Here is a 108,985-nt window from a genome sequence, read left to right as displayed (position 1 = left end):
GTCAAAGGGTAATTTAACATGAAACTACAGAAAAACACAGATGTTCAGGTCAAAGACCATGTAGACTCAAATACATGAGTGACATTGATTTTCACTCAAACTGTAAAGTTTAAATGTACACGTTTCTTTCTGTTCGAGAGACTGTTGTTGTGACCAGTGATCTCCCGGCCATGAATAAAACTTGCTTTCTGCAAAGAGCAATTTTGGAGTCGTGTCAGGTATAAATGCTCCACAGCTGAGAAATAGAAGTGCTAAAGATTGTACGCTCAAAAAGCAGCACAGAAAACCACAGTAGAGACAGTGATAGTGTCGGAAGACTATAGAGCCGTCCTCGGGGTGAGGCTGTAATACTCGGAGTAAGTACTAATGATCCTGTGTTGGACGGTGAGAGTGTATAGATGCTGTGCTCATGTGTGATTGGGGTAGTGACAGTAGCTTCTCGACGGGACGCCGTCACCTTACTTCGGGAGGGCTATTACCTTGAAGTATTGAATTGTATTAGAAGTATTCGAGAAGGGAATAACCTCGAGATACTGTAGTATTGTATCGTCACTTAGTTTATATTAACAACTGTGAGTTGTTTGAATTGTCCGTGGTGAAGTCAGATATTCGTATTGAGAATTGTAGGCTCAGGCTTGTTCATCGCGGCAGGCTCCGATCCTCCGTCTGCGGTGGGGTCTGGCTTAATGTCTGTGCATGGGGGTGATGGATGGCTGGGCTCTGGATTCTTCGATGTGATGGGCATGGGCCTTGGGTCTCCATCCATAAGAGATGTCATCAATTCAGGGTATCTCTCCAAGTACCCTTTTTCATGTCTGGTAGTTCAATAGGGCTGTGATAGTTCGCCCCAATCAGAGTCCTGCACGGGTCCAGATTTTGTAAATCCGCACCTGCCTGTACCCACAGTGCTTAAAACCGCATCCGACCCGTTTTCCGACAACAGCCCTTAAAATAGAACCGACACCCGACCCGCACCCGAAATAAAATCAGTTCAGCATATCACATTATAGACACACTTGCAAAAAGGTTTATTGCCAGCATACAGAAGTTAGACAGTTGTGGCCTAATGGTTAGAGAGTTGGACTTGTAACCTGAAGGTTGCTGGTTCGGCAGGAATTGTCTGTGGGGGGATTGAATAACCAGCGCTCTCCTCCACCCTCAATACCACGACTGAGGTGAGACCCTTGAGCAAGGCACTGAACCCCCAACTGCTCCCCAGGCCGCAGCAATATGGCTGCCCACTGCTCCGGGTGTGTGTTCACAGTGTGGGTGTGTTCACTACTGTGTGTGTGCACTTGGATGGGTTAAATGCAGAGCACAAATTCCAAGTATGGGTCACCATACTTGGCCACACGTCACTTCACTTCACTTACACAACCATTAACACAAGGACAACTTCAGCCGAAGCTGTCAAACATGGTTATCATCTCTACGAGGTACATTCAGTTCTGTCCCCTTTTGAAAAATACGGTTCGATAGAACTGCTTGTGCTTGGTTTGTTACCACAGTTATCTGTGTGCTTCCTCAGCGATCAAGTTCCACATTTGCGGCTATCTTTTCTTCAACTCCTCAGGATCCATCTCGACGACTGCAGTGCAGGCCACAAATAAATTGATATGGATTTGAAAAGATTTGATCAACTTGAAATACAGGCAAGGCATATGTTTGTAGATGTGTTCCTAAAAATATGCATGTACATATTTTAGGAACACATCTACAATATACATGCATGGCTTTTCCGGTCATGAGTATGAGGTAACACAGCTCTGTTTATCATATTAGACACATCTGAGTGTGTTGAAAATGATGTTATGACGTTACTCTGTGTGTTTGCTCGGCGGCTGCTATGACACTAGTTCACACTGCAGTGAGAGGAAAGGTCCTTTCACACTGGACGCGATTTTGACGCACAAATAATTTGCGCAATGGTTTTATTTATCCATTGCGCAAATTATTTTTTTTATTTATCTCCTCCTTGAACTGCCACCTTAACGTGGTGGAGGGGTTTGAGTACCCGAATGAACCTAGGAGCTATGTTGTCCGGGGCTATATGCCCCTGGTAGGGTCTCCCAAGGCAAACAGGTCCTAGGGGACGGGTCAGACTAAGAGCAGTTCAAAAACCCCTTATGACGACAATGACAACGAGGACCGTGACGTCGCCCGGTATGGCGCAGCCGGGGCCCCACCCTGGAGCCAGGCCTGGGGTTGGGGCTCGTATGCGAGCGCCTGGTGGCCGGGCCTTCCCCCACGGGGTCCGGCCGGGCTCAGCCCGAAGGAGCGACGTGGGGACACCTTCCCGTGGGCCCACCACTCACGGGAGGGACCGTAAGGGGCCGGTGCGGAGAAGATCGGGCGGCAGTCGAAGGCAGGAGCCTAGACAACCCGATCCCTGGACACGGAAACTGGCTCTTGGGACATGGAATGTCACCTCACTGGCGGGGAAGGAGCCTGAGATTGTGCGTGAGGTTGAGAGGTTCCGACTAGAGATAGTCGGAATCACCTCTACGCACGGCTTGGGCTCTGGAACCACACTCCTCGAGAGAGGATGGACTCTTCACCACTCTGGAGTTGCCCATGGTGAGAGGCGGCGGGCTGGTGTGGGTTTGCTTATAGCCCCCCAGCTCTGCCGCCATGTGTTGGAGTTTACCCCGGTGAACGAGAGGGTCGTTTCCCTGCGGCTTCGGCTCAGGGATAGGTCTCTCACTGTTGTTTGTGCCTACGGGCCGAACGGCAGTGCAGAGTACCCGGCCTTTTTGGTGTCCCTGGGAGGGGTGCTGGAAAGTGCTCCGACTGGGGACTCCGTCGTTCTACTGGGGGACTTCAACGCCCACGTGGGCAATGACAGTGACACCTGGAGGGGCGTGATTGGGAGGAACGGCCCCCCTGATCTGAACCCGAGTGGTGTTCAGTTATTGGACTTCTGTGCTAGTCACGGTTTGTCCATAACGAACACCATGTTCAGGCATAAGAGTGTCCATCAGTGCACATGGCACCAGGACACTCTAGGTCGTAGGTCAATGATCGACTTTGTGGTCGTTTCATCTGACCTGCGGCCGTATGTCTTGGACACTCGGGTGAAGAGAGGGGCGGAGCTGTCAACTGATCACCACCTGGTGGTGAGTTGGATCCGATGGCGGGGGAGGAAGCTGGACAGACCCGGTAGACCCAAGCGTACTGTAAGGGTCTGCTGGGAACGTTTGGCCGAGCCCCCTGTCAGAGAGATCTTCAACTCCCACCTCCGGCAGAACTTCGACCGGATCCCGAGGGAGGCTGGAGATATTGAGTCCGAGTGGACCATGTTCTCCACCTCCATTGTCGCTGCGGCCGCTCGGAGCTGTGGCCGTAAGGTCTCCGGTGCATGTCGAGGCGGCAATCCCCAAACTCGGTGGTGGACACCGGAAGTAAGGGATGCCGTCAAGCTGAAGAAGGAGTCCTATCGGGCCTGGTTGGCTTGTGGGACTCCTGAGGCAGCTGACATGTACCGGCAGGCTAAGCGGACTGCAGCCCGGGTGGTTGTGGAGGCAAAAACTCGGGCCTGGGAGGAGTTCGGTGAGGCCATGGAAAAGGACTATCGGCTGGCCTCGAAGAGATTCTGGCAAACCGTCCGGCGCCTCAGGAGGGGGAAGCAGTGCCCTACCAACGCTGTTTACAGTGGCGATGGGCAGCTGTTGACCTCAACTGGGGATATCGTCGGACGGTGGAAGGAATACTTTGAGGATCTCCTCAATCCCGCCATCACGCCTTCCATTGAGGAAGCAGAGGCTGGGGGCTCAGAGGAGGACTCGTCCATCACCCGGGCTGAAGTCACCGAGGTGGTCAAGTAACTCCTCGGTGGCAAGGCACCGGGGGTGGATGAGATCCGCCCTGAGTACCTCAAGTCTCTGGATGTTGTGGGGCTGTCTTGGCTGACACGCCTCTGCAACATCGCGTGGCGGTCGGGGACAGTGCCTCTGGGATGGCAGACCGGGGTGGTGGTCCCTCTTTTTAAGAAGGGGGACCGGAGGGTGTGTTCCAACTACAGGGGGATCACACTTCTCAGCCTCCCCGGGAAAGTCTATGCCAGGGTACTGGAGAGGAGAATACGGCCGATAGTAGAACCTCGGATTCAGGAGGAACAGTCTGGTTTTCGTCCGGGCCGTGGTACACTGGACCAGCTCTATACCCTCTACAGGGTGCTGGAGGGTTCATGGGAGTTTGCCCAACCAGTCCACATGTGTTTTGTGGATTTGGAGAAGGCATTCGACTGTGTCCCTCGCGGCATCCTGTGGAGGGTGCTCGGGGAGTATGGGGTCCGGGGTCCTTTGCTAAGGGCTGTCCGGTCCCTGTACGACCAAAGCAGGAGTTTGGTCCGCATTGCCGGCAGTAAGTCAGACTTGTTCCCGGTGCATGTTGGACTCCGGCAGGGCTGCCCTTTGTCGCCGGTTCTGTTCATAATTTTTATGGACAGAATTTCTAGGCGCAGCCAGGGGCCGGAGGGTGTCAGGTTTGGGGACCATGCGGTTTCGTCTCTGCTCTTTGCGGATGACGTTGTCGTGTTGGCCCCTTCTAACCAGGACCTTCAGCATGCACTGGGACGGTTTGCAGCCGAGTGTGAAGCGGCTGGGATGAGGATCAGCACCTCCAAATCCGAGGCCATGGTCCTCAGTCGGAAAAGGGTGGTTTGCCCTCTTCAGGTTGGTGGAGAGTTCCTGCCTCAAGTGGAGGAGTTCAAGTATCTAGGGGTCTTGTTCACGAGTGAGGGGAGGATGGAACGGGAGATTGACAAACGGATCGGTGCAGCTTCTGCAGTAATGCGGTCGATGTACCGGTCTGTTGTGGTGAAGAAAGAGCTAAGCCGTAAGGCGAAGCTCTCGATTTACCGGTCAATCTACGTTCCTACTCTCACCTATGGTCATGAGCTTTGGGTCATGACCGAAAGGACAAGATCCCGGATACAGGCGGCCGAAATGAGTTTTCTCCGCAGGGTGGCTGGGCGCTCCCTTAGAGATAGGGTGAGGAGCTCAGTCACTCGGGAGGAACTCGGAGTAGAGCCGCTGCTCCTCCACATCGAGAGGGGTCAGTTGAGGTGGCTCGGGCATCTGTTCCGGATGCCTCCTGAGCGCCTTCCCGGGAAGGTGTTTCGGGCATGTCCAACCGGGAGGAGGCCCCGGGGAAGACCTAGGACACGCTGGAGGGACTATGTCTTCCGGCTGGCCTGGGAACGCCTCGGTGTCCCCCCGGAAGAGCTGGAGGAAGTGTCTAGGGAGAGGGAAGTCTGGGCATCTCTGCTTAGACTGCTGCCCCCGCGACCCGGCCCTGGATAAAGCGGAAGAAGATGGATGGATGGATGGATGGGTTTTATTTATTTTTTTATAAAACTGTGTCCGCGACTATAGAAAGCGAATGTGTTTCCTGCAGTACGACTGTGGCACTTAAATGTTTACATTGTGACTCAACTGGAAACACAGCAGCTCCGGATCGATTGGTTCCCTGTAGTTTGTGGTTTGTCTCGTCAGATGCGCTGCCACTGTCTCTGGAGGAGCTCCTCCAATTGTCCCACGGACATTTGAAAGTAAGTGCGGGACCGGCCAGGCGGCCATGATAAAGTTTTAGCTCCTGTACAAGATTAGCATACTCCCTGTATCTGTTCATATCTGTTCTTTAAGACTGGGTGCACCCAAAACCTTCTTTTCTGTCTTTTAAAGAAAATGAAAAGCTCGTCTTCACTGGATGAGGAAGTGTCCGTGTTTGCTCAGCTGTCGCCGCAAATGTTTTGGAATGTTGGAGTTCTGAAACGTCACAGACGGGGCAAATTCGTGTCGCAGCTGATTTGAATGGTTTTGACGCAAACTATTCGCACACAAAATATTCGCTTCGCTTTTTTGTAACGAAAGGGCCTTAAAGCGTTTCTGCAAAATAAAACCGGAAACCGAGGGTAACGCAGATATGACGCCATCGACAGGCGACTCCCTCACACGTCCCGGCTCCTTGGTTAAAATAGCAATTTCTAGTGGTTTTTGGATATTTTACTGAAAATATGTTACATAGTGCACCTTTAATAATCCTTTCTAATCATTCTAAGAAAGCATTCTAATATGCTGATTTGATGCTCATAAATTATTATTAATGTTGAATACAGCTGTGCTGCTTCATATTTTTGTGGAAACCGTGATACAGTTTTTCAGGATTCTTTGACGAATAGATAGTTCAAAAGAACAACATTTATTAATTAAAAATCTTACTGACCCCAAACGTTTGAACGGTAGTGTACTTTATATGGTGGACCCTTGTTTTCTGCATTCTTTAGTAGTTTACTGTTTTTGTTTAGGCCTACTGTATTTGTGACTGATTGAACTTTGCCTCTCTGATAGGAGGAAGAAAAAAAACGATCCTTTCAGCGTCTGACAGGCAGGAAGAGGATTACATTACTGAGGCATCCGTGGAGAATCAGAGCAAAGAGTTGACGCCGCTGCGTCCTGCCGGAGGGAAGAAGCCTTTCAACAGAACAGACGAAGCCTGTCTCCTTCCTCAGTCACATGAGGAACCACTTCTTATTGAGTTTGGAGAGCGAGACTTTATACTTCAGAATCGTTGTTTGGTTTGCTTTCCAGTAGAAAGCCATTTTGCACGGGTGGGGTTTTTTTTGTTGTTTTTTTAAGGAAATGTCTGTATGATTTTAAACTTTCTTTCAGACAAAGAATCTTTAGTCTTTCCATGCATGCAAATTGCATTTTTGTCTAGTTAAGATAATAAAGATAATAAAATCAAGATAATGATAATGTTAAATGAGATTAGAATTTGCCAACATTGCTGACAATAAACCAATACATTTTTATAATGACAATTAATTTGGTACATTCTTTAATGAAATATTATACACACAGATATACTCCTGTAGATATATACATATGTGTATCATCACATTTTTTAAATAATAATTCTTAATTTGAACATTCTTATATTTTAGCTTGTAAAAAGCACTTCATCAAATGACACTCCTTTCATGGAATGACTCATTAATACTAGAATTTTCATTTCTTTTGATAGCATCAGCGTAGTATTAATGCACGCACATTCATTAGGAATACATGATGTTAGAAGAGCAGATGGTAAATCCCATCAGTCAGAGAGACAAGCCTGCATTTAAAAACTGGTGTGTACCGTTACCATGGAAACCTTTGTCTTTGCTGAGGAGGAGGAGAGGCAGCGCTCTGATTGGTCCTCTGAGACCCAGGTGGTCTGTGAATGACTGAGGGGGCGGAGCATTACGCCACTGGTGTCTCTGGAAATCACACCAGAAACAGAGCAGATGGAGCGGAGAGGCCGCTGGTGCTGCAGCGGTTGAACACAAGAGGTCTCCACTGGGAAAGGAAAGGAAACGAAAAACATCACATATTACAGAATTAAGTCAAAAGGCAGAAAAGAGACAAAAGAACACACTGAACTTTGTAACAGTTTTTGCATTATGTAAAAAAAATGTTTTAATCATTTGTAATAATGTTGGCTTGTTGCCAAATTTTATGAAGAGACACAATCACTTTATGTGATGAACAGATTGAATTTAGGCTTTTATTTACATATAAACATTCATCAAATCACACATCAGATATGGTAAATAGAAGCTCTAGCATCATTCACCTGACGTTCATTCTTGTGTTACTCAGCACGTTTGAGTTTCAGCAAGAACCAATGAGGTTCATTCTCGTGTTACTCAGCACGTTTGAGCTTCCTCAAAAACCAATGAGGTTCATTCTTGTGTTACTCAGCACGTTTGAGTTTCAGCAAGAACCAATGAGGTTCATTCTCGTGTTACTCAGCACGTTTGAGCTTCCTCAAAAACCAATGAGGTTCATTCTCGTGTTACTCAGCACGTTTGAGCTTCCTCAAAAACCAATGAGGTTCATTCTTGTGTTACGCAGCACGTTTGAGTTTCAGCAAGAACCAATGAGGTTCATTCTCGTGTTACGCAGCACGTTTGAGCTTCCTCAAGAACCAATGAGGTTCATTCTTGTGTTACTCAGCACGTTTGAGTTTCAGCAAGAACCAATGAGGTTCATTCTCGTGTTACGCATCACATTTGAGCTTCTCAAGAACCAATGAGGTTCATTCTTGTGTTACGCAGCACGTTTGAGCTTCCTCAAAAACCAATGAGGTTCATTCTTGTGTTACGCAGCACGTTTGAGCTTCTCAAGAACCAATGATGTTCATTCTTGTGTTACGCAGCACGTTTGAGCTTCAGCAAGAACCAATGAGGTTCATTCTCGTGTTACGCTGCACGTTTGAGCTTCAGCAAGAACCAATGAGGTTCATTCTCGTGTTACACAGCACGTTTGAGCTTCAGCAAGAACCAATGAGGTTCATTCTCGTGTTACACAGCACGTTTGAGCTTCAGCAAGAACCAATGAGGTTCATTCTCGTGTTACGCTGCACGTTTGAGCTTCCTCAAGAACCAATGAGGTTCATTCTTGTGTTACGCTGCACGTTTGAGCTTCTCAAGAACCAATGAGGTTCATTCTTGTGTTACGCAGCACGTTTGAGCTTCTCAAGAACCAATGAGGTTCATTCTCGTGTTACACAGCACGTTTGAGCTTCAGCAAGAACCAATGAGGTTCATTCTCGTGTTACACAGCACGTTTGAGCTTCAGCAAGAACCAATGAGGTTCATTCTCGTGTTACACAGCACGTTTGAGCTTCAGCAAGAACCAATGAGGTTCATTCTCGTGTTACGCAGCACGTTTGAGCTTCAGCAAGAACCAATGAGGTTCATTCTCGTGTTACGCTGCACGTTTGAGCTTCTCAAGAACCAATGATGTTCATTCATGTGTTACGCTGCACGTTTGAGCTTCTCAAGAACCAATGAGGTTCATTCTTGTGTTACGCAGCACGTTTGAGCTTCCTCAAGAACCAATGAGGTTCATTCTTGTGTTACGCAGCACGTTTGAGCTTCCTCAAGAACCAATGAGGTTCATTCTTGTGTTACGCAGCACGTTTGAGCTTCTCAAGAACCAATGAGGTTCATTCTTGTGTTACGCTGCACGTTTGAGCTTCTCAAGAACCAATGATGTTCATTCTTGTGTTACGCAGCTCGTTTGAGCTTCCTCAAGAACCAATGAGGTTCATTCTCGTGTTACGCTGCACGTTTGAGCTTCTCAAGAACCAATGATGTTCATTCTTGTGTTACGCAGCACGTTTGAGCTTCCTCAAGAACCAATGATGTTCATTCTTGTGTTACGCTGCACGTTTGAGCTTCTCAAGAACCAATGAGGTTCATTCTTGTGTTACGCAGCACGTTTGAGCTTCCTCAAGAACCAATGAGGTTCATTCTTGTGTTACGCAGCACGTTTGAGCTTCTCAAGAACCAATGAGGTTCATTCTCGTGTTACGCAGCACGTTTGAGCTTCTCAAGAACCAATGAGGTTCATTCTTGTGTTACGCAGCACGTTTGAGCTTCTCAAGAACCAATGAGGTTCATTCTTGTGTTACGCAGCACGTTTGAGCTTCTCAAGAACCAATGAGGTTCATTCTTGTGTTACGCAGCACGTTTGAGCTTCTCAAGAACCAATGAGGTTCATTCTTGTGTTACGCAGCACGTTTGAGCTTCTCAAGAACCAATGAGGTTCATTCTTGTGTTACGCAGCACGTTTGAACTTCTCAAGAACCAATGAGGTTCATTCTCGTGTTACGCAGCACGTTTGAGTTTCTCAAGAACCAATGAGGTTCATTCTCGTGTTACGCTGCACGTTGATCAGTGATTACATTTTTGTGAAAATTATCAAAAGGCGGTGGCTGGCAACTTTAAAAAAAAGAGTTAATATAAAGTGGGTCCAATAATTTTTTTAAAGAACACATATTCCATGTAGTCTCTTAAATAATAAGTAGTCATAAAAAAACATTTACACAAAAATGTTAATAAAAAGATGTTACACAACAGGACGCTGCTTGAAATGTCATGCCAGCCACTTATTTCCCGCTCACGAGAGAAGGCGTGACGACGCCAGCAGAGTGAGAGGCTTTTGGGAAATGAAACGTCAGATAACAGTGACTATGCATTGCCATTTATTTTATTATTATATACAGCAATGTATATCTGTCATTTGAAAAAAAAAAAAAAAAAAACGAGTAGATGATGATCATTGCGTTTTCAAAAGCACAATGTACAAAATTGCACAGAATAAACAACATTATAAAAAATTCAAGACAAAACATGATATATTTGAGGAATTTAGGAACTATTCAAAATGAAAAACTATGACAGGGAGCTCAAGACTTTATTTACGCACAATGCAATATTGCAGCTACAAACATATTTCTCAATCTCATTTTCAGTTTTTTGGGATGTTGTAATTTCCCAATGAAAACTAAAAGTTTTTTTTATCTTATCATGTGAGATGTTTGATGATAACCCTGTGATATCAAAAAGTGTGAATATGGATGCATGGATCTGAAGCCAATCTCAGTTTTTAAATGATCGGCATTGGTCTGAACTGACTGATAAAGGAAGCAGATATTTTAGCCTTTGCAGTCGTAGATTATTTTCTATGCCAGGCCACAAATCTTTCCCATCATTCATGTTGGATGTAACAATGTTTGATTTCACTTTTAGATGAGAGATTTGATTGTGAACACTGTTTTTAAGACAACAGACAACAGAATATATATATAGGATACAGTAGTGGCTAAAAGTGATGTCGGGAGGGTGTATTTGTTTTTAAGGACCATACTAGTTTAAAAATTAAATATGAAGGAAGAACAAAACACTAAACTTTGTTAAAGGAACACCCCGACTTCTGGGGACTTTAGCTATTCACTATATGAGCTAGATAAGTCCACAGATACCATTCTCATCTCCGTGCGTGCCATAACTCTATCTGACGCACCCACCGCTAGCCTAGCTTAGCACAAAGACTGGAGATAAATGGCTCCAGCTAGCCTACTGCTCAATAAGTGACAAAATAACACAAACATTTTTCTATTTACATGTTGTGATGTGTATAGTTACAGCGTGTACAAAAAACATAGTCACATGAGACACAGCCATCTTCTAACCGTATACATCCTGGGAACTATATTCTCAGAAGGCGAAGCACTGCTACTTCTGCGGAGTGATTTGCTCGCAGCACCTGAGAAGCCCCGTTGTTACTTCCGTCAACAAAAACCAACCTAGGTAGCTAGTAGAGAACGTGACTTCTCACTCCGCAGAAGTAGCATGTAACCATGTAAATAGAAAAATGTTGGCGTTATTTTGTCACTTATTGAGCAATAGGCTAGCTGGAGCCGTTTACCTCCAGTCTTTGTGCTAAGCTAGGCTAACGATGGGTGCGTCAGACAGAGTTATGGCACGCACGGAGATGAGAATGGTATGTCTGGATTTATCTAACTCTGCGGGATACAGTAGATAAGTAGCCTGTCAAGCCAGACGCACATCAAGATGTTGGGTCTGGGAACTCCCCATTGGCAGGGCTCAATCCGAGGGGCGGGATAAACGGTTGTCTTTCAGATTCCCTCTGCACGCAATAGGATAGCGCTACAACCAACCAGAGCAACGAAGAAGGTGAAGCGGAGGTAGTTGATATATTAAACTTTCGCCGTAGCCGGTCGGCAAAACTCCAAACACATCTTCCTTTCTTAAGAATGACTTCAGTGCCGTTCTTTGTTCTTTTCTCAAAGAAAAGCTTAAGTCTTTCAGAGTCGCGGCCAAAGCCGATTCGAAAGACCGCTGTTCGCCAGCTTGCACGCGAAACTGCGACAACTCCACCGTCATTATGTTAAGCCCGGCCACCGACTCTATACGCGATGTGATTGGCCTGACCAGAGTTTGTTTTTTCCAGCTCGCAAGCCAACGGAGAGTTGCTAGACTACCCTGGCTGCAAATTAGATTTGCTGCGGTTAGGGTGCGTCTAGATTTCTAGGCTAGTAAATAAGCTAAAGTCCCAAAAACTCGCCAGGTATTTATCTGACACAATTATTTGGCAAAAAACAGCCAACTACAGCTACAGTTGCTATTTTACAATGGAAAAAATGCATAGAAAAACAAAAAGCTCACAGGAAAAATCATACATCGACTGCCATATAATCAGTTATTAATATTCTGTTGGTTTTGCATGTTCATAATTTCTTTGCGCAATAGCCTGGCTGGCCAAAGATTATGTCCGCACAATTTGGCATGTTTCATTGCGTTATCATCACCAATAAAAAACACATTTTTAACAATGTTTGAATAAAGGGTGAAGATGTCAATTCTCCAAGGCCGACAATCCCTTTTGCCCACTACTGTATATTATCAGTCAATGGTCTTGGTAAATTGCATCCCTAATTTTGAAAGAAGCTGAAATATGCAGTGCCACATGATCTATGTTTTAAAGTACAGTACTGTTGGTAATATATCCTGCCAGCAGCTAAACAACACACAACTTACATAAAATACAAAAGTTTCAAATAAACAAACACATGAGTATGTTCACAAATAAATCAAGCGGGGTCCAAAAGTCTGTCAATTGAAGACGAAATATGCTCTATTTTTATGTGGCCAATCAAATGAGCCACTTTTCTTCTTCCATTGATGCTCTTTGGATCATCTCAAATCATGCTGGAGAACATGGACGTCAGGATCATGATCGTACTAGTGAAGAAACATTTTGTGTTGCAAAATAGTAGAACTTTTGGACCCCACTATAACAAATGATGAAGTCTTTCCTATAATCATTGTACACTGATGAGACACGGGTCTTTTCTGGCATTAGAACAGCGATGTAAAAAAGGCAGATACATAGAATAATGTACTAAACTTAAGAAGGGCGATATGGAATGATGTATTGTTCAGTCTCTCTGCGTCTAGGCTCGCATTTCTCCCCCTCTGCTGCAGAAAGTGGCCATACTGTTTGGTCGTATCAATTTGGGATTGATCTGAGCTGATCGATCGTTCCGCACGGCCTCTCGTGAACGGAGGCCTGCCCGTGTCTGCTTCCCTCTCCGTTTTACTCGCGCTTTGCTCTGCCCTTCCGCTTTCTCCTCCCGCTCTCAGCCACTGCCGGCTTCTCGTCCATCTTGGCGGCGTTCCCATTGCTGGACGTCAGGGCTCCATTAGAGGCTCCGTTATGAAGGGCTTTGCCGGGTTTGGACACGCCCTCGCGGCGGGGCTGCCGACGGTACGTCTGGTAATAGAAATTGCCAAAGAGGACGATGAAGGTGAGGGCGTATCCAATCAGACACCAATGCATCCACTTGGGGAACGGGCAGTCGGAGTACAGCGACAGAGCCGTGTGGCCAATGGTGACGTGAAACTGGATCTGCGGAAGAAGATAAAAGACGCATGATAACTCATGATAAGATCCCAGAGCCTGATCATCGGTTTAGGCAAGACAAGTAAGACAAGCACTTTTGACTAGAATATTGAAAAATTAAACGTCTTCAAAGTTGTTCTACTGTTCAAAGTTTGGGGTTGGTCTCTTATGCTCAGCAAAGCTGCATTTGTTTGATCAAAAGTACAGCAAAACAGCATTTCAGATGCTTTGCAAACAAGATTTTTCCGCTGGTTAGTGCAGCTATGCTGTTACATCACGAAAGTCACATTCATTTTTTTAATGCGGATCGAGGAATTTATTCGGTAAATGCATTTCCATCATAGTTTTTGCGCATGTTTTCATATCCGATAGAAAACTCAAACGAGCTCTTACGTTTTTTTTATGCGCATTTTTAGAATTTATGCGCATCTTGGCGTTTCCATTCAGCATTTTTTGATGCGATATCCCAAAATGCGCATAAAAATAGGTGGATGGAAACGGAAGAAGATAAAAGACGCATGATAACTCATGATAAGATCCCAGAGCCTGATCATCGGTTTAGTCAAGACAAGTAAGACAAGCACTTTTGACTAGAATATTGAAAAATGAAACGTCTTCAAAGTTGTTCTACTGTTCAAAGTTTGGGGTTGGTCTCTTATGCTCAGCAAAGCTGCATTTGTTTGAACAAAAGTACATTAAAAGCAGTAATATTGTGAAATAGTATTATAATTTAAAAGAACACTCCACCGTTTTTAGAAATAGGGCTTATTCAACATCTTTCCTACATTTAGATATGTGGGCAAATGCATTTTTGTCTCAGTGCATGCATTGTTTTAGTTTGGCAGGGTCGCCGCTAGCTTAGCTTAGCATAATGATTGGAATCCTATGTTGCCAGCTAGCATGTCCCGAGTAAAAGTGATCCAAAAAAAAATAACTTCTTGTGGCCTGCATATTCACAACGAGTACAAATAGCGATGCAGATTAAGACTAGGCGATTTCCTAGGCAGATATTGACTTGGGACTATATTATGTTTTGGTCTATATATCTAATTTTGCCCTTCATGACAACTGTGAGGGGGGTGAATTTCCTTTTTCTTTATAACTAATTTGTTTACATTACATAAAGCCTTAAAGTTCTGCATAATTTAAGGATTAGTTCACTTTCAAATAAACTTGTGCTTATAATTTACTCACCCCCTTGTCATCCAAGATATCCATGTCTTTCTGTCTTCAGTCGAAAACAAATTAAGATTTTTGATGAAAAGATTTCAGGATATTTCTCCATAAAATGGAAGTCAATAGACCCCAAACGGTTCAAGGTCCAAATGAGAGGTTCAGTACAGCTTCAAAAGGGCTTTAAACCACATCAAACACATAAATAAATAAAGTTTAAGTTTTATAAGCACAAATGCTCGCCTTGCTCTGTTCAGTGATGCGCGCTCGTGACGTCACGTCACACAATTACGTTGAAAAGGTCACGCTAGACGCAGGCGGAAGTACCGAGTCAGTGTTTACAAATGAGCGGAAGGAGGACCGTATCCACATATTCAAACGTATTTCCGCCTGCGTCTAGCGTGACCTTTTCAACGTAATTGCGTTTTACGTGACGTCACGAGCGCGCATCACTGAACAGAGCAAGCCGAGCATTTGTGCTTATAAAACTTAAACTTTATTTATTTAAAAAAAAATGGCCGCTCGTTTCGCTAGATGAGACCCTTATTGATCGTCTGGTACCGTTTGATGTGGTTTAAAGCCCTTTTGAAGCTGTGCTGAACCTCTCATTTGGACCTTGAACCGTTTGGGGTCTATTGACTTCCATTATATGGAGAAATATCCTGAAATCTTTTCATCAAAAATCTTCATTTCTTTTCGACTGAAGACAGAAAGACATGGATATCTTGGATGACAAGGGGGTGAGTAAATTATAAGCAAAAGTTTATTTGAAAGTGAACTAATCCTTTAAGGGCGTGGCCACTTTGAGTGACAGGTGGATTGTCGTTTGTCTGCTGTCTGTTAGTCATCACGTCACCTCAGCTCCGCCCACGTCCCGCCTCTTTGCCCATTTTCTGTTATCCGGGAGTGACGCGTGGTGACGCACTGCCAAGATAGCGACGGCCAGCTCGACCCTACTTTACGTTTCAAAATGGCTCTGCAGAATCCTATGGGTGACGTCACGGACACTACATCCATATTTTTTACAGTCTATGGCACAGCGCCACCTACTGGTCAGGAGTTATAACTTATGAACGGTTTGCTTCTTTTGGTTCAGAGCAGCATACTGAGTCGAATGATCCCCAATTTTTCCATATTAGCCATTTTGAATGCATTAGCGTATCATTACTAAAAAACTGTGTAGGTGTAATCAGCACCACGCCCTAAAGGAACAGCACCCCTTTCTGGTCAAAATGTATAATGAAATGTAAAATAAATGCTAAGCTTTTGATTAATTTTGCCTAATTTATCATGTTCTTGATAGATTCCTTGAGACATGATACCAATTCGGTCGAGCTTGCTGTCCGCCATTTTTAATTTCAAACTCCTTCAAGACCGTTGGTCCAATTTTCACCAAATTCGGCTCAGATCATCTACAGACCAATGTCGGCTAAAAGTTATTAAAAGCTTTTTGACCAAACCATTCTCAAAACGCATCAACAAACTTGATGGCATGATGCCAAAACGACTCTAAGGCTGTATCTCTGCAAAGCTTTGGCAAATTGACACCAAACTTTGAATGTGTAATTTTCTCCTCACACTGACCACACAACATCTATTTGGCAACAGCACCACCTATTGGTCAAATGCCATAAGCAATTAAATCATATTACATATGATTGTATTTTTAAAATGTTCAGCCATTTTGACTAAAATCGTATAAAATGTCTGTAATTATTGATGCTTGGATAACTTCTCGTGCTTTTTTGCGCTTGCCCTGTTAATTACTGCTTGAAGTATGTGTTCAAATGTAATTTATTCCAGTGATGATCAAGCTGCATTTTCAGCATCATTACGCCAGTCTTCAGTAGCTATGTTTCCATCCAAAGTTGCGACTGTAACTAAATTGCAATATCGCATAAAACATTTGCGAATAAAGCACCGTTTCCATCCAGTGAGTCGAGGAGAACATAATCATCACTTCCTGATAAACTACCGCTAAAAAATCACTAAGAAACATAGAAGAAGCCACCATATATAATCATTTTCCTATATAATAAATGATTTGCGTCTCAGAGAAACTCATGCGTCTCAATAAACTTGTTGTCTTGCTTTCAGAGGCAGATGCTGCTGTGGGAAATATACTGAGCATCTTTGTCAACACACTTCTGAATAACCAAAACAGCATTTCAGATGCTTTGCAAACAAGATTTTTCCACTGGTTAGTACAGCTATGCTGTTACATTACGAAAGTCACATGAATTTATTCGGTAAATGCATTTCCATCATAGTTTATGCGCATGTTTTCATATCCAATAGAAAACTCAAACAAACTCTTAAGTTTTTTATGCGCATTTTTAGAATTTTCCATTCAGCATTTTTTGATGCGATATCCCAAAATGCGCATTAAAATAGTTGGATGGAAACATAGCTAGTGTCACATGATCCTTCAGAAAACATTTTAATATGTTGATTTGCAGCTCAAGAAATAGTTCTTATTACTATCCATGTTGAAAACAGTTGCTTCATATTTCTGTGAATTTTTTTTTCTCCAGAATTCTTTGATGAATAGAAAGTAAAAAAAAAAAAAATTCATTCGAATTAGAAATCTTTTGTAACATTATAAATGTCTTTACAACAATTTACTGCACCCTTATCGAATACCCTTATTTCTTTCCAAAAAAAAAAAAAAAAGCACTGAACAGTAGTGTTTCATATATATTAAATAATTGATCACATGTCCTGGAATGAGTGATGAGTCACATGTCAAACTAGGGTTGGGTACCGAAACCCGGTGCCAATATGCCTAACCGGTATGTAACTGGACCGAATCAGAACGCAGATGTCGGTGCCACTTAAATTCAAACATGCTTTCGCGCTTTGGCTGGGGCCGAGCCAGAGACAGACGCTCAGTGCTCGTCACATACAACTATTCAGTGTTTTCAACCACATAATATTTATTTTAGGTTTCAGACATTTAAATGCACATAATTACTAGCAAAAGAATACACACTGATGTCTAAAGGCAGCAATGACAATCCTTTCGGACCGTTATAATTTGACTACGTGTTTTATTTATATCAGATACACATTATATAGTAACTATATAGTTTACTCTATTCTTCTCCCAGTTCAGCGGTCACTCACTTTCATGTATTTCATGAGACGAGGATGAATTTATGATCATGATACAGCACTATTGCGGCATGGAAACAATAAGGCGATAAGTTCTAAAATATTTAGCCAGAGAATGTGGTCATATTTCAAAATAAAGCTGAACCTTGAAGCTGGTTTGTTGCAGACCAATAATACAGACTACTTTGCTGTTAGTAGTACTGTAGTGTAACTGTTATTAGTGTTAAATTAGGCCTATTGTAGTTGGGTTAGGTGGCTTAGGTTTTACTGTGAATTTGTTAAGTAAATTGTGTTTTGTATCTATTTATATTTACATATTTAAGTATACTTTAAACTTTTAATAAATTGTTCAATTTAAAGAATTTTTAATTATTTAAAAAAAAAAAAGAAGCCATTCTTTAATGTCATCCACCGTTGTTTTGTGGCTTTTTTTTTTTAAGTATCGGTTTCACATTTTAGGCACCGGTACCGTTTTAAAAGCATCGGTTTGGCACCGGTATCGAAAAAAAAAAGTCAAAATTGTAGTCATTTATGATGTTTAAACAGTTACTCTTCTTAAATGTTTTTGGGAAAACTCAATAGTACTTTATAGTGTGATGGTAATAACAGCAGTATTGACAGCGGAAAATACTGCGGGGATATTATAATACTGAAGTGAAGATAATGGGTAGACGTTCAGTCTAGGTGCTAATTCTGGGTTTATCCCCAGGTTCACTCAGGTGTGTCGGCCAGAACACCACTTAAGGCCAAATCTCCAGAGAATTAAATGAAGAGAGGAGAGATAGTTCTTTTTATTCTGTTTATTCCTTCCTCTTTCTTGTATAAGTAAGTATAATTTCGAGTGTGGTTTCTATAAAGATAGAACGAATACAAATGAATAAAGGAAACATATGCATACACTCATTCTTCCTTAAGCACTAATACACATTACAAACATAAAATAAACAGTAGTCAGAATATGACTACAGTATATCTCTTAAACTCTAAATGTAAGCAGAGAGAAAGGATTCAAACACTTATCAGATTTTCTACCATGCATTATGTTACCAATAACGTAGATAGAACTTACTGTCGTCTATGATATACTTTAAAGCATCAATAGCGGTCCAGATAATGATATTTAACATCACTTCATATTTTATTCAACCACAGCTTACTTAACATTCATAACATCAAGTATTGAATGAAGTAAACATGTCTAAACCCATTTAACCCGACGCAGTCTGATGGACCGAAGCTAGAAAGTAACGTGCGAACGTGGATATAATTAACACAGCGGTCGTGTAGCGACCCTTACACTCCTAACTCTCATCCATATCGAATATCAAAATAACAGCTGACAAAGAAATACAATATCACGAGTAATGCAGCAGATTTACTTACTTCTCTCATTCACGCACACTCTGAGGAAAATGTCACTCACAATTATAATCCAACCGACCGATGATCTCTATCGTACTGAATACTAACTGCGTGACGTAAGATATAGTATACAAACCAGCGCGCACTTTTGCTACCCTATTACACGCACTGAATGTGAAACATAAAGCACATTATGGTCAACTGTACTAAATAATAGCAACACTAACATATAACTTTGGGGCCTTTTCTACAAATACTCTAAAATTACACTCGAGTAAAGAATTCTGGAAATATGATAGAAATTTGAATAAAGTAAATGATGACCCCATATAAAATGATATTATCCTTTAAAAGTACAATCCGTTTTGCTCTAAAGTACCCCTAACTGAAGAATCGACCTTATATTCCTCATCATTCTCAAAAACGGCACTTCTTTCACACATGCTTGTAAAAAGTGACTATTTACCATTTGGATGATTGTCAGATATTTCTTCCACCAAAGATACTTCTGTATTTTTGGACCAAATGCGGCCAGCCCGTAATACAAGTACATCAAGACATGGATGGCTGCGTTCATATGAGCCCCGAAGAATGCTGCAAAAGAGACAGATGCACATTCAGTCCATTTCATATGAGTGGGAGATCAGTTATTCAGTAATATAGCACATGAATCATACAGTACGAACGGCTTCTATGGTGGTGTTGTTCTTTTCGTAGCTTGACGCACATGGTCTGTATTTCTCATTTGTGTTGTATATGTACAATATGTTTTTTCACGACTTTATTCCTGTGTGTGGTGCATGTGTATTTAATACTTACACTGTCCCCCGGCGACCCATTTGATGCCAATCCACCACAGCGTGAACATGGTGCAGTGGTGATAGACATGCAGGAAGCTGATTTGGTTGAACTTCTTACGTAAGATGAAAAACACAGTGTCGAGGTACTCCACACCTTTAGAAATAAAGTACCACCACAAGGCTGCTGCCACCTGCCATCACAAGAGAAGACGTGTCTTTACTCAAGTATTATTTATACCCCTGGTTTCACAGACTAGGCTTAAACTAGTCCCAGACTAAAATGCATGGAAAGCAACTTGCACTGGTATATCCTAACATATGTCAGTAGCCACGTTTACATGCACACTTTTTTGTCATTCCGATTAAAATCATTCTGATTGAAAGATTCGGTGGACTGTTTACATGAGACGTTATCTAAACCGATCTGGTGTTTACATGTGCTGACTTTCAGTAGGAATCCATTTGTGACATGCGCACACAGTTTGTCTGCCGCCTCAGATTCGTTACGTATCGTGGATCAATAGTTCTGTGTTGGTAATTTTTATATTTATTTATTTTTCTGTGGGCGGACATGCATTAGTTTAACCTAATTTATGTCCTATACAATGGCTATTTCAACAGCTGTGAATGATGAATGCGGAATCAAAAATTAATTCAATTCATTTATTTTGAAAAACACAAAATTAACAATAAAATGCACTCAAATTATTAATAAAAACATAGGATATACGGTGAAACATGAATGAAGCATTAAAGACGTGCTCAGCATCATTACTAGTAGTACTAAACATATATGTTTCAGATGATTAAGGAAAGATACCATAATCACAAAGGTATAAATATGAACAAAAGTAATTAAAGTAGACTGTGGGTAATGTTACTTAACCAATTTGAAGCAGTTGTTGATTCAAATTTTTTTTTTATAGCTAACTTAACTAACGAGAAACAGAGAGCAGCTTGAATGTTCCCCGTTGAAATGGCAGCTCTCAACGGCCACCAGGACTTGTAGAGTTTTATAAAAGCTATTTATTATTTGTCGTAAAGTGTAAGAATCACCTCAGAAAAAAAATGTATTCTGTCAGGCGCAGTTGAAGCCTCGGACAAACGAGGCTTATCTGCAAAACAACTCCGATAAACTGCGTGCGAGCTCTTCCTTTCACTACGTTACCCGTAAACTATAATACCCATAAAAATAGGAGTCCTCCTTAGTAGGACAGAGAATGTAGACCTTAAACATATCTAAAATTAAATTAATTTACATATAACCAGTTTAATATGGAGAGGCACTGAAATGTAGACTTTCGTGTTTTTGACCTACAGTGTTACATGACGCGAGAACAGTATTATTATTACAGTTTGTATGTTAGCAGGGACTTTAATCGTAACTTAACGAGAGTATGACAAACAGAAAATCCTCTCAGGATCCCTGGAGTCAGTGTTACAGTACCTCAGACACGACATTTTAGCATTTTTGTAGCATAAACACCATCAAACCGATGAGAGCTTCGGATTTTCCAATGTTTCTCTATGGCGCTGAAATCTAAAGATGTCCGAGTTCCGGTCCCGGCTCAACTGATACTCAACTGCTATTGGCTCATCTGCGTTCGAGGGGAGGGGCTTACCGATAGGTCAATTGTGGTAGCTAGATGTAAACAAAGCATGGCGGACTGTACGGGGCTTATGCTCATTTACAATCATTTCTATCACCAAAGGTGCTTACTCCTTGCTTATTTGAGGGAAACGGAGGAGAAAAAACGGCGCATAAGGCAAGAGAAGCTGTTAGACCTTTTATTTTACATTTTTTTATATTTGGAAATGTATTTGGTATTAATTTATTCTTGCACTCAATGGCCTGAAAACTAGCTAATGCTAGAAAAGCTGCTGATAATGCATAACATTTGCGGATAAATAACGTTAGAGCAATACCTTATTTGAATAAACGATTTGGTTTTTAATGTACGACTTTCATAAACACAGCATCCGTAGGGGCTGCCATTGTTGTTTCGTGGGTTATGTAACGTCAGAGCGCGTAACTGGGAGTACATCGATCTACAGTAGTACGAGTTCACGGATGAAAAGTCACGGGTTTGACTGCCGTTCCAGTGCACGTTTACGGTTAGAAGGTTGGAAAAACACGGGTTACGGGTTGCCTGGAACGCGGCATAAGTCTCTTTATGAAAAACACTGACACTTTGCACCCAGCCAAATGTATTAGTTTTTCTCAAAAATGTAAGTGTTGAAGCAAACCATTAATATAATTTATTTGAAATGAATCAGTTATTTTTAGTAGTGTCGCAGTTTTGGTTCTTTGTGTTTATAGTCTCCTTTGAAGTTATTTCGTTCTGTGTTTTCCCTCTCCGTGTTTATTTCCTGTTATTTTCCTGACTTGGTTGTCAGGGTTTCTAATTATGTTCTCATTTGTTTCCATGGTTACGGATTATGTTTGCCACCTGTTTCTTGTTCAGTTCTCATTATCCCGTGTTTTCAAATCCTGGCTGAATCCAAAATCACCCCAGACACCCTCATTCACTATTCCCTACTTTAGTCCACTAATACAGTTCACTTGAAGGAGTGAATGAAAACGAGTGAGCGAATCCGGACAGCCATTGAGTGTACATCGGCTGTACATTCGTTATTGCGGTGCAATGTGGGATTGGACGAGTGCACTCGATTACGTCCACTATGGTTTCAGACACCACTACAAATGGCTGTCCCTTCAAATAGTGCCCTATTTAAGGGTATAGGGGGCGATTTTGGATTCAGCCACTCAGTTTGGTTCTTACATTGTTTGGTGTTGTCTTTGTCTTACAAAGCAGTAATTACATGAACAAAGTACATTATTTGGAACCTACTTTTTTTAACTTACCCAAGACGGTTTGTCCGATTTTCCCTAATAGTGGCTCATATCATCTTCAGACCATGCTGGCAAAGAGTTATTAAATGCTTTTTGATAAACCCAACTGTTCTCAAATAATGTGCGAATGAATTTGACGAAGACCCCGTTAAAATGAATGCGAGGCTATATCTCTGCAAAGCTTCAGCGTATTGAAACGAGTCTTGGTACGTGTCATTAAAAGTATGACCTAAGGCTACATGCAGTGTTAGATACAGAGCGCCACCTAAAGGTCAGGAGTTATGATAATGGCTATTTTGGCTTATAACTTCTGAACAGTTTGCTCTTTTGATTCCGTGCAGCATACAAAATGTATAATGAAATTTTAAAAAACAAATATGCTAATAACTTTTGATTAATTATGCCTAATTTCATTATATATTTCTTGAGACATACTGAGAACAATGATACTAATTATGTCATATTCGGGCGAACTTGCATAATTAGAAACAGTAACTGGTCCTGCTTTTATTAATTTTTTTATCTGTCAAATAAGCTACTTTCTCATTTTTAACTTAAGATAAAACATTTTGTTGGTCAATGTTTAATTTGACCAACTTTGAAAGACTTTAATGTTTATGTCTTTTTTTTTAAATATGCATCATATTTTATGTTATGTACAAAAAAAAGTGGTATTTGATTTTAGACAAACTGGTCAAAACCAGAAACCATGATTTTCGATTAGACCATTATAAAATGCGCCTTAAATAAATGACAGCAGTTAAAAAATGTTCCACTCTTTGCAATCATTTGTGTCTTCACACATTTATGACCCTTGCTATTTATATATTTCTCTAAACTCTAACACCTGGTTTCACAGATACAGTTTAGATTAAGTCAGGATTAGGCCGTAGTTCAGTATTTAAGTAGCTTTTATAAACGTGCCTTAGAAAAGAACATTCCTGGTGTGCATCTTGAGACAAAACAATGGCACTGACATATTTTAAGATATATCAGTGCAAGTTGCTTTCAGTTGCCTGGGACTAGTTTAAGCCTAGTCTGTGAAACTGGGCATAAATGTATCAACAGTCATCAATCATTCATTGTGCAATACAGCTTAAATGTATTAATAATAGTTGACCTTTCTGGAAATACTAAAAATGTTGTGTTCCTTATGACATCATGATGGTTAATTTATACTGAACATGCATTATTAAAAACTACACTTGCATTTACAGTGGTGCACAGCCTAGCTGAAACAAATACACTAGTATCTGAACATGAATGTCAGATGGTGTTTGTGAATGTGATCATGTGAAGTCACAGAGTGAAACCGAACTCCCCGGTTATCCCGCTCTGGGAACTCACTTTAGACCGGTAACTGGAGAGCAGAAATACGTGTCCAGTTTCAGTGCTCAAGCACAGTCTCGGACAGGGACCGGGTAACATTGTGATCCTATCTGTGAAGCACACTCACCCTCACTTCATTGGGATCTTCTGAGTAGTCGACGGGCTGGCAGATGTAGCTGTAGTTGGCCGCCCGTGCTGCAAGGAAGAGCTGGAATAGAACAGGTAGGAATTGACATCTGGACTATTTCATTGAGGGAACAGCACTGAATGTGACACAAAAAATGTTTGATCTGAGCTGTGATTGGTATAAAGGACAATTCCCATTCATTCGTTTCTTCACCTCATGCATAAGAGAGAGCGAATGTAGATCTAGCAAAGTTACTCCCACTAATGAATTGATTACCATTTGAAAAACTAACGCTGCATCCCAAATCGCATACGATCCATCCTAAATAGTATTTGAAATGACAATTATTGTGTCCCAAATCGTAGTATGTTGTTTTCAAAAGGTACCCGGATGGTCTACCATTTCCAATGAAGCCTCGTTCAGACTGTCAGTTCAAATCCGTTTTTATGTGCATATCTGATTTAGTAAGTGTGAATGGCAAAAAGTCCCACGAAATGCCTTTTCCAGCTACATTCATATGTGTCCGTTTCACATCCGCTTCAGTCTGACTGCTCTGATCGGATTCCGCGTGGTTTATGTGACTTTCTCACGCCACATAAAATGTAGACGTCAGGCATTGTTATAGGAAACATGCTGAAAGTCTCTGCAGAAATAAGGTTGTGTGGTTGGGCCTGACGAGCAGAAAATGACAGTATAACGGAGACATGGTTTGGGACCGGCAGAGACGACAGCATGGAATAAAGCTGCTCGTTCCAACCTCCTACGGTTCTGCCTCAGAAGACGCAGTAGTCCAGCGCAGCGGCTACACATTGTCATGTTGTTAATAAGACAACATCTCTATTGCAAACCCCTCCAGGTTATGGTTGTTGTTCTTTTTGGTGTATACCTACTAGGCTTGCTACGATAGTCGGTGTTGCCGGTGTTACCGGTGTCCAGACTGAACACCGGTTACATCACTTGCCCACCGTGGCACCGCCCACCGTCTTTTTGATTTTTTTATAGTAATAAAATAATTTAGTTCAGTTAGAGAACAGACAATACGAATAAAAACAGAACGTATCTGCTTAGTAAAGCAGGATCCGACCGTGAGTCTCGGCAGCGGCAGGAGTCATTCATCAGATTTAAGAGTGAGGAGCTGACTGAGATGATCGTGGAAGATTTGGTTTCAAAGCGAAACGTAAAAGGGCCTATTTAAGGGAGTTTGTCATTTGTTTTGTTGTTGTGTTTTTCATTAAAAATAATAGACTAATGAACCCATAATTCAAGCAACCCGCAGTCGAATTGGCGCTTATTCAAAACCGAAAGTTAAATGTGCACGGCCGCACAGAGCGCACATTGTTTACTTTCGCCTGGCTCCGCTCCGCTACGCTGATTGCGCGCATTTATTTTTGCCGCGCGCACCCTCGCGCTCATGCGGGCGCGTCGAGTATAAACGAGGCTTTACGGACAAACTGTTATTCATTCATGGCGTGCATCTCAATCATAGACTGATCAATGCTTGATCAGTGCCCTGACTACTGAACTAGGGAACTGATTGAGACGCACCCATGGCCTCACAGAGCGCGCATTTACAGACGAGCTGTCATTCACGGTGTGTGAATATGCAACACTGGCGCGTTTTCAGTTCAGAGCGGTCGTGTGCATGTTACTTTTGGTTAGATAGAATTAGTGATTTAAAAGCCTCCGCCGGTGATACCGGTATTACCGGTGTTGTCACACATCAATTAACCGGTGGGAAAATTTCCTCACCGTCACATCCCTAATACCTACCAACCAGGGGTGTAACGGTACACAGAAGTCACGGTTCGGTACGTACCTCGGTTTTGGGATCACAGTTCAATCCGAGTTTGGTCTTAAAAATTTTTAAATTAAGGAATTGTTGATTTGTTACTCTAATTGATAGATTGACCAATGCTGCGTGGTAAAATGCAACGGCTGTTATCAAACTTATTGGTTTGATCGACGTGTTGTGCGTAGCCTTTTCTTTGCGCTGAATTTGTTCTAATCCTAAACGGAGAACTTGTTGGTATATGCATTCACCTTTACTATTTCTCTCAAAAATGATGATCGTGTTGGTTAGTACCCTGTGTATCCTTAAATTCTTTTTACAACACCGGCAAAGATCGTTTACATTCATCTTCTTCTACTTCTTCCAGCGTGCGTTCGAGTTCTGTTGACAACTGTGTCGCTCAACATACGTCACTTACTCCGTTGCTCTGATTGGTTGTAGGTCTATCCTAATTGACCTAATTAACATGCAGAGGCATTTTATTTCCTGGTTCGGTTGAAACACGCCCCATAATCACAGCCCAATGGAGCAGTATCAGACTCATATTCTGACTAGAATCTGTGTATGACGACGTCAGGCTAACACTCTTTTGAAAAATAAAGAAAACAAACAGGATGCTGCTTTCTGCTATCCCAGTTTCCTTTTCGTGAAGTTTGTGGAGAGTGTCAAAAAAATTTATCGAAACTCAGCCTATAGGCTACCAGCAAGCTCTTGCGTGCCTTCTGAACTCTTGTTTTGGGTTGGTGGATAGATCATCTCTTTTTCTTCTGCCCTTTTTCCTGTTGTGGCGGTTAGCAAACAGTGTTGCGTTACCACGTGTGCCCCCTTCTGGCTTGGAGTGTGGATCGCCTGTGACTGACTGTATTAGTCGTCTGACTGTATGCACCTAACTGTGACATCCATTCGACCGTTCGGGATGAATGCATGTGTAACGGAGGCCAGCTAGTAGTCGCTGTGCGAGTAAACTTCACTCCTCTGATCTCAAGAGATGTTCTAGAGACTGACGCTAGAGGTTGCAGCCTTAAGTCTCCTTGTTAGAGCATCCAACTCTCATGCTGGCAGACCCGGGTTCGAGTCCCGCTTGGAGCGGGCGGTTCGAACAGGAGTGGTTACATTGGTGCCGTGACCCGGATGGGAGTGCGGTTTAGGGGGTGAGTGTAACGGAGGCCAGCTAGTAGTCGCTGTGCGAGTAAACCTCACTGCTCTGATTTCAAGAGACGTTCTAGTGACTAGCTTGTAGTGTGCGTGGTTCGAACAGGAAGGGTTACACATGTACCATTACACCCATACTACAAACACAATGTCATTGCCATAGAAACCAATGCAGATATTCCGGAAAACGAAAGAGCACCATGGGACACACAAATCGGATCTGAACAGTTGCGATACACAGTGTGGACATCAATAATTTTAGCTCAGATTCCAGTCAAAAACACAAATAATAGGATTTGGACTGACAGAGAATCCGAAGTGCAGATCCGTGCACACTCTAATGGCTAATATTGCCCAAAACCCACTGTGCATTGGACAAGGATTCGATTAGAACTACAAACACGGATAAAAAGTGTTAAAAACTACAAACATGGTGGATGTGCGAGGTTAAAGGGTTAGTTCACCCAAAAATGAAAATTCTCTCATTAATTACTTACCCTCATGTCGTTCGACACCCGTAAGACCTCCGTTCATCTTCGGAACACAAATGAAGATATTTTAGTTGAAATCCGATGGCTCTGAAAGGCCTCCATTGGCACAATGGCACGTTTCACTCTCAAGACCCTTAAAAGGCACTAAAGACGTCGTTACAAAGTCCATCTCACTACAGTGGTTCTAAAATAACTTAATGAATCGGCGAGAATAGTTTTTGTGCGCAAAAAAACCCTAAATAACGACTTACATAGTGATGACCGATTTCAAAACAAGGCATCATGAAGCTTCGAAGCGTTATGAATCAGTGAGTCAAATCATGATTCGGATCTCGTGTCAAACCGCCAAACTGCTGAAATTTGGCGATTCAAACTGCTGAATCGACTCACTGATTCATAACACTTCGAAGCTTCATGATGCCGTGTTTTGAAATCGTCATCACTATATAAGTCGTTATTTAGGGGTTTTTTGCGCACAAAAACTATTCTCGCCGATTTATAAAGTTATTTTAGAACCACTGTAGTGAGATGGACTTAACGACGTCTTTAGTGCCTTTTAAGGGTCTTGAGAGTGTAAAGTGCATTGTGCCAATGGAGGCCTTTCAGAGCCATCAGATTTCAACTAAAATATCTTCATTTGTGTCTGAAGATGAACGGAGGTCTGACGAGTGTCGAACGACATGAGGGTAAGTAATTAATGAGAGAATTTTCATTTTTGGGTGAACTAACCCTTTAAGTAGAGAAGTGGGTTTGAGTGATTAATAACCTGTATCTAACCTGATGAAAAGGTCTTTATTCAATGTTATCCACATTATATTTCATCTGCAACAGCATTGTGAACTTTTATAAAAGATAAGTTTGGTCATTAACTTTTAAATGCATCATATTCAAATTGAAAACGCATGAGGAGAGTCTCTGCATGAAAGACCCATGACTGGCCGATCAACGTGCTACTACATTTCTCTCCATTACGTTGGAAATTAAATTAAATCAAATGTGTACAAGATGATTGACATGGCAATTTAAACGGTGACAGGATGCACATAACTAAGCGACAGAGCAGTCCTTTAAAGACACAATAATGACCAAGTAGTGAACGTCGCAAAGCTTGCCTACTCTTCTGCTACACACTCAAAAGTATACCTTTTCTTCACAGAAACAGTACATACTTTTAAGGCATAGTAGAAGTAGGCGAATTGTGATGCAGCATAAAGACTTATTGTGTATGTTAATAAAAATAGGAGTTTGCAAAATGAGCAATAAAACAAAACTATGAATGGGCATTACAATATAAAGTAAGATTAAATAGAATCTCATCATCAATTGAGCAATCAACCAAAACTACGAATGCCCATTACAATATGAAGTCAATTTGACATAGAACCTCATCAGCAAACCACATTTTTTCCACATTTCAAAGACAATTTTCACATTTCAATCAATGTTGGCTGATTTAATTAATTTCTCAAACCTGACTTCTGACCATCAGTGTATTCTGTCCAAATGAAGTTGATGTTGCTGAATCATAAACACCCAGAGAGATGGTAGTTACAATTTACTGCATGTATAGCACATTAACAGACAGGACGAGCACTGTACTGCAGTTATTTGGTGCTCATGAATATGCAGTTTCTAATAAACAAGGAGTCTTTTCATCATTTAAACTGAAAAACAATCCTCTAAATCAGTGTTTCCCAACCGGGGTGCCGTGTGACGAGAGCAGGGGTGCCATGTAAAAGTCCTTCAAATATATATATTTATATATATATATACATTTTTTTTTATTTTTCCAAATTTTTCAAATAATTCTCTCTTTGTAAACTTTGTTCAATGCATGCGAGTGCTGCCGTATGTTCGGACCAGTGATTTTTGCTGTCATCACACGGGTGTAGTGCCAGAAGACGCGAATGAGAAGTCGCACGCGCTGTGAGAAAATGTGTCTCTGTGCACTCATCCGGAAGCGCGCACACGTCTCACAGCGCGCACATATTGAGTTCTCTTTCAAGTCTTGCTCTTGAATAGACAAACTCACACAAATGTATGTCAACATGTCCATCTTGATGAGTATTCTAGCAGACATAGTCTGTATATGCCTTAAGTAAACTTAATAGTCGAGAAAGACTACGCATATCCGAGCATTAAGTCTTAAAGGGGCAGTAGCATAAGGTCTTAAAGGGGCAGTAGCATTAGGTCTTAAAGGGGCAGTAGCCTGCTGTCTGTTTAATGTCAATCAACAAAAGACAAGGACATCACTCACTGCTCTTAATTGAATAGCTTTTGTAAGTTTAATAGGATTCATCTTTAATTTATACACTCAAATATGCAATGTTATTTTACATTTGATCAATTTCTGTACCTGAAAACTAATGTTAGATGTACCTGAAAAATCTGAAAAGCATAGTTTATTTTATTAGCATCTTTGCTCAACAGTATTTTTTTGTGCTGCTGCTTGTATTTAAATTATTTGTTCTTATTATTTTCTTTATTTTTTATTTGACAGTAGTCCTTTTTTCCCTGAACATAGCAAATACTGAACCGTACCGAAACGGTGAACCTAAAACCGTGATACAAACCGAACCCTGAGCAATCTGTACCGTTACACCCCTAGCGTAACATATGCGAGGGGGTGCCACAAAATGGAGAACATTTTCATAGGGTGCCATGAAAAGGTTGGGAAACACTGCTCTAAATAATCATTCTTAAACAGGATAAACACAATAAATATGTAAGCATTAACTATAAAAAAAGCATGCTGAGAGTTTGGGTGAACTCACCTCTTTGAAAATGAAAAAGTTAAGGATGACCATGCTGAAGTTGTAGACGATGAGGGTCTTCCTGAGCTGGAAGGGCTCTCTGCCCTGCATGTACTTCGGTCCCAGCCAGAGGAAGAGCAGGTAGGTGGAGCTGATGGCCAGCGTGGGGAGCGGAGAGTCCATCAAAGGCCATTTCTGCACACGCTTGTCTGCAAACAGACATGAAATCACATTACTGGGGTTTTATCTGTAATCTACAAATGTCCATAAATTGCACTGGTATCATTTGTTCCTGTTTCCTGGCAATATATATATATTAGTGCTGTCAAATTGATTCATCGTGATTAAATTGCACCTAACATAAAAGTTTGTGTTTATATAATATATGCGTGTATATATTATTATATTTATATATCTTATACACACACACACACACATATATATATATATAATATATATATATATATATATATATATATATATATATATATTCAATAATACCCATCATTATTTGTCCCTGTCCTAGTTTTATTTATTTACTTGAATTTAAGGCCCTAACCCCTTCACGGGGGAACTCATGGGCCAGATGGGCTGGGTTTGTCCAGGGCCGAATTTTAGCCCCAGTCCAGCCCTGAGTGGTGGAGTTGCTTTTTGTTAGTTAAATAACTAAAGAAATAAAGAAATTTGTACAAAATGGAGCATTCGGGAGTGTGATTAAACTTTTCTATGTGAATATATTGTAAATGTAATTTATTCCTGTGATCAAAACTGAAATTTCAGCATCATTACTCCAGTCTTTAGTCACATGATCCTTCAGAAATCATTCTAATATGATGATTTGATGATTATTATCAATGCTGAAAACAGTTTTTGCTGCTTTTTTTTCTCAGGATTCTTTGGTGAATAACGAACAGCATTTATTAAATATAAATCTTTTGTGACATTGTAAATGTTTTCACTGTCACTTTTGATCAATTTAATGCATCCTTGCTGAATACAAGTATTCATTTCTCAACTTTTTTTTGATCTTATCACACATTTTTTAATGGTATCAGTTTCCACAAAAATGTTAAGAAACAAAAACGATTAAAAATCAGATATCAGAATGATTTCCGAAGGATCATGTGACACTGAAGACTAGAGGAATGATGCTGAAAATTCAGCTTTGATCACAGGAATAAATTACATTTTTAAATGAATTAAAATTAGGGCTGTCAAAAGATTCATCGCGATTAATCGCATCCAAAATAAAAGTTTGTGTTTACATAATGTGTGTGTGTACTCTGTTAATTATTATTTATATATAAATGCACACACATTCATGTATATATTTAAGAAATATTTGCATGTATATACTGTATATACATTTATATAATCTATAATATATATAAATATAAATGTTTTATATATAAAAATAATATTTTTTTCTTAAATATATACATGCTTGTGTGTGTATTTATATATAAATAATAATTAACAGAGTACACACACATATATTATGTAAACACAAACTTTTATTTTGGATGCGATTAATCGCGATTGATCTTTTGACAGCCCTAATTAAAATAGAAAACAATAATTTTAAATTGTAATAATATAACCCTGACTTCCTGCTGGGAGGAGGAACCACTTTTTATAGCCTTTCGCAGAAGAGTCTCTACTTCCTGTTTCAACATATATTTGGTAGATGTTTCCACCAAAAAATCTCTAATGGTACCAGTCCCTCAAGACTGGCCTCTGGTTTACTGCGAACAGCATGGCCAGACTGCTCTTGGACCCTCCGTGGAAGGAAATTTACGATTTAAATTGTAATAATATGTCACAATATCACTGTTTTTACTGTATTTTTGATTAAATAAATGCAGCCTTGGTGAGCATAAAGGCGTTAATAAATTGTAATGTTTCCAATCTTTTGACAGATACTGTCTCTATTCTACTTCTAGTCCCATTGATAATAGCCAACATTGAAGCATATCATTTCTAACATTTACATTCGTTGAAATCTGCTCTCGTTCACCAAAAGTGAAACCTTCAGTCGGGTCAGAATCCAATACCAGGCCCTTCCTGCCCCCGGCATCACATCCAGATCAGTGAAGTCAAGGCCGGTTACCTGCAATCGTGAGACTCCATTTGTAGAATCCCACAGTGTCGTTGATTATATGCTTTAAAATATCCATCGCTGACACTCAAATCTTAATGGTCTGTGAACAGATAAGAAAGAGAAGTTTTCAGTGGTCTTGTGGCTTTGCTCTTATACAATGATGGTGTGTTGTTTGGGAAAGGTTTTATTACAGTGATGGAGGAGATGGGAAAGGGCTTTATTTTGATGGGGAGGTGGGGTATAATTCAGCACAAAGGCTAGAACAGCACGTGTCAGCATCACAGACCTGCTGAATTACAGTGCTTATAAATGACACATTATTCATGAACAGATACACTTGCGTCCGACGCAACACTGTTTAGGCCTATATATAGAAAGGTTTCGGTTAAATGTCGTTGCATATGAAATTATTTGATGTCAAACGCCATCACAGCCTCTCCCAAATCAGCGTCAGAAGAACCGAGAAGGCTTTTATTACTTCAGCAAAATGTCGACGGGTTAACAAGAGATGCAATGCAACATTCAGGGATCAATCGCGCAAACGTGTCGATGCGGCAAACGTCAAATATCCATGAGTTTATAGTCTATACCTCCCCATGCGCATAATATCATAGACTTCACGTTAGATTTAGAGTCGTAACGGCGCAAATGGGGATTTCCGTTCTTACCGTGTCGAGATTAAAATCCCTTTCCGATGACATTCAGCGCAAGGTCGCGCGCATCCAGTTATCCCGTGCTGTGGAGAACACCTTCGTCCCGGTTTTATCCGGATCTCCTCAAAGGCCTGTGGCTGAAACAGACGGGAATGAAAGCATCCGTGAGAAGAGCATCCTAGAGGGTTACTGGCATCACTGCGGCTCTCGGGTCGCTCCCCTAGACTCAGACAGCAATGGATGAGGGCTGCTCGACTGCGCATGCGCATAAAACAGGTGCAATTCTCTTCATTTGAAACCTGCGTCCCAATTCGCCTACTTATACTACGTCCTAAAAGTATGTACTCTTTTTGTGAAGAAAAAGTACATACTTTTGAGTGTGTAGCAGAAAAGTATGCAAGCTTTGGGACATACTTCGTCATCTTTAACGGACTCTGTTGCTTAGTTACGTGTGTCCCGTCGCCGTTTAAACTGCCCTGTCAATCATCGTCACAGTTCAAATCCTCCACATTAAATTTAATTTCCTACCATATCGGAGAGAAATGTAGTAGCACGTTGATCTGCCGTTCGTGGGTCTTTAATGCAGAGACTCCTCTCATGTGTTTGCAAAGTTATGGACAAACGTATCATTACAAAAGTTCACAATGCTGCTGCAGGTGAAATATAATGTTGCTAACATTGAATAAATATATTTTTGTCAGTTTAAATACTGATAATTGCTCACTCAGACCCCTTTATCTATTCCTCTCTACTTAACCGCCAGACTCGCGTAACCATGTTTGTAGGTTTTTTTTTTATACACTTTTTATGCCCGTTTGTAGTTCTAATCGAATCCTCGTCCATCTCGCAATGGGTTGTGGGCAATATCAGCCGTTAGAGTGCGCATCGATCTGCACTTCAGATTCTGACCGGAAATAGTAGACCATCCGGGAATCTTTGAAATACTCTTTTCATACTACGATTTGGGACATAGGCCTACTAATTATTTTTTCGAATACTATTTAGTACGGATAGTATGCGAATTGGGACGCAGCGCTTGAATCTCAGCCTTTAAAGTCCCAATGAAAACAAAATGGCTTTTAGTATTAATATGTTAGCCTTACTGTTAGCTAGTGTGCCCCAAGTCAATGACAAAATTCGCATTTAGATAAGAATTCAAAACTTACAAGCTTCGTTCCGATTGACAGGTCCCTACCATAGACTGTATAAAGGTCCCTACACAGTGTTCACTGCTCCCTACTCCCTGAGGACAGGATATCCGTTAAAGTGGACTTCGCTGAATGCCCTAAAATGTCAAATTTAAAATCACATAATAGGCCTACATGTACAAAACACACAATATATCTCTAATAAATATAATCAAAACAGTGTATTAGTTTATTACTTGTAGCCTATTAATTAATTGCAGCTATTGACTAGATTTGAAGCTGTACTGATCTGTCCATCCATCGCAGAGCCGTTTAAAAACTCTTTCAATGGCTCTGCTCAATGACATTTGGGTGATTTTTGCTCTACACTTCCTGTGAAGTGATGCATTGATGTTCCCTTATTCCCTAAGCCTAGTGCCCTTCGAACTGAACATGTTCGCTCCCTTCGGATTGAAATCTCACTTAAAATGGAATACCCTGTGAAGTCCACTCCGCAGTCCCCTTATGGTCAAATGGCACGCAACTCTCTCACTTCCACCAATATGGATCAATGATTTTGATGACATCACTTTGCACTTCAGCTTCTCATCAGAATTTCTGTCCAATCAAGTGCTCTCTAGAATCTGAAGCCCCGCCCCCTACATTATAAATAGATGCTCGGTCACTTGTTCACACATTTACTATTTTCTACATGTTGAATGGCACATAGTGCACTATATAGGGGATATGGAACGATTCAGACAGTGTAAATATGGGTTCCATAGGGGCGAATGAAGTCTGTTTCATGTTAGTGTCACGCGAACCTCCGCATCTCGTTCCTGAGATAGCTTATCTATATGTCCCGCCCCCCTGTTTTCCTGTTTCAGTGGAAATGACGTCAACACATTGAATAACGCTGAGCGTTTCAAGGCTCTCCGATGGGCCTTTAATTTGGTGATGTGAGCTTTGATAAAACACAAACTAGACATTCATTGATTATATTAAAAGGCTGTCGATTTAACACGTTAATCCGGCTTAGATTAATTATTAACGGCAAAAATATTAATAGTTTTTACACTGGGCACGTTTGTTGTGGTCCGACCGCGGAATGAATCGCGGCACAGTTCAAACGCAAGTTGCGCAGTTGCGCCCTCACATCAGTATAAGCAATATCGCACAAGTAACTGTTCGTTTCCGACTCCGAGCAATACACAGTGGCGTTTAATTTCTAAATCCCTGTTTTGGACAAATCGGTGGAACCAATGACAAATGAACCATTTACTTCACTCCTGAATGAATCAGCCGTTTGAATGAATGACTCAATGGCTGCGTCCGAAACCTGGAAACTGCTGCCTTTGGAGGACACATTTCAAGGCAGGAAGGCACCAAGGCATGTCCGAATCTAATGTTAACTTCACTTCCTGTCTCCTGAAAGACCTTCATCTGATCGATTATTGAAGGCAGCATAGATGTATCCTTCGCTGCCTTTGATATCCCACAATCCTGTGCTTTCCATTCTGTGACAGTTGAGCTGGGGAAAAAAAGATGGTGTCCGAGAGTTGCGTTTGCTGGTCAGTTCGTGTGTAAAAATGTCAGTTTTTTACCAACATTTTTCACTTCTGATGTCATTTCTAGCGAGAAATTACTAATGTCGTAATTAAATATTTGTTTAGTTCTCACCAAAGCTCTCTCTATTTTTCTGTAGATCATTAAACGGTTACTATAACTGTCATACATATTATTTCTGTTATTTAACATGTTTTTTGTTATATTTGTTTAATCTATTCATGAATATTGAGTGTTGAGGTTAACAAGGAACTAAAAGACATTTGCGTTGCACACGGACATTTTCTTAAGGTGCAACAGGAAAAGTTTTTTTTTGTGAGAAGTTGTTCTCCGTGTGAAGATTACAAGTGTTACTCGTGTTTTGAGTAAAGAAGTCAAGAAGATGTTTTTCTTTTTTGTGTTTTGAAACGGGTATTTTAAAGTGATCTCATTCCCTCTTGGTTATATGCAGCCAGCGAGGTGTGTATTACGTTTGTATTTCCCGAGTGTATTTGTATTTACCTCTTTATAGTGTATGTGAACGTGTTTATCTTTTACATTGTCATACTGTAGTTTGACGGTGGATTTCATTGACGGTGAATATGACGACGGAGAAAGGGATGACAAATGCAATAAATCCATCAGTAACCAGAACCGTGGTGTCGTTTATTTCCTGGAGGGAGTGATAGTCAAACTCGAACCTGCGTCAACGTTCCCGAAGCTGCTCGTGCCCGGCGCGAACCCGCGTCAACCCGCTTCAACGTTCCCGAAGCTGCTCGTGCACGGCCCAGACCACCAGCTGTGTCACACTCGGAAGGACGGGATGTAACGTTACACAGATAAGCCCACGTTTATCGTTAAGGACCTGCAGTTCATCAGTGTTTCATTAAGACGTCCATAAGTCAGACACTTAAGCTTGTGTTCTGAAAGGTGACAATAAGTTTGAACACTACAAGGGACTGTGTAACCTTAATAATAACAACTGTGGTTTAAATTGTATAAGGGGAATTTATTGATATTGTCTATTGAAGAAAGTAAGTGATTACAAAAAACAAAAAAAAACATTTTTGTGCACATTTAAGCAAGCCAATATCTTTCAGGGTTTTTTTTGTTGTTGAGTTTTTATTATTTTCTAAGGATGTTCACTTAAATGCAATATTACCAAGCCTTTACAATATTGATTTAATCAAAGGGTTGATCTAAAGGACATTGACCAAATTTAATTTGATTGTTTCAAAATAAATTCTGCTGTTAACTACACAGCTAATTGTAAGTGTGTACAGGCAATTCCCAGATAATGTAAGATGTCTCAAGCAAGTGAAAGGGAACTAGTGTCAGGGAAGTCTACCATTGTACAACAAGCAGTACAGCCTGCAGAGCCTCGTAGAAGTGAAAGAGATCGAAGATTAACAGAAAAGGGAAAGGAATTTCAGAAGGACAAAGTGAAAGGATTATTACTTCGCTTTGGCAGTATTTATGAACGCTGGAAAGTTTTGACTAAGGTGGCTAAAAAATCTGTAATCAAACAAGATCCCAGTGATATCCTCCAAGAACACATTAAAGGTATTCAAAGAGAAGAATCTGAGCTGAACAGTGTTTATGATGAATACCGAAAGATTGACAGCCCAGCTCATGACATGAGACGCAAGTTGGACAGATGTGCATCCGTCACCAGAATTGTAATACAGAATGCACAGTCTCAAATTCAAGGAAATGAGGAGGAGATTATTTGGCCTGATGCTTCATCTGTATTCGCATCTTCAACCTCCAGTGTTTCATTTCAGAGCAATAATTCTAAGTCTAATTCCATTCACTCTGCTGTATCCTCATCCAAAAGACAAGAAGCTGCTGCTGAGTATGCACATACACAGGCTGTATTGAAGATTATGGGTGAGCAAGAAAGCCACCAAGCAGAACTGCAGAGACTTGAAGCTGAGGATAAGTTAATAGTTGCAGACCAAGAAGCAGCTGCATCGACTCGCCGTCTTCAAAGAGAAAAGGAAGAAATCGAACGCAAGATAGAAAGAGAGAGACAAGAGGCTGCTTTGTTAAAGAGACAGCATGAAGAGAATGCTGCAAGAAAAAGGTCAGTTGAAAATTTGAAAAGAGAGCTTGAGCGTTTGGAAGAGCTAAAGAGGCTTAATGCAGCCAAAGCGAAGCTTCGCGTGTACAATGCAAATGAGTTCTATCCAACCCAGGACTTTGTACCACAAAACTCTGAGGCTGAGTTGCCTACAGATATGCAGATAATCTATCAAGCGAGTATTGCTGATCAGCATCCACCACTGCCAAGAGATGTGACTCCAAGAGGTGAACTCCAAAATGACATGCGAGAGCTGGTGAAGGTCTTAGCTGAAGCTATGACAGCAAACAGGCTACCCATTCCAGAGCCTTCAATATTTAGTGGGGATCCACTCAAGTTTAATCATTGGAAATCATCCTTTCAGACACTTATAGAGAAAAAGAATATTCCTACCGCAGAGAAAGTCTTCTTTCTTCAAAAATATGTCGGAGGAGCTGCAAGAGAAGCCCTAGAAGGTCATTTTCTGGCTGGTTCAGAAGATTCATACAATGCAGCATGGGACCTGCTCAATGAAAGATATGGCCAACCCTTTGTAATTGCCAAGGCTTTCCGAGACAAACTACATACATGGCCAAAAATAACTTCAAGAGAGAGTTTTGAGTTGAGAAAATTTGTAGACCTTTTACGCAGTTGCGAAAGTGCTATGGCTAACAATGACAGTCTCCACATTCTTAATGATGGAATTGAGAATCAAAAGCTTACTGCCAAGTTACCTGACTGGTTAAGCTCCGGATGGAACCGAAAGGCCACACAATATCAACTTGAACACGGAAGGTTCCCAAACTTCAGTTATTTTGTGACGTTCCTTTCAATGGAGGCTAGCATCGCTTGCAACCCCATTACATCCTTCCATGCATTACGGCAAAGTGAATCTGATAAATCGAAGATCAGGAGCCAGAACATTATAACTTCAAAGAACCAAACCGTAGGTGCCAAGATCTTCACAACAAACACCACTGAAGGAAAAATAGTCACATGTGTGTTTTGTAAAAAGCCAGGACACAGCTTACACAAGTGCTATAAATTAAGAGAGAAGCCAGTTGCTGACCGCGTAAAATTTATGCAAAGTGAAAAACTGTGCTTCGGCTGTTTGAGCCCTGGCCACCAGTCTAAGAGCTGCACTAACCGGATGGTCTGCGATTCATGCTCAAGGAGGCACCCCACATGCCTGCACGAAGAACGTTCGAAAAGGGACCAAGAACTAAAGAAGGAACAATCTAAGGAAAGAACTCAACCACAAGACGTCACAAAGGAAACAACCTCTAACAGAGTTGTACAAGATACTAATAGTACACAGACGTCGGCAATAGTACCTGTCTATGTGTCAACGCCAAGTGATCCAGACAAGGAAGTTCTCGTCTATGCTCTGTTAGATTCACAGAGTGACTCTTCATTCATTCTTGATGAAGTGGCAGATGTTCTTGATACAAACACTGAACAAGTTAAGTTAAAACTATCTACAATGTCATCAAAGGGGACAATCATTCACTGTAAAAGACTTAATAGCCTACAAATAAGGGGCCTATTTTCCTCCAAGAAGTTAACTGTGCCGACAGTTTACACTCGTGACTTCATTCCTGCTAATCGCACACACATCCCAGTGCCTGAGACAGCAAAGGCATGGCCTCATTTGGAGCATCTTGCTGACCACATCGCGCCTCAAAAGGATTGCGAAATTGGTCTGTTGATTGGGTACAATTGCCCACAAGCTTTAATGCCACGAGAAGTCGTTTGTGGAGAGGAAAGCCAGCCATTTGCTCAGAAGACCGACTTAGGATGGAGCATAGTGAGCTATGGTGACCCAGGTGAACACTACGGTGATGCAATTGGAGTAAGTCATCGCATCATTGTAAAACAAGTCATGCCTGAAGTGAATGCAATGGTCAAGCTTAAAGGAGAAGTCCACTTTGTTTGCAACACCCAGGTCAGTGAAATGGTCACTCCAGATGACATAATTAAGATGTTGGAATCTGATTTCAGTGAGAGAGCTGGAGACGAGACAACCTTCTCTCAAGAAGATCTTCACTTCTTGGCTAAACTGAAAGACGGAATCAGACAGAAGCAAGACGGTCATTTCGAAATGCCCTTACCTTTCAAACAAGACAGACCAAATCTACCAAATAATAAATCATGTGCTGTTCAACGCCTAATGTCCTTGGAACGAAGGCTCAAGAGAGACCAGCAATACCGCACTGACTACTTGGGGTTTATGAAAGACATCATTGCTCGTGGCGACGCAGAAAAGGTCCCTGGAGAAGAGCTTCACAATCAACCAGTCTGGTATATTCCCCACCACGGCGTATACAACCCCCAAAAGCCTGGGAAGATACGAGTGGTTTTTGATTGCTCAGCAAGGTTCCAAGAAACGTCACTGAATGACCAACTTCTTACTGGTCCAGAGCTCACAAACACCTTGGTGGGAGTCCTTTGTAGGTTTCGCAAAGGCCCGATTGCCATCATGTGTGACGTAGAAAAAATGTTTCACCAGTTCCATGTAAGGCCTGAGCACCAAGACTACCTCAGGTTTTTATGGTGGGAGAATGGTGATCTAGAGTCTCCACCCTCAATTTTTCGGATGAAGGTCCACCTATTTGGGGCAGCCTCCTCACCTGGATGTGCCAATTTTGGACTTAAGCATCTAGCCGCTCAAGGTCAGGATAAATTTAACCCAAGCACTGTTAAGTTCATCCAAAGGAATTTTTATGTTGACGATGGATTAGTGTGTGCAACATCTGATGCTGAAGCAATCCAACTGATTAAGGAAGCGAGAGACCTGTGCAGCACAGGCAAGCTTAGACTACACAAATTTATCTCCAACAGCAAGGAGGTGTTGAAATCAATACCGAAGGACGAATGTGCTGAAAGTGTCAAAGACATGGATATGGCTTTGGGAGAACCACTCATGGAAAGAGCTCTTGGCGTTCAATGGTGTGTATCCTCTGATGACTTCCAGTTCAGAGTGACCGTCAAGGAACACCCAAATACCAGAAGAGGAGTGCTTTCTACAGTAGCCTCCATCTACGATCCATTGGGTTTCGTAGCGCCTTTTATTCTCCGTGGAAAGCAGATCCTACAACAACTGTGTCGAGACAAAGTAACTTGGGATGAGCCGCTCCCACTAGAGCTAAGAGCACAGTGGGAAATCTGGCTAAAAGATCTTCGAAACTTATCTAATGTAAGGATCAGAAGGTGCTATATCCCAGATAACTTCAAGGATGTCAAGCAGTACGAACTTCACCACTTCTCAGATGCAAGTGTCATCGGTTATGGGGAATGTAGTTACCTCAGAGCAGTCGACATCAAGGGAGATGTTCACTGCACGCTAGTCATGGGAAAAGCACGGGTTGCTCCTACCAAGGTAACCACAGTACCACGGCTTGAGTTGTCAGCTGCAGTCGTAGCAGCAAGAACAAGTGTTATGCTCAGAAATGAGCTCGAAATAGAGGGTCTTCAAGAACATTTTTGGACTGACTCAAAGGTTGTCCTCGGCTATATAAACAATGATGCCAGGCGGTTTCATGTGTTTGTTGCGAACAGAATCCAAAGAATCAAGTCCACTACAGATCCTGCACAATGGCACTTTGTAAAGTCTGAAGATAATCCTGCGGATCATGCGTCGAGAGGTCTCTCCGCAGATCAGCTTGTTGCTTCAAATTGGTTCACTGGCCCAGATTTTTTATGGGAAAGAGAGCTACCCAGAGGAGATGTTATGGTGGGAGAAGTCTATGATGATGATCCGGAACTTAGAAAGGCCCTGGTGCTCAACACCAAGGTGAGGGAGAAGAGGTCATTGTTAGACCGCTTAACAAAGTTCTCTGACTGGAAAAGAGCTGTCAAGGCTATTGCTCTTCTAAAGCGCCATGCTAAGCAGATCAAGGGCATCAAAGATAAAGTAAGTGGAGCTACAAGTATTGAGGAAAGGCAGGAAGCAGAGCTGTTTATAATCAAGTTGGTTCAGAGGGAAGCATTCAGCAGTGAAATCAGAAGTATAAAGCAAGGCAAGGAAGTAAAACCCAAAGACAAGGTAAACAAACTACACAAACTGAGTCCGTTTGTAGATGAGCATGGTGTGCTTAGGGTTGGAGGACGTTTGACAAGATCTGTTCTTCATCCTCATGTCAAGCATCCTGCCATTGTGCCAAATAAGAGTCATGTATCGTCGTTGCTTATTAAGCACTACCATGAAAAGGTGCATCATCAAGGAAGAGGAATAACTGCCAATGAATTGCGATCCAATGGGGTATGGGTCATAGGATGCAGCAATGCAGTTGCCTCACATATTTACAAGTGCACAACATGCAGAAAGTACAGAAGGAACACACAAGATCCAAAAATGGCGGATTTGCCAGAAGAAAGAATGGAAATGACACCTCCTTTCACATATTGTGGCATAGACTGTTTTGGACCATTCTATGTGAAGGACGCAAGAAAGGAACTGAAGAAGTATGGTCTTGTTTTCACCTGTATGTGCTCTAGAGCCATACATATTGAAATGCTTGATGACCTCACTACAGATGCTTTTATCAACGCATTGCGTGGATTCATCGCAATACGAGGACACGTAAGACAGTTGAGATGTGATCAAGGTACTAACTTCGTAGGTGCAAAAGGAGAGTTCATGAATGCAATGAAGAATTTGGATCATGAACAGTTAAAGGAATATGGATGTGAGTTCATAATGAACTTCCCATCATCAAGCCACATGGGAGGCGTATGGGAGAGGCAAATAAGGACGATCAGAAGTGTTCTAACTGCAATCCTTGATCAGTCTGCTAAACGACTCGACAGTGCCTCGCTCAGAACCTTTCTGTATGAAGTGATGGCTATTATAAATAGCAGACCTCTGACAATCGAGCATTTAAATGACCCAACAAGCCTTGAACCTCTCACGCCCAATCACATTCTTATGATGAAGTCTAACATAATATTCCCACCTCCAGGTGAGTTTGTGAGTCAGGATCTATACTTGCGCAAGAGATGGCGTCAGGTGCAGTTTTTGGCAAACGAGTTTTGGACAAGGTGGAAGAAGGAGTATCTCCTTAATCTTCAGCAAAGACAAATATGGCAGAAAGAGAAGAGAAATACGAAGGTTAACGACATTGTCATCCTGCAGGAGGACAGTTCTCCACGTAACCGATGGAGATTGGCTAGGGTGACTGAGGTGTATCCGAGCACTGATGGAAAGGTTCGAAAGGTGAAACTGTTAATTAGTGACTCAACCTTAGACAGTCAGGGAAGACGCATTTCCAAGCCAGTCTACCTTGATAGGCCTGTACAAAAGACAGTTGTACTGCTTGAAGCCGAGTAAAGGTTATGGTTGCCATTTCATGAATACAGTATTTTATGTTACTGTAAGGTTTAAAGGCATACTGTATGGTTGAAATTAAGGTGTGAAAAGGTTTAAATTGTGAGGTGAAATGACAAATAGTCATTTGGTGGGAGTATAACTGTCATACATATTATTTCTGTTATTTAACATGTTTTTTGTTATATTTGTTTAATCTATTCATGAATATTGAGTGTTGAGGTTAACAAGGAACTAAAAGACATTTGCGTTGCACACGGACATTTTCTTAAGGTGCAACAGGAAAAGTTTTTTTTTGTGAGAAGTTGTTCTCCGTGTGAAGATTACAAGTGTTACTCGTGTTTTGAGTAAAGAAGTCAAGAAGATGTTTTTCTTTTTTGTGTTTTGAAACGGGTATTTTAAAGTGATCTCATTCCCTCTTGGTTATATGCAGCCAGCGAGGTGTGTATTACGTTTGTATTTCCCGAGTGTATTTGTATTTACCTCTTTATAGTGTATGTGAACGTGTTTATCTTTTACATTGTCATACTGTAGTTTGACGGTGGATTTCATTGACGGTGAATATGACGACGGAGAAAGGGATGACAAATGCAATAAATCCATCAGTAACCAGAACCGTGGTGTCGTTTATTTCCTGGAGGGAGTGATAGTTACACTGCTTTAGAAGTCTGTCCGAAATCAGTGACAATGACAATCGCCCTGTCCCAAATGGCACCCTAAACCCTCACGGTCTTCCTCTGATTCCGCATTTTCGCGACGTAATGCCGATTTGACTGCCGGGAAGAAGCCCGCTTTGTAACCCGCACCAGTGCGGGCTCGGCAGAAGTGCGCATCGAGGGCGCATGTCGACCTCAAAGGGGGCCCTCGCACCCTTCTGAGACCAAAAATGACAAATGGGACACCCTGCGGTCTCGTGGACTTAACGGACATGCGCACGCAGAGGCCATTGTAAGTGTACAAGATCGAAAGTGCACATGAAGTTGGGACAGGGCCTTACTCAATCTGACATTTACCGCCACCTACTGGCAGTTTTGGTTTCTTATTTAAAGTATAATTTCATTAAAAATAATTTCATATTTCCATATGAATAAAAACAAAGGTAGAGTTCACTCCAAAATATTCTTTCTGAAGCTACTTTTTGTAATGTCTATTTGATTTTTTACACAATAATGACTTCAAATGATCTTTTGGAAGTAATTTGTTCAGCCAAATTTGACGTGAATAATTTGCAATTAATTTGATTAATTGATCACCAAATCATGTAATTAATAAGATTACACATTTGAATCACTTGACAGCCCTAATTAAAACGTTTATGTGGAGTGCAGAGTTTAATTTGGGCATTTACATGAATTGCGATTAACATCTTAAGTTTTCAGAAGAAGCAAGTTGATACACAACTGTTGTGTTTTCATGCTTGGCAAAATTCTTCAAGCATTATATATCCACCCTCAAATAAAACAAGAAGAAAAAAAACAGTGGTTATTTTTGAAATACCCTAATTAAGCTAAATTAAATATTTATTTTTTCTACTATTTATAGTTAATGCTAATGATAACAGGGAGAGTAGCCATTTTGACCAAAATGATCACAAGTTCATCCCAACATACTAATTGTATTCATTTAGCTCATTCATTTGGTAGTTTGTTAGCACTTTAAGACAGTTTTCTCCAATACAAGGTTAACGGTTTTATGGAAATTTACTTTAAATTCACCTTTCCAAAATGTAAAAGGCACCCTGCATAAAATAACGTTTCATTTGTTTCATTCATTTGCTGCTTTAGCTATCAATTTCCTATTAAAGATGAAAATTAGTTGGTAGCAAGGCTGTGGCCCCTGGAGACTTAGCCCCTAAATTGGTTGGGAGAAATTGGGCTGCCCGGGAGCATATCTCAACTCCTAGAATAAAACTAAGAAGGGCAACAAACTTTTTCTACATCTGACCAACCTAGCAGCCAACTTCAGGAGAGCAGCCTTAAAAACTTCAGTCACAAATCCAACAATTAAAGTAGTTTAGTTCCGATCTAAATCAGATCTGTCAGCTCTAACATTTCCCAATATACCAAAGAGTATAATCATGCTGAGGTGCTTGCCAGGGAGCAACACCCCTTAATGGACCTTTTTACAGACGCGTTATAGCGGTCATCATCATCGTAAATCCTGCAAAGTTTTTTATATTTTCATTTGAAAATGTATGTACATTCATAACACTATACTTTGTATTGTATTACTTTTGCATCAAATTACAAAAAAACTAATGCTGCTGTGAGGGTGTTTCTAATACAGTGTTAAAATTGATATCTTTCTCTATTCTGACTGTGTCATTATCAAGCAGCAACCTTCTGGTGTCTCTCTTGAATCCAACACGGAAGTGACTTAAACTGCGATTCATTGTAGATTCTGCACATCTCTACTTTTTTTTTTTTTTTTTTGCTTTACTCATTAAGAAGGGAGTGTAGCGAGTTAGCTCAAATGGGAAATATTAATAATGATCCATAACTCATTATGATTATTCATTATGAATAATTATGAATATTTGAATCAGTTAATGAGATTAACTTGATGTAGCTACATTAACATAAAAATCAATCAATCAGTTCATCCTGTGAACACAGTGTAGCGTCTTAGGGTTACATATATATTTAAATTAAAAATTAGCTCAATAGGGAATTGTGGGTACTAATATTTAGGGATTTATGATTAATCACAACGGGTTATAATCTAATCACAAATCTCCAAAATCACCCAAAAGGGGAATACCTAACCTCGGTATTTATGCAATATATAATATATATATGGTTAACAACAATTTATTGCAATTAACTACAGATATATCTATATTAAATAATCACAGAATAACCTCTAGGGAGTTGATTCAAGATTCCTCTCCGTTCTGTTTAAAGAACGAGCTGTAATTCTTTATCCACTCACTAGGTCTATTCTTCCTACCCAATTTTCGGGAAGTTTATCCCTCTGGCCACAAAGGACAAACTTTCCGAGTTATGGTATTAATTAAAGCATTCAACGATGCTTATAAGAGCTCGTAGCTTAGATCTGACATTAAAGGGACTCGTGTTCTGTGAGCAAAACAATGACAATCAAAACGTGGATATCATGGTTTTAATAAAGATTAATACTACGATTACATATGACTAAATAAAGAATACAGGTATTTACAGAATAGTGGAAAGAGGAGAAGGGAAAGGATGAGGAGGGGGGATGAGGAGAAGGGAAAGGAAGAAGGGTATGATCGTGTCCGATCCGACACCTTCCCGAACATAACCACTAGAGCCAGCAAGAACCATATCACCTTAAACAGGGGTACAATCTTAAAACGCATCTAAATTTCGATAGAATTGATACTTGCATGGTTTCTTTGTGTTGTGTAAAGCAAGATGCGTGCGTTGGCGTTTCTCAGTGTTCGTGCGCTGAAGCGTTCTCTCCGTTTGGTTTTTCCGGAGCTTAGTTGGTCCGCGGGAGTTTTAAAGGTGTTTGGGAAGGGAGCGTCTTGGAAGGGAAAGTTCATCTCGTCCAAGCTAGGTTCCTCGGTCTGGTGGAGCGCGCCGCTGGCTGTTGTCGCGGAGCGCGTCGATCTTCAAAGGAAACAACAGCTTGACTGGACCGCGCCGGCTCGCGGTCGAAGCCCGCGAGCCGCGCTGATGAGATAGGAGGGAAAGGAAATTTGTCTCGTCGGGGTCCTTGCAAGTTGACAGAGCAAAAATGTGTTGGTGGGAGAGACTTTCTTTGTTCGGACTTTATTACTCAATGGAATGTTCTTGCTGGAAGCCAGAACTAAAGTTTCACTCCAAAAGGACTAAACATACTAGCGGTACATCTCATAATCATATACTTTGTACCATTGACTAAGACAAAGAAAAAGGAACCTTTAGGCATCAAACATGCCTTGGTTTAAAGACATAAAGGCAGTGCATCTTCTATACAGAGCAATTCTGAGCGTTTAAAATAGCTCTTACATCACGCAAACATAAGAAATATGGGGAGCATGCATATACTTAAGAAATAATCATATATGTAGTTTCTGGGATAGTTTAATTAAAGGCTAAATAGAGTGGAATGCTTGTGTGTGTGTGTGTGTGTTAGGGTCATCCCCCGGCTGTTCTAGACTGAAGGGTGAGGTAGGTGTCCTGGCTGATTAGAATCTGATTGAAGCTCAAAAAGGGCCATCATAGTATCTTCTGGTCACACTCTAGCTGGTCATTAATCAGTCGGTGGTGCAATTTGACTCAGACTTGTTGGAGCCATTGGAGCAGGGATTTAATTTATATGCAGAGCTCTTTGGAGGAAAGCATCTCTGATGTTTCTCCAAACGACTCACCACTTTGATCCCATGAGAGAGACACTCCAGACGCTACAACAGATCACACATACATTAGTAAGATGCAAAGTTAAAGTGGTTGAAGAACCGGATCAGAACAGAGGAATGGAGCTATGAAAAACACCTGGGAGAACTCAGTGACTACAAGCTCCTTTGTCTGAACAAAAGGGGGTTTACAGCTTTAACTAACAACACAGTGATTTTGTATATCGTACATAACTTGCATTTGCCTGAGCGGTTTGAAGAGCGTCCGATGTACAATCACAGGAGAAAGTCCTGATAGTTTGGTCCGATAGTGTTGAAGTTGCAATCGATTTCATCTGCATTGACTGAAGAAGATACGATGAACTTGCACAGTTATTTCGACTCCGTCGAGGAAGTTGCGCATGACTTGAGGTTTTGGGACTACCGAGCCACGACCATGTGGTCGGATCGGGTTTTCGGTCCCACACACGCACATGGCTTGATGTGTGTGTAGGCCTGCCAACCTGGCCTGCTTGGCCAGCTGAGGAAAGTATTATGATCCTTTGTCTCAAGCAGATTGTTTGTATATGTAACTGGATTGGTTGTTGATGAAGGAACTATTAAATATTCTTGTAATACTAATATATTGCACAGGTATCGACATACAGTATCATATACACAATCATTCAGATCTTTAAATTACAACTTCGTAGACACAAAACAAGATTTAGGTGAGGTTACATTAACTAGTAGTTTGTTCATAAGATATGCATAAAACGAAATACCACATAAGATACACTTTTACAAGTTGTAATCATACACACAATGTCCTGGGGTGCATAATCATTTATAGAACCGTTTTCTATAAATTAATGCAGGAAAGTTTGTTTAAGGGCTATGGGTCTCCCTATGGCCCTTGTTTTTCACATTCTTTCAAGCCATAAACAAAGTCTTATCTGATAGTAGCCCTGGTAACTTGATACCTTTTCTGCTCTTTTGGGGGAAGGTCCGTTACTAAGCATAAAGCATTTAAAGCATATTTGTTAAATGTAACAAGTAATTATGTGTCTGATTTTTCTCAGTCGTTACAGGGAGCATACGCCCTAGCATTACCCCAATTCCTCGGAATAAGAGGAAGGTGTAAGGTGACAAAATCAAAACACCTGTCCACTCCACTCATTGGATATCCATCGAAGAGCACAGCCCTGTCTACATGTTTTCTTTTTTTAAATGAAGAGGGCAACAGACTCCTCATTAAGGCCTATTAAGCAGTCTATTTCTTTTACTCTTTGTTTCGGTGAAGGGTTAACATAGAAATGGGCCAGACCTCATCAACACACCTGCCATCTCCAGTCTTAACAAAGACTGAGGAGGAACGGCCCTGAGTGTTGAGCTCAACCCAAAATATACCCATGAGGAGCCCTTCTTACAACTGGGCGGCCGATGAGAGGGCTGGACGCATTTCCCCAAAGTAGTCTACTCATATACTGTATAGTAAGTTTGTGCATAAGAGAGCCTTGCCCTAATTAGGCCTTATCAGCATAGTGACTGAGAGTGGGTAAAACAAATCTCTACCTCATAAGCCCCACAGGGGAGAGTCACAGAAGTAAAGAGACCACCAAGAAGGGAAAGCGAGATGGGGGTGCTCAAATCTATCCAGCTCAATCGCCTGAATTTTCCTTCCTCCCTGCGCAGGGCCTCTCGAGCCGCCACACGTCTTCTGAAGGACGGGAAAGACCTAAAGGCTTCGGAGGAGCCTGGACCCGGCGAGGGATAAACTAGGCAGCCAACAGCGCTCTCGTCTCTCCCTAAACTTCTCCACCATCTAAAAGTCTGGAAGGCGAGTCTTATCACTTTCCCCGGTGCCCGACAGATTAAGCCACAAATGCTTCCCCATTGCCACCACAGCTGCCATGGAATGGCCAATTGAACAGGCTGCCTGTTTAGTGGCACAGAGGGCCAGATCGGTGGCTATGCACAATTCAGCGACTGCCTCAGGAGATAGACCCTCACCCTGGTCCAGGTCTTTAAAGGGTTAGTTCACCCAAAAATGAAAATTCTGTCATTAATTACTTACCCTCATGTCGTTCGACACCCGTAAGACCTCCGTTCATCTTCGGAACACAAATGAAGATATTTTAGTTGAAATCTGATGGCTCTGAAAGGCCTCCATTGGCACAATGCACGGTTCACTCTCAAGACCCTTAAAAGGTACTAAAGACGTCGTTACAAAGTCCATCTCACTACAGTGGTTCTAAAATAACTTTATAAATCGGCGACAATAGTTTTTGTGCGCAAAAAAACCCTAAATAACGACTTACATAGTGATGCCGATTTCAAAACAAGGCATCATGAAGCTTCGAAGCGTTCAAACTGCCAAACTGCTGAAATTTGGCGATTCAAACCGCTGGTTCGACTCGCTGATTCATAACGCTTCGAAGCTTCATGATGCCGTGTTTTGAAATCGTCATCACTATATAAGTCGTTATTTAGGGTTTTTTTGAGCACAAAAACTATTGTCGCCGATTCATAAAGTTATTGTAGAACCACTGTAGTGAGATGGACTTTGTAACGACGTCTTTAGTACCTTTTAAGGGTCTTGAGAGTGAACCGTGCCATTGTGCCAATGGAGGCCTTTCTGAGCCATCAGATTTCAACTAAAATATCTTCATTTCTGTTCCGAAGATGAACGGAGGTCTGACGGGTGTCGAACGACATGAGGGTAAGTAATTAATGACAGAATTTTCATTTTTGGGTGAACTAACCCTTTCAGTATGTCGACCTGGTATGCCTGCAGCAGCGTCAGGGCTCCACCGGCCTGACCTGCCAATGCATATGATTTACCAACCAGCCTCAATGTTGTCTGGCACAGCTTGGATGGTAGAACGGGAGCCATCAAAGACATGGGTGTCCCCGGGTGTTTCCACAAACCTGCCACCTCAGTGTGTAGGTCCGGGAGAAATGAAAGTCTCACTGAAGCTGGAGACTTATGATCCGGCAGATATTTATCATCTAATCTACCACGGGAGACTTTCTGCGGACCATTCTAGACCGAGTCGGGTCTTGCCGCGAGTCATAAAAGCTCATCATATGTAGGGTTTTATATGGGGTTTCAGACTTGGCTGTATATCTTTCTGAAACTGACTCTACTTCTAGTTCCTCCAGCACGGAAGAAGCCGCTACATGAGCTTCCGGGCCAATGACAGCTGCGGATCTAGCCGGAGAAGCAAGGGAAGCTCTTTCAAGTCCCTCCGCAAGCTCCATTTGAGATCCCCATGATCGCCGTGCTGCCTAAGCAGTTGCAGGACCAGAACGAAATTGTTGAATAAAGTCGTTTTTTGTTTTTTTTTGCGCACAAAAAGTATTCTTGTCGCTTCATAACAAGCGGTTGAACCACTGGAGTCACAAGGACTATTTTAAAGATGTCTTTACTTCCTTTCTGGACCTTCAAAGTGTTAATTAAAAAGCTGTCTATGGAGGGAGCTCTCGGATTTCATCAGAAATATCTTCATTTGTGTTCTGAAGATGAACGAAGGTCTTACAGGTTTGGAATGACATGAGGGTGAGGAATTAATGACAGAATTTACATTTTTGGGTGAACTATCCCTTTAATAAAGGCCTTCTGAAGTGAATCGATGGGTTTTGTAAAAAAAAATATCACACATTATAAATGATAATATCTATATAATATCTAAATACCGCCAGACCGCCTTCCGTATTCAACTTACGAAGAAAGTGTAACTGCCGCAATGTATCACTTGAACTGCAAGAGGCGTTACACTTTCTTCATAAGTTACTAGATGTTTGATATATGCTATTTTACTTTATAACGTTTTAAATATGGATATTTTCTTACACAAACGCATCGCTTCTCTTCAGAAGGCCTTTATTAACCCCCAGAGCCGTGTGGAGTATGTTTATGATGGATGGATGCACTTTTTTGGCCTTCAAATTTTGGGCTGCCATGCATTCACTGCCATTATAAAGCTTGGAAGAGCCAGGATGTTTATTAATATAACTCAGATTGTGTTCATCACAAAGAAGAAAGTCATATAAACCTAGGATGGCTTGAGGGGGCATAAATCATGGGGTAATTTTCATTTTTGGGTGAACTATCCCTTTAGTGGAAAATTAATAGAAAATGATCATTCTCTGTAAAGAAACGAGGCGTGAACATATTAGCATTTATCAATATCTTACTAAGTGTGTGCTCTTTTGAGCTTTAAGCCACAATGGAACTGTTTAAAGTAGCCATGTGATCAAAATGCATGGGAGCAGAAGCGATTCAAGTGTGTCCTTCTATCGCGTGAAATAATGATAATACCAGTTTACGTCGTTTGATTATGACCTCGAAGCTCACGGTCAGAGGATATTAGCCCCAGTGAAACTATTTCACTTTTAGAGACAGTACAAATTTTATGGAGGACGAGAAATGACTTAAGTATAAATGAATAAATACGTAAATGCAGAATTAAATAAATAAATACATGTAGAAATACATAAATAAATGAATGAATAAATAAATAAATATAGAAATACATAAATAAATGACTAAATAAATAAATGAATAAATAAATAAATAATTAAATGCGGAAATAAACAAATAAATGTATAAATAAATAAATAAATGTATGAAGAAATAAATATAGTAAATAAATAAGTTAATACATAGTTAATAAATACTATATATCTATAGTAAATAAGTACATATATTTATTTATTCATTTATTTATGTATTTCTATATTTATTTCTTCGTATATTTATTTATTTATGTATGTATTTCTACATTTATTTATTTATTTAATTCTGAATTTACGTATTTATTCATTTATTTACGTATACTAAAGTCATTTCTCGTCCTCCATAAATTTTAGAGAAAAAAAGAACATGGCAAATGCTGTTTCCTCTTCACTGGAGAAACGTGTGGTGGCAGCAGGTGTGGCGGGCCGCGTTGTGACCGCTGCTGGGGACGCGCAGAAGAAGACGCTGTCCGACGCGTCATTTCCGGTCTAGAGAAGACCTACCAAACAACAAAATGGAAGGGAAAAACAATCTGGACGATCTGGACGCTCGCCTTCAAGTCCTCGAAAAACGCATTCATGGGGAAAGAGGAGGAAAAAACAAACCGGTGAAGGTGATTCGCCTCAGACACGCCTAAAGCCCTGTGTGTGTGTGTGTGTGTGTGTGCGTCAGCTGTGTTTATTGTTGAGCATTTGACAGATCATATTCATGACATAATAGTACTCGTTCTTGTTGACGATGTACGGGTTTAATGTGCTTTAGTTGTGTCAGTAATGGCACGCTGGCATGTGTTATGTGTGGAGATGCGGTGGTGAGAGCTGTTCATTCTGCGGGCGTGGCAGCAAACACATTACAGCAATAAACCTATGTCAAATACATTAATACGATTGAACTAATGAGTTCGATTAAGCAAATAATTGTAAAAAATAATAAATAAATATTAAAATACAAAATATAGTTCCTTACCCATATAGTATAGTAAATATAAAAAAGTAATAATATAACATAATAGAAACTAAATATTTTCTAAATAATATTTTAAACATATTTATAATACTCATTTTTATAGTATAAATTGGGTGTTTATATACATGAAAGTAAGTTATATAGCTTTAAAAACAAACAGGATGGGGGTACCTCACACAAAGATGATCATATATGGGGGTCTGTGGCTTAAAAGATAGAAAATCTTTTGATCTAATGCACATACTTTATGATACCAAGGACCCCCAAATATGATGAACCTTTATGAGGGACCTCCTTTCTAAAATCCATCTATTTTTATGCATGAAAAAACATTTAAACTGGATAAATAGTGTGACATTATAAATATAAGATTGTTTCCCAACTTAAATTGGAAATACTTGGATGTATAAATCTGAAGAAGAAAATTTTCAATTAAAAATTATTTGTATAAGCAACTTTAACAATAAATGTATGTAAGCAGCTTACATACTGCGTTAAGAAAACTGCCTTACACCCCCAGTGAGCAGATAATGGACTACAGTGAGAAAACTCACTAGAAAGATACAAAGCAAACATATACAATTCTGGAAAGTATGTATACGGCAAGAAAGGAGAGAAACCGTTAGAATGTTCTGTAGACTTTATCCATTTTTGCTTTGTTGTTTTATTCTCTTATGATTATTCCCCGGACCCCAGTTTGAAAACCCCTGTACTAGAGCACACGTACTGCCATTTTAAAACGGCATAGCTTATCTTCCTTATTGTGATTAATATTAGCGTGAAACAGCTTTTCAAACAAGAACAAATGTAGGGCGGGGCTTGATTATGTCCGTGGGGAATTGATTGGATGGTTGTGGTTTGCTATTGGTTGATCTCGTGTGAGTGACAGGTTACCCCGGCTGCAAGAGGTAGGGGATGTTATTATAATTAAAAAAAGAATAAAGTGCATGGATAAATTATTTATAATAAATACTGCAATATTCCATTAAAAATAAGAATAGTCTATTTTGATTTCATGGTGACTTTAAAATGTTACCGTTTTACTTGTAAATTGAATTTAAATTAAATTTGTAATGCTTTCGTTGAAACACTTCCTGATATCTGTGTGAATGCGGCATATGGGGTTCTGATGGAAAAATAGCTAAATGTCTTGCTGTCTGACACGCTGAACCTTCTTGCACAGCATTTTTACGAAAATTATTACGATAATATGACAGTTTTCATGTTCATTCTAATTTCGAGATTACATGGAATATTTGTACTTTAAAAAAGAATGTGTTACGCCGCAGGACCAAAACAATTAATTAAAAAAGTGTTTAACAGTTTGTTAGGTTTTACCTAAAAACTTGATGTTGGGAAAGTACATGTCCATTTGTAACTCTTCGTATGTAACCTGATGATTGCCCTTTTGCTGTATTTATAATCTGTCTTTCCTTCCTTCAGTGTGCTGAATCACTCACAAGGATCAGTGGCGCTCTTGCAAACACAGCAAACAAGAGAGAGCGTGTCAAGATCCTGCACAAGAAAAGTGAGAGCCTTGCAATTAATCCGTAACGTTTGTGATCAGAAACCGGTGTTTTCATTTTTCATCACCATTTATCAATTTATCTTTTTTTTTCAGTTGAAGATTTGCTGAAGTATTTGGACCCCCAGTTCACAGACTTCATTACTGTGCCAGATGCAATGAAACTGGAGTTTATTTTAGCAGGTCAGTGCACTTTTTGTCACCAATTAATATAATATAATATAATATATAATATAATATAATATAATATAGCTCAGTGATTCCCAACTGGTTTGGCTTCATGGCTCTGATTTAAATTGGACATAATGTACCACACTTGTGAATTGTACAAACAAACAAAAAATTAAACAGGACTCCAGACTAACTGTTTTTTACTTGGAGCACTGTAGCCCCTTACTGAAAATTCTAGGCGCACAAGCAGAGAATTTAGAGTCATTAAGGGTGCTTTCACATCTCTGGTTTGGTTCATTTGCTCCGAACCAAGGGCAAACAATTATACATTGTAGCATTTTTCAGCTTTTTTGGTTCCTTTTCACACCACACTGATTGTTTTCGTCCGAACCAGTTGAAAGGAACCAAAATGCAGTCACATGACAACATCCACATCACTCATTGGCCATGGCGTATTTCCTAAACTGCGACCGCGCGGGCTGGTTTTTGTCCCTGGCCATAATCTATTACATTGTTTGTATACACCACAATATGCAAACAATTAATTTCTATAATGAAGCGCGGCTTGAAAACAACGTTCTAATGCACTGCAAACGGCGAGCGCGCATCACTCGTCACTTCAAGCGAAAATTGCGCTGTTCTTGTGAGTTTTCGGAAGTTGGGACCTAATATTGTCATCAGACCACATTTCTATGAGGCTCCGCACCTCCTCACTACTCCAAGTTTGTCCGCGAGCTGCCATGCTAAAGTGCAAACTGTCAAACACTTCCTCATCCCATAATGCACAGCGCAGCTGGTTTAGTCCAAAAATGATCAGTATTTTTTGCAGTTGGGTCTGTTCGAGGTCGGATCATGTTCTCACTACAAACGAACCGCTCCAGAGTTTGTTTGAAAGCGTTCCGACCCCACCTCTTCAAGGAGCTCTCGGGACGCTTGTTTGGTCTGCTTTTGGTGCGCACCCGAGTGCGATTGCTGCTTTCACACCTGACCAAACGAACCGCACCAAAGGGGAAAACCAACTAAATTTAGTTTGGTTGAATCGTACTAAAGGCAGATGTGAAAGCACCCTTAAATCAATTCCACTGTCGGGCCAAAAGCGGGCGATCTAGTGCATGCCAGGGCCAGTCGCGTTTCCACTGTCACTTACGGGGCTTGATCGGGCCTCGTCTGGGCTTCCTCTGGGCCAACTGCCAGGTTTTTTTGGCCCGCCGAATAGCTTGGTCCAAAGCGGGCCAGCTCGTGCTAAAGGAGTGGTTACGAAACAAAGGCGGAGTTTGCAGAGTTTACTTGACTTTGGAGAGGCCCGGGTGATTTTCATATACCAGATTGTAACTCGGTTCTTATGTTCAGGGAAGAAGGAGGCGGGAACCGGCGAACGTTCAACAACTTTAATCCAAAATAATCACAAACTGAAAGAACCCCCTCACGGACGACTGCTGCGCACACGCATAACATTTACATTTTAAAGGTCCTGTTCTTCGTGATCCCATTTTTCAAACTTTAGTTAGTGTGTAATGTTGCTGTTAGAGCATTTATAATACCTGTAAAATTATAAAGCTCAAAGTTCAATGCTAAGCGAGATATTTTATTTAACAGAAGTTCCCTTTCAAAGCCTACAGCGAACGGCTGGTTGGGACTACATCCTGGTATTTCCTGCTTTAATGACGTCAGTAGAGCAGGATGTCGACTAACCTCCGCCCACAAGAACGCGCGAAAAAGGGGGCATGGTCTTGTTGCTCCCGCGTGGAGAAGAGGAAGTGTTGCGTTCGGTTGCGTTCGTATAGTTTGTTTGTTGCCATGTCGTCCAGACGCTGTTATTTTCATCCCGGAGTCAAATCACCTTTGTTTGGCCTTCAGGGGCTGTAGTTTGAGCGTATGCATCTCCCCGTTATGGTAAGAGGCGTGACCTTTCCGGGCAACGTGAGCTAAGCTGCTGTCGAATCACAACACGGGAACCGCTGGCACAATCAGAACTCGTTACGTGTTTCTGAAGGAGGGACTTCATAGAACAGGGAAATCTTTCAAGCCGTTTTGAGGACAGTGAAGACAGCAGTATACAGATAAGTGAATTGTGTGAAAAATACTGTGTTTTTTTACACGCGAAACATGAACATATGTTATATTGCACACTGTAAACACAATCAAAGCTTCAAAAAAACACGAAAAACGGGACCTTTAAGCTACTGTAAGTCGCTTTTATCCAAAGCGACTTACAGTGGCCTTATTACAGGGACAATCCCCCTGGAGCAACATGTAGTAAAGTGCCTTGCTCAAGGACACACTGGTGGGGACCGCTGGGATCGAACCAGCAACCTTCTGCATATCAGTTCCATGGTTTAACCCACTGGACCACTAACTCCATCGAAACAAAATGTAACATAACAAAACGTAAACAAAACACAACGTAACGTCCAGGTTTGGTCTTCTCTCGTCTTTCACTGTCGTCGCTCCTCCTTTATGCTCCCGTCACTCTTCCTCTCGCTGCTCGCCACACAGATCATCAGCATTGAAGTCATTTTAAAACCATTTTAGCTCAACTCGCTTTCACTATTTGGCCATTTCCAATTATTGGGGGGGACTTGTCCCCCTCAATGTCTATGGTGGTTACGGCCCTGCTTTATTGTTGTGCAGGGGCGGTTCTAGACCCTTTTTAGGGGGGCTTCAGCGGTATTGGGCATAAGATTAGTAATAAATGTTTATTTTGTGAATTAATTTAATAAACTTAAAACTTTAATAAACAGTAAATTAAAGTGTCTAAGAAAAGTATTCATAAAACATGTAAATATCAGTATGTTAATATGTAAACCATATTTACTTTCTTCTCTGACGAAAATGGAAAAACTATATCATTTAAAGCTCAGCGTTAGGACGGGAAGAGACTGGGCAAGAGAAAAACAGAGAAAAAAGAGAGATGTGGAGATAAGAAAGGCAAATAATCTACCGCCCAATGACATGGTTTTCAAGCTACTGTTATCTAATTTTTTGGCCTTCAGAACATCTTAAAGTGCACATATGTAGATCAGAGAAATAAAAATTTTCTCGGGAGAGCTTTTTAAGTGTTACCAAACAGCCATCCTATGGATATGCATGTTAGTAAGCTACTAGTTAATAGCGCAATTTGGACCCTAAAATACCCTCACTGGGGGCTAAGCCCCCCTAAAATGAAAATCCTAGAACCGCCCCTGTTGTTGTGTGACTAATGTTCAACCTCGACACAAATTAATTTATTATCATCAATGTATCTGTGGTAAAAAAAACTGTGGTAAACTTGTTGCTCCAGAGAGGCATGTTATGGGCGGGTTTTATTGAAGCGCAGCAGAGCTTCTGGCCCGACAGTGGAAACGCGGCTAATTATTCACATGTAGAGCTTTGAAGTGTTGGAAGAAGTGTCCTTTAAAGTCCTTGACTTTCACTCTCAAAAGCTTGTATAGTATGAACCCTGAAAGGAATAATGCAAAAACATTTGACTATTTCTGCCACAATACCATGGTTACAGTTAGCGCTACTACATAAAATTCATGGTGAACGTTGGTGATTTGTGGATTGAAAAGCCTTCTATAAGCCTTTGTTCATGGCACAGAGCCTGGTTTCCACATCAGCGCTGTTTGATCTGATATCTATGTTTATAACAGAGAATTCTGCGCCGAATTTAAACGCTTCTCACAGTGATGTTATTAATTCTGTGGAAAATTCAAACGGCGTGTAGTAACGGTGTCATGTGATCGAGATTGGCCTGCAAGCACCTGGGCTGTGTCCGAAATCACCCCCTTTACCCTTAAAAAGTGCACTATTTGAGGGAACAGCCATTGGATGTGGTGTCCGAAACCATAGTGGACGTTATCAAGTGCACTCATTCAGTCCCACAATGCACCAAAATAATGAGATGTACGTTCAATGGCTCGAGAATACCCATAATGCACTGTAAGAGCTGAATGCCACTGGTCCAGTGTGGCTACAGCGTAATATCATACAGGTGCGAATTCATTTTTAATTGATTATTAAATTGTTAAATTGAGGTTTATAATGATTATTAAACAGCTAGCACAAAATATGCAAAAGTGGCAGTCCTCCACTCAGTGTCCGAATTCACTCACTCATTTTCATTCACTCCTTCAAGTGGACTATATCAGTGGAGTGATGTAGGGAATAGTGAATGAAGGTATAAGGGGCGATTTCAGACAGCCCTGTTCTGAGCTCGCAGCTCAAACGAGTAGCGCTGTTTCGTTCCGCTTTCATTTAGTTTGATGTTTCTCATATGCAACAGCTCTTATCAGTGGTGGTGGCACTAGTGCGACCACTAACAACATTTTGTCACACCGGCTGGAAGGTGCAATATGTGACTATTTGGTTGCAGTCTGGAGCCCTGTTAAATCAGCCCTTAAAGTCAAACATTGAAATATAGTAGTATTACTATGAACTGCATAGGCCAATAATGCACAATTAAAGGGAAAGTTCACTCAAAAATTAACAATTCTATCATCATTTACTCCCCCTTTAGTTGTCAATGGAGTCCATCAACCGTTTGGTTACTCATATTCTTCAAAATGTCTTCCTTTGTGTTCAGCAGAACAAAGAAACTCATACAGGTTTTGAACGAAATGAGGGTGGGTAAATGATGATAAATAAAAGATGTTTGGGTGAACTTTTCCGTTAAATGACATGGGTTGAATAAGAGAGTGTACACATGTTTCTTTTTAAATATGTCTTGAATTTCAATTGTCATGCTTTTGGCCACCAATAATATACTGCACAAAACACATTGTATTTGGCACAAACCGCGAGTCTATCCTAATTGAATGTCAACCTGTATTTTAATGTAGTCTGTATGGAATTGTGTGTTTTTTTTTTTTTACTTTGTGGAGTTGAGAGCATATCACACAGTATGTCTATGGTGGATTATTTGACTTGCTTCTACCAAGTAACATGAATCTCCAGTAAAATACTGTATGGATGCGGTGGGTTGCACAACCTATAACACAACACAATGGGAAGTGTTTTCTCCTCGCTTTTAAAAGTTGACTCTACACTGATTATATGGTTAGTTGCATTTTATTATTTGCATTGTGTTCCTTCCCTGCGGTCACATACCTGCAAGTTGGGATTCACCAATTAAGCACCACTGAAGTAGATCACATGTTTTTGTATAGATTAAATTCTTTCAACAATGTTTCTTCTCCTTCTATATCTCCAGAGGAAGAGTTTTTGCGTTCCCAGGCCGCATTATTGGAGCAGGTGCACAATCTGGAGCCTCTTCTGGACAGTAACCACATTAAAGGTTAGACACCGACTATTGCTATATTTGTCAAATATGTAAATTACTGTTTTCTTTCAGAATGCCTGAGGTTATCTGCATTATTAACAAAACTGTGCCCCCCCTCCCATCTTCTTTTTTCAGCGGTTCCAGAGTTGACCACTAAAGTGCAGCGCTTGTCACAAATTCACATTCAACAGCAGGTAACAATTTTTTTACTTTTTTTTTCTACTTCCATCATCTTCTGTGCTCTCTTCCATGGATACTTCCAACACTCCACTTTTTTTGAAAATAGGCTCATTTTCCGTTGAAAAAAACGTTGAATTTTACCGTTTTTGATTCCATTCAGCCGATCTTCGGGTCTGGCGCTAGCACTTTTAGCATAGCTTAGCATAGATCATTGAGTCTTTTTAGACCGTTAGCATCTCGCTAAAAAAAAATGACCAAAGAGTTTTGATATTTGTCCTATTTAAAACTTGACTCTTCTGACGGAAAATGAAAAGTTGTGATTTTCTAGGCCGATATGGCTAGGAACTATACTCTCATTACACAGCGCCTGAAAATAGTCCCCAGTGCTCCCTGTGCAAGCAGGTTGTCACGTTGGTTATGTCGACGGAAGTTAGCCTATTTTCAGGTGCTGCGTAATATCATTGCGCCTGCTTCACTCATGGTACGGCTCAAAGTTCCTCGATTATTACGCAGGAATGAGTATAGTTCCTAGCCATATCGGCCTAGAAAATCACAACTTTTCATTTTCCGTTAGTCTTAGTACACGATGTAACTACAGAAGAGTCGAGTTTTAAATAGGACAAATATCCAAACTCTTTGGTCATTTTTTTCATGTATCAAATGAAAGCTCTCACCCTCAAGAATATCACGGTGCAGTTTATTTCACCAATCCAACACTTTACAGTAACGTTATTATCAAAAGAATCACAAAGATGGAAATTACTCCTTTGAACAAGCAAACACATGAGTAATATTCCTGTTACTACCTAGCTACTACCCTCAAATGCTATATCAGCTCGTTCCTTAGGTTGTTTTCTTCAAAATTAGACCATTTTCACATGTCTGTGAGCATGCATGGGCAAACCACACTGTAATATGTCACCGATGTCCAGATCAAAACATGTGATGTAGACTAATACTCTTATTATCCTTCGTTTTAATCGTCTTTGTTAGCCGCCATATGTGATGACGTCATCACATATTGCGTCATACGTCAAAAAAGCTGAGTATCTCAGCTCTCTATAGACATGTTGAACATTGTTCTAGACCAATCAGAGCCCAAAATCTCCCTTTACAACGCTGAGGAGGCGGAGCCTTCTTTTCGATTTCCTAGTGGCAGGCTTAAATAAATGCAGATGAGTAGGAGTTATTAGATCGTTTGGACAGAGAAATCTCAATAACTTTTCTTTGGAAGGAGATATTGAGAAAAATCATTTCCCCCTGTTTACTGACACCTAGTGGTATCAACAGAAACTTTCTGAAGGGATGTAGACCAAACACATTAAAAATGATAGATTTTCAAATAACAAATTAATTAAAAAATAAATCAAAATATGACTTTTTATATGTTTATCATAAAATTGTGAATAAATACAATATAATGTATGCAATATTCCACCACTGTGTTAAAATGTAGAGTGTTTTCTGTAAAATGAGACCATTTTGGTCAATTTACTCCGATGTATGTGGGTAGGGCGCTCTTTTAAATTCAGATATGCCTAATTCTCTAAAAAATTCTAGATATGCTGCAGAGCTGAAGTGGTTAAACCTGTTTTCTGCAGATGATTTTACAGTGGTTTGACATTTGATAGTGATTTTCAGACTGATCATGAGCCGTGTTCACTCTCAAGTGCATCTAACTACAGTGATGGTTATTATAAAAACACATTATTATAATTCAAAGTCTTCATTTACCCACCATTGTCTTTCAGTCACATTATGATAAGATAGAAAAATATGTTTTCCTGTTAAATAAATGAGAAACGATTTCATATGATGCATGTACTGTGTACTCTAAATTAAATTCTAATGGAGTAAAAAGTATTATTTTTAGCTTGTAGATGTAACGAGTACAAGTATTGGGTTTTAACAGAACATAAGGAAAATACAGATTCCAAAAAAAGAATAATTATAGTATTGAAGTACTATTATTGCTCAAATACTTTACACCTCTGCTCTCCTCTTATGCACATTCACAGGTTGAGTGGACTAGTGGTCATTTTTTTTACATGTATAATAGCGTGTAGGTTTCATCATCACTAAATGAGAACGTGAATAATGCTGATTCTCCTTCCTATACAAACATACATGATCCCCGATTGACTCCCACAGGACCAGAATGAAGAACTGTCTGCTGAAGTGAAAAGGCTGTTTGAAGAATACAACAAAATGGTATCCTTACTTGCAGTGAAAGTTCAAAAAAAGTCTTCTACTTAATTATCTTTGACTTGCCATGTGTTCAGAACTGCCTGCAGCTAATGGCACACAATAAGCTCATTTTTCAACATGAATTCTATCACATGACTGCCTTATTATCCTTAACCTTTTCACAGATGTTTCTTTTATCAAAACAGTTTTCACAGTGGGATGAATCTCTGCGGATGCTGGAAGGACCCAAGCAAGGCCAGCCAATAGATTAGGATTTTAACGCTCCGATCGATGTTTCATTGTAAAATGTTGCATTTAGCACTCTTCATTACAGATACGATTAATAAAACAGCACTGTCATTCCTAAACGTACCTTGTGTTTAAGTGTTGTTAAGGCTTTTGCCTACCCTTGATCTTGTACAAATATGCTCCTCTTACTGTGTTATAAATAATCAAATGCTCATTACATTTGTGTTTACAATGTATTCCAACCATTCTCTTCTAAAGTAAAGAGTTGAGGAACTCGTTTTACTTTTTAAGTTATTTATTCCAGCAACAGTGAGGATGGTGTGTATGAGGGCGGTTTTTTACTGCCTTTCGTTTCACTTCCTAAATTACCATAAATAAACCATGAAAGTGCCGCCGTTGTATTTGTTCTTTTTGAACAAAACATATCTAGTATTTACCTTTTTGAGTGATCTGCAGGAGACATTAAAGGGGTCATGACATGGATTTTTAAAACGTATTTTAACATGTTCCTTGAGTTTCATAATGTTAAAGGGGTGGTTCCGGGTTATTTTTCTAGGCTTGGTTGTGTTTATGGGGCGCAGTATAACATGTCTTAATACTTCTTTTTTTTTTTTTTAAACGCCGTATTTTTCTTATATTTTACCTTTATTCCACACCGCTGTCTCCACTGTCCTTTGAACGGCTCGTTTGCTTCCTGCTTCTATGAAGCCCATCCCTCCGAAAAACGCAATGGTCTAATGGTGCGTTCACACCGGACGCGATTCGCGCGAGTGATTTACATGTTAAGTCAATGCAGAGACGCGAAATGGCATTCTGCGGCGCGATTCGCGCGATTGAGGCGGCGCGAATTGAACGTTTTGAACGCGCGATTCGCGCGAAACGCTCAAGTTGAAAAATCTGAACTTTGGCGGATATTTCGCGCCGCGTTAACCAATCAGGAGCTTGCTCTAGTAGTGACAACAATGAGGAGAAAATCTGTATATTAATATCTGGTTCAGACAATATGATTATCACTGTGATAACATTAAATGACATGAAACACAACCCAGTCTCTTTTTGTTAAATGCAAGTTTATGTATGATCAATAATACAAAAGTATAAGTAATGTATAACAAGCTATACATGAAATAAAGCAAACAATGCAGTCAAACATTCAAAGTCAGTGCTAGTAGGCTAACGTTACAACTGCAACGTACAGTTATAGCCTAAAAATATAAGGTAATGAAACTTATCTTTGCCCTCAGCCTAAACGATTTGCCAGGGAACAAATTATAGATCCATGAGACCAAAGATCGGCCGTTACAAGACGAATTATAGCTCGAGACACACCACAGAGACATCAGAGCCAGCGGTAGACGGCAGAAGGACTGGCCGAGGAAAGGTTGCCCTCGCCGGCTTTCACGTGCGCTGAGCGCGCTGTCCGCTGGAGCTCACAGCTCCGACAACGGCAGATAAAATGTTCAAATAGGCACTGTTTATGTAAATAAACCACAGATTTGAGCTTTAAACAACTACATTATCGACTGAAAAAGTCTTAAAACTACGTTTTGTCACACATTAACAGTAGATATGAACAAAAAAAAAGACATGTAAACACAGCCCATGTCAGCCATTTCTCAACGAGACGAGCTGCTGGCGGAAGCCCCGCCCATGACGCGAATTCGCATCTGTTGTGAAGTGAATGTCACGCGCGATTCGCACGAGTAAACTCAAAATGTACACGCGTCCACCTTCGCGCGAATCGCGTCCGGTGTGAACGCCACATTAGATTGGTTAGATGGCCAAATGTAGTTTGTAGTTCTGCAACAGCTCTCTCTCTTTCGTAATGACGGCGACGTGGCCTCGCCCACTTTGTTGCGTGTTTGCGGGGGCAGTGTTTATGTTAATAGCAGGTGTTTATGATGTCACCAACCCGGGAAGAAGCTTGTTGTAGTCCAAACCGGCCGTTTTTGTAGGCAATAAACTGCCATAACTTTAAAAGACAATATCTCCGTTTGCATTGAACTTTCAGCGCTGTAACTTTGCAGATACTGTTTATGCTCAAGCAGCAACATTACACACTAACTAAAGTTTAAAAAGTGAAATCGCATGCAACCACCCCTTTAATATATATTTTACACACACACACACACACACACACACACACACACACTATATTGCCAAAAGTATTGGGACAGCCCTCCAAATAAACATATTCAGGTGTTCCAGTCACCTCCATGGCCACAGGTGTATAAAATCAAGCACCTAGACATGCAGACGCTTCTTCAAACATTTGTGAAAGAATGGGTCGCTCTCAGGAGCTCATTGAACTCAAGCGTGGTACCGTAATAGGTTGTGCATTTGTGAAATTTCCTCACTACTTAATAGTAATGGCGAAGAGAACCTCTCTGAACCAGCGACGCTTTTAGCACAATTGTATCAGAAAAAAGTTCATTACTCAAAGCTTTTCAAATCAGAGCTCGACGAGGACCTCTGAGTGAGGGAAAGCGCTGTGTCGCAAAATATTTTGCAACCATTATCTTCGAAGCAAAAATGTATTAATGGATAGATGAATGTATAAATACATTAAATACAAGACAACAATCTGTTCCATTGCATACTCCTAGTAACTCAAACCAATAAAGATAACATTTTGTATTGTGAATGTGGACATTTTGCTGTTTGTGAACAAATACAACTCATGAATAAAGGAAGTAGACTAAATAAATGCAGGTGCATGCACACAAAGAAACACACACACACACACACACACATATATACATATATATATATATATATATATATATATATATATATATATATATATATATATATATATATATATATAGGAACAACAGGCAAAGGCTGTGAATATTTTTTGTACGTGTGATGTACGTCGGTTTTTATTTTTAATACATTTGCAAAGATTTCAAACAAACTTCTTTCACATTGTCATTATTGGGTATTGCTTGTAGAATTGAGGAACAAAAATTATAAATTTAATCCATTTTGGAATAAGGCTGTAACATTACAAACTGTGGAAAAAGTGAAGCGCTGAGAATACTTTCCGGATGCACCCTAATAAAGGTTTAGAATTATTTATTTTACACTTATGAATATGAAATTTACCAAATAAAATCATAAGATTTATCATAAAATTAATTTTTTTTTAAATTCAAAATATAGCCTATAACATCTTTGGATGTTATTTCACAATTAAAACTAGATTTCTGTTGAACATGCATAGAAAAGAAAAAAAATATGATTTTTTTTCTGGCTGATCAGAACAAAATGAGCCATTTGCATCAATATCCATACATTTTGATAAAGTTATAATTACTCGACGACCGTTCAAATTTATTTTCCTTAGTTTGTTAGATATACAGAACCGAAACGGAACTAGTCAATCTTTTTTTCCCCAGATAATCTCTTTCCCCAGAAACAAATAGGCTATCCTCAAAAAAATTCCCTCTATCTTTCACCAGAACGAACGAGCGAAGAATGAAAGTATGACGTGGCAGGGAAGCCCCGCCCACCAGGCTGTGAAATGGTCACGTGAAATACAAACTGACCAACAGGAGCGCGCGCTTTGGGGAGGTGGCGAATTTTGAAACCGTTGTTGAACAAAACATTTACGATCACACCGTCAGATTGACCTCCTTTTTCCGTCTCCGTGTAAGTATACTGCTTTAATATGCTTTTTAACATCGTCCAAAATGCGTCAATATGTTGATTGTCAATCATTTAAACAAAAATGCGCGATTGTCAACGACGAATGTTTTGTTGCAAAGTGAGTTTAGCCGGTTAGCTGCTAATCACCCGAGCACAGTGGAGCTGCTCTTCAGGTTAATAATCACAGCAAGCGAATCATAATTATGACAAGTCATGGATTTGATGAAAGTTAAGGTCTAGGATAAAAACTAGCTCAGATACTGAAAGGGCCCCAGACTTTACTCTTGTAACGTTAGTTCTAGTGCATCATCATCATCATCAAAACAAACTCTAAATGTCATTTTAGCAAAGCCTGGCCTTTGAAGGAGACCTAACAGTTAGAAGTTATTTAGGCTTTGTGCACTTTGAATACTTTAAAACATTAAAGGTTGAATGAGACCTGTTTAAAATGACAGACAGAGACCTGCATATAGACATACTGAAGATGTCAATGCAGTACAGTAATTGTGTTGTTTATGTTTGTTTTGTGTTGTAATATGCATAAATAGCTGCATATAAACTTAAAATTGTAATTTGAAATTAAGCTTTTTTGGGATCTTTGAAAACACTTCAGAAATGATTTCTTCATTATGAACATTTCTACCATGTAGTTATAGTTTAGGTTATGTAAATAGTAGGGGTGTTACAATATATCACAATAAAAATATGCATCGTGGATAGTGATAATATATATTGTGTATTGTACACCCCAAATGAAAATTTCTGTGAGGTTTTATTGTCACTACTACATTATTACTAACTATATATAATGTATAATATTAAAATGGGAGAATATTTGTTGGTCTTGATAATGCCAAATGTCTTATGTTTCAAGTAATAGTGGCCTGCATTAATTTAAATATTATATCTAGTGACAGTGCAAGCATATTCGTCTAAAATAATTCCGTGTTTTCAGCTTCAGAATCATGAATATTTTTATTCTGGTGTCACCATTGTCTTGTGAATTGGGTTCCCAGCACCAAGTCCAAGCCTGTTCATTTCCATCCCCAATGTCATACCAAATTTAGCAGTACATTTTTTGTTAACCTTTTACCAAATGTCTTTGAGTATCACAATAATATCGTATCGTGATATGTATCGAATCGGGACATGAGGGTATGATGACACCCCTAGTAAATAGTAAAATAAGACAAAGAGACTGAAGCATGGTGGCATATTTCCAAAGATGTCAATGCAGTATAATTGTGATGTGTTGTAATATGCATATCCTCATTGATGTTTGTGTTGTGTAGTGTGCAGAGATGGATGAAGAAGAGAGTACAGAGCGTCAGCTGCAGATTGCCATGTTGTGCCAACGGCTGGCAAAGATGAAGCGATTATTCAATGATGGTAATAACTTTCAGATTTGAGTAATGCATTTGCTAAATCATATTTTCAGGGTACACACACTTTAAACCTCGCTCTATCAGGGGAATATATTTTGGAAATTAAAGTTAGTTCACCCCAAAATAAAAATTGTCATTAATTACTCGCCCTCCTCATGTCGTTCCAAACCTGTAAGACTTTTGCTTGTCTTCGAAACACAAATGAAGATCTTTTTATAAAATCTGAGCCAGTTCTGGCTCTCCATCGACAGTTATGCAACTACCACTTATACGCTTCAAAAAGAGACGTAAAACTAATCCATATGAATTGAGCGGATTAGCCCACATTTTCTGAAGAGACTTGATCATTTTATATGATGAACAGACTGAATTTATGCTTTTATTCACATATAAACATTGATGAGCGAACAGAAGCTCAACCGAACCTGCTTGATGCTCGACATCAACAAACCTGTCAAAGTGGTAGTTGCGTAGCTGTCAATGGAGGGGCAGAAATCGCTCAGATTTTATTAAAAAATATCTTTTTTTGTTTTGTTCGGAAGATGAACAAAGGTCTTAAGGGTTTGGAATGACATGAGGAGTGAGTAATTAAAGGGTTAGTTCACCCAAAAATGAACATTAGCCCATGATTTACTCACCCCCATCCTAGGTGTATATGACATTCTTCTTTCAGACGAATAAAAGTTAGAGTTATACTAAAAATGTCCTGGCTCTTCCAAGCTTTATAATGGCAGTGACTTGTTGTGTCATTTTTGAAGTCCATAAAAGTGCATCTATTTTTAGATTTTTTTTCAAGGGTTACTCTTTAAGTGCAAGTCGACATGCCGCTGACCGCCAGAAGCTACTTATTTAGTCTATAACGTTTTAAATATGGTTGTTTTTCTTACACAAACGCGCCATTTTGCTCCAGAAGGCCTTTATTAACTCCCCGGAGCCGTGTGGAGCAGTTATATGATGGATAGATGCACTTTTATAGACTTAAAAAATGAGACACTGCCACTATAAAGCTTGGAAGAGCCAGGACATGTTTAATATAACTTGTATTCGTCTGAAAGAAGAATGTCATGTACACCTAGGATGACATGAGGGTGAGTAAATCATGGGCTAATGTTCATTTCTGGGTGAACTATCCCTTTCATGACAGAATTCGGGTGACATTTAAATGTATGGACATTTCTGTAATTCGAGTATAAATGTTTATAATTATGCTCTGAAGAATTTAATCTTTCTGGGAGCAATTTCTAAAATGTTTATTAGCAATCCTAATGCAGTAATCATAAAAGCCAAGGAAATGAATTGGTCAAAACAGGAATTCTGGGTTGTAGTAGTCAGCCAGGCCAGAACATTCACTGCTTTTCTTCCATCCAGATGACACGGATTACATCAACCAGGCCATCAGTTCAAACTCACCTGACACCTGCCGGACATTTCTGACCAATCTGGAAAAGAAGGGCAATCCCCAAACGGATCCCAGCCTTCTCACGAAGCTCCTCGACTGCTACACGCGTGTCTTTTCCAGCATGCCAGTGGGGAAGTACAGTCAGAATGAGAGCTATGCCAAGATGCTGGTCAGATGTGCCGAGTTAAAAGCGTAAGTTGTTGTTTCATTCTGGTTTAAAATCACTTGTAGCATCCTTTCCTCACTATGGAGGTTACGTGCATACTGATGAGTAGGGCTGGGTAGAAAATATCCATTTCTCAATTTTAATCGATTCTTAAATCCCAGAATCGATTAGCAATCCTGTTTTCATTTTGAGAATGAATGGATCATTCTAGCGTGACTCCCATCCAAAACAAACTTGCTATAATCTTTGTGTTTTATTACTTTTTGATATGAAACAAAGTATCAGATTTCAAATGAAAAAATAAATACCGTTTTGGCGCTCTTTTGTGTGGTGTAACAGATTGCAGTAGCAGCTCACGTGAACTGATAATCTCCTCCACTTTTAATATCAGTTACAGTGCGAAATAAACATGAATGAACGCCTAAAGGTATGATAAAAGATACATTAAAACTTTCCAAAATCCATATCATGTCTCATGTAATCGCCCGATCAGTGTTTCAATCGCGAAAAGACGTCAATAAAACCCTTGTAAACAATGTCACGTAAGGTCATATTTACCTCAGAAAAACCAGGCATTCAGTGACCAAAAACTCATTAGTCGGCCAGAAAGACGAACCCTAGAGATGAGCATTTTGATAAATGTATGCACCACATTAACTTGCATATTCATTATAATTTTTTAATGTTCTTCAATATTAATGCATGTTTGAATAAATCGGTCAAGTTTTTATGACTGCCACCATTTAAATGTTTATATTTCAAAAACAAATTGGAGTAGAAATATGATAATGTTAGTATTGTAAATATGTAAAGTTAGTATTATAACTTTATTATTATAAAAAACATCATTGAGTGTAATTTGTTTATATTTAAATCAGTTAATTTTAACATTCAATATTACATTAAAGTAGTACCAACTGACACTCATATAGTTTACAGCATTAGTTGAGAGATTTTTTTTTCCGTAAGAAAATTTGCAATGTAGCTACTGTATCTGATATATATCCACAATAATCGATACTGAATCCAATAGAAAGCTCGTAAAAATCGAATCGTAAAATTTGCATCAATACCCAGCCCTAATGATGAGTGTGTTCACATGAGGGGTGGGAATCTTTAGTCATCTCACGATCCGATTCCAAAATTACTCTTGATCTGCTTTTTCTTATTAAGTAGTTTACCGACTTGAAAATCTTAAAATCTTTGAAATTGAAAGCAGCCTTCTGTCAATGAGTTTCATATTTTTAATCTACAAGTCCCACTGCATTCCAAAAGACAAATGATGCCTTTGTAGAGCATTGGTAAGGAAAATACTCACGCACTGCACGTGTAACATGATGAAGCCCGCAAATGTCCATATAATTCGCTTCAACCTTTCCAAACTTTATGAAAGATTATTTTATGGACGGTTCAAGTGGTGTATGTGTGTGAGGAATTGGAAGCAAGCCGAATACGGGTGTTTCCAAAGCAGGTGTTTCTATGCTTAAAGGGATAGTTCACCCAAAAATGAAAATTAGCCCATGATTTACTCACCCTCAAGCCATCCTAGGTGTATATGGCTTTCTTCTTTCAGGCGAACACAATTGGAGATGTATTAAATAATGTCCTGGCTCTTTGCATGTCTCCCTCACCTAACACACCTGATTCAACTTATCAGCTCATTAGTAGAGCCTGCAAGACATGGGCTGTGTTCAAAAACGCCCCCTATACCCTCATTCACTATTCCCTACATTAGTCCACTGATATAGTCCACTTCGAAAACGAGTGAGTGATTTCGGACACTAAGTGCGCCGTTTTTGCAGTTTGTGCTTGTGCTGTTTGGCAGCTCCTGTAATTATGAAAACATTTATCTCGAACTCTGCCACGGAAACTAGCATGTAACCTTAATCAAACAATATTATAATAATTTTAAAAAGGATAATTTATACCTGTATGCATGATATTGCGCTGGACCAGTGCGGTTCGGAAGATGGATGGTAGGGCTGGGACGGTTACCGCATTACCGCAATACCGCGGTCACGTGACGCCTACCGCGGGTCTGAGATCGTCACCGCCATCACCGCAAAAAAAAACATTGGCCTGCCCATGTGTGCACGTTGTGTCTAATTCCATGGATTCATTGATTCTAATGACATGGATTGTGTCTAATGACATGTGTCTTATATGGATTCAAGGTTTTCTAAACAAAAGATGGAGCAAATCCGACCTTTCGCGAGTTGGGAGCGCAATGTTCCATTATAACATTCCATTTGTATCCGTGTAATGTCTTTTAGCCTATAATTTGAATTTAATTTTACTAAAGCATAAAATACAGGCGCATAAGCAGGACCTCAGTTTTTAATTGCACGTGCTTAACACAATTCTCTCACATGGTTGCGCAGCCGACAATAGCGGGTAGGGAGATAGAAGTCATGAAAGCAGAAAAAGAACGCGCCGCCCGGGCCATGGGTTTGTGTCGAACGCTGACAGATTTCTCCCATAGCTGGCAAAAAAAAAAACGGCTTCAGAAAGAACAAACTGAGCTGGACCTGCCTCAGCCCTCCTTAGTAGGCTACTGGTAAGTTTTTACTCTCTTCCAACTCTGTTTGGGAAAGATTGACTACAAATAAGCTGAGCCTTGCCTAATGGCTAGTTTTTGGAGTAGTGGAGTAGCTAATGGAGAATGAGGGGACATAGGGCGAATCGGACAGCGGTAAGTTCATTCATTCAGGGCGTGACTCTCACAGTGCGTTGAGAGTACACCGTCTGGTTGAGAGTGAGAGCGATTCAAAAGCATAAGGAGTGTTTCTCGTTTACTCTCGAAGCGCTCTCGCGAGACTTTGCTGTCATACGCCGATCGGGCATCGAACAAGCATATTCTCCAACGCGTACATCTACTGTACACTCGTTATTGTGGGATTGAATGAGTGCACTCAAAAACGTCCACTATTGTTTCGGACACCACTACAAATGGATGTTCACTCAAATAGTGCCCTATTTAAGGGCATAGGGGGCGATTTCGAACACAGCCTTGGGCTGCGTCCCAATTCGCCTACTTATTCTACAACCTAAAAGTATGTACTCTTTTTGTGAAGGAAAAGTACATACTTTTGAGTGTGTAGCAGAAGAGTATGCAAGCTTTGGGACATACTACTTTGTAATTACTGTTACTGTTTAAACTGCCCTGTCAATCATCCTCACAGTTCAAATCCTCCACATTCAGTTTAATTTCCTATCGTATCGGAGAGACATGTAGTAGCACGTTGATCTGCCATTCGCGAGTCTTTAATGCAGAGACTCCTCTCATGTGTTTGCAGTTTACATATGATGCATTTAAAAGTTAATGGCCAAACATATCATTACAAAAGTTCTCAATGCAGCTGCAGGTGAAATATAACGCGGATAATATTGAATAAATATATTTTCGTCAGGTTAAATACTGATAATTGCCTCCTCAAACCCCTTTATCTAACCCTCTCTACTTAACCATCAGACTCGCATAACCGTCATGTTTGTAGTTTTTTTTTAACACTTTTTATCCGCGTTTGTAGTTCTAATCGAATCCTCGTCCATCTCGCAATGGGTTGTGGGCAATATCAGCCGTTAGAGTGCGCATCATCTGCACTTCAGATTCTGACCGGAAATAGTAGACCATCCGGGAATCTTTGGAATACTCTTTTCATGCTACGATTTGGGACATACTAATTCTTTTTTCGAATACTATTTAGTGCAGATAGTATGCGAATTGGGACGCAGCGTTGAGCTGAATCCAAAATTGCTCCCCATACTCTTAAATAGGGCACTATTTGAAGGGACAGCCATTTGTAGTGGTGTCCGAAACCGTAGTGGAAGTTATTGAGTGCACTCATTCTATCCCACATTGCACCTCAATAATGAGTGGACAGCTGATGTACACTCAACGGCTGTCCGAATTCGCTCACTTGTTTTCATGCAATCCTTCAAGTGAACTGTATAAGTGGACTAACGAAGGGAATAGTGATTGAGGGTTTAGGGGGCGATTTCGGATTCAGCCTTGAATTGGGTGTGTCTGATGAGGGAGACATACAAAATGTGGAGCGGTGGGGGGTCCCCAGGACAGGTTTGAGAACCACTGGAATAGAGGATGATATTTTGAAACCCTCAAAAAAGTGCATCCGTCCATCATAAAAGATATCCACACAGCTCTGGGGAGTTAATAAAGGCCTTCTGAAGCGAAGCGGCGCTTTTGTGGGAGACAAATATCCATATTTATAACTTAAAATTAAAGCCAAATATTTGAAGATTTTTTCAAACAGCTTTTTCCTTTTGAAACAAACAGTTCATATGGTTTGATGTGAGGGTGAGAATATAAAGACAGAGTTTTAGTTTTGGGTATAAACATAACTTCTTTGGCCTGTCAGATGTTTTAATGTATTTTTAATGTCTCTCTTCACCAACAGCATCCAAGATGTAAATGATGCACAAGCTAGTTTCGACATAGCGAGATCCCACTGTAAGGATTTTGCCTTTGTTCACATTGCTTATGCTCAGTTTGAGCTTTTGCAAGGTAAGGAGACTTTAGTGACGTCTGACATATTTGTGACCTTGGACCAAAAAAACAGTCATAGATTTATACATCATCCAAAAGCTGAATAAATAAGCTTTCCATTGATGTATGTGTGTTAGGATAGGACAATATTTGGCAGAGATACAAAAAATCTAAATATTGAGAAAATCGCCTTTTAAAGTTGTCCAAATGAAGTCATTAGCAAGGCATATTATTACTACTACTAATAAATTTGATATATTTACGGGAAATGTACTAAATATCTTAATGGAACATGATCTTTACTTAATATCCTATAACGCATAAAAGAAAAATCGACAATTTTTACAGATACAATGTATTGTTGGCTATTGCCACAGATATACCTGTGCGACTTATGACTGGTTTTGTGGTACTGGGTCACATTTAGCTTTTGCCTCTTTCAAAATGTTTGCTAATTGAGAACACATGGTCATGAAGTTGCTTTTATTCTTCCCAGGCAACTTTAAGAAATGCACTTTGATTCTTCAGAAGGCTTTTGAAATGAATGCTAAACCCAGGCACGTTCTGGAGGCTGCCGTGCATAATCTGAATGCAGGCAAACGCCAGCTCCTCTCACACGAAGATAAAGAGAACATATCAGGTTTGTGTAGGCTAAGAACCATTTTTAGTGCCATATAGAACCTTTTTTTTTTTTGAGTGTAGGCTACATTTATGATGCTTCCGAGTCCATTTTGGAGCATGTTTGGTATTGTATTGAAAAAATTACAAGTGCATTATAAAAAATGTGAAAGAAAGTAGCACTAAAATGTTGGAGTTAGGGTGCAGAAATGAGAGAAGTGTCATTTTTGGGTAAATCTTTTTTTTTTTTTTAAGCAAAAACGTGAAGATTTGCTGTGAGCATTTGTTTCTGTTATACACATCTATGTAATGATGCTTGTCTTTTGAATGACTTGTGAAATATCTCTAGTATCTGCACATGAAAATGCTCCAGATTCCGTGAGAAGCCGCTCCAGATCATCAGATGGAACATGTGACCTGCAGGCCAGCAGCACTTTTCCCCATGGGTATGATACATTTTAGCTAATTTATTGGATGTTCATGACAGTTTTGCTGGCCATATCAAATTAAGCAACAGTGAATCACAATACATTTTTTTAATAACTATTAATATTAGGGCTGTCAAAAGATTAATCGTGATTAATCGCATCCAAAATAAAAGTTTGTGTTTACATAATATATGTGTGTGTACTCTGTTAATTATTATTTATATATAAATACACACACATTCATGTATATATTTAAGAAATATTTGCATGTATATACTGTATATACATTTATATAATCTATAATATATATAAATATAAATGTTTTATATATAAAAAATATTTTTTTCTTAAATATATACATGCTTGTGCGTGTATTTATATGTAAATAATAATTAACAGAGTACACACACATATATTATGTATCCACATCAGCAGAAGCTCCTCCAGGTCCTAGTGTCCGCTGGTAGAATGTTTTATATTTAGTGGGGGAGCTGTTGTTACAGTAATAAAATGAAAAGTAGAATAAACAAATAACTTGAAGTTACTTCTTTTTCGGAATAAAGCAGTAATGATGTCATAAATCACAAGCACGACACTTGTAAATTGAATACTTTTATTAATCTGTAATAATTTATGAAATGGATGTTGAAAAATAATCCAATGAGCTCTAAAATAATTGTAGAATTTTTTTATTTGAAGCTAAAGAAAGCATCAACTGATGTCATGCCACCTCCACTTCAAGTGCAATATTACAATATTTTAGGTTACAACTGCATCTGTCAGGGGAGAGAATAGAGCTTTTAATATACTCCTATTGTAAAAAGAACTTTATTATCTTTAACAAGTGTCCTTTTAGCAAGGAGACCTCAGAAATCTGAAACCAGAATGAAAAAAAAAGGTTTTGTTCAAAATGGTGTTGCTTCCAAACAAAGGGAAAAAATAAACGTAAATCCGTTTCGATATCGACATCGGCCAAAATTAGTTGAAAAATATCGGATATCGGCAAAAAAAAAAAAAAAAATTTGTATATAATATATATATATATATATTAAATAAATAAATTTTTAAGTTAAAAAAAAATGCACATAACGTTCAGAAACAGTATCAGGTCACATGATGCCATATAATTAAAAAATATATATTGTTCGAGAGCTCTTTTTTTGTTTATTTTTCTTTATTTATTTAAGATTTTTTTATTCAGCAAGGAGACATTCCATTGATCAAAATTGAAAGTAAAGTAATTTATAATGTTACAAAAGATTTCTATTTCAAATAAATGCTGGTTTTAACATTTCTATTCATCAAAGAATCCATCAAAATGATCACAGTTTGGACACAAATATGAAGCAGCTCAACTGTTTTCAACATAGATCATAATCATAAATGTTTATTGAGCATCGAATCATCATATTAGAATGATTTCTGAAGGATCATGTGACACTGAAGACCGGAGTAATGATGCTGAAAATTCAGCTTTGATCACAGGAATAAATTACATTTAAAATATATTAAAATATATTTAACCTCTCATTTAAAAAATGTATATTTAACAATATTACCATTTCTACTGGTACATTTTTATTTTGAACAAATAAATCAAGGAATGGTGAGCAGCATAAGAGACTTTGAAAAACAAAGAAAATCTTATCGACCACAAAACTAGATTTTTTTTTTTTACAGAATTGCACTAGCCCTAATGCACAATATATACAACCGTTTTTAGATCATACATGTAACAGTCTCTGGTGGTAAAGCAATAGGTGTTTCACATTAGCGTCATTGACACATCTTATCTTGTAAAATGTTCGGTCATTACCATCAGTCCCTATACACAGACTACGCGTGATTGCGAGCTCGAAAGCGGAACTGAAAAGCGAGCGTGCGTTCAAAGGGGATTTCAATACCCTATAGTCATTGACGTTCGCAAATTATCGGCCTATATGAACAGGTGATTGCATGTTATATCGGTAATACCAGTCCTCACCATGACATTCCTATTTCACATGACAGAATTATTTAATTACCATAAAGAAATGAATGATGTTAAACATTCTGAATTCCAGGAGTGATCAGAAGTTCAGCCCACAAGATGAGAACATGCCTTTATGGAGAGCAGGCTCACAACAAAGAAGAACGGCCATGGTAAGGTGTCAGAAGAGGTCAGATAACAACAGCAAACCACATTTGAATGTACTTACGCTTATGCTCCTTCCTACAGGCTGAAAGAGTGCCCATGGTGCCTCTCTCTATCCCTGAAAACGAGAGCAGTGACTCTGACTGTGTTCAGAAACCAGAAGCTCCCGTTACCTACAGTTTCTCCAGGTGAGAGATGTCAATCTGTGCACCCACCCCTGGATAATTGATTATGACTATTATCCAGTACATTATTCAACTTTCATGTGATGTATACATCTCAATTTCAAAAGATTGATCATACATAGCAGGGTTTCCGCGGGGTCTTAAAAAGTCTTAAATTTCAAAATCAAAATTTTAGGCCTTAACAAGACTTAAATTCGCTGAATTCTTTAGTTCTAGGTCTTAAATAATTTTAAACAGGTCTTAATTTTCCTATATCCATGTAACGCTACCTCTTTTGCTCATTGAAATGCTCCCGCAGCGCTTTAGGGTGTGTGTGTGTTGTAGTTTTTTCTTTCTCTAGTCCAAGTGTAATTCGCTGTATTACGACTACAAGTGAGACCAACATGCATCTTATATTGAAGCCAATCAGCTTTCGTGTTTTTGGCGCGAGTCTCTTTCGGATTGTACCGCAGACATAAAACGGATTTTATACTTGAGCTAACAGCGAAGGTGAATCTTTCTGTCTCGCATAAGTGACAAGGACCAGGCGAAGCGATTGCGCAAGGTGGATGAATGACCAAATAAAAAGTATGATATGCCTGATAGCACTAAAAAAAGAGTAAATAAAAGCAATGTAAACCACAAACTCAATTTGGTACTGACACCCGGACCAACGTCAGACTGGCTGCAGATTCTGCGCATGCGTTTACATTTAACAGTACTTAAACTGTTTAAAGGGGCTATATGCGTTTTTCTGAAATTTAAACTCGCGACTGACACCTGTGGCCAAAAAATAGAACTGCTCTTATTTTCTGCTCGCTCTCGCAGCAGTGGTGACGTCACATCCGCAGACAGCGCGGGAAAAACCGACCCGCCAGAAAATATGAAAAATAGGATACAGACTTATAGGTGCACCCACTGTGAGCGGACAGGGTGTCAGTATGCTCATCAGGAGATGTTTGAGTCATAAATGGTAAAATAAAAAGGCTATTGTTACGTTTATTTTGGGGAAAAAGTTGCATATAGCCCCTTTAAAGTTTTTATTTTATTACTGACTGTTTACTTGATTACTTAATTACTTCAGATCTTATTAAGCAGTTGCTTATTGCTGTGGTTTAGGCCTACTTGTAAGATTTTTGGTCATATTTCCCACCATATAAGCGATCGTGTTATTAAAGCTAGATAGCACACCACTGGCCTAGCCTTTTTTTTTTTTTTGTAAAATGCCAAACAATATTTATGTATATTGTTTGTATTGTTGTGTGTAACTATTGTGCATCTAACATAATATGGTAAATGTGGCATCCTAATTATGAAAAAAACTAAAACATGTACATTTCTGGAAATTACCAACACAAAATGTTACCACCAAAGTCATTTTTTTCAAACAAATCACCCAAAAAAATGTATTTATGTATATTGTGAAATTCTGGTGGGATCGAGGTGGGGAAGTACAAGTTTACGATACGTTGTTCAATTTGAATAAATTAATTTGCTCTGTGAGTAATTTTGTGATTCTGCATTTCCTTTGTGTAAAAATTTTTATTGGGTGATATAGGTCTTAAATTCCATTCATAAGGGTCTTAAAAAGTCTTAAATTTGACTTGGTGAAACCTGCAGAAACCCTGCATAGTTACATAGTCAATTCACAAACAAACACAATTTATAAAACAACATTAAGAACATGTGATTAAATGGGCTTTCAGCAGCTTCTTTAAAAATCAGCAGGGATGTGGCAGACCTGATTGACTGGTGGCTAGCATGATTTCATAATTCCCGCATTTTCGTTGCAAAAAAGTCATATATATTAGCAGAAAGTTGAAAAATGTTTGTTTACTTCACACAAGGGCCGCCATTTCCCCCTGCCATGGGAACGTTTTGAAGTGACGTAATTACCCGACGTGAACGTCATCGAAAAGCTGCAAACCCCGTGGTGAAACCATAGATATCGGTGAAACCATGATGAAGCACGCAAATTCCCATTTGCCAACAAAAATAACAGCAAAAGACCGCGCAAAGCAGTTTCCCAGTGTGTTGACCGATTTCAAAAAACAGCATCATGAAGCTTCGAAGCGTTATGAATCAGTGAGTCGATTCAGCGGCTTGGATCGCCAAAGACGTATTTCAGCAGTTTGACACGCGATCCGAATCATGAATCGACTCGCTGATTCATAACGCTTCGAAGCTTCATGATGCTGTTTTTTGAAATCGTCATCACTATTTAAGTCGTTGTTTAGGTTTTTTTTGCGCACAAAAACTATTCTTGTCGCTTCATAAAGTTATTGTAGAACCACTGTAGTGAGATGGACTTTGTAACGACGTCTTTAGTACCTTTTAAAGGTCCCATGGCATGGCATTTTTCTATTATTTTATAGTGTTTTCTGAGGTGTACTTATATTATTAGTATGATTTTTACATCATAAAATGTCATAATTTAGAAATAAAAGGCATTTTTTCTATACTGCTGTTTGCCCTGTGGCTGAATGCCCTGCTTCAAGAGGCGTGTCTGCTGTGAGACTTCAGTAAAAACGCCCACTGTTGTGATTGGCTGACATCTTTGCATTTTAAATGAGCGGAGGGGGCGTGGTTTAACGAGGCACGAGCAGGCACGAGTCTGCCAGAGAGACGGATGGATCTGAGTTCGCTTCACATCAGTTCTCTCAGCATGTCTCAGTTCAGGGTGAACTGTTGTAGTTACTAGCATATACTTCAGGTTATTAGTTTATTTCTAGTCGGAGGGGCTGTCACTCATGTCAGAAAGTTAGTAACTTTAGTAAATTATGGATCAGCGCTGACTCGAGACGCGAACCGTTTAGAACGATTCAGTCCGATTTGGTGAACTGGTTCGGTTCACTAAAAAGAACCGATTCAAAAGAATGATTCGTTCGCGAACCGGACATCACGGAGACGAAGCGATTGCTAACAAAGTTATTTATAGTAACTACTGAGTTATGAGAGCGCTGTCTGTCAGCGCGAGTTTATTGTGTTTGTATCTGAGAGTTCTGAATAAACACGAGTCCCAGTCACACAGAGTCCTCTTCATCATTATTCTACCAACTTTGTAACACATGTAATGTACCATTACAGCGAGATGAACGAGTTAGTAAGTGTTGAGTATAGCATTATTTCTAGATATGTTCCAATCATATGAATAGCGTCATTGACGCGCATTGAGTAACGTTACACAGCGCAAACAAAGACACAACAGCTGTAATCGAATGTAACGTTAATCCAGTTTATTGTGGGGAAAGCTGGCTAGCCTAGCCGGATACCCTCACGCTTACCCCCCTTCTGCTTAATCTCACGCCGCGTTTGGCTCCTCCGCTGTGGGCCAGATGCAGTACTGGGGGTCGGGGATGTTGGAGGCCGAGCTTCGGCGTGCGTGAAGTTTATCTCTAAAGATGTGACTGCTGATGTTAAACAGAAAAGACTGTATGCACATTTTAGAACAGATAGACGCGACAAGGACGTACAAAAACACTGACTCACAAGATAGAAAACACGAAAACACCGTTCTGTCGGGAGAGAGAGAAGCCACTGCGTGTCCACAAATAATAAATAATAAGCTACACATAAGAAATCAATGATCACAGATCAGAAGGAACTGAAGAAAGACTTCTGTTTTCATTTGTACATCCAAACACTGAGAAACTGCCAGTGTTCACTCGTTCACAAGTAACGTTAATGATCTCCAGTGTTTGCATGGGCGTGCCAGATTCTCTGGGTGCAGGAAAGGGAGGAAACCGTTCCTGCTTGGACGTCAAACCAGGAGACTTCAGGATTGGCTCGTCTGGCCTGTCATTTTCTCAAAGGCAGAGAAAGACAGCCAGAACTCGGGTTTACACCGATCAACATTTCTATCCACTTGGGGACAATATTCAGGCTAGGGGAACTCATATTAATGTTGAAATACCTCATAAAATGGAAATTTCATGCCATGGGACCTTTAAGGGTCTTGAGAGTGAACCGTGCATTGTGCCAATGGAGGCCTTTCTGAGCCATCGGATTTCAACTAAAATATCTTCCATTAGTGTTCTGAAGATGAACAGAGGTCTTATGGGTGTCGAACGACATGAGGGGAAGTCATTAATGACAGAATTTTCATTTTTGGGTGAAACAACCTAATAAGAGATTGCACTTTGTGCATTGGAAGCACTCAAATGTCTGTTTTCTATAGCTACCTCTGTAAAACAGGAAGTTATTTGTACATTTTTTCAGAAGTTGTAGCATATTCCTTTTGTAAAGCTACAGAACTTGTTTGACTCAATGTTTTGTAAATTTGAGCCATGTGTTTATTAAGGTCTTCAATAAAACAAGAAAACCCTGCGCTTTCTGTGATGTAGTGCTTTTTTTCCTCTTTTTCATCAAACTGCAGTTTTTGCAAGTTCCCGCAATTTTATTGCATAAAATTGCATAAATATCCATTGCGTTTTTTAAGAAAACGTGCCGCATAATCAAGGATTTTTGCCCGCAACAATCACAAAAAAAGACGCATTTTTCTGGAAGGACTGTGTAAAGATTTAAAATGTTGGGGGAACACGATCATATTTCTTTAACCTTTTTAAAAGCCTCGCCGCAGCATTTTGTACAGATTGCAAGTGTCTGTAAAGTTTCAGCTCAAAATACCCCACAGATCATTTATTATACCATGTTGTAAATGCCATTTTTGAGTGGAAGGAAAAAACTGTTTTCATGCATGTATCTTTAAATGCAAATGAGCAGAAGAGGGCGGAGCCTTTACTGCTTGTGCTTCTGAGTTTTTTTTATATCTGCAAAGTTTATTATCTGCATGCATTTTAAAGCAGTATCAAGAGCTATGTACTCTTCACTCAGGGTGGGGTCAGGGAGTCCGTCAGCAGTCGTGGGTGGGGCCTAAGCATATGTAAGGTAACAAATGCTAGAATCTGCAAACGGCTTGTTCTGTGGGTGGATTTTTACCATTATTGGGTGGTTGTGTGTAAACGCTGCCCACACACATTTATGTTCAAACATGTAAAAGTGAATTTTGCATAACAGGTCCCCTGTAATGTTTGGTTTTCTACAGGCAAACAAGTGGTTCAAGTGTCCGCTCCACATTCCCGATGTGTTCCTCAAAGAAGGGCACTCCAGATGGAGACTCCTACAGTTTATTAAACCTGAAGGTATAAGAGTCTGGCCTTACTATACACATAAACTCATGCGAGTAACAACATAGCTCTAGTTTGACAGTTCATACAGTACTGAATAGTGTTTTTTTATGCAGCCACCCATGATGATTCCAGATAAATTGAGGGAAGACATTGAACAGGGTGACACCATCTCAGCACTTCTACACAGAGCAGAAAGAAAAGAAACTTCTAGAATGGAAGGTAATTTTAAACTACGATATTTACTGTTCAAAGGAGCAGTTCACTAAAAATGTGATATGAAACGACTTACATTTTAGTCTGTTCCCCAGACAAAGCTATCATATGACTTTGGGTTTGCTCAAGGAACTTTCTGTTGTAGTGCACTCCTTTCTTCAGAGTCTTCTTTCTTCCATAGAAACCACCGACATCAACCAGCTCATCAGCACAAACTCTCCTGAAAGTTGTCAGATCTTCCTGAAAAGCCTAGAGAAGAGAGGAGACCCTTGTTCAGACTCAGCGTTTCTCTCCAAACTCTTGGACTGCTACTCTAAAGTGTTTGCCAGGTTTCCTTTGGGACAGCATTGCAAAACCGAAAGCTATGCTCGAATTCTGGTGCGATTTGCAGAGTTGAAAGGGTAAGTCGGTGGTAGATTGCACTACCAGTATCGAGTTAGCAGCTGATATCTTGAGTAATTTATTCTTTGGTACCTCCACAGAATTGAAGATCCAGAGGACGCTCAAGATAATTTCAGTATTGCCAGATCACACTGTAAAGCTTTTGCTTTTGTGCATATAGCACATGCTCAGTTTGAGCTCTCACAAGGTAATACATGAAATTTTTGTTGCTTAAGTAAAAATATTGTAATTTAAATAGTTAGCTTACCCAAAATGTAAATTCTGTTATGTCGTTCCAACCACGTAAGACTTTCGTTCTTCTTCGGAACACAAATTAAAATCTTTTGAATGAAATCTGAGAAATTTCTGTACCTCCATTGACAGCTATGCAACTACCACTTTGACGCTTCAAAAAATTAATGAAAGAGATTGTAAAAGTAATCCTTATGAATTGAGTGGTTTAGTCCAATATTTTATGATGAGACTTGATCGCTTTATATGATTGAACAGATTGAATTTAGGCTTTTATTCATCTCAACATTCATCAACTCACACATCAGTTATAATAAACGGAAGCTCAAGCATGCTAGCTTGACGTGCAAGAACCAATGAGGAGAAGCACTTAAGTTTCACTATCTGTTCAGTTTGACAACATATTTTTGACGTCTGAGTGAAAGGTATAAGGGGATGATCAAACAGCTCTTAAAAACACGAGATGCGCATAATAGCATGAAACTGCAGAGCCGCAGCGCTGATGAAAGAAAAGAAGGCTGGGTCTCGAATGCGACATGTTGAAAAAACTGTGAGATGTGGCGCAGCGATCAAAGATGATAACGCTTTCTGACTTTGTATGTGAAAATACCTTCATTCTGTGTCCACACAGAGCACATTACCGGTAATTTAAAACCAATTTTCTGGTATTTTTGAAAAGGTCCTGTTCACACATGATCTGTTACTGGTAATTTACCAGTAAAGACCATTGAAGGGATAGAAAGATTTCATCAAAAAATATCTTAATTTGTGTTCCCGAAGATGAGTTACAGAGAAAGTGTTACAGGTTTGGAACGACGTGACATCATTTTCATTTTTGGGAGAACTAACCCTTTAAAGTCAGCATGAAATTTAAATTCATCTCGCATAAATTCTGTCACCTTTTAAAGACCCCATGAAATCAAAAATGGACTTTTGTAGGTTTTAGTCTGTCTTTTAGCCTTAGTCATCTATATGCTAGTGTACTTCTACAAGTAGGTCATATTCACTTTTTGCAGGTACATGTTTTGTACTGTCTTTCAATTTTGAGGTGTACCAATTCATGAGGTGCATTTATGGGTGTATCTAAATGTTTTTTTCAATCAAATTCTCTCTAGAATGAGCTTGTCCCTTCCCACCCACAATAGTAAGTAGAAGTAGCAAATCATAGTTCAGAGCTGTGATGCTAATGAATGATATTGGCTATTAAGAAAAATATAATTCTGACCTCAGAAGTGTAAAGTAGGATCTTTTGACATGCATGTGACTGCAGCATGAGGCAACATGGAAGAAACTGTTTGTCAAGTAATTTCATTGGGTATTTAAAAGGACAGGTGCTTAGTAATAATATATATATCAAACACCTGTATAATATTGTGTTCTTAACATCTCTCAGGAAACTCTAGGAAGAGTAATTTGATTCTTCAGAAAGCATTGAGCACAAACGCGCGGCCTGTTGAACTGCTGCAGATTGCGATCAGAAATCTAAACTCTGGGAAAACTCATCTGCTTCCTGCTGAGCATGAAGAGAACACTGCAGGTTAGTCACACAGCTTTCTGTTAAAGGAGACGAGGCGCACATATATGTTTTGCATTTTATATTAAATGCATTTTAAGTGTTCACGTGATTTAAAGGGGTGGTAAAACACATTCTTTTGAAGGCTTGATTGTGTTTGTGGGGTGCATTACACGTGTTCATGCTTCGTTTAAATTTTTTTAAAATTATTTTTCATATATTTGACCTTTATTCTACACTGCTCTGTCCCTCCTTGTAAAACGGTCTGATGCTTTCCGGGTTGTATGAAGCCAGTCCCTCAAAAATACGCAATAGGCTCAGATTGGTTAGCTGGCCCAGTGTGTTGTGATTCGCTAACCACAGTGCACGTTTATCGGAAATGTCACGCCCCTTACCTTTACCGGAGGCTGTGCTTTGGTCAGTATTAGAAACAATGGCGTCAATAAAACCATCCCAATCTGAGCCCGAATCAGACCCAGAACATTTTAGTGAAGATGATCGGCAGAACCTGTTCAGTCCTCAAGAGTAAAGATGGCGGATCTATAGTGATCGCTACTGAATGGCACTTTTGTATTTTTAGAACGATTATAGCCAAATATCTGTCGCAAGAACTATTAACCCAAAACGAACACTAAACACTGGCTTTACTTGTAGCCAAATCACACACAGAACCATGTTGAGCATGCCTGTAGATAAACAATACATAAAAGCTCTAATCAAAGAATCATTTACACTAATGTCAGGTTCGCTGTTGAGATTTTAACGTTAGTGTTTGTAACGTTAGGTGTTCGTCGGATAACGTTAAGTATGAATGAGCATTTAACAGACTGGTTTGCAGAACAGTGTTGTCATCTGTTTACTTCCTTGCTACAACCTATTACAGGAAAACACATCGATGAAAAATAAATCAGACTTACAGGTTGTGGCCCGTAAACAGCTTCTGTTTGTAAATCCAGCTTTCAGGACAAGCCGTTGTGCATATCCTGCATTGAACTCGCGAACATTGTGGAAGTTTTCCTCCGTAAAATGTGCAGCGCGCGCGCGTCGTGCATCCACGCACTGGCAGTGTTTGTCTCACGCAGCTGACGTTGTGCAAATCCGGCATTGAACTCGCGAAGATTGTGGAAGTTTTCCTCCGTGAAATGTGCTGCGGGAGCCCCGCACGCGCCTGTTCCCCTCTGTCTCATGCACACGTGCATATAACATGCTGTATGTTAAACGCTCTGCAACGCACGCAAGGCTGAACAGAGCAAGTACCCCAGACCTGCAATCCGGATGAAAATAACAGCGTTTCCTCGGCATCGCGGCAACAACACTCCAGCCTACTATACCACAACAGCGCCACGATACAAAATGGCCTCACCCCCCCCTTATTTAATATTCTCGGAGGAGGGGTTTATGTAAATATTGAGCCTGGTGATGTCACCAACCCTGAAGGAATGTGTGTAGTCCCTACTGGCCGTTTGCTGTAGTTCTTAGAAATTGATTTCTTTAAAAGCAAATATCTCCCTTTGCCTTAAACTTTGAACGTTGTCACTTTGCAGATGTTGTTTATGCTAAAGCAGCAACATTACACGCTAGCTAAAGTTAGAATAGTGAAATCGTGGTTTACCACCCCTTTAAATCACTGAAGATCTGCGTATAACTGGCCTAAAGTTCACAACAATTGAGTTTGAGGTAGACTTCAGTGATGTTTACACCAGACTCAATTTTTGTATTTTGTCATTAGTGCAATCCTGCAATCTCCTTAATACTTAAGATCGTTTCAATGTGTTAATATTTTCAGTGATATTTAAATACATATTTGTCAAGTTCCAAGACATTACTGCTGTCCAATTAAGAAGAAGAGAAATATGTGACCCTGGGGGCATATTACAGAAACTTTCTATTTTAGGTCTTAACTTAAGATATGATAAGTTAATTTAGGATTTTTCACAATTTCGTATTACAGAAACAAATCTTAACTTGATTTAGGGTTCTTATCCTAGCTTAAAAAATCTCATTTTATCTGTTGTTAGGAAATCTTAATCCGCTCCATCGAGTTCGGTAATGAACTGTCAGGTCTGTTACCAAGCAACCAACAACGCGCAAACTGCTTCTGAGGTAAACCTAAAATCAAAATGGCGAAACAATGGCGGGCTTTTAATTTCAGTGTGGCAATGATTTGAAATTTTGATGAGCTCCCTTGAAAAGTTAAAGCCTGTTTTCTAAATCGCCTTTAGCAACAACAACAACAAAAAAAAGTTAGTAACTAAAGTAAGGCGTTAGTCACTTGAAGAATGAGCGGTTATGCTCCGAGGTGGCTCGTTGGCCTCTGTAATGTTGGTCGCAATTCATCAACTAACTGCAAAATCATGTGTCGTGGGAGTCTGTAATTATTTACGAGTATTTTATCATCAAAGCGTAGCACATGCTCTGGGCCCTCCAAAAGTATCTCCACCATCAAACGTCTCTGCTCTATGTCTTGTATAATTAATAACTGAAACGCTCTCTCGAAAAAGGATTTTTGTACTGTGATTTTTACCGTTGGATTTCCAAAAGGTTTGAAGTTAGGACACCAGTGGGGTTGTCCTAAACTTAAGACAGCTTTTAGGATTTTTTTTGTCTAGGATGTTAGGATGCTTCTGTCATACCCGTTTCCTATCCATAGTTAAAATAAGATTATGCACTTAAGAAATGTCATTCCAGGGTTCCCACACTTCTTGAAAGTTCTTGAATTTCAGACACATGGATTCAAGGCCTGGAAAGTACTTGAAAACAAACAGGTCCTTAAAGCTACACTGTGTAACTTTTTTAGTCTATTCTTAGCTAAAAACACTTAGTTCTTTCAAAAATATATGTGCTCATTAATGTATATTTACTTCTTTCAAGTAATAAAGTATTCTCGTAAGTTTATAATATGCCATTGAAAATACATAAGGTAATGGGATCTAACGGTGGTCGCCATGTTGCCCCTCCATCTTGAAAGTACATTAGCCAAAGAGGGACATACCCGTAAATTCAAGCTTCGCTTTTCGCGTTTTAACCGGTTTTAATACTCGATGGCACTGTACAAAATTCTCTGCCTCGCGCATGTGCGCGTCAATTTGTTCAGACTTGTCTGGTGCATGTGCAGAGAGTTTTCATCTCAGCAGCGTCCAGTAACAGTTATACTGAGTTTTCCTGGCTTGTTTATTCCTCAAAAGTCTGTTTTTCCTTGTGTGGTATTTCTGTGCGTTAATAACTCCGTGAGTAATAATAGTTATTTTTATTGTAGATGTGTTTCAGAGTGTGTCATCGCGTAATTCAGTTGATGTCACCTCAGAAGTATTTTTGTGTCAACATACAATAGCGTAATGCACACCTATTTGAATAATCATTCAGTTATTTTGTTATCAACAATGTTTATTCGTTTATAGAAAATATTTGCTTGTAATGTATGTTGATGGAAATATGTATCAGGTCTGATCGGCATATTAACAATTGTTATACAGAGCGCACTGCAGTGCTAACGTTAAAGCGCCGCACACACTTTTGTAACCGGACACCGCTTGTTAGCAGCGGCAGCTCCGCTCCTTTTAATGCAGCTGCCTTTAGCGCCTATATATGGTACAATAAGCTCTGGTTTACGGTTACATTATACAAATGTAACTTATAAGTATAGTTATACAGTTCTTAACTGTGTATGTATATTTACCATCCTTATTTGCCTTGCAATTGGATGACTGCATAAACATTACTATCATCAAAGTTCACTCTGGATTAGCTGCAGTTCTTTCTAGCCGAATAATTAGGCCAGTTGAGTTCCAACCATCCCACTGCGCACAGAATATCCCACAGGCACCGTGTCGAATGTGGACGAGGTCGAACTGGAAGCCATGTTAATCTTGGACTAAATCGGCCACCGTAGGAGTTGAAACGAAATCGGAATTGAGAGGAACAGAAACTAAAATTCACTGGATGGTCATATACCTTTTCACCACTAGATGGGGGAAAATATCACACAGTGTAGCTTTAAAAGTGCTTGAATTAAACATGAACTGCATTTTGTTAGAGTAGCATGGTGCTATTACAAAAATTGGCTTTCATGCGCTGCCAAAGCCAGAACAAAACAGCATTACGGGAGGAAGCCATTTCAATATATTCCGGCTGTTCCATAAGCTCCATCTACTGTCAAAAGCCCTATTCGAATGGTAATTGTTTCTCGTGGGGTCATAATGTATTTTCATCATTTACAGGAGCTAGTGATTTTTTTTATTGCCACCCGAATCCAGAATGTCAGTGTTTTTCTCCCACCACCCGCGTAAAAATCCCCGACCGAATTACTTTATTACTTTATTTATTTTTTGACAAACACCAAGGTCGTGTGGTCATTTAATTGGCGTCCGAATCCACATCTCTGAGTTTTCAAGATGAGATCTCTTCAAAATTCACTGTTTATATCCTTTTTGACCCCTGCAGAGCCACCATACGGTTGCGCTTTGCTGTAATTTGGATGCATTTTAAAAATCTAGACTTTAATTACTGAAATTCTGGCAAGTATTTACAAGAGCAATATTTCATCACCGCTCAAAAAATAAAAAGAAGAAAAGTACGTAAACATTTGAAATGGGCCGTTATTGCGGCAGCAATTATATCTGTTAAATATAATATGTGCAGGTCTTAAAAGCCTTTAAATTGATTTTTAAAAAGGTACATGTACAGGTGATTTAATAAATAATTTAGCATATTTTTAAAGGTCCCATGGCATGGCATTTTTCTATTATTTTATAGTGTTTCCTGAGGTGTACTTATATTGTTAGTATGATTTTTACATCATAAAATGTCATAATTTAGAAATAAAAGGCATTTTTTCTATACTGCTGTTTGCCCTGTGGCTGACTGCCCTGCTTCAAGAGGCGTGTCTGCTGTGAGACTTCAGGAAAAACGCCCACTGTTGTGATTGGCTGACATCTTTGCATTTTAAATGAGCGGAGGGGGCGTGGTTTAACGAGGCACGAGCAGGCACGAGTCTGCCAGAGACAGATGGACCTGTGTTCACTTCACATCAGTTCTCTCAGCATGTCTCAGTTCAGGGTGAACTGTTGTAGTTACTAGAATATACTTCAGGTTATTAGTTTATTTCTAGTCAGAGGGGCTGTCACTCATGTCAGAAAGTTAGTAAATTATGGATCAGCGCTGACTCGAGACGCGAACCGTTTAGAACGATTCAGTCCGATTTGGTGAACTGGTTCGGTTCACTAAAAAGAACCGATTCAAAAGAATGATTCGTTCGCGAACAGGACATCACGGAGACGGAGCGATTGCTAACAAAGTTATTTATAGTAACTACTGAGTTATGAGAGCGTTGTCTGTCAGCGCGATGTTTATTGTGTTTGTATCTGAGAGTTCTGAATAAACACGAGTCCCAGTCACACCGAGTTCGTCTTCATCATTATTACCAACTTTGTAACACATGCAATGTACCATTACAGCGAGATGAACGAGTTAGTAAGTTTGATTAAAGCATTATTTCTAGATATGTTCCAATCGTATGAATAGCGTCAGTGATGCGCATTGAGTAACTTACACAGCGCAAACAAAGACACAACAGCAGTAATCGAATGTAATCCAGTTTATTGTGGGGAAAGCTGGCTAGCCTAGCCCAGATACCCTCACGCTTACCCCCCTTCTGCTTAATCTCACGCCGCGTTTGGTGCCTCCGCTGTGGGCCAGATGCAGTACTGGGGGTCGGGGATGTTGAAGGCCGAGCTTCGGCGTGTGTGAGGTTTATCTCTAAAGATGTTACTGCTGATGTTAAACAGAAAAGACTATATGCACATTTTAGAACGGATAGACGCGACGAGGACGTACAAAACACTGACTCACAAGATAGAAAACACGAAAACACCGTTCTGTCGGGAGAGAGAGAAGCCGCAGCGTGTGCACGAATAATAAATAATAAGCTACACATCAGAAATCAATGATCACAGATCAGAAGGAACTGAAGAAAGACTTCTGTTTTCATTTGTACATCCAAACACTGAGAAACTGCCAGTTCACTCGTTCACAAGTAACGTTAATGATCTTGAGCGTTTGCATGGGCGTGCCAGATTCTCTGGGCGGAGGAAAGGGAGGAAACCGTTCCTGCTTGGACGTCAAACCAGGAGGCTTCAGGATTGGCTCGTCTGGCCTGTCATTTTCTCAAAGGCAGAGAGAGACAGCCAGAACTCGGGTTTACACCGATCAACATTTCTATCCACTTGGGGACAATATTCAGGCTAGGGGAACTCATATTAATGTTGAAATACCTCATAAAATGAAAATTTCATGCCATGGGACCTTTAATGCCTATCAACCAACTTGTCCATATCTTTTTATTTAATTGGAAAATTCATGTATACAATATTATCTCCTATATTTTGATGTTTTAATTAAGTAATGATTTATAAAAAAGAAAACTAAAACTAGTGTGAAATAAATGGTAAAAGCAGGAAAAGGAGAGCTGCAAACTGCATCTCTCGTTAAAACTCGCTTGCTCTTGTACATCAGCCTCTTTCCTCATTGAATTTTGTAAAATTGGAAATGTTCCCAATTGGAAATTGTAGTTGCCTTAGCGTTACTGCATTAATGATAGACACAGGTACAGTAGGTATTTGATATATTAGCAGTAACACACCCACCTTTATCGTATTTATTGTGCTTGATTTAAAATAAAAGGTGCTTTAAAAAGTCCTTGAAAGTCCTTGAATCTGGTGTTCATGAAAGAGTGGGAACCCTGTCATTCTGTAATGGCTTTTTTCCTAAACTGAAATTGCCTTGGTTAACAAACAGATAAGATAGGATTCTAAAGTTAAGATGTTTCTGTAATACGCCCCCTGGACCATAAAACCAGTCATAAGTCAGTATGTTACCTCTGGATTTGGTCGGTGCTTGTTTTTGCCTGTTGAACATGTTAAATCAGTTTATCGGGTCGGGGAATGTCTGAGAAATGACGTAGTATAATCTGGTGATTGTCTGCATTGGTTGCGTCTGTCAGTGCAATGTGAATCAGCCTTAACCCTACACCTACAAGACAATGGAAATATTTAACAAAAACTAATATTTTGAGGATGTTCTAGTGTTAAAGTGAAAAAAGAATGATACTGAAATGGTTCGGTTTTGCAGAAAATGTAGCACTAAGTAACAAAGTGGATGAAGACAATCCAACGAAGGTTCCTGAGGAGCAGAGAAAGCCCCTTCTCAAGGAGACTTCATCAGAATGGAAGATTCCTGCTGTCATTAACAAACATGCATCTCCAGAGGTCTGATTACAGCTCGCGCTTCTGTTGAATACCAGAGTTCGAATGATTACAGAGCAGACTCAGCTGGGATCGGCTCATGATCAATCTGTTGTGTGGTTCTATTCAGGATCGTAAACCTCCTGCAGACCCCGTTTCCACTTCATCCGCACTTCATGCTATGAGAACACCTGCGCCTCCTAGATTACACCCCTCCTTCAGCTGCCAGACTCCCAACTACAAAGACCCCAATGCAAACAGGTAATAACACAGCAGAACACCTGGATCAGATGTGGTGTTGATTTCTTAATGTTAAAGTGAGCCTAACCCTTTAACCATGCTTTCCGTTCGTTCAATAGTTTCGTCACTCCTGTGGTAAAGCAGCGGCCGGTGATTGTGTCCGTTCCATCGACAGCACAGAAAATGGGTCACGCTCAGTTGCCCTGCACTCCTCAGAGCCAGGTGTCCTATATCCAGCAGCCATCACAGGTAAAGAGGGTTACGTATCTGCAAAACATGAAACAGGCACACAAATGTATTATAGAGAGATGATCATGCTTATCAACTAAAAAGAGAAAAAACTAATATTTTGGTTTGGATAACAAAGAAAGCAGAGCAGATAAAAGGGTTAGTTCACCCAAAAATGAAAATTCTGTCATTAATTCCTCACCCTCATTTCGTTCCAAACCCGCAAGACCTTCGTTCATCTTCAGAACACAAATGAAGATATTTTTGATGAAATCCAAGAGCTCTCTGACCCCTCCATAAACAGCAATTTAATGAACACTTTCAAGGCCCAGAAAGGAAGTAAAGACATCATTAAAATAGTCCATGTGACTCCAGTGGTTCAACCTTAATTTTATGACGTCCCTGCTTCATGGCAATGGTGAGCCGCCATTCTGCCGTACAACTCTTGCTTGTTTTGTGTGTACAAAAAGTGTGCTCGCTTCATAACATTAAGGGTGTACCACTGGAATCACATTTTTAACTGTCTTTCATACCTTTCTGGACCTTGAAAGTGTTAATTATATTGCTGTCTATGGAGGGTCAGAGAGCGCTCCGATTTCATTCAAAATATCTTTGTGTTCCGAAGATGAACGAAAGTCTTATGGTTTTGGAACAACATGAGGGTGAGTAATTATAAAAAAAATTATTTAATATATTATAATATTTGCAGATTCAGAAAGGAACATCCTTTTGACATCTGAAAGTTTTTGTTATTTGTTTTAATGCATTAATACTGTCTAAAGACGTAACATAAATATTATAATGTATTATAACTGGTTATAATTATTCATGAGATAATGCAATTAGATTAGATTAGATTCAACTTTATTGTCATTACACAAGTACAAGTACAAGGCAACGAAATGCAGTTTAGGTCTAACCAGAAGTGCAATAGCAGCAAGTGCAGGATATATACAATGGTTGCGTAAGTGCAGGACATAAAAATGTTCTGAATATATATAAATATGTATAAGTAGAGAGATGGTTATTACTATAAGTAGAACTGAATTTACAGATGAATATATACAGTGAATAAATATACAGATGGCTATTACTATAAACAGAATTTACAGGTGAATATGTACTATGAATAAATATACAGATGGCTATTACTATAAACAGAATTTACAGGTGACTATGTACTATGAATAAATATACAGACGGTTATTACTTGAACAGAATTTTACAGTTAGAAGTATACAATAATATGTTAGGCTAATATGAGGAATATAGCAGTGGATTAAGTTAGTACAATAAATTATGGACAGAGCTATCCGAAAGAAAGTGTAAAAGTGCAGTGGAAGTGGTTGCATATTCCAGTTAGAAGTACGGTGCAAAATGCAAATGTAAACATTGTTACTGTAAATACAGTCGGCAGTGCAGATGAGCATAATCCAATGCACTATAAGGTACATTACCAGGGTGTCCGCGGGGTTGTAAAAGGTAGTAAATTAAATTAGCCAAAATTAAGGGCATTAAAAAGTAGTAAAAAGTAGTAAACGTCATCTGACGAGGTATTACATTTTCGAGCCCAATTTCTTTTAGATACATTTTCAATTTGTGTTAAGTACAGGACTTTTTTTTTTTTCTAAAATTCGCGTGGATTTATTTATATGTTGAGAGTAGGACCTGCACGATATCATGTGAGGTGGTGTTCATTCGCGCGCGCTGAAACAAACTGGGTAACGTTACCCGGCAGGCTTGCTGACAAACATGTACGCGTGCTCGCTTGAATTCCGTAATTAAAGCATGGGGAAATGCAAGTTTTCGGACCTCTGGCTGGAGGACTCACGATTTAAAGACTTAAAGACTGGCTTAGGCCAGTAGTTTGCAACAGCCGCGAAGCTTATTGCCACGTCTGCAAGAAGACAATTAATATAACCTGGGTAGGGGTGAATGGCGTCAAATCGCATATGTAATCAAATAGCCACCAAGCTAGGATGCGCAGACGTAGCGAGCAGCTTCCCATATCAATGTTCTGCGCTACGAATGCATCAACAACCTCAACCTCCACTGCTTTGCCCTCAACCCCGACTGCTCTCCCGATTCAAACCACTGCAGTCAGCAGTAGCCTAACGTTAGTCCTAGCAGCATCATCAACAGGTGCGTGACAGACGTCAGACAGCAGACGCTATGCCTTATCACCAACGCTAACGTTACATTGCGAGCTGTGGTGTTTAGACCTTGCAACTAAACACTCTTCCACTCTTTCAATTTGAACGATGGCATTGAAGAGCTGTTTCGAAATATGCAAGTTGCTTAAAACTGGGCATACACTGTGCAATTTCAGCAAGGTTATCTACTCGTAGATAACTCGTAGATCGCATGCGATGTAAAGCCAAAGCTCACGGTTTATGTGCTCACACCATGGCTCGGATCGTCGAGCGCGACTTGTCTGCTCACTGTATGAGTGAAGATTTAGCATTTACAATATATGTATATAAATGATTATTATTATTATTACACAACCGACATGCTGCATAATAAAATAATAGATAGATTAGCTTACTCCTCATTATTTAAATACATTTTGCCCAATTAAACAAGGAATTATAGGCCTATAATTAAAATGATTATCAGTCTATAATATGTCAGAACACTACAATAATATCAGTATTATCAGAAAGTAAGAGCAGCTTTATTTCAAAAATAACTTGTTTAACACGAAATGGGCCTATACTTCTCTTCTAATTTGTTTCACAATATGGGCCACAAGAGAAATATTAAGAATATAAATTCAGACAGTTATAGGCTATACGTTATCAGCATATGTTAAAGCAGATTTATATAAATAACGAGATATCTCTTGTCTCTGTGAGAATATGCGCCGAAAGCTTGTCAGATTTTACTTTCACTTTCTGTAGTGAATAATTGACCAGGTTTGAGACTTCACCGACTCTCGCGCACATTGCGTTTTTGTGTGATATCCACTGACTGGCCTTCATGATTTAAAACGAAAAAGAAGAAAAAATCTATATTGCGCCGTGAAAATTGCTCTCGTTTCCCTCTGTACACTGCACGAACTATGAAGAAGATGTCTCCTTCCTCTTCTTTCTTTATTTCTATTCTCATCTCTGTGGGCAGTTGATGTTAAAGGTCCCATGGCATGGCATTTTTCTATTATTTTATAATATTTCCTGAGGTGTACTTATATTGTTAGTATGACTTGTACATCATAAAATGTCATAATTTAGAAATAAAAGGCATTTTTTCTATATTGCTGTTTGCCCTGTGGCTGAATGCCCTGCTTCAAGAGGCGTGTCTGCTGTGAGACTTCAGTAAAAACGCCCACTGTTGTGATTGGCTGACATCTTTGCATTTTAAATGAGCGGAGGGGGCGTGGTTTAACGAGGTCTATGAGGCACGAGCTGCTGCCAGAGAGACGGATGGACCTGAGTTCACTTCTCATCAGTTCTCAGCATGTCTGAACTGTTGTAGTTACAGCATATACTTCAGGTTATTAGTCTATTTCTAGTCAGAGGGACTGTCACTCATGTCAGAAAGTTAGTAACTTTAGTAAATTATGGATCAGCGCTGACTGGAGACGCGAAACGTTTAGAACGATTCAGTCCGATTTGGTGAACTGATTCGGTTCACTAAAAAGAACCGGTTCAAAAGAAAGATCGTTCGCGAACCGGACATCACTAATGTACCAGAGAAGGAGCTCAGCGATTGCTAACAAAGTTATTTATAGTAACTACTGAGTTATGAGAGCGCTGTCAGTCAGCGCGAGTTTATTGTGTTTGTATCTGAGAGTTCTGAATTAACACGAGTCCCAGTCACACCGAGTCCGTCTTCATCATTATTACCAACTTTGTAACACATGCAAAGTACCATTACAGCTGTCGAGATGAATGAGTTAAAAGTAAGTGTTGATAATAGCATTATTTTTAAAATAAAATAAAAGCGTCAGTGACGCGCGTTGAGTACACAGCGCAAACAAAGACACAACAGCAGTAATCGAATGTAATCCAGTTTATTGTGGGGCTAGGCTGGCTAGCCCGAATACCCTCACGCTTACCCCCCTTCTGCTTAATCTTGCGCCGCGTTTGGTGCCTCCGCTGTGGGCCAGATGCAGTACTGGGGGTCGGGGATGTTGAAGGCCACCGGCCAGTGCAGCCCGAGCTTCGGCGTGTGTGAGGTTTATCTCTAAAGATGTTACTCTGCTGATGTTGAGCAGAAACTCACGACTGTATGCACATTTTAGAACCGATAGACGCGACGAGGACGTACAAAAACACTGACTCACAAGATAGAAAACACCGTTCTGTCGGGAGATAGAGAAGCCGCTGCATGTGCACGAATAATAAATAATTAGCTACACATCAGAAATCACTGATCACAGATCAGAAGGAACTGAAAAAAGACTTGTGTTTTCATTTGGACATCCAAACACTGAGAAACTGCCAGCGTTCACTCGTTCACAAGCAATGATCTCTCGACTTGAGCGTTTGCATGGGCGTGCCAGATTCTCTGGGCGGAGGAAAGGGAGGAAACCGTTCCTGCTTGGACGTCAAACCAGGAGACTTCAGGATTGGCTAGTCTGGCCTGTCATTTTCTCAAAGGCAGAGAAAGACAGCCAGAACTCGGTTTTACACCGATCAACATTTCTATCCACTTGGGGACAATATTCAGGCTAGGGGAACTCATATTAATGTTGAAAAACCTCATAAAATGAAAAATTAATGCCATGGGACCTTTAAGTTATCATGACCTCGTTACATTGTGATGCAATATGTTATTCCATTTGGAAAGATATTTCGTTTACGCTACTATAGTTGCAGCTTGAAGTCGCGCTGGTATTAAAAAATATTTTGAAGGTATTAAAAAAGGTAGTAAAAGGTATTAAATTCAACTTAAGAAGTTCTGTATATACCCTGATTACAAAAAAACCTACTTTTATAATGTATTATATATAAAGGCTTTAAGTAAAGTGATACCCCAATACCTTTGGAAGCCAATTTGTCTGTATATGAATTTGCAATTTTTCAGCAATTACATTTCCACTAGTTGCATTGCAAATTCTTGATTTCAGAAATTGAATTTTTACTTATAAAAATGGATGAAATGGCTTTCTTGTTACTAGCAGAATCTGACATTGACACTAGTAGGGCGGTCAAAATGGCTGAAAAGCTAAATTCGAAATTCTTTCTTCAATATTATCAAAATTCGAATTATTCGGATTCTAAAGGCAATACTTCATGTTAGAGGGAAAAAGTATTGTCTCCTCTGCCCACAAGAGGGCGCAAGCGAGTGTAACGAGCAAATGTAAACCAAATCAAGCATCGCATCTTTTATTGAAATTAAATGACTTTTCAAACAATTGTTATTTAAATAAAATATAATTTCATTAATGCATGTAAGGAAAATTAGGTAACAATAGTGCATAAAACTGCAAGTGCATCAGTAACCTAAGAAAACACGCTTCAACAGACAAAATGGCAAACGGACATTCAGAAACAATCCATTTCCAATCACTAAACATCTACATGTTGTTGGTCAAAAACACCAAACGGTCAACTTGACCTGCAGTAAGGGCTGAGCGTTTTTTGCTGATGTATGATCAAGTATGTCTTTGCCAGCTGCGCAATATATGGATACATATAACATTATACCACATGATTTTTGCCACCAACTGAGAGGATTTTCGTCAGCAGGTAGCGTATCTAAAATCTTTAATTTATATCCATCTCATGCTCCAAAGCTCTGATTGCCTTCTTCTGCACTGCTCCGTGTCTGAATGAATACGCCGTCCAACAGGTTGCCCATTTTCGCCATTTGAATGTGCATTTTTTTTTTTAAATTCGACAAATATTAGAAATTAAATGTTTAATTTTACAGCCCTATAGACTAGTCTTAGTTATTAGTTAATAACTTGGTTATTGATTAAAAAAAATTAGCAGTTTTACCTGTGAAAACTCCTGGATATATGCACAACTGAAATTTCAGCTTTCAGTAGCAAGAACTTATTGATTTCTGTAATTGCCTTTGAAAGGCAGATTATTGTGGTATTTAACTAGTGAAAATGCAATTGCAAATATCAAGAATTATGTTTTTTACTAGCTGAAATTAATTCTTTAATATCAAGAATAATTTTTTCATGAGTGATTTTGTAATTTTTGACTAGTGGAAATGTAATTACTTGCGTCTAAAATATACATTTTTCATAGGAAAAATACATTCCTGATATCAAGAATTCCATTGTAACTAATGGAAAAGGTAATTGTTGATATCAAAAATTCATATTCGGGGAGTGATTAAAAATCTAATTAGCTTGCCATAGAGACCTGACTTTATCCATCAAGAATGGATTGGATCATGAAAATTGAGTTTTACATGCCAGAATGGAGTCAGGCGGATAAATGAGAAGTGTGGGTATTATGTTGCCCTCGGCTTCATTTCTGCCTCACTTCCTGTGTGATCTATAATTCATTTTGTAACATTCTTTCACCCTTCAGACGCCCTCCTCTGCTTTCTCAAATGAATCCATCACAATCAAAGGCAAACAGTTCTTCATCTTCAAGATGATCGGTCGAGGCGGATCCAGTAAGGTATGAAAGAAATGACATGTTGAGTGTATAATTTTACATTTCATACGATCAATTGTGGGTAACAGAAAGAATTATTATTATTTATTTTTTAGGTCTATCAGGTTTTTGACCATAAGAAGCATGTGTACGCTGTGAAATATGTGAATCTGGAGGAGGCTGATGCGCAGGCAGTGGAGAGCTATAAGAATGAGATCGAGCACTTGAATCATCTTCAACAGTACAGTGACCAGATCATCAAACTCTATGACTAGTAAGTGTGTCTGTGATTGACCAGTGTGTGGAAAACAATGTAAATGCCTTCAGTTCTGGTGTGATGAGCTGTGTTCCTGCTTCCTTGCAGTGAGATCACCAACAGCTACATCTACATGCTCATGGAGTGTGGCCACCTGGATCTCAACACCTGGCTACGCAACCGCAAGTCCGTCAACCCGCTGGATAGGAAATGCTACTGGAGGAATATGCTGGAGGCTGTGCACACCATCCACAAACATGGTGACCATCTCCTCTCACACTCGCTAAACCATCACTTTTACTATATCTCATACTTTTCAGCAAAGCATTCAGGGCCGTTCACATTATGGCTGGGTGATTACGTTGAATATTACAGTTTAGGGCTGGAACGAATTGACCTAAAATCAAAATCTCGATTAATTGAATATTTTACCTCTATTACCTCTCTTGTATACAAAATATTAAAGGTGGGATTTTTTTTCTTCTAATGAAAGTGCATTTCTTAGTGAAAATACTTGAAGGAAACCGCTCACTTTCAGCAGTTATTGTCTATGGGTCATAACATTTCTTAAAGATTTCTGTTGTACATCAGATACAGATAAATTAGCACAGTAGGCCTACATTACACTTATTTGAATGCATTAATGAGAGTGTGATTGTGTGTGTGTGTGTGTGTGTGTGAGTTAGTCATACCGTCTTTATCAAAGCTACACTGTGGGATATTTTCCCCCATCTAGCGGTGAAAAGGTATATGACCATCCAGTGAATATTAGTTTCTCTTCCTCTCAATTCCGATTTCGTTTTAACTCCTACGGTGGCCGATTTAGTCCAAGATTAACATGGCTTCCAGTTCGACCTCGTCCACATTGGACACGGTGCCATCGAGTGTTAAAATGCGAAAGGCTAAGCTTGAATTCACGGGTATGTCCCTCTTTGGCTGATGTACTTTCAAGATGGAGGGGCAACATGGCGACCTGCATTCAAACCCATTACCTGTATGTATTTTCAATGGCATATTATAAACTTACGAGAATACTTTAATTTATTACTTGAAAGAAGTAAATATACATTAATGAGCACATATATTTTTGAAAGAACTAAGTGTTTTTAGCTAAGAATAAACTAAAAAAGTTACACAAGTTCCACACTTCCTGATTGGAAGCCCTTCTGCCGCCGGAGTTCTTGCCATCTTTCGAAGGCTTTTCCGATGTAAATTCGGGACTTTGCGCGTTCCTTCGCCTTTTCCCTTTTCGTTGCAAGTTGTTCATCAGAACGTGGTCTCTTTGGTCTTGTGTCGGCCATATCAAAATCATATAATTCGAATGTCCCTCTTTATGCTTCTCTCTTCTACACACGCCCCTTCATGTGCACGCGCACTATCTCCAAACCTCCACCCCCAAATCATTCTTGTCGGTTATTGGCTGGAGCACTATTTATTATGTTTCGTTGTCCAGACTGCCCAAGTTTGTTTTTGTTGTAGTCAGTAGTCAGCTGTAGTCAGCTTGTGCTGACTACAGAGACCGTGTTTTTATTTACAGTGTGTTCAGGGGACAGGCAGCTAGCGGATAGTGAGGAGATGTTTGCTGTATGTGACAAAAAATGTTTTGGCCTAAAAAACGTGTGACATCGCTTAGAGCACCTTTAATTATGAAGCTGTGGTTTGTAGTTAGGGCTGGGCGATATGGACAAAAAGTCATATCCCGATATATTTAGGCTGAATATCGATATACGATCTATATTCCGATATTTTTTCCGCAAAGTGAGAGCAAATGTTCAGTCAAAGTCAAAGCCAAATATGACGTCACAAGTAGTTTTATTGAAACCGGCCATTTCAGTGAACAGTTGCAAAATCAAATGAATAAATAGTAAACCGGTTTCTTCACCTGGTTCATAATTAAGTGCTCAGCTGTTCAAAAAACAATAAAATGTAAAATAAATACTGTATAACAATAGGACAGGAGTACCTTTTTTGGAATCAAAGCTCCATAAGGTGCACATTTAAATAAAATAGGCCAATCTTTTTCCGAAATAAATATATTTATATGAGAAGTACAATATCAAAAAATGTTTGTTTTACAACTATAAATGGCTTATTAAAATCCAATAACAGATTTTATAACTTGGGAAATAACTTGTTGTTTTCATCTCCCAGTCTTGAATGAAGTGAACTGTCACGCTCATGTAAGGCTCACACGTCCTGCTCGACCACATATCGCTGGGTCACGTTAGCGAGCCGGTCAGCAAGGCTCTGTCTGATTTCAGTGTACATTTGTGGCAGTGCTTCTCGTGCAAAGTAGTTGCGACTGGGAAGCTCATATCTCGGGTCCATAGTTTTCAGTAGCTTTTGGAATCCGACTTGTTCCACAGTTGCAACGGGGACCATATCTTTAGCAATGTGATAGGACACCGCTTTAGTTATAGTACACCACTTGACACTTTTCTTTTCATAAGGCACATTGCGGGAAAATGAAGTTTGCAGTGAGCTTTGTTTCGGGGCTTTTTCGGGTTGTCGATGGCTTGCGGCTGTGGCTTCTGCAGCGTGCAGTTTCAAAGACTCTTCGTACTGCAGTTTGTGCCACTGTTTTAGGTGGTGAAAAAGATTTGTAGTGCTTCCACCCCTGGCTGTAACTTGTTTATTGCACTCCCTACAAATAACGTGATGTTGTTGCTCATCTGATACTTTGAATCCGAACCATCTCCAAATTACTGAGCCACTGCTTTTTCTTTTACTAACCAATTCCTCCGCGCGCTCCGCAGACGTAGTTGCTTCCTCCATGTTTGTTGAAGAGTGGCTCTGTGCCTGCCCCCTCCCCCCCTCGAAGAGGAGGGGCGGTGGCGCGGGGAGCAGCGCAAATTTGAACTATATCGATATATGCGATATGGTCTAATTCCATATCGCGTCTAAAAATATATCTATATATTTTTTATATCGATATATCGCCCAGCCCTATTTGTAGTTACTTCAAAGGTAGACGAATCTACGCTATAACGGTTGAGTTTCTAACTAAGCTACTTTAGTGATAAATCACAGGACAGTGTTGAGTTTCTGCGCTCCTCCCTGCGTGTGATAGCATTGTGCGAGCTAATGTCTGTATGAGTGTTCGTGTGTCACAATATATCAGGTGTTAGTTCAACATAATACTCATCCAATGGTCTAAAATCACTTCAATGTTCAAACGGGCAGGCCTTAAAACACATACAATTGACAACGTTTTGTGAGGACGCAAGTGATAGTGATCTGGCTTCAGGGCGCGCGCATGCCATCTGTGCGTGTGTGTAGCAGCGCATGTATAACTCCGTCCAGGACAGCCAGGAACCTTGGAGTTGTGATTGATGATCAGCTAAAATTCACTGACCACATCACTGCAACAACCCGGTCCTGCAGATTTGCACTATTCAACATTAGGAAGATTAGACCCTTCCTATCAGAGCAGGCCACACAACTACTGGTCCAAGCTCTCGTTCTCTCCAGACTGGACTACTGCAATGCTCTTCTAGCTGGCCTGCCGGCATGCACTATCAAACCCTTGCAACTGACCCAGAATGCAGCGGCGAGGGTGGTCTTTAATGAGCCGAGGAGGGCACACGTCACGCCTCTCTTCATCAGTCTCCTCATCAGTCTCTTCATCAGTCTGCACTGGCTACCAATAGCCGCTCGCATCAAATTCAAGGCACTGGTGCTTGCCTTCAAAGCAACCACTGGCTCTGCACCAAGATACCTAAACTCGCTCGTTCAGACTTACACACCCTCCAGGAGCTTACGTTCTGCCAGTGAAGGACGCCTCGTGGTGCCATACCAGAGAGGCATGAAATCACTCTCACGGACCTTTTCCTGGACCGCCCCCACCTGGTGGAATGACCTGCCTATCTCAATTCGTGCGGCCGAGTCTGTAGCCATTTTCAAAAAACATCTAAAGACACATCTCTTCCAGCAGCACCTGACCAATCAAGAATAGCACTTATCATTCTATTCATTTTCTGTCTGTCTAATTTATAAAATAAAAAAAACTAAATAAAATTCTGTCCTGTGTGTTCTGTGCTAGATTAACTGAGACTTGTTACAGCACTTGCATACTGTTGCACTTGACTGTTCTAGTTGCTTCTTTTGCTCTCATTTGTAAGTCGCTTTGGATAAAAGCGTCTGCTAAATGACTAAATGTAAATATGAACAGAGATTACCTTACCTGTATAAACTGTGTAAAACATGCAAAGTAATTCTGAGCATCCAGATTGTATAAACTAAGATAACTGCTCCTGAATCTTTCTGTGTGCCTGCAAACTGCACTGACTAAAACCTAATTAACCGACATGGGAAAATGATGTCTATGCACAGTAGCGTGACATAGTGTCTGTCAAGTTTTTCATAGAAAAGCACCACTCGTATTTTATATACTAAATGTAAAGATCTATTTATCACCTTTTAAAATTAATTTCTTTGCATTTTTCTTTCGAAGGTATCATCCACAGTGATTTAAAGCCAGCTAATTTTGTGATTGTGGATGCTTCGCTGAAACTGATAGACTTTGGAATCGCCAACCGTATTCAACCTGACGTGACCAGCATCATGAAGGACTCGCAGGTTGGGTTGGAACTGAACTGTGATCTGGAGAGAAATGTTGTTTCTGGTCTGTTCTACTTAGATTTACTTGTTTTTATAATGTCCGTCAGGTGGGAACTCTAAACTACATGCCACCAGAGGCCATTAAAGACACGTCCTCCAATGGAAAGCCTGGGTCAAAGGTGAGAAGAGTTCATATTTTAGTGCCTCAAAGTCCTTATCAGCTCTGATGTTAATGTAGTGTATAACGGTAGATTATACAGTCTGATCCTATCATTCTTTCCTCTACCATCTACAGATCAGTGCTAAAGGGGATGTGTGGTCTCTGGGATGTATCCTGTATTGTATGACTTATGGAAAGACTCCATTCCAGAACATCACCAATCAGATAAGCAAAATCCATGCCATCATAGACCCGTCCCATGAGATCGACTTCCCCGATTTTCCAGAAAAGGACCTACTTGATGTGCTTAAGGTGTGCAGAATGTTTGTTGACATGCACCATAATGTGATCATATAAGAGATATTGTGATTTAAACTTGATCACATGTAAACAGGAGTGAAGAGATTTGCTCACGTCATGTAAATGTTCTTACTCTGATGATTGGAAATAATTGCATTATTGGTGCGTCTGTCTGTTAATTTCAGAGGTGTTTAGTTCGCAATCCTAGAGAAAGGATTTCCATAGCAGAACTCCTCAGTCATCCATACCTGCAACTGCAATCTGCACCTGATTCAGGTACGTGCTAATATACGGAAACAACAGACTAGCGAATGTTTACTGAAAGCAGTTGCTAATCAGAAGTTGTTTAAAATATTTTTTTTCTGGTTGATACAACACGGATTTCGCTGACATCAATGATATTGTAGATTTAGCCTGTTTGCAGGCATATTTGCCGCACAATTCATTTATTCCCTAAATCAAAAATGTCTGCTCATATAACCATGATAAAGTAGTATTTTAAAGTACATTCAAGATGGAATTACCGTAATTACAAGATTCCGACTGTACCAATGCGTAAAAATGGCAGCTGCAAAATGTTGCGATCACATAGGGATGAAACGGTATGAAAATTTCACATCACTATTATAGTGACCCAAATAATCACGGTTATCAATATTATCACGGTTTTGTTAAAATGAGATGAAAGTGTTCAAAAAGAACAGATGCACGCACTGAAAACATTTCAACAAGTTTTATATTTGGAAATCAACAAACAACAAATAAATAAAGCAGCTAGATTAAAGCTAGATTCTATTCTGTGGGATTTACTTCCCTATAATGGCCGTCGTCAATAGCAACGCATAAATAATAATAATTTGTCGTAAATATAATCTCTAATATTATCTCTAAATATATTCTCAAGCAATATTCTCATCAGTGTTTATCTATGATGCATTTAAATCCAGCATATTTTGTGTAAGAGCTCAAACAGTATCCTAGTGAAATAATGCATATCCATTTTTTCATGATTGGACTGTTTATTTTATTAAATATCAAAAGGTGTGCATCATACCTGATCTATTTACACTAAGTGCAAATAGCTGTAGATGCTATTTACTAAGTGAAAATAGTGATAGATTCTATTTACACCATGTAAAAGTAGTAGTTCTTTGCAATATGTGTAAATGGTAATTAGATGCTATTTATACTTTATTTTAACAGATACATACTATTTGCACCTCAGTATTGTTGTACATTAACTGGATGCAATAATAACATAGAGTGTAAAAGATTATATTTATTAAAATGATTAAATGGATGCCGCCTTAATGGGATAATAAAAGCCCTCCCTAACCTTACCCAATAAATACTTTTATTATTATTAAACATTTCGTTAGGCAATTTATTTGAGCTTTTAAAACATTTTCATAATTTTCATAAAATTTGAATCTCTTTCCGATTGATATGTGATGGGAAAAGGGAGAAGAGCGAGTTCGGCAAAAGGCGGATTCAAACCCGGGTCGATCGCATCAATTCATTGTTCCACGAGCTTTACGCTCTACTGACTGTGCCACTGAAGACGTTTAATTATACGCGTCTTTTTTTTAATCTTGTTTGGCCCAACCGGGCATTGTAAGGCGGAGCTAGTGTGAATAGCACTTGTTGTAAATAGACACTCCGTTCTTTAAAACCTGCCTCCTGAAAAGCACAGTCTGCTCTGATTGGTCAGCCGGTCTGTTGTGATTGGCTTCCCGAGGCGCTGTAAACACTTTGACGTATCAGTTTGAGCCAGAGTCTGATAATGACAGCCAAGAAAATCAATCTGATCAACCCGAACCACCTTCGCAAGAATGTGATTACGTAATGCGCAGAGGTGGAAAAAACAGAATATATTAATCTGAAATTAAACAGATTAATTAACTGATATTTCTCAATACCATTTCTTTCTTTCTATGTAAAACTTTTCTTTTGTTTTAAATATTACTTGGTGCATCTTTATATGTATTAATTATCAGTCTCATCCTCATAGGAATGTAATATTGTTATTTTACTGTCATTTACAGCAGAACCGTCTGGCAATGATTTGAAGAGAATCCTCAATGAACTGGCGGCTCTTCAGTCTCCCAACAGTATCGCAAGAGCTGCTAGTGTAAGTCAATGTTCAAACAGCATCATGTGTGTTGCTAGACCTTTACAAACTGAAAATGAAAAGTTGCGATTTTCAACACCTATATGACTAGGAACTACGCTCTCATTCCTGAGTAATAGTCGAGGATCTTTGCGGCCGTACCATGGCTGCAGCGGTGCAATGATCCGTTGGTATTCTGTGAAATATGGTGGTAGTTACACCTTCGACTTACTATCACAGCCCTTTACAACACACAGAACCATGGCTAATCACAGAGGTAAATCCACAACACAATTTGTCGGCTGCAAGCCTGAAACTTTCTCTGCAACTACACGAACTTAGTGCCGGTCACATTGAAAGTTACCTAGCTGGGGCTACTTTCAGGCGCTGTAATATCATTGCCATGGTACGGCCGCGAAGATCCGCGACTATTACGCAGGAATGAGAAAGTAGTTCCTAGCCATATAGGTGTAGAAAATCACAGCTTTTCATTTTCAGTTTGTCTTAGCACACGATGTAACTGTAGAAGAGTCAAGTTTTAAATAGGAAAAATGTTGAAAGTGTCTTTGGTCATTTTTTGAATGAGATTCTAATGGACTGATCAGAATCAATGATGTATGCTAAGCTATGCTAAAAGTGCTACCGCCAGATACAAAGATCGGCTGAATGGATTCAAAAACGGTAAAACTCAACTATATAACTCTAGGGGACTTGTAAAATGAGCCTATTTTTCAAAAAAAGTGGAGTGTTCCTTTAAGTTGAAGACCGTTATTTGTCGTCTGGGGTCGTTTGGAGCTCTTTGAAGCTGCCTACATATGGATTTTGGACTGTCAAAAATGGTCCACTGTGAGACCCGTTCACTTCCTCCAAAACCTTGATTTCTCTTGATACATCTAGGATAGTCTTGGGGTGAGTAAATAATCAGGAAATGTTCATTTTTAGGTGACCTTTAAGCAAACATATTCAGCATTTACATTGAATGTCTTTCTTTACTTACCGCTGCAGAACCTGGCCAAGATGTGCAACAGTGGGAGGAAGTTAGATGTTTCTGAATGTGTGAAAACCTCCAGTCAGACCCTGTGGAAGTGACGAGGACAGGACATGATGAAGCCTGCAGGACTCTCACCTCACACAAGCTGGCAGCTTTGAGCTCTGGCTTCACACTCTGTTCTAGATGCGTTACACAAATGCTTGCTCGTTGTCCATTTCTACCTAACCGTTTCTGATTTTATTTCACCACAATGTAATCTTAAGAAAGTGTACATGATAAAATAAAACCTACATTGTCAGGGATTTTCCAAATGTAGTATTTATTCGTACCCAAGTTGGGAGTAATTCTACTTTGTGAATTTTGCAATATGACGCATTGACCTGTTTTCACTGCCATCTCATTCTTCAGTGCGTTTAATATCTCTTAAAGTCATTTTAGTGTGACACTACTTCATCAGAATGCATGCTCAGGCTTCTGTATCATCACCACTATGGATTTCCATTAAAATAGAAATTGGTTGATTTTGCATTAAGAGTCTTGAATGAATGCCTCCAGGAGAAGGGGTTCTGTTTATACTGTTGTTCTCCCACCAAACATTATGTCACTTCCTGTGTGATGTCATTGAAATATTACAAAAAACGGGATGGAAAGGGATGTTGTGGACATCAAAACCATAATGACTGAAACCATATTCCCCCAGAAATGTTTAGTTTGAAACAAAAGCATTTTAGAAGTTTGTGTTATTGTGATTAAAGAAAACAAACTAATATGCTTTCACGTTTAATAATGTACACAAAATATTAACACATTTATGCAAGAAAAAGTACTTCCTAAATAATAAACGTACTTTTTAGATTAAGGTCAAATATTCTGGATTTATTTGTCAAGGTTTTTTGTGAATTGTAATATTCTAAACTCAAATTATGCTTAATCTGTTACGATTACTTAATTGTGGCTGATTTACTTTTGTCATGACCCAAAATCTAGGTCAGGTGTTTTCAAACTGGGTGTAAAGAAGAGAACTTATATCAATAAGATTAAAATAAACAATCGATTAGATTAAAATAAATGAATAAAATGTGATTTAACCCTTAATCGCCCCTCAAGTAGGGTTTACGTTTGAGTCCCTTGGGGTCAGATAGATTTACAAGGAAAACTATATATCATTTTCTTTATTTACTTCTCAACTATACATTTATGCTGTGTTTTTGTGGGTATTTGGTAGTTTTTTACCTATTTACTGCACAAATACTTAACTATGTCATAAATTGGCTCATTAAAAATTATTTTTTTATGAAAAAATCACTTGAATGATGATCTTAAATAAATATAAATAGTTTTTGGACATTGCTCTATGTGTTAGGGATAGAATACCGCCATCTGTAGGTTTGTGGAAAAACTTTAGGAATTATAGTTAAAGAGAAAGAGAGTGCAATGACCACATTATCCAATAGAGGTCCATAGGGAAGTTATGCAAAAGTTAAGCTGCCTTTCATCTTTCTTTTATTTGCCCTTTTCCCTCTCTTTCTCATGATTGTTCCATGTTGCATTTGTGCTCTAGTATTTGTCCTTCATTTATGTATGGAATCTTTTCAGATTTATGCCAGTTTTGTTGATTTTATTTGCCAGTTTCTATAAAAATGCTCTCTGTTGCAGTCACACACGTGTGTGTGTGTGTGTGTGTGTGTGTGCGTGTGTGTATGAGACAGAAAGTTCGTTCCACTTTGTGTTTATGCTCTAGGACCAGATCTTGATATAAATGTGGAAATTTTCAGATTTATATAGCGTGCGTGCGTGTGTGTTTGTGTGTGTGTGTGTGTGTTTGTGTATGAGACAGAAAGTTCGTTCTACTTTGTGTTTATGCAGAAAGTGACATTTTTTTATTTTTTACACTTTCCCATTCATTTTCAATGTGGGGTCAATCTGACCCCGAGGGACTTAAACGGTAATTTTTTTTTTACACGCCTTTAGAACAACCAAATCAAGCCCAGATTTTTTGTGCATGTTTAGATAGATTAT

At 39.7% G+C, this 108,985-nt stretch overlaps 4 protein-coding genes across 7 annotated transcripts; 3 read left to right on the top strand and 1 right to left on the bottom strand.

Moving 5' to 3' along the window:
• Positions 1-10,013: 10,013 nt before the first annotated feature.
• elovl4a (ELOVL fatty acid elongase 4a) lies at positions 10,014-33,218 on the bottom strand. 3 transcript variants are annotated; one of them, XR_013818056.1, is made up of 8 exons: positions 32,973-33,218; positions 32,314-32,404; positions 30,225-30,412; positions 24,019-24,099; positions 19,728-19,899; positions 19,375-19,502; positions 11,324-13,265; positions 10,020-10,862 (listed from the first exon to the last, which is right to left on the bottom strand). XR_013818056.1 is itself a non-coding variant. In XM_079837301.1 (7 exons), the coding sequence occupies exons 2-7, from the start codon at positions 32,378-32,380 to the stop codon at positions 12,954-12,956; spliced, it is 948 nt and encodes a 315-aa protein (XP_079693427.1). In that variant the 5' UTR covers positions 32,381-32,404; positions 32,973-33,218; the 3' UTR covers positions 10,014-12,953. The 3 variants fall into 3 exon arrangements, 1 of the variants encoding a protein (XP_079693427.1); XR_013818057.1 differs by having other exon boundaries at positions 10,020-10,841; positions 11,370-13,265; XM_079837301.1 differs by having other exon boundaries at positions 10,014-13,265.
• A 3,664-nt stretch (positions 33,219-36,882) lies between these two features.
• LOC307138523 (uncharacterized protein) lies at positions 36,883-43,668 on the top strand. The gene is made up of 2 exons (XM_079836858.1): positions 36,883-43,458; positions 43,552-43,668. Exon 1 carries the CDS (start codon positions 36,934-36,936, stop codon positions 43,018-43,020), a length of 6,087 nt encoding a protein of 2,028 aa, XP_079692984.1. The 5' UTR covers positions 36,883-36,933; the 3' UTR covers positions 43,021-43,458; positions 43,552-43,668.
• Positions 43,669-52,192: 8,524 nt separating this feature from the next.
• On the top strand, positions 52,193-62,591 carry dctn3 (dynactin 3 (p22)). The gene is made up of 7 exons (XM_079837300.1): positions 52,193-52,452; positions 54,249-54,333; positions 54,427-54,513; positions 59,693-59,776; positions 59,897-59,955; positions 62,093-62,152; positions 62,314-62,591. Exons 1-7 carry the CDS (start codon positions 52,354-52,356, stop codon positions 62,398-62,400), a joined length of 561 nt encoding a protein of 186 aa, XP_079693426.1. The 5' UTR covers positions 52,193-52,353; the 3' UTR covers positions 62,401-62,591.
• Positions 62,592-65,955: 3,364 nt separating this feature from the next.
• Positions 65,956-108,624, top strand: ttk (ttk protein kinase). Of its 2 annotated transcripts, none has more exons than XM_079836455.1 (25): positions 65,956-66,031; positions 67,321-67,417; positions 68,782-69,004; positions 73,397-73,503; positions 73,982-74,125; positions 74,453-74,549; positions 76,595-76,673; positions 76,750-76,853; positions 81,874-81,970; positions 82,072-82,177; positions 82,353-82,572; positions 82,654-82,760; positions 84,198-84,341; positions 91,443-91,579; positions 91,686-91,816; positions 91,915-92,044; positions 98,521-98,613; positions 98,706-98,863; positions 98,954-99,105; positions 103,299-103,423; positions 103,513-103,584; positions 103,701-103,877; positions 104,051-104,141; positions 105,911-105,996; positions 106,981-107,829. In XM_079836455.1, exons 2-25 carry the CDS (start codon positions 67,330-67,332, stop codon positions 107,062-107,064), a joined length of 2,952 nt encoding a protein of 983 aa, XP_079692581.1. In that variant the 5' UTR covers positions 65,956-66,031; positions 67,321-67,329; the 3' UTR covers positions 107,065-107,829. The 2 variants fall into 2 exon arrangements, with proteins under 2 accessions (XP_079692581.1, XP_079692582.1); XM_079836456.1 differs by having other exon boundaries at positions 65,972-66,031; positions 105,914-105,996; positions 106,981-108,624.
• Positions 108,625-108,985: the final 361 nt, after the last annotated feature.

The sequence above is a fragment of the Gobio gobio genome (genome assembly GCF_949357685.1).
Source record: "Gobio gobio genome assembly, chromosome: 15".
Taxonomy (NCBI): Eukaryota; Metazoa; Chordata; class Actinopteri; order Cypriniformes; family Gobionidae; genus Gobio; species Gobio gobio.
Note: the sequence above shows the minus strand (reverse complement) of the source record. Positions and strands in the feature narration are given on the sequence as shown.

Excerpts from the sequence above, each read along its gene's own strand:
- elovl4a (XM_079837301.1), bottom strand. The coding sequence starts at position 32,380 with ATGGATATTTTAAAGCATATAATCAACGACACTGTGGGATTCTACAAA. Across the intron at positions 30,413-32,313 it reads ATGGAGTCTCACGATTGCAG|ACAAGCGTGTGCAGAAATGG; the intron begins GTAACCGGCCTT and ends GTCTGTTTGCAG. Across the intron at positions 24,100-30,224 it reads ACTTTTTCATTTTCAAAGAG|CTCTTCCTTGCAGCACGGGC; the intron begins GTGAGTTCACCC and ends GTTCTATTCCAG.
- LOC307138523 (XM_079836858.1), top strand. The coding sequence starts at position 36,934 with ATGTCTCAAGCAAGTGAAAGGGAACTAGTGTCAGGGAAGTCTACCATT.
- dctn3 (XM_079837300.1), top strand. The coding sequence starts at position 52,354 with ATGGAAGGGAAAAACAATCTGGACGATCTGGACGCTCGCCTTCAAGTC. Across the intron at positions 59,956-62,092 it reads AAATTCACATTCAACAGCAG|GACCAGAATGAAGAACTGTC; the intron begins GTAACAATTTTT and ends TGACTCCCACAG. Across the intron at positions 62,153-62,313 it reads TTGAAGAATACAACAAAATG|ATGTTTCTTTTATCAAAACA; the intron begins GTATCCTTACTT and ends ACCTTTTCACAG.
- ttk (XM_079836455.1), top strand. The coding sequence starts at position 67,330 with ATGGATGAAGAAGAGAGTACAGAGCGTCAGCTGCAGATTGCCATGTTG. Across the intron at positions 76,674-76,749 it reads AACAAAGAAGAACGGCCATG|GCTGAAAGAGTGCCCATGGT; the intron begins GTAAGGTGTCAG and ends TCCTTCCTACAG. Across the intron at positions 82,573-82,653 it reads CGATTTGCAGAGTTGAAAGG|AATTGAAGATCCAGAGGACG; the intron begins GTAAGTCGGTGG and ends GTACCTCCACAG.